At 40.8% G+C, this 107,503-nt stretch overlaps 1 protein-coding gene and 1 long non-coding RNA gene across 4 annotated transcripts; one reads left to right on the top strand and one right to left on the bottom strand.

The window, feature by feature from the left end:
- Window positions 1–23,190: 23,190 nt before the first annotated feature.
- On the bottom strand, window positions 23,191–66,878 carry carns1 (carnosine synthase 1). 3 transcript variants are annotated; one of them, XM_031905866.1, is made up of 11 exons: window positions 66,796–66,819; window positions 48,445–48,468; window positions 47,196–47,211; window positions 46,618–46,864; window positions 29,664–29,753; window positions 28,971–29,437; window positions 28,575–28,776; window positions 27,997–28,082; window positions 27,509–27,740; window positions 26,295–26,578; window positions 23,191–25,633 (listed from the first exon to the last, which is right to left on the bottom strand). In XM_031905866.1, the coding sequence occupies exons 3-11, from the start codon at window positions 47,196–47,198 to the stop codon at window positions 24,209–24,211; spliced, it is 3,036 nt and encodes a 1,011-aa protein (XP_031761726.1). In that variant the 5' UTR covers window positions 47,199–47,211; window positions 48,445–48,468; window positions 66,796–66,819; the 3' UTR covers window positions 23,191–24,208. The 3 variants fall into 3 exon arrangements, with proteins under 3 accessions (XP_031761726.1, XP_004919268.4, XP_002941618.2); XM_004919211.4 differs by lacking the exon at window positions 48,445–48,468 and having other exon boundaries at window positions 66,796–66,878; XM_002941572.5 differs by lacking the exon at window positions 66,796–66,819 and having other exon boundaries at window positions 48,445–48,568.
- LOC105945481 lies at window positions 66,781–79,499 on the top strand. The gene is made up of 3 exons (XR_001169046.3): window positions 66,781–66,839; window positions 76,244–76,928; window positions 79,304–79,499. It is a non-coding gene; the product is annotated as an uncharacterized LOC105945481 (long non-coding RNA).
- The last annotated feature ends 28,004 nt before the right edge of the window (window positions 79,500–107,503 follow it).

The following is a 107,503-nucleotide window of genomic DNA, read 5'->3' as shown; positions in this document are numbered from 1 at the left end:
TTGATACTGGCTGGAGGGGGTGAGTCTCATAGCATATGAGTGAAGTTTGAGGATGTGTTGTCCGTCGGTGTTTGGGATGACATCTCTCCATTTCATCAGGAATGTGTCTTTATGTATGTGGTCTAGGTCTAGTATGATAAGTTTGTGAATGCTGTGGATGCTGTGGAGTGGTGGGTATTGGCTCCTTTCCATATATGATTTAAGGGACTAGAAAGGTCTTGCTCTGTGAGTTGCCGCAAAGTTTCTCTCGCATAGTGAGTAGCTTGTATAAAGTAGAAGTGTTGGGTTTGGAGAAAAGGGAATTTTGCAGTAGCTTCTGAGCCTCTAAGCATTCCCCGACCCAGTTGTCTTTCAGGGATGGTTTGTCTTTTGTGCACCAATGGGTTTCCAGAAGTAAAACTATGCGGGGTTTCTCTTTTTTCAGTCTGTCTAAGACCTTCCTCCTTTTGAGGGGGGAGTTGAGGCCTCCTACATTCCAGGATAAGATTTTAATATCATGTACAATGGCTGTAGTATTTGCCATCTAGGATCTATCCTATACCTTTTTTCCAAAAGATAAAAAGTGGATAAGTTACGTGAAGGGGTAGCCGGTTCTGTCCCAGCGAGCAGATACCGTATACGTTTGTGTCCAGGAGCCGGTGAACTGTACTAAAAAGATATGAAAAACAAATAAGCATTAAAGTTAACATTTAAATACTGCACTACTATAGGCAGATGGGGGGTAGGTGGCTCAAACGGTTGGGGGGTGGATAGATGCGGGACCAAACTGAGTAGGTGTTGTGGGGGGGGGACTCTGGGTTTGAGGGAGAAAAGGCGGGGGGCATGCCCCTGATTGTCCAAAGTACGTTTATTGTTCAGTATTGAGAGGTCTTTACCCCTATTAAATTCAGGGGTTTAGGTTCGTCTCTCAGGGATACGTTGGAGGTTGAGGCTGAGAAAATCTTGGTAAAAGCATTAGCTCCTCTTGATGAGGGTCCTTTTCGTTGCTTAGATGGGTCATTTCGGTTGTTGGGGTGAGGAGCTTAAGCTGGTATTTGTGGTTTTATGGAGAGTTGGAAGTGTTTCATTGCTTTGAGGGGATCCTCGAAGATACGTGTTTTCCCATTCTCCAGTACTCTAAGTTTGGCTGAGTATAGGAGGGAAAATTTGTGTCCTGATTCATACAGGTGTCGGCAAATGGGGGTGAAGTCTCTCCGTTTGGCAGTGACTAGGGCAGAATAAGCGGAGATTGTTTCTTCTGCTCCTATATTCTAGATCAGTGCTGTCCAACTGGCGGCCCACGGCCCGCATGCGGCCCACGACCCCCCTCTGTGTGGCCCCCCACCTGTCTGGCTGCTTTGATTTGCTTACTCTTGTGTAAGCTTTAAATGGTATCAGTACTGTGATTAACTGCCTGGTACTGTGATCCCTGCATGGTTCACACCTCAGATTCAGGCTGTAATCCCCCTGTATTGTTTAAAAATGTAATCCCCTGTGTTGTTCACACTTTTTAATCCCTGCATTGTTCAACCACTGCATTGTTCACACCTCAGGCTCAGGCTGTAATCACCCACATTGTTCACCTATTCACACCTCAGGAGCAGTAGAAACCCACTAATAAACCCTGCACACTAGTTTTTGTTAATATATAGTTATTGTGCAGACTGTAGGAGCAGTGCCAGCATTGTGTCACTGTATGCTGCCTGTGTGTGCCATCACTGGGCAGGGTAGGGCAGGCAGAGTATGGCACATACAGGCAGGGTAGGGCAGGCTGAGTATGGCACATACAGGCAGGGTAGGGCAGGCTGAGTATGACACACACAGGCAGGGTAGGGCAGGCAGAGTATGGCACATACAGGCAGGGTAGGGCAGGCAGAGTATGGCACACACAGGCAGCATAGGGCAGGCTGAGTATGGTACACACTGGCAGGGTAGGGAAGGCAGAGTTTGGCACACACAGGCAGGGTAGGGAAGGCAGAGTTTGGCACACACAGGCAGGGTAGGGAAGGCAGAGTATGGCAGGCTTTTGCTGTACCATTGCGTATGGTCATGTGATAACATGGGTGTGGTTTCAAGTGGGTGTGGTTTAAAAAGGGGAGTGGTCAAAACTGGCTTCCATTATCGGCCCTCCACCACGTAGGCTGGAATTTTTCCGGCCCTCGGTACCACAGAAGTTGGACAGCACTGTTCTAGGTCATCCACTTTGTCTGTGAGGATTAGGATTTGTCTCTGTTGGAGGTCAGTTTTATTTTGTGCCTTTGTGAGGTCATCTTCCAATGTTGAGATTCTGTCCTCTGCTTCCTGTATTCACTGTGATTGGTTAGTAGATTGTTGTAAGAATTCGTCTAGTGTTTCTTTGATGCTTGCCAGTTTTTGCTCTAGCAGGGGTGCAAGGAGGTGCAACAAGTCATTTGCAGATATGAGGTCTGTAGACTCTGGTGGACTGGCAGGAGATGCCGGGGCTTGTTGCGGGGATGTAGAGACATCTGAAGCTGGTATTTTGGTGTCTTTTTTCCCCTTGTTGCCCCGTTGGGGAAGTGAGGCTGAATGTCCCAAGTATTTTTCCATTGGTTTAGATTGGGATGACCGTAGGGATGTCAGTTTGAAGGCAGGTTGAATGATTGGTATTGAGACTGATGCGGGTCGTTTTCCACCTATTTTGCCCTTTTGAGCCGGCTGGAGTAGAGGTTAGAGTGCAGTATTATACGCTTAATTCAATTACATAGTTACTGTGTGCATGAAGTTTAGTCAGATATTGCCACTTATGAGATGAGGTTCTGTTTAAGATGTAGCAAGTAATGCCATATAGGTTGTAGGGTTAAGTTGAGTTAAGTTGGGTTGTAGTTGCAGCGTCTGTTATGCTGGCCAGGTTAGTGAATTTTGCACCTGTATTGTATGCTGATATAGCTGGATTTTAAGTACAGGTTTTGTGAGTGGGATTTCAGTCTTAAGATGTCTCTTGTATAGAGGTCTGCGTGGCTTCCCAAGGTTGTCCCGTTATATTGTGGGGATAAGGTGCCGTGCTCACGTTGTGAGTTGTTCCCAGACAGGGAGATTATTAGTCTCTGCCCCGCTGTTAGTGCCGTCCCCATCGGCTTCTTTTTAGTGAGCAAGCAGTAGTGCGGTTCCCCGCGTGGTGCAGTATGGAGGTGCGCATTGTAAAATGGCCACCGGAGGTAAAGTGGAGTAGTTCAGTTAGTGGGCTGAGGGTCTTGAGGGGGAGCAGTAGCTTACTTGTTTTGGGATAGGTGGCTGCGATGCTAGGCCGCTGTGACCACACACAGGTGACTGCCTTCAGTTGGAGCACCACTCTCAAGTCGTGGGCTTTTCAAGGCAGGGGTCTGGGGTGTCTTTGCCCTGCCGTGTCGTGGCTGCAGTGAAGGAGATCTCTGGCCGCGTGGCTCAAGATGGCCATCAGGCTGACAGGCCATGGTCCTCCGGGGAGAGATGACTGTCACGGTAAGCCCAGGGGCTTTCTGTAGGGTGGGCTATCAGGTCCCCACTCAAGAGCGTTTAGCTTTGTGGGAAACGGGGTGATCAGGGTCTTTTCTTGCTCTGTGCATGCGGAGCTTGCTAAAAGTGCGCCCGCTATTGGGTCCGCCTCCCGGAAGTCTCTGCCCACTTTTTTAAACCTAAAACTGCAGTCCTCTAGTGACCAACTATGAAGAGTTGGGGGATCCTGGTGTTAATACTGTGAGAATAGCAGCAGGTTGAATTTCCTCCATTAAAAGTCAAAAGGTAAAATGTGATTGGCTGTTCGCAGCAGTTTAAATTTCCCCATTAAAGTCAATTGATTAAATTTGATTGGCTGTTGTTGGCTCCTCCCACTTTGGGTCATCCAACAAATGTCGCTGTTTCATTCAGGGTGACCCCATGATTATGTTATTCAAGTTTGGAGAGCGTAGCTTCAAAGCTGTAAGAGTGGCAGCAGTTTGATAATCAATGGAAAAATTGGGGTGTTCGGAGCAGCGCCACAAAAAGACAGGGGGCGGGATCGCTTAGAAAAGCACAAGCAACCTGCTCCGCTATAGGACCAAGAAGTGTGGAGAATCTGGGGGGTGCTAAGAATAAGAAAAGGAAGCAAAAAAATAAGTTGAAGTCAAAGAACAGTATGTTGGTTTTTTCAAACCAACATAACAAAAAAAAAGAGGAGTGAGTAGCAGGGGGCCATGACCCACTTGAAAGAACGTATCTTTCTTTAAGGAATGTAGTGTGCTTGGTGTGAGGACTGTGCATTAACTAGTTGTGCCCATGCTGCAAACAGCAAGCATCTTAATTTTTGACTGCATTCTTCTGGTACTGTTCTGTTAGCTTAGATTTTCAGTACCACTTCAGGTGTGTGAAAATACAATAAACTACAGAGTGAAATTTGAACCTTCATCTAGCTCAAATTCTAGTGGGACTAAAACTCTGAGCAAACAGGAGAGCAGCAGTCAAAGTGAAAATTCTCAGTGTATGCAGTATGGAATCACTAGTTGTGTTGGGTTGAAACCCAACTTTGGCTTATTCTTCCACACTTACAGCTTTAAAGCTACACCCCCCAAACTTGAATAACATAATAACGGGGTCACCCCGAATGAAACAGCAATATTTGTTGGATGGCCCCAAAGTGGGAGGGGCCAGCAACAGCCAATCAAATTTCACCCATTGACTTTAATGGGGAAATTGAAACTGCTGCCAATGTTACAGCTTCAAAGGATACACTCCCCAAACTTGAATCACATAGTCATGGGGTCAGCCTGAATGAAAATATGATGATTGATGAATGCCCAAAAGTGGGCGGAGCTGTGAACAGCCAATCAGATTTTACCTATGGACTTGTGGAAATCCAACCTGCTGCCATTCTCACAGTAATAACGCCGGGTTCCCCAAACTTTGCAGTGTTAGGCTCCAGGTAACTGTGGTTCAAGGTAAGAAAAAGTGGGCGGAGCCACCAACAGCCAATCAGAGTTGACATATTGACTTTAAATGGGGAAATTCAGCCTGCTGCCATTCTCACAGTATTAACCCCAGGGTCCCCAAACTTTTCACAGTTGGTCACTAGAGGACTGCAGTTTTCGTTTTGAAAAAGTGGGCGGGGCCGCCAAAAGCCAATCACATTTCTTTCATTGTTTTCAGTGGGGAAATTTTAACTGCTACCATTCTCACAGGGTTTAATGCCAGGGTCCCCAAACTTTGCACAGTTTTCCACTGGGTGACTATGTTCCAAGTTCAGAAAAGTGGGTGGGGCCAACAACAACCAATCAGATTTCACCTATAGACTTCATATTTTTAAATTTAAACTGCTGCCATTCTTTAAATATTAAATCTAAGGTCTCCAAACTTTGCAGAGCAAGTCACCTGGTAAGTGCGGTTCAGAGTTATAAAACATGGGTGGAGCCACCAACAGCCAATCAGATTTTAACTATTGATTTTCAATGGGGAAATCCTTTCTGCTGCCATTCTTACAGTATTAACACCAGGGTCACTCGGGGACTGCATTTTTAGGTTTTAAAGAGTGGGTGGAGCCATCAACAGCCAATCAGACTTCACCTATTGATTTTTTTTTTTGTTTAAATTTAAAATGCTGCTTTTCTCAGACTATTTATGTCAGGGTTCCCAAACTTTGCACAGTCAGTCACTGGATGACTACATATTCAGGGTTAGAACAAGTAAGTGGAGCCACCAACAGCAAATCCATTTCCACCCATTAGATTTCATTGGTTTATATTTAAACTGATGCCATTGTTTAAATATTAATTCCAGGGTTGTTAAAGTTTCCAGAGTTAGTCACTGGGTAACTGCAGTTCCAGGTTAGAAAAAAGTGGTGGAGCCACCAACCGCCAATCAGATGTCACTCGTTGACTTTCAGTGGGGAAATTTAAGTTGCTGTCATTCAGACACTATTAAAAGCAGGGGCCCCAAACTTTGCACAGTGGTTTTTACTATATAACTGTGGTCCAAGGTCAGAGAAAGTTGGCAGAGCCCATTCAGTGACATCATGTTTTTCAACCCAACATGAAGTTTGTTCTCAAACTTCCCTTTTTAGTTAAAATATTGTCCTTACTTCACACTAAATTACTGTTGCACACAGGAAAAGTAAGATATGTTTTTAAAAGCAGAGTTTAAGAGAAGGCATAAGGAAAGGTAAAATCAGAAGAGAAGAAAGCCAAAGAATGGCAAGGAAGGATGCATATGTCACATAGAAAAGGGAAAGAAAAAGAGAGTACAGAAAACTGAAAAGATCATAATGAAGAGAACAGAGGTTGGTGTGACAATTCAAGGAGAAAGCAAAATAGACATAGCAAAGTGGCAAAAGAGGAAGCAAGATGGATTTGAGGGAATTTTTTTTCAAGGTACTCCGGTTTCCTTCGACACTTGAAAAACATACAGGAAGGTTAAATGCAGTGATGAATGAATCTGTCCAATTTCGCTTCCCTGAAAAATCACCAAAACTGCTGAAAATTTTTCAAAACACATTGAAGTCAATAGGCAAGAAATTTTACGGGGGCAACTTTTTTTTTCCAAATGCATTTAAGTCAGTGGTTTGTTTCTTCTCACTTCAAATGCATTAAAGTCAATAGGCATTTTTCTGTGCAACATTTTTGTCTTTGCCACTTTTTTGCTGTGGCAAATATTTGCTGGAGTTTCAAAAAAATTTGCTAGTTAAGTGGCTTCTTATTAATTTGCCCATAGTATGTGTTTGTTGTATTCACAGTGAAAGTTGTGTGGGGCTCACTGGTAATGCTTAAACAACCTTTTTTATTAGATCTTCAATATAGCATTGTACAGGCCTTTGCAAGAAGGAAGTATATATAACTATAGCAAGCATAAATTAAGGTGGAAAAGCACACCCAATAAAAATACATATTAATGAAACAACATTTAGGGGCAGATTCATCAAAGTACGAGTTCGATTCCTGAAAAGGATAAAATTTGTATTAGATACGATAAATGTTGATGATCGAAAATGTCGCGAAAATGCTTACGATAATATCGTATTGGCGATCCGAAAGTCGCAAAATTTTCGTATCCGAATGATCGTAAACGGCGGGGAAACCTTTCTGACTTTGATCCTTCTGTGCATGTTTTTTGAAGCCTCCCATAGGACTCAATGGCAGCTCAAACCTGGCCCAAGGAAAGTCACGATAACAAAGCTTTAATGAATCTGAAACTTTCGTACTCGGTGCGACAAATACAATTTTGTGGCACAAATTGTCGTGTACATTGTCACAAAAAATACGCATAGTACGAAAACTTGTATTTGGAAACAATTGTACTTTGATGTGTCTATAAAGAGTCTCATTCATCCAGGTCACATGTCACAGGATCTAGTAGAATTAAGTCTAAAACAACTGCATTTTTCTTGAAAACATTTCACCACTTATCCGAGTGACTTCTTCAGTAAAAATGAGTAGGGAATTCTTCGGCATTTAAGCCTTTGAGGGTAGTAGTCACAGACATCCAATCACAATGGTTCCCTTGAACTTCTGAAATTATTTAGTTAGGTGTTGGATGAAACTTACAGGTGTGAGAAAGTATAATTCAGTCACATTGAGAAAGGTGTTTATCTTTCAAAGTACATGACTAAAAGTGTGTATTGTTGTGAAACCGCTGTGGTAAGTATGTCAGAGCAACATTTTAAGTTGCTGATAAGCGGTGTCGCAGGCACCCTCCTCCTGTTCAGGGATGGTTTTTCCAGTCTGGGATAAATGGCCTCTTTCAAACCATCTGTCTTTTTTGTCCAAAATCAGCATCTTACTGTCCTTAGAGGAGAGCCCCCTTTCCTTAAGATAGACTGTTTTGTCTTGTCCTGGGGAGTTAGCCCTCCAATATTGGGCCATTCACTTAAAGAGCAGTTGTTTTTCCCCAATGTATATTATTCGGCACCTCCATGAACTTTTATGATGCTTGTGTTGCTCTCCAAGTCTTTTTACATTTGACTGTGGCTCACATATAAAAATTTTTGGAGACCCCCTGCTCTAATGGTCCACAACACTCCTCCCCCCAGCTAACTTAATCGTTTATGCAGCTTGGAGGCATCCTCTTGTGCTGTGGCCATTCATAATCAGAAGTCTGACCACAAGCAAGGGGCATTCTGGGAGGAATTATCACGGTTCTCTATATGAACAGATTGACTAAAAAAGATTGGTAAAATATTGGTTTCATTTGTTTTTTAGCTGCATGGGACCACTTCATCTGGAAGTGAGTCACTGGGAATCACCTTGGGACAATCCATGCTGTCCATTAAGGTACTGTTATTTGGCTGAAATGAAAAAACAGCAGCACTCCGGAAATGTTGTAGAAAAAAGTGACTTTACTCAAGTGCACACTTGAGTGTGCACTTGAGTAAAGTCACTTTTTTCTACAACATTTCCGGAGTGCTGCTGATTTTTCATTTTATCCTGGATATTGTTTTACCCTGGCTGAGGGTTCAGCTTGCACCTGGGGCTACAACTAGCTGGTTTGTCCATTGTGTAGCACACCTTAATCAATTTGTTATTTGGCTGAACACACCTCCTCAACTGATCAAAGTGACAATGCCGTTCTTGTTCGTCTTCACAATGTACTTTGTATGAAATGGGTCCAGTAACTTCAGTTAATACTGCAGGAACCCACTGTGGACCAGTCCCATAATTCATAGCATGCACTGGATCATTAGGAGCAAATGTACATAAAGTTTTAGAAGATAGGGCTGTTTCCTCTCTACATTTTCAGTTAGGTCTGCATTAAGATCAAATGAAGACATGTTTTAAAGTGCTACCCTATCAGAAGCTCAGAAGGACTGACATCAGTGGCTGGACATGGGGTAACATGCTGAGCTAAAAGGAAACATGCAAGTCTTGTTGACCAGTCCCCCGTTTATAATCCTTTTCAGTTTATCTTTTGTAGTTTAAACTATTCTTTCAGCTTGTCCATTTCCTTGAGGTCGATGTGGGGCAATAGTTACTGTTCTAATTAAATTTTCTTGGTAAAGGCCCTAAACTCATTGAAAGTAAAAGCAGCCCCCATGTCTGATACAATTACATCTGGTAATATGTTGGTTTCCGGGGCTGTATTTAGGTCTGGTGCCACCTGCGGAAGTGATGTCACATGCATGGCTAAGAATGACTCCCACAGCTGCCAGATTTGTACAAGTATAATGTGGCAGCAGCTGGGGAGGTTTTTTTTAATTACCTATATATAAATACGGCCATGTGTGTTGCAAAGAATTGACAATGGGTTGAAATTGTCACTGCTGATGTCTGAAATGACATTAGAATGACCTCTAACCATTTTGAGAAAGAATCTACCACTGCCAGAAAGTTTTTTTTTTTTAATGGTCTAGCTAAATCAATATAAAGTCTAAACCTTTTTTGTAATCTCCCAGGGAAACACTTGTGCTGCTGGGAGGCTGTGGTGAGAATTCTGGCAAGTGACATACAAATGTACAGCCTCTTCTGTGTCAGTTCTAGGCCACCAGACATAACTCTATGCAAGATATTTTTATGTTCACAAGATGGGCTGCATGTAAAATGTCTAGGACATTGCATCCTTGACATCTTTAAAGGAAGACTACTCTGCTTCCCCATAATAAACACTTTTTATGTGCAAATAATTCATGCAGATAACTTTTCACTTGGCCATCCTCTCCACAGTCAGTTGAAAGGATTTGATCCTTTGCAGTCATATGAGCAATCTCACTAGCTTCCAGCGGAGAATCAGAGGGGAATATGAAACAGCCAGTTCTTTGCAACTTTTCAGTTGCTCCTCATTTTTTATTGTTTTTTTAATTGTTTTTTTTTACTCATTCCAGCTTTCAAAAGGGCAACCAAAACTATTGCTCTTCAAGGCTCCAATTTAATTGTTTATTGTTACTTTTTATTTTTCTATTCAGACCCTCTCCTATTGATTTTCCGGTTTACCATTAAAACCACTGCCTGTTTGCTAGGGTAATTTGTAACCTAGCAAACATTTAGATGCTAACATTCCGAACTGGAGAGTTACTGAATATAAAGCTAATGCCAGCCAGCTAATGAAGGCTTCTCTTTTAATATGCCCAGTTCTAGTAATTTTGCTGCTGACGCATGGGTCACTCAGGAGGAAATTCAAAAGGGACTTGAACATGTAAAGGTAAACAAAGGTCCATGACCGGATGGAATTCATCCCAGGGTATTAAATGAGCTTAGCGCTGTGATTGCCAAGCCTCTTCACTTAATTTTTCAGGATTCATTGAGGTCTGGCATGGTGCCAAGAGACTGGCGAATTGCCTATGAGGTACAGTTATTTTAAAAGGGATCCCGTTCTCAGCCTGAAAACTATAGGCCTGTTAGTCTGACATCAGTAGAAGGAAAGATTTTGGAAGGGGTAATAAGGGATAGGGTACTTGAATACATTGCAGTTCACAATACTATAAGTTTGTGCCAGCATGGTTTTATGCGTAACAGATCTTGCCAGACTAATTTAGTTGCCTTTTATGAGGAGGTGAGCAGGAACCTTGATGCTGGAATGGCAGTTGATGTCATCAACTTGGACATTGCTAGAGCGTTTGATACTGTATCTCACAGAAGGTTAATGATCAAATTGAGGAATATTGGCCTTGAACATAATATTTGTAATTGGATAGAGAACTGGCTGAAGAATAGATTACAAAGAGTGGTGGTAAATGGAACATTTTCTAATTGGACCAGTGTTGTTAGTGGAGTACTGCAGGGGTCAGTACTTGGTCCTTTGCTTTTTAACTTGTTTATTAATGACCTGGAGGTGGACATAGAGAGTACTGTTTCTATTGTTGCGACACTAAATTGTGCAAAACTATACGTTCCATGCAGGATGCTGACGCTTTGCAGAGCAATGTGACAAAATTGGAAAACTGGGCAGCAAACTGGAAAATGAGGTTCAATGTGGACAAGTGCACTTTGGTAGAAATAATATAAACGCAAAATATCTACTGAATGGTAGTTTGTTTGGGGTATCTTTAATGGAGAAGGATCTAGGGTTTTTTGTAGATAACAAGTTGTCTAAATCCAGGCAGTGTCATTCTGTGGTAACTAAAGCAAATAAAGTGATGTCTTGTATAAAAAGGGCATTGACTCAAGAGATGAAAACATAATTTTGCCACTTTATAGGTCCCTGGTAAGGCCCCACCTTGAGTATGCAGTGCATTTTTGGGCTCCATTCCTTAAGAAGGATATTAATGAGCTGGAGAGAGTGCAGAGACGTGCAACTAAACTAGTAAAGGGGATGGAAGATTTAAGGTATGAGGTTAGACTGTCGAGGTTGGGATTGTTTTCTCTGGAAAAGAGGTGCTTGCGAGGGGACATGATTACTCTGTACAAGTACATTAGAGGGGATTATAGGCAGATGTTCTTTTTTCCCATAAAAACGATCAACGCACCAGAGGCCACCCCTTTAGATTAGAGGAAAGGAGCTTCCATTTGAATCAGCGTAGGTGGTTGTTCACGGTGAAGGCAGTGAGGTTGTGGAATGCCCTTCCTAGTGATGTGGTAATGGCAGATTCTGTTAATGCCTTTTAAGAGGGGCCTGGATGAGTTGTTGAACAAGCATAGTATCCAAGGCTATTGTGATACTAATATCTACAGTTAGTATTAGTAGTTGTATATATAGTTTATGTATGTGAGTGTATAGATTGGTAAGTATAGGTTGTGTGTGCTGGGTTTACTTGGAAGGGTTGAACTTGATGGTCTTTTTTCAACCCTATGTAACTATGTAATGTAACTATGTAATGTAACTATGTAACTACAAATAAAAAAATGAAAGCCAATTGCAAATTGTTTCAGAATATTACTCTCTACTACATACTAAAAGTTACAAATGACAGATCCGCAGTAAGAAGACAGGTGGGATCTAAGAAAAGATTTTGAAGTTACTGGATAAAGAAGGTATATAGCAGCCATCTTGTTTATCACCTGCAGCACTGAGGTTTGTGAAAGCTAACTTTTTATCATTTCTTCTGACAAATTTTTTCCTGAGGAGGTAAGCAGGAACTTTGACTTTGGGATGGCAGTGGATGTCATCTACTTTGCTAAAGCTTTTCATACACCTAGGGGTATATATATCATGCTGCGTAAAAAGTGGAGTGAAGCATTACCAGTGATGTTGGCCTGGGCAACCAATCAGCAATTAGATTTCAACAGTTAGAAAACCAAAGAAAAGCGTCTGATTGGCTGCTATGAGCAACATCACCGGTAATTTTTTACTCCACTTTTTACACAGCATGATAAATATACCCCTAAGGGCCGTGGCAGATGGGGAGATTAGTCACCGCGTGACAAATCTCCCTTATCGCAAGTGACTAACTAAACTAGTAAAGGGGATGGAAGATATAATCTATGTGGTTAGACTGTCAAGACGGGTTGTTCTCTCTGGAAAAAAGGTGCTTGCGAGGGGACATGATTATTCTGTACAAGTACATTAGAGGGGATTATAGGCAGATAGGGGGTGTTTTTTTTTTCCATAAAAATGATCAGTGCCCCAGAGGCCACCCCTTTAGATTAGAGGAACAGTATTTTTATGCGAAGCAGGGTCTCCTATAGACAGATAGGAGATGTTCTTTTCTCCATAAAAACATCAGCGCACCAGAGGCCACCCCTTTATTAGAGAAACAGAACTTTCATTTAAAGTAGCATAAGATGTTTTTTTTACAGGGAGGGCAGTGAGGTTGTGGAATGCCCTTCCTTGAGATGTTGTGATGGCAGATTTTGTTAAAGCCTTTAAGAGTTGTTCTGTCCTCCCTATGTATTACCCTGGGGCAGTGTGTAGTTTGACATACAGGTAAATTCCTCCCTTCATCAAGTCACTGAGACAGGTTGGTAGGCTTCAGTTTATTAACAAAGGCGAAGGTGTGAAACTGGGGAAACAGAAAATATGGCAGCATTTACAATACAGCATAATAAAGTACAGCAAACAAACTTTGTGGTTCATATAATGTACAAACATATAAGAGATGAGAGGCATCTGAGTGGGGGGTAAGGCCTAGATGCCTGGGCAAGAACAGATGTGCCACTGCACATAAACAATTATGATCCTGAACTAAGGCATAAACATGAAAATATATGCTTGTATTAATAACCTAGGGGCTAGGGATGGATGATACCTACCAACGATGCTTCCACAGAGCTGGATGGGTTAGGATTTATGCAGGATGACAATGGAGCTGTTAACACTGCTAAGATGGCAGCTTTGCTGAACCTTTTCCTGTATTACCCATGGTCACATGGTAAAGTACGGTAGGCTGAAAAGGACATTTTTTAAGCAATCACAACATATACCTTAAGAAACCACTAGGTGGTGCAATTGAAACAGTAAAACAATGCTGGAGGCATAACAAGAGTGGTTTGGATGATTTATTGAACAAGCAAAACATCCAAGTCTGTGCGCGCAAGGTTAAGGAACGCTTCTGTATCATGTATCTGGGACAGGTGCTTGGCCGCCGTGTATAGTGACGAGTCGCTGTGCTGATCTGCCAGCCACATAATCTGCAGGCAGTTCTTTACCTGCACTGTCCGGACCAGGAAGCGGGAGCATTCTTCAAACAGAGCCGTAAGCCGGTGCATATCTGCCACCTCGTACGTCGTGCAGCGTGTCGCACACGGACACCGTGCACTCCATTCACTCTCCTGCTGACTCTTGATCTGACAATGTAATGCACACGCACTCACCTCCGTGCGAGCGCGTTCATCATCAGATCAAGAAGAATGCTCCCGCTTCCTGGTCCGGACAGTGCAGGTAAAGAACTGCCTGCAGATTATGTGGCTGGCAGATCAGCACAGCGACTCGTCACTATACACGGCGGCCAAATGCCTGTGCCAAAACTGCCTGTGCCAGATACTGTACATGCTTCAGAAGAGTTCCTTAACCTGCTGCACGGACTCACCTCCATCCACAGGGGCCGCATTGTGGGATATGTAGTGCTAAGGAGGTGATTGGTGCACGGGTGGGCTTGTCATGAGTGGCAGTCTCTGGCCACTAACAAGGAGGGGAGTTCTTAAGGCAGTGGGGGGCAAGGGGAAGCAGGATGGGACCAGCAAGGGGCAAGTCATTGGTGAGTAGGAGTGGAAGCGTGGTGGCCATTGTAACTGTGTAATAACAGTGTAACCTCTTTGGGACAAGCCATTAGTTTAGTACAAGTAACCCCTCCCCTGATCTACCTAGACACATTAGGTACCTTGGCTTATATTCGGATCGGCTTATACTCGAGTATATACGGTATATAAGCATATAGATAGGTCTCTATGGGTCTATTTGTGTGCGCTGGGGTTTGCTTGGACTAACTGATAACCAGAAACAAAGTACATTACTACTGATCTAATTATTCAGTCAATTAAGATACACTAATGGGGTTATACAATGAAAGGTACTTTCAGTTTAAGTTTTGAGCCCAGGAGCAGTAACCCATAGCAACCAATTAGCAGGTCACCTGTTGATTGGTTGCTATGTGTTACTGCCCTTGAGTGCCTTCTATTACATATAGAGGTAAACCTCTACTTTATTTAAGAAAAGAACATTTTGCTGAACTATACACTTACTCTTGTGTATTTTTGCTACAATAACCTATTTATTACTTAAAGGACAATGAAAGGTTAATATAAATTAAAAGTAAGTCTAAAGGCATACTGCATACTGCATATCTAAATTCCCAGATCACTGCTTGCTTCTCTGAGATATGGTGCTGGCAGCCTAGAGCAGTGTGAAGACTAGAGTGACATCACTGAAATCTCTCTCCCCCTCCTGTAGGCTGCCAGCGGCAGCCTTCCTATTCTTTGAGCATGTGTGTAACTTGATCCTGTCCAGGTTACATATTAAACTACAGTTAAAAACATTACAGGTTCGTTTCAATGAGGAGATGTCTTACCCTAACATGGAGGAAAAGAGAATATCTATCCCTGCAGGTATTTATCTATAATAAAAACAAAGAAGAATAAGCAGCTTATATCTATAAAAAACAGGACATATTAAACTCCTCATTTAACCCTTTTGGGTGGCGAGATTGTAAAAGCCAAATCCAATAGCATTCTCTCTGAGACAGTAACTTCTTCTTATCCTGACCTTGTTTAATGATTATTTTTTCTAGAATCTGCCATCTAACTTGTGCCACCTGATGGCCATGTGTAAAAAAATGTTTAGCAAGCAAAGTCTCCCTTTTCTTCTCAGTCTCCTTACATTTCTCATTTTTCTTAGTTCTCTGGGGGGATTGAGGTTGGTAATTCCGAATAGTAGATTTATGGTAATTGAGCCTTACCATAATGGGTCTAGTAGTCTGACCAACATATGCCAACCCGCACGGGCACTTAATACAGTAGATGACATCTTTACTATCACAAGTAAAGAAACCACCTACTTCGTGCCCAGTGCCATGTTGCGGATGTGTAACTGAAGAACCAGGGATAATGCCATTACAATGGCTACAATTCCTGCATGGGTAAGTACCTTTTGTTGTAGTGGCTACTGGAAGCTGACTAGAACCGCATCTCTGTTTTATAGATTCACCTATATTCCTACCCCTATTCGTCATTCTCATATTCTATTCAGTCATGGGTATCCCTTTTAAACTTACGTAATTCCCATGTTGAGAGACAAGCCTTAAAATCTTTACAACAAAACATGACAATCATCATTACGAAGGCCGATAAGGGTGGAGGTACAGTTGTTTTAAATAAAAGTGACTATGAAGCAGAAGCTTTTCCCCAGTTGGGGAATGAGTTACATTATAGCAGATTGGAGGGTGACCCAACATTAAAATTTAAAAATGAGTTAAATATTTTTCTTAATGCCGCAGTGATGGAAGGGGTGATTACTGATGAAATATACCAATTAATTTTCTTACAGTATCCCAAAGTACTGAATATTTATTTTCTACCTAAGATTCATAAAAGCCTGGATAATCCGCCAGGCAGACCAATTGTTTCTAATGTTGGCTCTTTTTGGCAACCACCGGCCATACTGATTGATATGTACTTACAGGAGATTCTACCATCCTTAGAACCTTCTTTGAAGGATACTACTGACTTTTTGAACAGGCTAAATAATGTTATCTTGCCATCATGTGATTTTGTCCTCTGCTCATTGGATGTGAAGGATCTTTTCACATCCATTCCACATGATGAGGGGATTGAGTGTATATGTCATTACTTGACTGGGGCAAACCTGCATATGTATAAAGTGAATTTTATTTGTGACCTGCTGGAGATGGTACTGACACGTAATTATTTTAAGTTTAATGATGAATACTTTTTACAACTGCAGGGTTGTGCCATGGGTGCCAATATGGCGCCAGCCTATGCCAATATCTTTATGGATAATTTTGAGAAAACCTACATTTTCTCTAATACACTTTATCAGCCGTTTATTTATGGCTATATGCGCTATGTAGATGATACTTTTTTTCTTTGGACTGGTAATACGCATTTTTTGCGTTATTTGAACAGTATTCACTCTACTATTAAATTCACACTGGAGATAGGTTCCTCTGAGATACATTTTTTGGATGTCATGGTAAAAGTTGTGGGATCCAATTTTGTTACCTCAGTATATAGGAAACCAACAGATAAAATTAATTTGTTAAGGCCATCCAGCTTTCATCCACAAGGGTTATTTAGGGGGCTCCCTAAAAGTCAATTAATGCGTATTAAACGCATTGCATCGACTCCCGAAATATTTGAGAAGGAATCTTTAAAGACGGTTCAAAAATTTGTAGAAAAGGGGTACTGCCAATCAAATTTAATGGAGACTAAAAAGGAAGTTGAGTTGATCCCAAGAGAAGAGGCTTTAAAAACAAAAACAAAAAGTAAAACAATGGAAAAGCGTAAGCAAATCCCCTTTATTACGTTATATGATATAAATGCAAAGGCACGAAAAAATATCATTTTAAAACATACTAGCAACTGACCCAAAATATGGACATCTATTTAAACGTCCACCAGTTTTCTCTTATAGGAGGGGTAGGAATATAGGTGAATCTATAAAACAGATGCGGTTCTAGTCAGCTTCCAGTAGCCACTACAACAAAAGGTACTTACCCATGCAGGAATTGTAGCCATTGTAATGGCATTATCCCTGATTCTTCAGTTACACATCCGCAACATGGCACTGGGCACGAAGTAGGTGGTTTCTTTACTTGAAAAATTGTTCACTATTATACACTTGTATATTTAATACACTCTTGTCTGATATAATATATTTGGTTTTGATACAAAATCTATTTTTTTCATTGCACTATGTTTCATATATTTTAGTTACTTTACTTTACTTACAAATACTACACAGGTGTGTTTGATTAAGTATTTATGCTACCTTCTAATCAACTTTGAGTGTTTGCTAATGAATTTGTATAAATCTCTGATGCTTTCACTGATCTGTATGCTTGAAAAAGGGGTCACTTTGCCCCGAAACGTTGCACCTCCCCAATAAATGTTTTTAAAGGGCTTGTCCCTTCTTTTGCAGCCCTGAGTGCCATTTGCTTTTTGTTGCTACTTAGGTTTTTGGGAGGGTGCCGATCCCTCCAGCAGTGTGCACCGGGCGTTTGAATTTTGGAGAGCCAAAGGGTGTGCGGCACTGGTCTCTGTTTTGCATCCTGTTCTGAGCTACACGTGCCCACCAGCCAATCAGAAGCGGATCTGGCAGAGGGGAGGGGGGGGAGGGAATGAAACACATGTGCAGTGTGAAGCAAGAAGGGAAAGGAAGGGAGAATACCTTTTTAGAGATGGCTGTCTATTCTAGAAAATGTGAAGTAAGTGTGACTGAGTAATTATTTGATTAGTTGAGCCAAAAGTGTGGCGTTTTTACTTAGCAATAGGAGGACTATTGGACAGTATGCTTTTTACATTTTGACTTGCATTCTCCTTTAATGTATTTTTATTAAAGGTATAATTTTATTAACAACAGACAGACATTTATGCCAAACATTTGCAGTATACATTTCCCATCGGTTTTGGTTGGTTGGACAGTGATACAAACCATACTATGTGCAGATAGAGATGTGTATATCACTTTGGTTATAGTACATGTTGTGCAGGGTCAGTCCAGTCCTGCCTCAATCCACGGGGTCCAAATCAGGTCAAATTTAGTCTGTGTTCCTCTTGCTTCTGAGGTAAGTTTAATTAGTGGGATTGCCTGGTTTACCAGTTGTTTTCATGTTTTTATGGTCGGCCACTTATACCCTTAATGGGACTGCACTAGGCAAATCCATAATGGAGAAGGACCTTGGAGTCCTTGTAGATAATAAACTTGGCTGTAGCAAGCAATGCCAGGCAGCAGCTGCAAGGGCAAACAGGGTTTTGAGCTGTATTAAAAGGGGTATAGATTCACTGGAGGAGGGGGTTATTCTTCCCCTTTACAGAGCGCTGGTAAGGCCCTATCTAGAATATGCTGTCCAGTTCTGGTCTCCAGTGCTCAAACAAGACATTATTGAGTTAGAGAGGGTCCAGAGAACGGCAACTAAGTTGGTAAAGGGTATGGAAAGTCTCAATTATGTGGAAAGACTGGCCAAGTTGGGTCTGTTTACACTGGAGAAGAGGCGCTTAAGAGGTGACATGATAACTATGTATAAATATAAAAGGGGATCATATAATAACCTTTCTAATGTTTTATTTACCAGTAGGTCCTGGTGCATCCCCACTGTCCAGCTTCTTACTTACCTCATCATAAAAAGCAATTAAATTGGTCTGACATGACCTGTCCTTCATAAAGCCATGCTGATTACTGCTCATAATGCCATTCTCCACTACATAATTTTGAATGTGATCCCTTAACAAGCCTTCAAATAACTTGCCCACCATGGATGTCAAACTTACAGGCCTATAATTGCCAGGCTGAGATCTTACTCCCTTTTTAAATATGGGAATGACATTCGCCTTCTTCCAATCCCTAGGTACCATACCTGATGAAAGCGAGTCTGAGAATATCAGAAACAAGGGCCACTGCAATTCTGCCCCTAGCTCTCTCAGTACCCGAGGGTGTATTCCATCTGGCCCAGGTGCCTTGTTTACATTTATTGTGTGTAACCCTTTAAGCGCCATATCCTGGTAACCTTGGAGTCAGGAAGGAATTTTTTCCCCTCTGCGGCAAATTAGAGAGCCTTCAGATGGGGTTTTTTGCCTTCCTCTGGATCAACTAGTAGTTAGGCAGGTTATATATAGGCATTATGGTTGAACGTGATGGACGTATGACTTTTTTCAACCCAACTTACTATGTTAATATGACGTGCTCCCATCCAATGCATGGCAATGTTTTTCCTGGCATAAAAAAGAAGAGTTCCGTATCGGTTTCTGGAGTAGCTGCTTGGTATGATGTCCTCTAGGATTCCCAACAGGCATATGGAGGGATAAGTGACGTGGGGAAAGTCCAGGTTGTCAGCTAGTACCTTGAGGATTTTGTGCCAGTATCTACTGATGTCAGGACAGGCCCAAATCATATGGAAGGACCCTGCTGGTTAGGCATTACATCTAGGACATGAGGGATCTGGTTTACTCCCCATTTTGTACAGTCTGTATGGCATGATATATAGTTGATGCATAATTTTGTTTTGTATCAGGCGATCCCTGGTTGATATTAAATAGTTATAGCAGTTATCAGTTGCTTCCTCCCAGACCTCCAGGGTCAGTTGTGGGATGTCAATAAGCCATCAGGCTCTGGTTGTTTCAAATGGTTTGTTAGAGAGAAGTATCCTGTAGATATGTGATACTAGTTTAGGGGCCTCAGGCTTGTGGAGGATGTGTTCTAAGCTAAGTGAGGTTATTTCTGGTCTAAGTGTGGTGAATTGGGCATTAAAAGCGTGCCGGAGTTGTAAGTATCTGTAGAATTGTGGTTTTTGGGATTGGCACTTTAAGGATATTTGTTCGTATGTAGGAAAAGTAGAATTTACCAGGAGGTCGCCGAGGTATTTAAGATTTTGGGTTGGCCAGAATATGAATTCTTGTAGGTTTCAGAGATGTGGAAGGTAGGAGTTGCCCCATAATGGGAGCCTAGCTGAATCCAGTGGTGGATCTCTTTTATGGAGCTTCAGGGCTGCAATCCAGTTCCTGTGTGGCACAGAGAGTGTAGTGGGTACTTTGGGGAAATCATTTATGTGTCGATAAGGAAAGTTACTCACCCCCTCTGTTAAGCCCAAGATAAGAGCCTGAAGTGTTATGTTTAGATTGTAGGGGTCTGGGAGGAAGCACCAGTGCAAATAATATATCTGTGATGCCATATAATACAACTGCAGGTTTGGAAGCGCCAATCCCCCATCTGCATAGCAGGCAGTTAGTTTTTCCTATGAAATACGAGGTTATTTGTTGCCCCATAGAAAGGGGATAAGTATTTTGTTAATAGTTTTAAATATTTTAGCAGTGAGGTATACTGGAGCATTGTGAAATATGTATAAGAATTTTGGCAAGTAGATCATCTTAAAGATGTTGACTCGCCCCCATAGAGTCAGTGGTAGTTTGGCCCAATTCTCTGCGTTGTTTATGAGATAGGTTATAATAGGAGTTAAGTTGTGGGGTACATATTGTTGAAGTCCTGATTGTATTGTAATACCCAAGTATTTGAAGGAGGAGCCCCATTTAAGAAGAGTATATACTGCCAGAGCTGGGGGGTTAGGATTATCTAGGGAGTAAAGGACCGATTTTTCACAGTTTATTATTAATCCTGAGAAGGTTCCAAATTGGTTGACTGTTTGTAGCAGGGCAGATAACGATGTGTCGGGATCGGCTAGATATATAAGTAGGTCGTCTGCGAAAAGTGAGACTTTTTCGGTTATTGTTTGCTAAGTGAGGCCTTTAATAGATTGTGAGTCCCTAATAAGTATGGCCAGGGGTTCGATTGCTAGGGCAAACAGGATGGGGGACAGGGGGCATCCCTGTCTTGTGCCCCTCGCCAGGGGGAACAGGGCCGAGGTTATCCCGTTTACCCTGACATATGCTTTTGGAGCATAGAAGTTGTACCCATGTGATAAATCTTGGGCCCAGGCCAAACCTTCTCAATGTCTCCCAGAGGTATGGCCATTCGACTGAGTCGAAGGCCTTGGCTGAGTCTAGATTCTAGAGCCTTTCTCTGCATGTACCAGTTGCAGGTTTGTGAATAGTCGTCTAACGTTAAAGGCTGTAGACCTTCCTGGCATAAATCCTGATTGATCAGGGTGTATGAGGTCTGTTATGACCCTCTTGAGCCTATTTGCCAGGAATTTTGCATCAGTATTCAAGAGAGAAATGGGGCGGTAGGACGAACAGTCACTTGGGTCCTTACCTTGTTTGGGGACCACCACTATTTGGGCTTCTAGTTGGGATGGGGGGAGCATCTTGTTGTCATATACATATTGTAGGGTTTCCAGAAGGTGGACTGAGATAGGTTTAGCTAGGGATTTATACCACTCGGGGGGGGGAGTCCGTCTGGGCCTGGAGTTTTATTTGATGGTAGGTCTGCTATGGCCTGCTCTATTTCTTGGGTGGAGATTGGATGGTCTAGGAATGCCCGGGAGCCTGGGGATAGTTTAGCTATAAGAGAGGGCTCTGTGATCCAAGTCCCTGTTGGGGTTTGGATCCTTGCTACTGCAGAGGGGGAGGTTTGGGCTTTGGCCAAAAAGGCTAGGAGTTTACCGTTTTTGTCTCCTTTCTCAAAGGTTTGCTGAGACTGGTATAGGATGGCTTTTTTTGTGAGGGTTGTTTCCTCTCTTTCTAAAGCATTTTTGGCTGGAGTAGTTTATTATAGGAGAGGTCTGAGGGAGAGAGGATGTGGTCTCTCTCTGCTTGGGTCAACTCCTCCTCTGCTTGTTTCACTTGGGCTTTGGCATTGTTGCGGGCTTGCGCTATTGCCTGTGCCAGGGTCCCCCTCATAGCAGCCTTAGATGTGTCCCAGACTATATTTGGGGAGGCCGTGTTTATATTGGTGGCCCAGTATTCTTCATGGGCCTCTGCATTTTTGGCTTCTACTTCTGGGTTTTTGAGCCACAGAGGGCTCAAGCGCCAGGTTCTATGTGTTGTTGAGGGTAGCCATCTAAGAGTTAGTTGTAGTGGAAAGTGATCGGAGATGGCTTGTGGGAGATAGGTTATTTGGTCAAGTAGAGGCAGCATATTTGGGGTAGTCAATGCTAGGTCTATTCTAGATAGAGACTTGTGGGCTTGTGAGTGGCAGGAGAAACTTTGTTGTGTTGGATGTTTCCATCTCCATGAATCTCGAAGGAGCATGGAAGTGGTCCATTGTGCTATTTTTGTTGGGCCTTGGATGTTGGTGTTTAGTCTATCGAGAGATGGGTCCATACATGAATTGAAATCGCCCATTAAACAGAGTGGGGCTGGAGAGAATTCAGCTAGTTTACTCATTATTTGGTTAAGTATATCTATGTTAAATGGTGGTGGAACATATAGGTTGACCAATGTCAGGGGTTTGTTTGCTATCGTGGCTTGTATTATCAGGTAGCGACCAAACTGGTCAGTAACCATCTTTGTGAGTTCAAATTACAGATTTTTCCTTAATAGGATTGAACTTAATGTATTTTTATGCTATTGCCTTACTTATACTGACAGAACTGTTTAAGAGTAATATATATTCTTAGGACACAAACCTACCTACAGTCCAGTACTATATTTAAAACTGTCTTGTAATGCTGCTGTTATAACTTTTACTAGAGGACTACAGAAGAGTAAAAGACACAGCAAATTGTTGCTGTTTAATTGTCACATTTATTCAGTTAAAGAATAACCCTGATTGTAGAAATATAATTGTTACATATGTTATAATTGTTACCTTGCGATTTTCCAAAATGCTAATCTGAAATATGAATAGGCAACACTGCTGTTACTTGATCATACAATATTTTAGGTTATAAGAAGCAATGTTATGATTGACCTAGGTGCAGAGAGCTTTAGGCTTTAGGACACTTTTAGGCTGTGCAAGAAGGGAGAGTTGAAGGGGGGTGATGGAGGGCAGTTTAGGGAGGCTGTTGTACCTATAGGGGTTTAGTTCTCCTTTAAGCTAAAAAAACAGTATTATGTAAAATATTTAAAAGTATTCAGTTAGTTGTGCTTAAAACCACATTTCATTAAATGTACTTACAGCTGCCCCTCTAGTACTTGCCAAAATGTACAGATTGCCAGTCTGGACCTGCTTCCTGCCTTCTATTCTAAATTGAGCAATGCTGCCCCTATTGACGCATGGGAACCCTGTAGCTACCACCACCTCCTGACCAAGTGGTCAGTGCCTGCATCAATAGGCGCCTAAAGAATCGGGAGCAGATGTCACTCCAAACACTGGAAATGATGCCAATTGCATTTATAGTCAAAATTGCACTTTGCTTTTCTGCAGATGTAAATGAGCCCCTATATTTTAAATCCACAACTGCTTATTGCTTGTATCATGTTGGTGTTAGAGAACCCTATTAATCTATGGAAGTATCCTTCAAGTTATGCCTATTTAGCTCAGCTCAAGGTAGTTCTTAAAGAAAAAGAAAGTGTTCACAAGTACAGGTAAAATACTGGCCTCATGTGAACATCCACCCTGAACCCAGTATGATGATTATACTGTTTCCTTGGAAGCCATTTATTGAGACTGACAGTCAGGCAAACACTTTATAGTAGCTCTTAACTCCCTATGCCTTTGTGCACATTAAATATAATGTGCCATTACAGTAATACCCATTTTTAGATAACACCAAGATGACTGATATAGCAATGCTAAGCAGGATTCTCACTAGAGAATCCTATTGCATTTCTAATTTGATGTAAGTGTACATCTATTTTTGCATATTGTATACTTCTTCCCATCTGTTCAATATATTTCTTGTAAATGTGCATTACTGCATGTACAAATAACTCTATATCAGTAAAAAATTATACATACATTCATTGTGGATTATTAATGCTAAATACATATAGCATTTAAACACATGCACAAAAACTCAGACAACTATAAACACATATAAATATAGAAGAAGCTGAAGCAAATTCTTCGATTGCAGGGAGGTCCAGGAGGCACAAAGTTCAGTTTTAAGTATCCACATTGTTACTAGACAGTAAAGCTTTATTAGAATCAGTAAAAACTACCAACCATACTACTGTTTCAAGTGCAGTAAGATAGAGAGAGTACTGCAGAAAAGAACATCATTACAATTTTTACAACTATCTTTTTCTCCACTTATATGCCCATGTATCCTAAGGAAGTCATCTGACTAGCCTATCATGCCACCACCTCCTCTGTTGTTTCTAAACTTTCTTATATTTGTATTCACCATAAATTCATTCATCTCCCCTGAACTCACACTTATATATTTTTCTGTTCATTGGAATTCTCCTGTTAAATACTTAATTGGATACTCCTCAGTATCCAGTCCCAGCACAGCACAAACCCCCAACAGCCTTTCCCTAGCCTCCTTTTGCCTTGCTCCCTCACAGGCCACATTCCCATATGGCTCTTGATCAGGACCTCGTTCAGGACCACCTTCAAGGCGGTTAAAACGAATGAGTCCAGCATCATGCAGCTCTGTCAGTCTTTCTGGTCTTGCTGTACTACGTAAAGCTTCCTCATGTCTTTCACCTGTGCACATTACCCCAACAAGTACTGCACTTTCACGTGCACCACATGCAGGTAGCGCTGGCTCTATCCCACATGACAGTGCTAGAGCTACCATTACCAGATCTGTGCCATAAACACGCTGAATCCAGTCCCTTAGGTAAAAACCACCCATACGTGGATTAATTTCCAGCAGTCGTGGTCCACATTCAGTAAATTTTAATTCTACATTAAATACACCAGGGAACAATCCTAGTGCCCTACAGCAGCGTGCAGCAGCTTGTACAAGTTGACAGCGTTGTTCATGGCCTAAGCGTGATGGCAGAGCAGCAGCAGTTTCAGTAAAACCTGGAAGTAGGGTTGGCCCATTATCTGACACATATGCAGCCAGAAGCCTTCCATTAGGACCTAGAACCAGATCTACATCATGCTCAGAGCCTGTTATGTATTCTGCAAGGAGTAGGTGGGGAGAGGACTGTGTGCCTCCTCCTCCTAATTGAGCAAGGGAGACTTTATTCTCCACTTTGCCATATCTACTCATTCCTTGCTGTAGAGTTTCTTCTACTTCCCATTTACAAGACCCTCCCAGTTCTGAGCCATGAGCTAACCCTTTTGCCTTGCAACTCTCTAGAATCTGACATGTTTCATTGTTTCCTGTATTACTGCTTACCCCTTCACATGGATTGCAGGTTCCTGTACCTGTACCCATTTTTCTTATCAATGTCCTACATTCTTCCCCATTCTGAACAAGCCTTACACCAACAGCCCCTGCTCCAGATTCTGGTTTTACTACAAGAGGATATGAAAGACTTGACTCCGCAGCTTTTAAACCACCTGCCTCAGGACCCAAGGAAAAACATGGCACGGCAAATGCCCCAGGATAAGGGAAAGGGGGAGATGGTGAACTTAAAGAAAGGAGGCGAAGTTGTGTCTGTGTCTTAAGTTTTGCTAGTCGAACAGCACTAGGTGGTGGACCAGGAAGTTCCAATAAGTTACTTAGTAAAGCAGCTAAGATTGTACACTCATCCCAGAATGCCATGCAACCTGAGAGTTGCAGACCTTTTCCTCTGATAATAGACAAAACATTTTGGGCATGGATTTCATCAAGAGAGTGGTCTTCAAAGTCATAATGGATAAACGATGACACAAGAGAGGAGGCAAAATGTCCAGGATCAGACTCAACCAGATGGATCTAAGGAAATACAAATATAAATAAATACTAATATAAATAAAAGAGACATAGCATAATGCTCCGCAGACAATGAGTATACATATTCTACAATTTTATTAAACATAATATTTAAATATAAAATTATATTTTACATAATTATATTTTAATGCACTTTTATATGCAAATGCAGTTAAGAAAAAAAATAAATTAGCTTAATATGGCAAAGTCATGTGACCTCAAAACTCTGACTGAAACAATTTTTTTTATCCACAATAGTTTTAAAATTTTTTTTTTGCTTATTAGGGTATTGCTTATTAGGGTTTCCAAAAACTATGGAATTTGTATAGCCCTTCTAATAGCTGCTTTTCTGGATACAGGATAGCAATCTGCGAGGTTGTATGTTCTCCGCTCGGTACTTAAGTTTCCTCCCACACTCCAATAACATACAGGCAGGTTAATTCGCTTTTGACTAAATTGACCATAGTGTTGTGTGAATGTGATAGAGACTAGATTGTAAACTATTCTGGGGCAAGGACAGATGTGAATGATGAATAATCTGCAGAAATTTCAGCGCTATATATATATAACAGGAAATAAATAAATACATTGAATAAAATACTGTAACACCAGCAGCTGGAACTTTCAGATTGATGTTCAAAATATGATTAATGTGATTTCTCACCTTAATCCCATAGTTTCGAGCAGCCTCCCATATGAATTTTTTGCTAATGCCCCCAGCTCCAATCACCAGCACTTCTTTCTCTTCCATCACATAACTCATGGAACGTCGAAGCATTGTCTCCACTAAAGGTCCTGTTGCAGAATTTAGAGGGATGGGCCCACTTGCTGCTAGATATCCTAGAAGACACTCCTGGATTCCACATGTTTCTAAGCAAAGGTCTGCTGTTACACCAATGATGACAGGGGTGACAGTATAATCTACTACTGTGAGCAGGAAATCCACACCTAGAGTTTAGGAGAACAGAACTATAAGAAAGTGAATATAAATACTGTATTGCACACAATGGACCCTTTTGGGGTAATTCTGACAGTTGCTGAGTGGATGGGGGTGCCTTCAATGACTGGTGAATGTGCATGCACCGATTGCATAGGTGAGGGGACAAAAAGGACAAATGTCTAAGGCAGCACAAATAATCAAAGTTAAATAAACCTAACATCACCATGCGCATGCCAAGTTTTAGAGTTAGTCATTTAAAAGTCATGTAAAGGTCAACTGGAGTCTGGAGAAGTGGAGACACATCTTCCGTAGTGATGAATGAAATTACTAGTGATGAGTGAAATTTTTGTCAGGCATGGATTCGCAGCAAATTTCCAGGTTTCGTCATTTCTGCATTTTTTTTGTGAAACGGGAGCAAAAAATTGCTACGGAAAAATTCTGCGCACAACAAATTGGTGTAAAATAAATTTTCGCAAGTATCAAAAAATATTTTTTTTTACATGCGTGCCAAAAAAAAAGATGTAACATAGTAACATAGTAAGTTAGGTTGAAAAAAGATGTATGCCCATCACGTTCAAGCATAATACCTATATATAACGTGCCTAAAAAAATTCCTTCCTGACTCCAAGATGGCAATGTACTGCCAAACTGTGCACAGAGAGGGTGGGGCAGGTACTAGGTAATAGTGAATTACCTGTATGACTAAAAATGTTATGTGCACTCCACAATCACACAGTTTAAAGATAACATTTGTATCAAGACTTTTTAGACTTGGGGCCTATTTCTTGTCATAATTTACCACTAGAAGTGTAATAATTCCACGTGGCAAAGTGCCATGTGAAAGAAAAAACATGTTACACAGCAACAGTGTTGTTTATGAGCAATGTTCTGTTGTACTAGTCATCAGCTACTGGTAGATCTATTTATATAACTCTCACCCAATATGTCAGTTTGTGCCTTCCATCCTCCCCGTTCTTCAGATGTCATTTTTTTTTCTGCATCTATTACTACTCTCATTGTTTGCTCTGCTACGTTTTTTACTTGAACCCAGATGTCTTCTTTTTGACTCTTATCTGTGATTCCCCAGAGTTCAAGAGTAGTTTCCAGTGACTGAGGTAGGGCAAATCGATGATGAAGAGGCTTTTCTGCCCGGCCAATGGTGCATACAACCTAAAACAGGCAATAACAAATCTCTGGGCCATAGATTAATGACATACTGTAACAGAACATAAAAACAAGATAGTCTACCAAGGAGAGACTATACAGCCCATCTGTCATCTGAGGGCCAACAATCCATTGAACTCATCCTGTGAGAGCAAAGGTGCATTATCAGAGAGACCTAAAGGACTTCTCTCTTCAAAGTGCCTCAATATGAGATATTTATATATTGAGTACAGGCCTCCAGAGGATGGGGCAACCCTGTTACCTTGCTGAGGATTGGTTGGTCTCCGCGTGATCGGCAGACAACGGCACAGAGATGAATCGCCAGCTCTGGGGGACGGACGGAGCAGCCTGGTGGGTGGGGCAGAGACAGTAATACAGGAAAAGAGAGAGGGATATGGTAGGGGAGCAGAAGTCGAAAAAAGGTATAATAGATGCAGCAATTGAGGATATTGATAGTCTCCACCTTTCAATAGAGTGAATACAAATGATCACACTACCGAGCATGTGGGATGGATAGGAGATACATAGCCCCCACTCACTATACCATGAAGTCATGGTAGCTATGGAGTTCAGGGATCCATCTTATACTGAGTAAGAATCCACAGATAAATATGAAAAGTGGACAGAAAATTAAAAAAATGTAAAGGACTGAAGAGATCTTTTGGGACAAGTATAAGAGAAAGGTAATAGACAACAGGCACTGAAGAGACAGTGATAAATAAAATGAGTGTGAAAAAATAAAAAAAGATGGGCTAGTAGAGACAGAATAATAGGATATCCCCTCCTTTACTTAACTCTTAGTTCTGCAGAATTCCTTTCTTACAAGACCCCCCTGCTTACGTGGTATGATGGGAGGAGATTGTAGTGGATGAACCCTGCGTGGAGACATTGTGTGTATAAACCCCTCTAGTAGAATTGCTTGTCCTTCATGGAGCATTCCCACAAGTCTCAGCACAGTTTCTAAAACTGGAACTGGATCACAAGGGTAGAAATCTGTGGCGAAGGATTCTCTCCAAGGGGGGCCACGGACCTTAATTACTACCTAAGTAGGCAGCAAAAGCCAATAAAGAGGATGAAATAGAGACTTACAATTGATACATAGTAATAAATGTAAGTAAAAACATGTGAAAGTAATTGTAAAAAATACTAGGAGACATTTAAATATGACTGGGACAGAACATATGAATAATGTGTGACAAGAAAATTACAGCTAGCGAATATCTCAGTGGAACATACCTTCTGGTATAATCTTGTTTTCAAAAAAGCCAAGAATTCCGATATATCCTTTTTCACTTTCTCTTCCCAACCTTCCTCCCTATCCAGTTTTACCATCCGTGTGGTTTTCCCTTCCCCATTCAGCGGTTCCCACAATCCTTGCTGGTAAAAAGGTGTAAGAATCAGTGCAGGAGGCAGTGGAAGTTCCTGAGAATCCAGCAAAAGCCGGATACCCAGTGTATCAGCAAGGAAGCATGAGAGCTGGGGTGACCCACCCATTGGACATTCAATATCTCCCTCCAACAGTATTTGTTCTCCTCCTAACCAGAATAGGTATGTGACTCTTCGAGGTGGGTAAAAATTGTCCAAAAAGGTGCGTCCACCAAGATCAAAACTCACAGCCTGTCTAACAAATAGAGGGGAAGGGAGACCTGAGTTTTCAGGACGAGAGTGAAAACAAGAAGGGGAGAGGCAGAGTAGTATATTGCCTAGGACCAAAGAGAAAATTTGTATTACAAGCAAAGTTTAGAGAACATCAACATATTTTCCCATGAACAAACAATCAGTCTTCAGCAAATTCTGAATTCAATTTTTTAATACCCATCATATATTGTATTTCTGTAACAGTGCTTTTTCTGTGGCTTACTATGTTTTAAAACACAATCACTGAATTTCTCATAAATTGGCTGTTTTTAAAGATTTCTGTCATCTTACCAGGACATTGTCTGGCTCCCTCCAGCAGGACAGACATGGCAAAGCTAGGATCCCCCAGTACACAAATTGTTGTAGTATCTGCAGTATGACCTGAGCAAATGACAAAAGAAAGCCATCCAGTAGTAGTTTTTGTTATGTATTTTGATCATAGTACAAAACTCTTAAGATATGCTAATGTTGGTTATTAGATTTTTAAAACAAAAATATTAACCTTGTCTATTTCTTAATTTATAACCAGTAAATTTTATCTACTATATTATTATACAACATTTTGTATTTGTAGATAGATTTCTTTGCCAAGACAGTTACATAAGGTTTTGATGGGGGGGGGGGGGGGGGGGCATGGCTTAGCCAGCAATGTAGCTGGACGTGCTAGTGCAGAGCTCCTCTCTACTTGAACGCCGAACCACTAATCCTGAGGCTAGAACCATCCCATTTGGGCCCAAATGAACAGCAAGCGACCTATACAACTGCACCTCCAAAATGCTAACAAGACATACAAGACAAGCTTGAAAACGTCCGACGGCCAGACCAAGATGGCGCTGCAGGAGATAACTCTGGGAACTCCTGCCACTCCAGATACCAGTGCAGAACACACAATGACCCCTCACCCAGGTAACTAAGCTAAACACGATTCTGCAGCGCTCACAACTACCTTTACAGCAAAAATTTACGAAGTGAAAATAGACATTTCTCTACTCCGCCAAGACATGCAGAACATCCGCATGAACTGAGGCAGAGACCAGGCTCAGCGCAGCAGAAGACATCCTCTCTCCTAGACGCCAATCTTACAACTGTGCAAGCTCATGCAGATGATCAGGAAAAATGCACGTGCCGCAGCAACATCAGGCTCATAGGCCTACCGGAATGTGCACCCAATCAGAGATGTTTCTGAAACAGTTCCTTATCAGCAGCTTCAGCAGAGAGGCCTTTTCAACAACATTCGTCATGGAACGGGCACACAACATTTCACCTTAACCCCCTGTACCGGAAGCACCGCCAAAGAAAAAATCTTTCCAAATCCAGTATTCCAGTTCAGCTACCTCATTCAAGCAGGCTATCACTCCTGTGCTCCTTGTCTAGCACTAATTGCATGTAGACATTATATAAGATAATGGAGGACACCTGACACTGCAGGGCTTTGCTGCAATTAGTGTTTATTAGTGTGTTCCACTACATGCTTCGAGTTTTTCAAGTGAATAAGGGCTTTGCCCGAAACATATAGTAGAACACACTAATAAACACTAATTGCAGCAAAGCCCTGCAGTGTCAAGTGTCCTCCATTATCTTATATGATGTCTACTGGCGGTAAAACCTCAGATGTCCATGGGTGGGATGGGCATACCATGCTACCTATTCACAATACTCCAGAGGAAGTTTTTTTACTGTGAGAGCTGTGAAGTTGTGGAATTCCCTCCCCGAATCAGTCATACTGGCTGATACATTATATAGCTTTAAGACAGCGACAGGGGAAAGGGAGCATGGACCAGGGGTAGGCATGAGAGGTACCTGCCTGGCGCCCCCCCAGTGCTGTACCCTAGGCAGCTGTCTCTTCTGCCTACCCCTAGTTCTGGCCCTACTGGGGGGCATTGAAGAAAGAAGAAGGAGGAAAAGTACCTCAGGCCCGTACAGTTTTCTGCTAAAAGGAGCAGGGTATAAGGTAAGTTAATACAATCCCTCTGGGGTGCCTAATATTTGGCACCTCCAAGGAGTTACCCTTTCATTTTCTTTTAAAGTAGAAGGAAAGGTAAAAACTAAGTAAGCTTTATCAGAAAGGTAAACACAGCCATAAGCACTCACAGAAACGCTGCACTGACTTCTCTGAAAAAAGATTAGTTGTGTCTGTAATTTATGTGCCAGAGACACACAGCTTTCTGTTCTCTGCTCTTTCCTGCTCCCCCCTCCCTCAAGAATGTTAAGAACTCACTCCCTCCCCTTAGGAATGTGGATCTGAGCCAATCAGCAGGAAGCTGACTCATAGGGGTACATTCATGAAATCACAAGTTCAAATCTCGAATGGGATAAATTTGGTTTGGATACGAAAATTTCTGAAGATAGCAAATATCACGAAAATGTATACGAAAAAATTGTCACGATTAGTCACGATAATATCGTATTGGCGAACCAAAAGTCACAAAATTTTCATACCGAACGATTGTAAACAGCGAGGAAAACTTTCCAATTTTTTCATGCAAGCGTACAAAAAAAGTCGTGCAAGCGACAAAAAATGCGATCGCAGCATTCGAATGAACGCTCGGAGCATTCGTGTCTTAGTAGATGACCCCCATAGTCTTACTAACTGAGCATATTCACTTGGTCTGCATGTCTGTGCAGGAGTGAGGCATTATGGGAAGTTTCTTTACACAGCTCAGCGCTTTTTCTTCCTGTTTGGCTTCTGATCATCTGAACCGGAGAAATATAGGGAGACTTAAGGGTACTATTGAGACAACTGAAGGTATGCCTGCAGCTTAAGATTAACTTTTTACTAGCCTTTCCTTCAACTTTAAGGAACAGTGGACTGTGGTGTTCCAGATTTGTTGCCAGTTATATTTCACTAGATTTGTGTTGAAATCTCTGCCCCATGCTGTAATATATAGTAGAGGAGAGGATATGTGTTACATAAAGTCTCAAAGAAGAATCAAATTGTTGTGCTAGACTTCCCATATACAGATCTGATGTAATTAATTTATTGGTTATACTGAAATAATCTGTTTTATGTGGGGTTAAATTTTTGAGTTCTCATCTACTAGATAACAGTCCAAATAAAGAAGCTGCTGGTAGATGAAGGAGATTCATCTTTGCTAGGTATTTTACTTTTTTTTTCCCTGGTAAGAGCAGGTAAATGTGGAGGGAGTACTATATATCTCCTTAAAGTGATACTGTGACGGGAAAACATGTTTTTTTCAAAACACATCAGTTAATAGTGCTTCTACAGAAGAATTCTGCACTGTTATTTTTAAGAGCAAACTGATTTTCATCAGCAAGGAATGCCGGTCAGCTGCTAGACAACAAGGTGCTGTCCTGTAATAAAAGGGATTAGGGATTTAACATAGCTCCCAATTGTCCCGATTTTCAGCTCAACCCGCATTCCCACATGATTACTGAAAAGTCCTTATTTTTGCTCCTGCACTGAAAGCTAAAAAAGATACAAACTTAATTAAAATGTAGCTTTTGGCATAGAGCCCAGAAAGTTAACAAGCTATACCTTCACTTAGATACATTGCTTCTCACACTTAATTAAATAAGCTTTTGGCAGTGAGCTCAGAAAAGTTAACAAGCTGCACCTGCACTGAGATACAACTGTAACTAGTAAGATAAACAGGTCTCTTGGACAGTGCCGGATTTCTAATCCAGGCGCTCTGAGGCCGCCCCCATTCTGCGTCCCCTTCCAGCACATGCGTGAACACAAACCGCCCCCCACCCCGCATGAGCACGCATGTTTAAACTCCCATAGGGAGCAGTGGGGAGAGGTCCCCATTGCTCTGTAGAGGAGCATGCTACCCCTAAGTTTGTGCCGCCCTAGGCCCGAGCCTTTGTGGCCTCGCCATAAATCCGGGACTGCTCTTGGGGGAACTGAGACCGCAGCTTAAAGGGCAATTTCAGCTTTTTTTTTTAGAAAATTTCAGTTTTTTTTACAACAAGACCCCAAAACCCCCAGAAATGTGTTCAAACTTTAAATAACCTTCCAAATTTTGTAAAACCGGAGTGGTAAAAATAGGCGTGGTCAAAAAATGTTACCAGGCTACGCACACCATTTCTTTTTGTCCCTCTTTCCATTTTCCAACTGTTGGGTGGTATGGATTTAGAATAATGGGCAGGTAATTTATCCCTTTTACAATTCACTGGTAAAGCTCCATATAATTTATGCAGTACAGTTCCGAAATAGAAAATCCAGAGAAGAGCAACTAATATGTTGTGGTAGGGAAGGTCTAAGTTATAAAGAAATTTTGGCCAAATAGTGATCGTTTATGCTGGAGAAGAGGTGATTAAGGGTGATATTGTAACTACGAAAAAAATCAGTAGATCTTTCCAGGATGCACTGGCTGATACAGTAGTGAGAAAATACACACATTATTAAAATAAAATACACATTATTAAAATAAATGTTTAGTACAAGTTCATTTTGGCAAATACAGGTAGGCCCAGGGTAAAGATTTGATTAGTGGATATTTTATTAGTGGATAGTGGGCCCCCACAGCTACCCCAAGAAAATTGAGGCTGTACCACACTCAAGCAGGTCAGCTTTAGTTTAACAATGCAGACAATAAATAAATAAAACATACTTCTTATCAATGTGTGTGCTTTGCTCAAAAACAAACAGACCTTCACAACCTACATCAATTTGCGGTGGTGCTGGCGATGGGAGCAGTTCTGGGTAGCAATAGTGATGCAGTTCGGGTGGGGGACAGGTCCTCTTTACATAGTGGCTGTAAGTGATTTTACAATTGACATGTCCTTTAAACCCTGCCAGCAGCATGCAAATACTTTTCTGATTCTGCAAAAAAATCTACTGAGGCCCTGCCACCTCATATTCTATTTGACTGCTCTGTTGATCTCATGCACTGCTATGACCTAATCTAAACTTTATCTCCTGCTAAAACTCTAGTAATTAAATAGTGTATTTAGGAAAATATCCAGTATGGATTTTTCGGCCTGCCTCCTCTACCTTAGGTTATATCCCAGGTTATATCTTAACAAAATGTATTATGGTTTTAAATGGTTACACCTCGCCTTTTTTAGGTGGACTCTCCAATCAACTACAAGGTAAAGTAATTTGAACCAAGCTTGACCTTCATTGGGCCTATTCACGGGGCCTATCTTATTCAAATATATGAGGGCAATAAATGAATGAGACAACACGAGACATGGGCATTATAAATATCTGTTATGCCGTTTTGGCTATGTTATACCCCAGTTGTCCTCTAGGAATTTGTTAAAGACATTTGTAGGGGCAATTAGTGGTAGGAAAGCTTTTGTAAGGGTAATAAGGGATAGGATAATTGAATACATTGAAAATCACAATACTATAAGTTTGCGTCAGCATCATTTTAAGCATAACAGAACTTGCTAATTGCCTTTTATGAGGTGGTGAGCAGGAAACTCGATATTGGAATGGCAGTGGATGTCATCTACTTGGACTTTGCTAAAGTATTTGATACAGTACCGCACAGAAAGATAAGGATAAAACTGAGGAATATTGGCCTGGAACATAATATTTGTACTTGGAAAGAGAACTGGCTAAAGGATAGATTACAAAGAGTGGTAGTAAATGGAACATTTTCTAATTGGACCAGTGTTGTTAGTGGAGTACCACATGGGTCAGTCCTTGGTCCTTTGTTTTTTAACTTGTTTATTAATGACCTGGAGGCAGGCATAGAAAGTACTGTTTCTATTTTTGCTGATGATACTAAATTGGGCAAAACTATAAGTTCCATGCAGGATGCTGCCACTTTGCAGAGCGATTTGACAAAATTGAAAAACTGGGCAGCAAAATGGAAAATGAGGTTCAAGTAGAAAAGTGGAAAGTTATGTACTTTGGTAGAAATAATATAAATACAAGTTATACACTAAATGGTAGTGTTTAAAACGGATCTGGGGATTCTTGTAGACAGGTTGTCTAATTCCAGGCAATGTCATTCAGTGGCTACTAAAGCAAATAAAGTGCTGTCTTGCATAAAAAGGGGCATTGAGTCAAGGGATGAAACATAATTTTGCCTCTTTACATGTCTCTGGTAAGGCCTCACCTTGAGTATGCAGTGCAGTTTTGACCTCTATTCCTTAAGAAGGATATTAATGTGCTGGAGAGAGAGAATGTGCAACTAAATTGGTAAAGGGGATGGAAGATTTAAACTATGAGGTTAGACTGTCTAGGTTGAGGCTGTTTCCTCTGGAAAAAAGGCGCTTGTGAGGGGACATGATTACTCTGCACAAGTACATTAGAGGGGATTATAGACAGATAGGGGGTGTTATTTTTTCCCATAAATAATCAGCGCACCAAAAGCCACCCTTCCATCAAAGAATAGAGTAACAGAACTTTCATTTGAAGTAAGGTACGTGGTTTTTCACAGTGAGGTTAATGAGGTTGTAGAATGCCCTTCCGAGTGATGTCAGATTCTGTTAATGGCTTTAAGAGGGGCTTGGATGATTTATCAAACAAGCATAATATCGAAGGCTATTGTGATGCTAAAATCTACAATTAGCATTGATGTTGGTATGGTTTATGTATGTGATTGTATAGATAGGTCAGTATAGGTTTGTGTGTACTGGATTCACTTGGAAAGGTTGAACTTGATGGTCTTCTTTCAACCCCATGTAACTATGTAACCCTGTAGATACTTGAGGTCATTTATCAACACTGGGCAAATTTGCTCATGAGCAGTAATCTATGGCAACTAATCAAACTGGATATTCATTGTTCTACCTGCAGCTGGCTGAAAAAAAGGCAGTCACTGATTGGTTGCTATGATTTGATCGATGCAATGTTGATAAATTAGCCCTACTGTGTTAGGGCTCTGGCACACGGGGAGATTAGTCGCCCGCAACAAATCTCCCTTGACACAGGCGACTAATCTCCCCTTACTACCATCCCACTGCCGAAATCGCCTGCGCAGCGTGTACCATCCGACCGACGACTTACATTTTCGCCGGTGGGATGGTAGTTCGGGGAGATTAGTCGCCCGTGACAAGGGAGATTTGTTGCGGGCGACTAATCTCCCCGTGTGCCAGAGCCCTTAGGGCTCCCAGCCAGAGCACTTGATAGGGGGCTTTTTTTTTTTAAAAAAACAAACAAATTATTGTTTCCCCCTCTTCAGAGTGCAGGCACTGTTAGCTAAGTTTTTAGTTGATAAGTGTTATATAAATTTAATTTAAACTTAATGACTTTACAACTAGTGCAGACCAGCAACTTGTCTGAATTTTTTATATGATCTGCTAGTCATAATTAAGGTTACCAGACTATGAAAACATGAAAAAACTCCTAGAAAATCCATTTATTGGCAAAAGTATAGTATACTTTATAATCAGCAAGTGTTTAACACAGGGGTCCCCTACCTTTCTTACTCGTGAGCCACAGACAAATGTAAAAAAGATTTTTAGTGAGGGGGCGTGGCTTAACCGCCGATGTAGAGAGACGCACCAGCTCAGAGCTCCGAGGCAGCAGATCCGAAACTGACCAACTTACCTTATCAATACACACAGATTTTGGTTCCCTGGGTAGACGATACCCCAGTCGAACGATATAATGGGTGTCCATAGGAAAACAAGCGAAGCCCCGGCAAGTAAAATGGATAAATTTGTCCGACACCAAAACCAAGATGGCGGCCGCGCTTCCAGGCCTGTTACCCCTCCCGCACCAACCCCAAGTACAGTACGAGAAATAGACCAAGTACCAGCGGAACCTACTTTACAAGAGGTCCTGCAGGCGATCCGAGATACTAGAACTGCAGTTGAGGTCAAAATAGATACCAGGGTGGAGGAGGTGAAAATAGACCTCGCGCTACTGAGGCAAGATCTGCAAAAAGTGAGAGAATGGACAGCAGAAGCGGAAAGGAGAATCTCAGACATAGAGGACGCGACAAGAAGTCCAAAGTGGACTGGAAGTGGATGGAAGTACAAAGGCAAAGAGCGAAGTTTGCGGAAGTTAGGAGAAAGCTACAAGAAAGAGGAATCTCCTACTCAATGATTTTCCCAGCAAAACTCCGACTCGTTGACGGTAACAGCACCAAGTTCATCTCAACACCGCAGGAAGCAATGGACTGGCTGGAGAGACACTAATCCTCATAAACCACGCCGATCCTGCCTAGACAGGAACAAATGGCCCCATCGGGAATCCAAGCTGACAGCTAAACAACAGTTATTTTGGCCCTATAGGGTCAGATAAGGACTCAGTTAACCTCGGAGCCAACCCGGGTAACGAGAGACACATATATGCAAGTATGGTTAAAGTGATATATTACAATGTTGAATGTACTGTTTTGGTTGCCGCGTCCAAAGCGGAGGCTAAAGAGTTACAGTTAAGGGTAAAGGTTCACCCAAGTTCTCAGGGTGAACAGGGTGGGTTAAGGGTTTTTTCGGGCTATACAAAAATTCCTTCCTCCCCCCCCTCCCAACCCATCCCATCCCATCCCATCCCAACCCAAAGGTCATCCCTAATACAGTAAAGAAAGTTGAGTTCAAACACACACACACAAAAAGGTAAAATTACTAGTGTGAATATAATCTCATGGAATATTAGAGGTCTCAATGATAAGGTTGAAAGAGCCCTCCTATTCACATCACTCAAACGATGGTCCCCAGCAGTAGTCTGTCTCCAAGAGACACACTTAACAGGTCAGAAAATACTCTCAAAAGAGGTTGGGTTGCACAAGCATACCATGCTACCTTCTCCTCTCATGCCAGAGGGGTGTCCCTTCTAATCAAGAAAAACACACAATTTATACTGCACCAAATCTACAATGATCACTATGGGAGATATATTGTAGTGCATTGCACTCTCATGACGTTTGAGTTTATATTAATCACGGTGTACATCCCTCCACCATTCTCATTAGATGTATTAGACTTGATTCTGCAGAAAGTTGCCTTGCTACCTCCAGTCCCACAATGCTCGCTGGGAGATTTCAATAATATATGTATACCTGTGCAGGACAAACTGGGTTCCTCAGACAACAAGCCCACTAAGTTAAAAATCTGGGCGGACTCAGTGGGCCTCCTGGACATATGGAGAATTAGGAACCCCCAGGCTAGGACCTACTCATGCCACTCAACAACATACCAATCGCTGTCCCGCATAGATATGGTGTTAACCTCTGCAGACATGGCCCCTAAAATCATTGATATTACCCACGGCACCAGGTCTATATCAGACCATTCTCCGCTAATCATTCAAATACAACCACAGCTAAGCTCTAAAAGGTGGCGGCTGAGCCCACTGTGGCTAGCACAAGACGAAATTGCAGAAAAGGTACGAGATAATGCTGAACTCTACTGGGAAGAAAACCAGGGCTCCGCCTCACCTGCAATCACGTGGGATGCCTTCAAAGCAGTAGCCAGAGGTACCCTTATCCAATCAATCAAATCAGTCAGAATAAGAACTAAGCTAGAGGTAAACCAAGCTATGGAGGAGGCAGAAACAGCAGAGGCCAATCATATAGCAAATCCCTCAATAGCAACCAATGAACAGCTGGCACAGGCTCAAACAAAATTAAAATGTAAACTAACTGAAATCACCCAAAAGAAACTATTGTATGCTTCACAACGGGGATTTGAGCAAGGGGAAAAAACTGGGAAGTTACTTGCATACTTATCTAAGATATCCACACCCCAAACAATAATCCACATGGTCCTATCTGAAGAGGGGGAATCAATCACCGACCCAAAAGAAATGGCTGACAGATTCGGGGGCACAGTACAACTCCAATGCACTCCAGAAATATCTAGACACCATAACTTTCCCGAAATTAAGCATAGCAGCAACTAAATATCTAGATAGACCGATAACACCAGGAGAAATCCAAGAGGCCATCTCATCTATGGCGTCCTCTAAAGCCCCCGGGCCTGATGGCCTCCCAGTGGAGTGGTACAGGACACTTGGCGACAAAACCGCAGGCACCTTATGCAATATCCTAACACAAGCGTCCGAACAAAACACCCTACCACCCTCATTTGCCAACGCCCTCATAGTACTGATCCATAAAGAAGGGAAGCCCCCAGACCAATGTGGGTCATACCGCCCCATATCATTAATTAATGTGGACGCCAAAATATTAGCTAAAGTACTCGCTACAAGACTCAAAGCAGTCATTACCCAATCATACATCCAGACCAAACTGGCTTCATGCCTCATCGATCCACAGACGTAAACTTAAGCAGACTATATCACAATTTACAAGTAATGCATGACAACCCAGGCGCCAGAATAATAGTGTCTCTAGACTCAGAAAAAGCTTTCGACTCAATTGAATGGCCATACTTATGGGGAGTTCTAAAGCACTTTGGCCTAGGGGAAAATTTTATAAAGTGGATCCAACTCCTATATAAAACCCCCACCGCCCAAGTCCAAGTGAATAATTTCATATCACAAACCTTCCCCCTTACCAGAGGTACGAGACAAGGGTGCCCCCTCTCACCACTACTATTCGCTCTTGCTATAGAACCCCTTGCAATACAAATCCGCTACTTTCAACAATTGACAGGCTTGAAATATGGCCCCATAGAGGAGAGGGTCTCACTATATGCGGACGATGTCCTGCTATATCTAACTGATACAGGACCCTCATTGACAGGAATACTGAGACTATTTGCCAAATTTTCTATATTTTCCGGACTCAGAATAAACTGGACAAAATCGGTCATCTTCCCCTTAGAACCCACGCTCATACCACAACAAGCAGCAGATTCCAGGCTACAATGGGTTAACAGTTTTAAATACCTGGGAATAAAAATACATCAAGACCCTGAGCAGTACATACCTATGAACATTACCCCCATTAATCAACAGTTAACAACCTCCCTAACCCACTGGACTACCCTCCCCCTTACCCTATGGGGAAGGATAAATATAATTAAGATGATATTCCTACCTAAGTACTTATACGTCTTTCACAATGCACCAACGATAATCCCCAAGCAGATCTGTGATGCCATCCACACACACATACGTCCCTTCCTATGGAACAACAAGCCACCAAGGGTCTCATTTACCACCTTGACGGCCTCATATGATAAAGGGAGCTTGGGGCTCCCGAATCTATATTTTTACTATCTAGCAAGTCAACTAACATACATCAACTGGTGGCTCACACAAGAATTAGAGAATCAAAACGTGATACTCCAAGCCAATGTAATAGGATCATTGGAGGCCCTCAAAAACTACCTATATAGGAAACCTAGAGATCATCTACCTCTCCCACCCCATATGAAGGCTCCAGCGGCCGCCTGGTGTACAATACTGAACTTAACAAAAACAAAACACTCCATACTTACTTCGAACCTGCCACTATGGAAAAATTCCAACTTACCAGAATTCTCACATTCGGAAGCTATATGGTTCTGGGCATCCAAACAAATCAAGTATCTGGGAGACCTAGTCACTGATTCCAAGTTCATAGACATGGTGGAACTCAGGGACAAAATTAACATGCCACACCTGCCCATGTATAGATACTTACAGCTGCGACACATGTTTAGAGCACAGTTTGGGGCAACTGAACTGATGTTAACAGACCATCCCATTCTCTCACTACTTAGGAGAGAAGACTCTCCTAAAATGATCTCCAAGCTATACATACAAGTAAATTCCATCACCCCAGCCCCATTTCAGACGGCATACAAAAGATGGCGTGAGGATATCCCCGGGCTAGGGAATGACCAATGGGAAGAAGCAACCGAGAATCTATATCAGTTCCTGATCTGCTCCAGAGACAGGTTGATACAACATAAATTCATTCTTAAAACGTATTACACCCCGAATAGGCTGGTCCACATGGGTCAAATTACATCCCCCATATGCAAAAGATGCGGAGAGGTAGATGGATCCTATTGGCACATGGTTTGGACCTGTCCCATCATTAGCAGGTACTGGGTCAAAGTCACCAGATATATAACAATGACCTTAGCCCTTCCTCCTCTATGCCAACCTGAAATATGCTTATTAGGGCTCATTGACTTGCTCATACCTACCAACTGTGCTAGAACCATGGTACGATCACTACTGTATTATGCAAAGAAAATGATGATTATGAAATGGATGGCCCCCTCCCGCCAAAAAAAACTGGGTGGATAGACCTGGTTAGAGATGTAGCGAACTGTTCGCCGGAGAACTAATTTGCACGAAAATCGGGTGTTCGCAAGTTCGCGAACTTTTAGCGATGTTCGCAATTTTGGGTTCGCCTTAGCTGGAGCCAAATTTTGACCTCTCACCCCAGAGCCAGCAGATACATGGCAGCCAATCAGGCAGCTCTCCCTCCTGGACCACCCCCGGACCACTCCCTTCCATATATAAACCGAAGCCCAGCAGCCATTTTACATTCTGCCTGTGTGTGCTTGATGAGTTAGCATAGGGAGAGAGCTGTGCAGGGGTTTGAGGGACAGTTTAGGTAGCTTTGCTGACTAGTAATCTACTTTCTACTGCTCTGTATGTAGCTGCTGGGGACAGCTGTCCTGCTGATCTCATCTGCTGTAACCCAATAGTCCTTGTAAAAGCAGTTTATTACACAAGTTTAGAAATGTAGTGTGATTTCTGCCCTTTACAGCACAAAACGCAACGCTGTGTCAACAACATATTTTTCAGAGAAATTTTTGCCCTTGATCCCCCTCCTGCATGCCACTGTCCAGGTCGTGGCACCCTTTAAACAACTTTAAAATCAGTTTTCTGGCCAGAAATGGCTTTTCTAGGTTTTAAAGTTCGCCTTCTCATTGAAGTCTATGGGGTTCGCAAAGTTCGCAAAAGTTCGCACATTTTGGCAGAAGTTCGCAAACGGGTTCGCGAACGGGTTCGCGAACTTTTTTTGTGAGGTTCGCTACATCTCTAGACCTGGTAAATAAAACGCTTCCCCTAATTAAACTCACATATGAAGCCAGAGGTCAACCGAACAAGTTTGATAAAATTTGGGGTGGATGGCTAGAAACACATCTGATAAGATTACCATGATGAAGGTTAAATACTCTGCATGTATGCAAAATAAGTGTAAACAGTAAATAAGCAATGTAAAACTCAACTACGACTGTAACCCCCCTTTCCCCCCCCCTTTTTTCCTTCTGTATCCCCTCCCTGTTTAATATGCAAAATCAATAAAAAAAATGTTTCTTTAATAAAAAAAAAAAAAAAAAGATTTTAAAGCAACAATAGCATCATAAAAGTTCATGGAGGTGCCAAATAAGATTTGCTATTAGGTAGCCTCTATGCACACTATCAGCTTACAGGAGGCTTTATTTGGTAGTAAATCTTGTTTTTATTCAACCTAAACTTGCCATCAAGTCAGGAATTCAAAATTAACTACCTGGTTTGGGGGCACTGAGAGCAACATTCAAGGGGTTGGTGATCACTGGTTTAACAGTATGCCTGCAAGCACAACCTTTAGCTCTAGAACTGCCTCCTATAAAGACTATGGGGGGGGCATTTACTAATGCTCTTTTTTTTTTTTGTTTCATTTTTTGATGCCAAAACCTGTTTACGTCATGGGAAAAAAAATGCAGTTTTGTCGCTATTTATTATGCGACTAAACCACAACAAATCCAAATGAAAAACTGTGCCATGATGATTGCTTTTGTTTGACATCATGAAAAAGTCATGTTTTTTGTGCGACAAATCTAAAAGTTGGGTTTTTCACATTTTTACCACATCTTTTTTTCTTTTGTGTTTTTTCAGTTTGGATCTTTTGATAAATGTCTGGACATTTGTGGTTTTTGTGGAAATGAATTTAGTTGTGGTTTAAAAAAACTTAAACAATAAATGTTGATAAATGGGCCTCCCCGTGTTGAAGTATATACTCATATATACCTTTTTTTAATATGAGCAAATACAACTTTATTGAAAATACATTCTGCTTATTCTTTTAATAGAAAATAAAATTTTCTTACTTATTTTTATTATAAAAGATGATTTAACTTCCATGATTTCTATCTTTCCATAGCAAAGCTAAAGAACATTGATTAAAAAAGGAGGAGTCAGTATGTTAACCTAATTTAACACTGTGAAGACTTGTACACGATTCTTTTAATAGAAAATGTATATTTCTTAGTTATTTTTATTATAAAGCAGGATTTAGCTTCCATGCTTACTATCTTTCTATTACAAAGCTAAAGAACATTGTTTAAAGAGATACTGACACCAGAAATTAAACCTTTTTTACATCTATCATAACAATGTCTTTGCATGCTTTTTATAATTTTGCCATAAAAGTATTTGCCCAACGTTTTTATATTACCTATCTGATCCCCCATGTTCCTCTATCCATATTTGTGCATCAGTAGTCCGTTAGCATTAGAGGCTATAACTGACAGGCTGAAAAGGGACAGTCAGGTTGGTAAAACAGTCAGGTTTAGGAATTTCAAGTAACAATTACTTACAAAAGTAGTCCTATCGGTGAAAAAAGTAGTAACTTTTTATGCAGATTCATATTTTAAAAAGTAGTTTTTTCTTGTCAGTATCACTTAAAACAAGGAGGAGTCAGTTTGTTAACCTAAATTAACACTGTAAAGACTAGCACATGATTTTTTGGCTTTCATGAGATACCTCAGTATCTTTATGTTTCAGATAACATTTTGAATCTGGGCTTAATTTCACCATATCACTAAACTAAAGTTGGCCATACACTCATGCACACACTTACCATGTTTTTATGCATGATGCTGATTTCTTTCCCCATAATTACAAGGTGATTGCATTCTCAAGGGGGTAATGCACTAAATACAACTGCAGCTGATGCATACAGATTTGCAGACATATACGTATGCTTCTTTAGGCTCCTGAACCTAATTCTTTAGGGACCTGAATTGTGATTATATTCCATATACACTTATATTATTCATTCATTTCAGACACTTTGCAACATCTTATAATTATGTTGTATCTAAACAGTCACAGCCTTTTTTTACTTAGGCCTTTTGCTCGACATGGCCCCTTTGCACATCACAGTCTCCATTATACTTTACCACCTCTTAGGCAGAGAAGTCCAGCGCTCGTCCTCTCATTTATTCCTCCATCTGAACCCAAATCATCTTTTCCATTGCAGACATTCCCCAAAGCAGTTCCACACTAAGCAACAGTATATGGAATATAATTACAATTCAGGTCCGTCCTCAATTGTAATGCACAGGAGTATCGTTTGCTAAATATATCTGAGCTTAATCACAGAAGAGTGCAATTATATGCTGCAAGTGTCAGGAATGGATGCATAATATAGGTGAGAGCACATGGGATACAATCAAAGTTCTAATGAGTATTGTTTGCTAAACAACTTGAGTCCAATCACCTTAAGTAAAACTGAGCGTGGCATAAAAACATAAGTAATTGCATTGGACACTGCATGGACTAAGTGCAAACAATTCTTTTGCAGACAGTGGACATTACTCAATTGAAATCTGGATCAGGAATTAATGATACAAGGGACCCAATCAAATGCACTTTAAGATATTCTACCTGGGCAAATAACAACCGCTGACTAAATCCCGCTGCTATTAGTATATGAAATTTTTATTTTTTATGAAATGTTGATTAATAATATGAATTCTATTTAATGAAATACTTTTGATTAATTTTAAGGTATATAAATTAATGAACTATTTTTATACTGATTATGTTCTCCACCTACTTAAATCATGAATTCATTGAGACTTATAATTAAGTGCGATATAGAGGACGCTGCTCTTCTTAAATTAACTAAGTTGAATTATATAGCCTGACGTACCTCCACCATAAGTGGCTGAATTAGGTCTGTTAAAGCAGGAGTGCTCAAAGGCAACAAACAATTATGTTTGTTTATATCCCATATAGATTGTAAGGGCAGGGACCTCCTTCATCTTGTGTTTCTGACTCTTATTGCAACTGCACCTTGTATTTATTGTATTTATTGTGTTTATTGTTGTACTTTGTATTTATCCATTATCTTTTGTATTTATCCATTATCTTTAACCCCGTCTGTATTAATGTATTCTACTGTACAGCGCTTCGTATATAAGTAGCGCTTTATAAATAAAAATATACATACATACATATCACTAGGTGGGGTTATTGCATCATACATTATATGTGTAATTATGGGCACTGGTCACTAGATGGCACAAATTCCACTAGAAATTTTTAGAGGAGGGGATCTACAAAGGTATAAAAAAAAGTTGAATTTTCCAATATGAAAAACAACTAAGAGACAAGCGGAGGCACTGGAGGCAAAAGTAACAGGTACACTGGAAACATTGTTGTGTTAGTATAGGGCCAACAGATAATGGATCTGCATAAAGATTACATTCCTAGAGATCCACATGAAGGAGCACCTGGAAAGAAAGTACAAGTGGGTTCTTCCCTTGTGGGGGCAGGGGATGATGTTGAGTACCTCTTAAAATATATATCAGGGGCTGGTTTTGAGGTGAGGGAAGAGATGCCAGGATAGGACTAAAAATATTATCAGTCTAACTTAATTAATCGTATTTGCAATAACCTAATGACATTGCCAGTGTAAAGTTCAACAACTATATGTGTCAAATAAAAGTTGAACAAAACCTAAAGCTCTTTGTGGACTATTGACAAAAAGCTATTGATTTAATGTTGTACACCTAAAACTTCCTAAAAAATAGGAATTTTATTTTAAATATAGAACCTGTGAGGAGGCGTGAGGCACATGACATATAAATGTACAACTTTTGATACAATTATGTTTCAACCTATCATTGCATAAGTATTTTTCATTTTTGAAATACCTGCAAGAATGTACCCTAGAGCAGTGGTCCCCAACCAGTGGTTTGTGAGCAACATTTTGCTCACCAACCAGTTGGATGTTGCTCCTAGTGGTCTCAAAGTAGGTGCTTATTTTTTAATTACTGGCTTGTAGGCAAGTGTTGATTGCCTTCTATAGGCTTCCAGTCCACATAGGGGCTACCAAATAGCCAATTATAGCTCCCCGGGGAACTTTTTCCATACTTATATTGCTCCCCAACACTTTTTACATTTGAATGTGGCTTATGGTATAAAAGGTTGGGGATCCCTGCCCTAGAGGTTGGTTACAGAGCTAACAGGCTTTTGAACTGAATATAAAACACATTACTATAACCTTATTAGAAAGTGTCTGTGTGGTCAAAAAAATCTCTTAAGCAACCTTCACTGAGTAGATAAGTTGTTTATAGTATATTAATTTACTTGACAGTGATTAGATTTAAAAGTTATTTTTGTGAATTGTAGGTAGAGTTTTATTTATACATACTGATTTATGATTGTTGTGTTAAAGAGTAACAGATTTGGTACCTGTACGGGGATGTTTGGTTCTGTCCTCAGTCTCTGGCAGGCTAGCATTAATAAGAATGTTCTGCAGATTGCTATATGCACTGGTAAAATCTGAATTATTCTCTATTCCATACTTCTCCTTGTTTGTCTCTTGTGGCCTTTTACACCATGGAGGCCCATCAGGTGCCATGCCTGGAACCCACACCTCATTGATATCTCTATCCTTAGAGTAGTTAGAATGATCCATGATCAGCTGATCAAGGGATATCTAAGGGGCAAAAAAGACAAAGAAGAAGAAAAAAGTGGGGCCCAAAAGAACATAAGAGAACAGTGATCAAATAAAAACAGATCCAAAAAATAATAGGAGAACTTTAAAGAAGTGACAAATAATGAATAAATATTATGATAGAACACAGGGAATAAAGGAATTAAAAACAAGTCCTTTCTTAGACAGAAAGACTAGCAGCTAATAAGCTTAAAGAAAAAGAGAGAGAGAGAGAGAGAGAGAGAGAGAGAGGACAGAGTGAATTAGACACAGAGGTATCATAAAGGGGGATGCTCATACACAAAGTGTTTAACATACTGTTGTTTGCACTCACCATGTCTGTGTTCCTCCTGAAAATTAAACAAACTTTGTTAGCAATCAATAATTTGATTCTGTGTGAAATAATTTTTATAGACTGATACCATTAAGCACAAAGCTTTTAAAACCTTAGAAGTGGCTCTGAATTGATGATATTAAAAAAAATAAGCTGAGGATCTCTGTGCTCACACCAAATGCCATATTCTTTTCAAAAATAATTCCTTGTATCATTGTTTTATTTTAATAAATTGTGTGAATGTGAACTTATAATACCACCAGACAAACAGAGCTTATGAAGAGCACTGAAAATATTGTAAGCAAACATATAATTCAGCACAGATCCACCCACAACTGTGTATTCAGAGTGTTTAAAAAGTGCATATATAAGATAATTTTGCCCATACAGCATAAAAAAGTTAGAAGGAACATTGCCTGCCATTTTGTCTTCACAATATTACCAGGGAAAAAGTTTTATGCTTTAATTATTGTAAATCCCAAAGAATATTATCACAGCTCAAGTACAAGGTATTGTTTTATTATTAAATAGAAAAAGGAATAATTGCTAATTTGTTTAAAATGGAGTCTATGGGAGATAGCTTTCCATAATAACGAGTTTCCAGATAGCTGATCCTATACCTGTACATGGTTATGGTGCAATATTTGACAAAGAGAAAGACTTTCCAGGTAAATTAACAAATTAAATCTTTAGGTATGGTTGATAAACATTCTCTGACAAATGGTAAGGTCACTGTAGACAAATTATTTTAATATAAGCAATACTTTTTCCCACAGTCTCAACTCAGTTCTCCTTTATGACCTTCTGTCACATTATGAATGACTACTAACACTTTTTCTAGTATGTCAGTTATGCCCGAAAACACCATAAGCTATTCTTGTGTTTCCATACCCTTTTCATTCCTTCAAAGGCATTGCTACCCCCTTCAAAACCATACCAGAATACAGTGTCAGGAACTAAATTTCCATTGGATGCTATCCAGATTCTCTTTCTCTCTCTCTCTTTCTCTCGCCCCCTCTCTTTCTACTCCCACACACACAATCACACACATTGAAGCGTCATTTTTTCACTCACATAGTGGTTTTTATGTAAACAAAGCTTATATGTAAGTAGTATTGAACAACGCTAGGAGGGTTTAGAAGAGATTAAAATATTTTCTATGTGTTTATATTGTGATGTGTTTATAGTAAAAGAAATAATGGCAAATGTATTTTATAATTCTAGAAATAAGTATAAAGGGGCCACCTACCTCTTAATAAACAGTTCTCAGCTTCTGGAAACCAGAAAGAAAGTTGAACAGGTAAAGAAAACCAGTAAAAGACAAGCCACAAAGAGAGCTCTAGAGGATTAGAGTCTGTATAAATCCTGCTTCTTCATCTACCCCTCCCTTTCAGGCTTTACTTGAGCTGCTCCCAGCTGTCACTCAGCTGGGGCCATATCTGCAGGTCAGTGGCACAGCAGTTCCTATCAATCATTTTGTGATACCAGGGAACTTATTCCATTACACACAACAGCACCTTGATGTCACAACTATTCCTGCACTGAGGATACTAGTACCTCTGTTGCATCGCTGCATAATACACATGCATTAAAGCAAATGCTATCAAATGCTGGTATGTTGGCTAAATACAGAAGGCTTTCTATATGTGTGCTATAAACACATTTAACATTATTTGTAGCAGATAGCATGCTTAAAAACTTAGAGAACCATGGAGACTAAAATGTTTTAGCATATATTTAGCAATATTGATGTGCAGGTACTGGTCTGAAGTTTTTTTCAATAGGAACAGCACATAACTAAAGGAGCTTTAACAACTGGCACTCCGTATTGGAGCACTCCTGCACCATGGGATCCATTGGTGTGGCGTTCCTGCTACCATAAGGAAGACAGGACATATTCACAAATAGGGGCATTTTTCACAATTTAAGAAAGGGGTTAGGACTCTAAAAAAAATCATTATCTTTTCCAGACAGCAGTGCCTCTTCTCCATACTGTCCTCTGTCTCTATCTGTCCTCTTTTTCTGAGCTGGCTACATATATTCAGTGCAGCTTGCATTTAGCCAACATTGCATCTTATACAGACATATATTTTTTCATCCAGTGTGAGGTACAGAGCACAGACAGACTGCAGGGTAGATATGCTCCCTGTAATGAGCACTAAAGGACACACTCCTGCTTTTCATAAATGACTCATAATGACTTCCTCCAAATAACTTATGATGTGGACTGCACCAAAAGTCTAAATAGGAAAAGGCAAGTGGTCAAGGTAGCAGAATGAACCCCCTGGTTTAAATGGGTCTGCCAGCTCCTGACTGCCTGATCCTGCAAGCAGTCTTTTCTCAGTAGTAACCCCTTACTCTGCTCTGAGTGCCAAATAAATTGTATAATGCAATTCCAGTACGCTCAAATGCCCAAGGAGGTTGGAGGTAGTTTGTATAAAGCAAAATAGAATGCAGAGCAACAGTAGCACAGTGTGTATCCCAAAGCCCACCTAGTAATTTTAGCTAACTTTTTACAAGCCAAGGGACTTTACTCTACATAAAGGCTGAAAGATTGCATTGCAGTGTTTTTTGCACTTTGCATCCTGCTCTCCTGTTGGCAAATTAGTCTTACCAACAGGGTCGGACTGGGCTGGCGGGACACTAGGAAAAAACCCAGTGGGCCCCGGTGGCCCAGACCCCATCCCTGTTGCCCCTTCCCCTGGTCGCGATGTCCTCCTCGACGTGTTTCACTTATGCATACTCAGGGGAGGATGTTGGGCGGGTGGCGTGGCTCCTGCAGGGGCTCAGGGGGTCCCTGCGGGGGATGCGGCCGGCGGGGGTCCGACCCTTCTTACAGAGTTTTCTTGTTGTGAAGTCACTGTTAGACTTGGTAGCATCATGCCAAGTTATTTATGATATTAAATTAATTATAGTGGGTTTTTTCTTCTATTTTTTTTTTTTTGGATTAATTAATTTATTAAGATGACTGTACAGGAACTGCATTCTCAGATGAAGGTTAATCCTATGTTACCACTCAATTCAGGGGTAGAATCTTCACTCCAAGGGAACCATAGTCTTTCCCTTACGCTGTAAGTGATACCTCCTCAGAGGAGGAGGAGACTCTTTTCCCGCCAGAGAACACTCCTAGGTTGGCTAAAAGAGTTAGATATACCATTAAGGCTTTAGATGGGACTGAGCCCCAGCCTTCAACTTCTCAATCAAATAAGTCTCTGAAGGTTTTTCCTGTCCACTCTGTGATGAAAGACCTAATGATAAGGGAATGGAAAAATCCAGAGAAGGCACCTACTATCACCAAAAGACATAAGCTCTTATTTCCCATCCAGGAGGAGGAGTTAAAGTCCCCTCCTATGGTCCATGTTCCTATATTAAGGTTGTCCAAAAAGAACTCTAATTCCGGTAGAAGATGAACCAGGTCTTAAAGATCCTATGGATGAGAAAGCAGAGAGCATAATGAGAAGATCTTATTCCACTGCGGCTGTCCTATGTAAGCCTGCTCTAGCAACCTCTGGTGTTGCTAGATCTACTAGACACTGGCTTAAACAGCTCTGTGAGGATGTCAGCAACAAAGTACCAAGGGAGGAGTTTTTGGATTCACTATCCAAGATCAGTTCAGCTGTAGATTTTTTGTGTGATGCCTCCCTAGAAACCATCAAGCTGTCTGCTAAGTCTATGGCCCTCTCCACTGCTGGCAGAAATGCCATTTGGTTGAGAACCTGGTCAGTGGACCTAGCTTCTATGTGCCATAACTTTTGAACCAGGACATTTGTTTGGGTCAGAACTAGACAAACTTCTCCAGTCAATATCTGGTTCCAAGATAAAGCTTCTACCTCATGAGACCTTTAGAGGCTCAAAGAACTCGTTTTTTCGATCAACCTAAGAAAGATTTTTCCACTCAGAGAGGAAATAGGAAATCAGATGCCTATTCATTTCGCTCCTATAGGAACACCTCTACTAAACAGGATAGAGGAACTGGGAAGTCTTTCCAGAAAAAGAAGTTATCCTTCTGACACCAGAAGTTTTTTTCTGACAGAGTGGAGAAATGTGGTTTCAGACAAATAGGTTCTTCAACTCCTTGCAAAAGGTTACCACATAGAATTGTTCCCCCTCCTCCAGCTGTAGGTCCAAAAAAACTGGCTCTAGAACAAGCCATTTCAGACTTTATTCTGGCAAGGGTACTCAAACCAGTACACCCCTTGGAATTTCATTTAGGCACACAATCAAATGTTTTTTTGGTTCCAAAACTAAACGGGAAGTTCAGAACAATAATAGATCTCAGATTTGTCAATCAGTTCATCAGAATTTTTTTTTTCGAATGGAAATGATCAGGTCAGCTATCAACGTGATAGACAGAGACGACTATATGGCTTCTTTGGACCTCAAAGATGCATACCTGCATGTTCCTATTTTTCGGGGTCACGGAAGGTTCCTGAGAATTGCGGTATTTTTAGAGGGGAAGTTACAACATCTCCAATTCAGAGTACTTCCATTTGGAATAACAACCGCTCCCTGAGTTTTTACCAAGATAACTCTGGCAATTGTAGCAGTTTTGAAACATGAAGGTCAGAATCGTCAGAATCATGGAGGCAGTCCAGCTGATTATCTTAAGCCCATTTTCTCCAGTCAGAATCCTGATGAGCTTTCTGGCTGTTCCATGGGCCAGGTTCCATATGAGACCCTTACAGTCAGAGATTCTTCGAAAGTGTGACTGGAATATTTCTTCCCTGGAGACCCTTATTTATCTCAGTCCAGGAATCTTCTTCGGTGGTTACAAGAGAAGAATCTTCTGTGTGGCCGTTCGTATCAGCACGTGTACAGCACAGGGCACTTGTTGTCCAATGGAGAGCTCCATGTCCTCCAATTTCAGAGAGATGAGGGCAGTTTACAAAGCCATCTGAACTTTTCAATGTCAACTGCAGGGCAAACCTCTGAAGATCTTGACAGACAACTCCACAACAGTGGCTTACCTGAACAAGCAGGGTTGCCGCTGTTGGTCAGGAAGCTCACCGAATCTTATCACGGGCAGAGAGACGTTCCATGGATAATGGCAGTCCATATAAGAGGGAAGGATAACATTTTAGCAGATCTATTGAGCAGGAACAAAGTACTCCCAGGGGAGTGGACTCTGCGTCAACAGATTTTTTCAGAGATAATCAAAAGCTGGGGCATCCCTTCCATAGATTTAATGGCAACCAAGAAGAATCGCAAACTCAGGCACTTCTGTTCTCTCAATAGGCTGGACAGGCCGGATTTCTTGGATGCAATGTCTCTCAGGTGGAATTTCCCCCTTGTTTACATCTTTTCTCCCATTCCGAAAGTTACATAGTTACATAGTTACATAGGGTTGAAAAAAGACCAGTGTCCATCAAGTTCAACCCATCCAAGTAAACCCAGCACACCTAACCCACACCTACCAATCTATACACTCACATACATAAACTATAAATACAACCACTAGTACTAACTGTAGATATTAGTATCACAATAGCCTTGGATATTCTGATTGTTCAAGAACTCATCCAGGCCCCTCTTAAAGGCATTAACAGAATCTGCCATTACCATATCACTAGGAAGGGCATTCCACAACCTCACTGCCCTCACCGTGAAAAACCACCTACGCTGCTTCAAATGGAAGCTCCGTTCCTCTAATCTAAAGGGGTGACCTCTGGTGCGTTGATTGTTTTTATGGGAAAAAAGAACATCCCCCATCTTCCTATAATCCCCTCTAATGTACTTGTACAGAGTAATCATGTCCCCTCGCAAGCGCCTCTTTTCCAGAGAAAACAACCTCAACCTCGACAGTCTCTCCTCATAGTTTAAATCTTCCATCCCCAGTTTAGTTGCACGTCTCTGCACTCTCTCCAGCTCATTAATATCCTTCTTAAGGACTGGAGCCCAAAACTGCACCGCATACTCAAGGTGAGGCCTTACCAGGGACCTATAAAGGGACCTATAAAGTTCTCCAGAAGATTAGGGAGGAACAGGTTCAGACCCGCTTCTGATAGCTCCCTTCTGGCCGAAAAGTTGTTGGTTTGCCCTTCTCATGAGAATGTCACAGAGGAATTTCTGGATCCTTCCTCAAATACCAACCTTGTTGACTCAGGGGAAAAGTCTTTGCCAAGATCTCCGCAGACTTCAGTTAACGGCTTGGAGATTGACCAGTCCATTTTAGGGGCACAGGAGCTATCACCAAAAGTGATAGATATCACAGTAACATAGTAAGTTGGGTTGAAAAAAGACATACGTCCATCACGTTCAACCATAATGCCTATATATAACCTGCCTAACTTCTAGTTGATCCAGAGGAAGGCAAAAAACCCCATCTGAAGCCTCTCTAATTTGCCGCAGAGGGGAAAAAATTTCTTCCTGACTCCAAGATGGAAATCGGACCAGTCCCTGGATCAACTTGTACTAAGAGCTATCTCCCATAACCCTGTATTCCCTCACTTGCTAAGAATCCATCCAGCCCCTTCTTAAAGTTATTAAAGTATAATGTTATTTCATTTGATGTTTGGTGCAGGAAACAAATTTACACGGGGGCAACAAAGACACTGAATTTTAGGAAGGCAAATTTTAGCTCCTTAAGGGCTGCGCTTCAGGGCATAGATTGGGGCATTATGTTTTCTGATAAAAATACAGAGCAGAAATGGTTGTCATTTAAAATGATATTAAATCATTACTGTTCTCAATTCATTCCATTAATAAGAAAAAGTAGAAGTGTTAAGAATCACCCTATGTGGCTTAACTCTGAGGTAAAGAAGTTAATAGGGAGAAAAAGGAAAGCTTTTAAGAAATATAAGTCAGAGGGGACAGTAGCTGCGTTTAATGAGTATAAACACTATAACAAGTGTTGTAAAACAGCAATCCGGAAGGCAAAGATAGAAAATGAGGAGCGCATCGCGGCCGAGGCCAAGACTAACCCCAAAAAGTTTTTTAAGTATATTAATAGTAAAAAGATGCAGGTTGAGGGTGTGGCCCCATTGAGTTATAATAACAATATGGTTACAGCGGATACAGAAAAGGCAGATATGCTTAACCAGTTCTTTTCTTCTGTGTATACAGTAGAGGAGCCAGTGGGCCAAGTCCCACCCAATAGCTGCACTGTTGCCTCAGCTCCAACTACACAGTGGTTGGCACAGGATATGGTGCTTAAAGGGTTACACACGATAAATGTAAACAAGGCACCGGGGCCAGATGGAATACACCCTCGGGTACTGAGAGAGCTAGGGGCAGAATTGCAGTGGCCCTTGTTTCTGATATTCTCAGACTCGCTCTCATCAGGTATGGTACCTACGGATTGGAAGAAGGCGAATGTCACTCCCATATTTAAAAAGGGAGTAAGATCTCAGCCTGGCAATTATAGGCCTGTAAGTTTGACATCCGTGGTGGGCAAGTTATTTGAAGGCTTGTTAAGGGATCACATTCAAAATTATGTAGTGGAGAATGGCATTATGAGCAGTAATCAGCATGGCTTTATGAAGGACAGGTCATGTCAGACCAATTTAATTGCTTTTTATGATGAGGTAAGTAAGAAGCTGGACAGTGGGGATTCAGTAGATATAATCTATTTGGATTTTGCCAAAGCATTTGATACTGCTCCCCACAAACGACTGCTTTCTAAGCTAAGGTCTATTGGTCTTAGTGAAGTCGTTTGCACATGGATAGAAAACTGGCTACAGGATCGGGTACAGAGGGTGGTTGTTAATGGCACATTCTCTACTTGGAGTAAGGTTCTCAGTGGGGTCCCTCAGGGTTCTGTACTGGGTCCACTTTTGTTTAATTTGTTCATAAATGACTTAGGGGAGGGTATTATGAGTAATGTATCAGTGTTTGCAGATGACACAAAACTCTGCAGACCAGTCAATTCTATCCAGGATGTGACATCCCTGCAGCAGGATCTTGACCAACTGGCAATCTGGGCAGCTAAGTGGCAGATGAGATTTAATGTGGATAAATGTAAGGTCATGCACCTGGGATGTAAAAATATGCAAGCCCCGTATACCCTTAATGGGACTGCACTAGGCAAATCCCTAATGGAGAAGGACCTTGGAGTCCTTGTAGATAATAAACTTGGCTGTAGCAAGCAATGCCAGGCAGCAGCTGCAAGGGCAAACAAGGTTTTGAGCTGTATTAAAAGGGGTATAGATTCACGGGAGGAGGGGGTTATTCTTTCCCTTTACAGAGCACTGGTAAGGCCCCATTTAGAATATGCTGTCCAGTTCTGGTCTCCAGTGCTCAAACGGGACATTATTGAGTTAGAGAGGGTCCAGAGAAGGGCAACTAAGCTGGTAAAGGGTATGGAAAGTCTCAGTTATGAAGAAAGACTGGCCAAGTTGGGTCTGTTTACACTGGAGAAGAGGCGCTTAAGAGGTGACATGATAACTATGTATAAATATATAAGGGGATCATTTAATAACCTCTCTAATGTTTTATTTACCAGTAGGTCCTTCCAACGGACACGAGGGCACCCACTCCGTTTAGAAGAAGGGAGGTTCCATTTAAATATTCGGAAAGGATTTTTTACAGTGAGAGCTGTGAAGTTGTACTGGCTGATACATTATATAGCTTTAAGAAGGGGCTGGATGGATTCTTAGCAAGTGAGGGAATACACGGTTATGGGAGATAGCTCTTAGTACAAGTTGATCCAGGGACTGGTCCGATTGCCATCTTGGAGTCAGGAAGGAATTTTTTCCCCTCTGAGGCAAATTAGAGAGGCTTCAGATGGGGTTTTTTGCCTTCCTCTGGATCAACTTGTAGTTAGGCAGGTTAGGTATAGGCATTATGGTTGAACTTGATGGACGTATGTCTTTTTTCAACCCAACTTACTATGTTACTATGTAAAGCTATATAATGTATCAGCCAGCACAACTGATTAGGGGAGGGAATTCCACAACTTCACAGCTCTCATAGTAAAAAATCCTTTCCGAATATTTAAACGGAACCTCCCTTCTTCTAAACGGAGTGGGTGCCCTCGTGTCCGTTGGAAGGACCTACTGGTAAATAAAACATTAGAAAGGTTATTATATGATCCCCTTATATATTTATACATAGTTATCATGTCACCTCTTAAGCGCCTCTTCTCCAGTGTAAACAGACCCAACTTGGCTAGTCTTTCTTCATAACTGAGACTTTCCATACCTTTTACCAACTTAGTTGCCCTTCTCTGGACCCTCTCTAACTCAATAATGTCCCGTTTGAGCACTGGAGACCAGAACTGGACAGCATATTCTAAATGGGGCCTTACCAGTGCTCTGTAAAGGGAAAGAATAACCCCCTCCTCCCGTGAATCTATACCCCTTTTAATACAGCTCAAAACCTTGTTTGCCCTTGCAGCTGCTGCCTGGCATTGCCTAGTGCAGTCCCATTAAGGTTATAAGTGGCTTGCATATTTATACATCCCAGGTGCATGACCTTACATTTATCCACATTAAATCTCATCTGCTACTTAGCCGCCCAGATTGCCAGTTGGTCAAGATCCTGCTGCAAGGATGCCACATCCTGGATAGAATTGACTGGTCTGCAGAGTTTTGTGTCATCTGCAAACACTGATACATTGCTTGTAATACCCTCCCCAAAGTTATTTATGAACAAGTTAAACAAAAGTATCCATGTGCAAACGACTTCACTAAGACCAATAGACCTTAGTTTAGAAAGTTGTTTGTGGGGAACGGTATTAAATGCTTTGGCAAAATCCAAATAGATTATATCTACTGCATCCCCACTGTCCAGCTTCTTACTTACCTCATCATAAAAAGCAATTAAATTGGTCTGACATGACCTGTCCTTTATAAAGCCATGCTGATTACTGCTCATAATGCCATTCTCCAGTACATAATTTTGTATGTGATCCCTTAATAAGCCTTCAAATAACTTGCCCACAACGGATGTCAAACTTACAGGCCTATAATTGCCAGGCTGAGATCTTACTCCCTTTTTAATATGGAAATGACATTCGCCTTCTTCCAATCCCTAGGTACCATACCTGATGAAAGAGAGTCTGAGAATATCAGAAACAAGGGCCACTGTAATTCTGACCCTAGCTCTCTCAGTACCCGAAGGTGTATTCAATCTGGCCCAGGTGCCTTGTTTACATGTATCTTGTGTAACCCTTTAAACACCATATCCTGTGTCAACCACTGTGTAGTTAGAGCTGAGGCAACAGTGCAGCTATTGGGTGGGACTTGGCACTCTGGCTCCTCTACTGTATACACAGAAGAAAAGAACTGGTTAAGCACACCTGCCTTTTCTGTAACCATATTGTTACTATAACTCAATGGGGCCACACCCTCAACCTGCATCTTTTTAATATAAATATACTTAGGGTTAGTCTTGGCCTCTGCCGCAATGCGCTCCTCATTTTCTATCTTTGCCTTCCTCATTGGTGTTTTACAACACTTGTTATAGTGTTTATATTCATTAAACGCAGCTACTGTTCCCTCTGACTTATATTTCTTAAATGCTTTCCTTTTTTCCCCTATATTTGCTTTATATCCTGTTACATTCCAGGAGTTCAACTAATAAAGTCTATTCCTGGGTCTGGAAGATTATTATTATTATTATTATTATTATTTCATGGTGTCTAAAACATCAAGTTTCTGCAGAGCAGCCATCTATGGCTTACATTCTTAAATTCCTCCAAGAGGGCTTTGATAAAGGCCTTGCAGTCAATTCTATTAAAGTGCAGATTTCAGCTATTTCTGCTTTGCTGAGTAAGAAGCTGTCCTTGCTACCTCTTATTAGGAGATTCATCAGAGCCATCTCCAAGATCCGTCCCATTTCCGAATTGGGATCTCTCTTCAGTTTTGAAGAAGTTATGTGAAGCACCCTATGAACCTTTGCAAGAATGCTCAGTGAAATGCCTTTCCTTTAAGAATCTTTTCCTCCTAGCCATCACGTCAGCCAGAAGGATTGAATAAAATCTAAGCTCTTTCAGTTAAGGAACCATATTTGACCTTTTTTCCAGATAGGGTGGTGTTGAGGCTTTTACCCACCTTTAGATCTAAAGTTATCTCTTTTGTCAATTTGAATCAGGAGATTGTTCTTCCACTTTGCAAGAATGCTCAGTGAAATGTCTTTCCTTTAAGAATCTTTTCCTCCTAGCCATCACGTCAGTCAGAAGGATTGAATAAAATCTAAGCTCTTTCAGTTAAGGAACCATATTTGACCTTTTTTCCAGATAGGGTGGTGTTGAGGCTTTTACCCACCTTTAGACCTAAAGTTATCTCTTTTGTCAGTTTGAATCAGGAGATTGTTCTTCCGCTTGTTCAGGAAACTCAAGAGGATTACAGTTGTCTTCACCTTCTGGATGTGGGAAGAGTTCTCAAGATCTACCTAGACCATACTCAGATTTTCAGGAAACAGGAAAATCTCTTTATTAACTTCATGGGGAAGAACAAAAGCTTCTAAGCTCCTTAGCTCATTGGATTAAAGAAACCATCCAGATGGCTTATATTAAAGAGAATATTACTCCTCCCTTGAAGGTCAGAGCTCATTCTACCAGGAAAATATCTATATCCTGGGCTGAGGTGGCAGATGTGTCTATGGACCACATATGTAGAACAGCAACTTGGAGTAATCCTGATACATTCATTCATCACTACAGGGTGGACATCTTGGCTGTTCAGGAAGCGTCTTTTGGCAGTAAAGTGATCCAGAGGGTGGCATAGCCAGTGAACCCACCCTTATTACTCGTTAACTCTCATGGTTGCTGCTGTATGGGATGTAAGGGAATTTGTAAATTTATACTTAGCGAAATTTACTTTTCCCTTAGTCCTTTCAGCAGCAAATTCTTTCCCTCCTGATTAAATTATCAGCATGTTTCCTGTGTGGTCTACTTTTTATTAACACTGTGGATTACTATTGGTTGCTTCTATTTATGGGTGGGGGTTCTAAAAAGTTTAACTATTTGTTTCCACTTGTCCTGCATGATAGGAAGTCCAAAATATATCTCATGGTTGCTGCTGAAGGGACTAAGGGAAAAGTAAATTTCAGTAAGTATAAATTTACTAATTTCTAGCCATATTCATTTTTAGGTTTAATTCTCCTTTAATAAACAAAAATCTTGGAGCAGGAAGTATCTACCAGGTCACACCTTGCAAGGCCTGGCCAACATCCCAATAGTCACATCCCAGTCTTGAGAAGTTATGCTTTGACTACACCCTGTTGCTTCAGCTATGCCCTAATTTTTGCGCTTGCATGGTATATATATTCGGATATATCCAAAAGCATTGACAACTCTGTCTCTAGGGTTTTATCAAATTTACAGTCAAGATTAGTAACTATTTTGGAGGAATAAAACACACCAAATCTGTGTTCTAATTATGAAGCATTGTAGCATTGTCGTGCAAGTAGTATAGTACTATACTATAGTACAGAATAGTATAATATAGGTGTCAGGACTCATCAAGGTTTGAACAATGATCTATGTGGTCACAAATTGGTGCATTATCCTTTTGAATCTCTTGAGGCTTTTTGAGTATACTTTTGTTGACAGCTCTGAGAAGCTTCACTTTAGGGCTTGTACTGATGAGCGTTACTTCCTGTGCTTCCCTTTGGTGGCATTTTCATTTGTTTTACTGCAGGGGAGTGCAGGAAGAAACACATTCTCTGGTATCTTCCACATTGTTCTACAAAGCAGGTCCAACAGACAAGTCCAATGCTAAACCAATAATTGGGACAAAGTAATATTGTTTCTTCTTCTATTTACAGTAACACCATTAGTGTTTGCTACAAAATAAATCTTAACTGGATTTATATAGTTCTACATCACAGGGTAATGGTACTTTCCCCACATAATGCAACTGACACATACCACAGATAAAGGAGTATAACGATAAACAAAGGTCCAGGACCAGATGGGATTCATCCCAGGGTATTAAATGAGCTGAGTGCTGTGATTGCCAAGCCTCTTCACTTAATTTTTCAGGATTCGTTGAGGTCAGGCATGGTGCCAAGAGACTGGCGAATTGCTAATGTGGTGCCGTTATTTAAAAAGGGATCCCGCTCTCAGCCTGTAAACTATAGACCTGTTAGTCTGACATCAGTAGTGGGAAAGCTTTTGGAAGGGGTAATAAGGGATAGGGTACTTGAATACATTGCAGTTCACAATATTATAAGTTTGTGCCAGCATGGTTTTATGTGTAACAGATCTTGCCAGACTAATTTAGTCGCCTTTTATGAGGAGGTGAGCAGGAACCTCAATGCTGGAATGGCAGTTGATGTCATCTATGTGGACTTTGCTAAAGCAATTGATACAGTACCTCACAGAAGGTTAATGATCAAATTGAGGAATATTGGCCTAGAACAGTGCTGTCCAACTGGCGGCCCGCGGGCCCCCCTCTGTGTGGCCCCCCCACCTGTCTGGCTGCTTTGATGGCTTACTCTTGAGTAAGCTTTAAATGGTATCAGTACTGTGATTAACTGCCCCCCCTGCATGGTTCTCACCTCAGATTCAGGCTGTAATCAGGCTGTATTGTTTAAATATGTAATCCCCTGTGTTGTTCACACCTTTTAATCTCTGCATTGTTCACCCCCTGCAGTGTTCACACCTCAGGCTCAGGCTGTAATCACCCACATTGTTCCCCTGTTCACACCTCAGGAGCAGTAGAAACTCACAAATAATCCCTGCACTCTACAAAAAGAACATATACTGAGGTGGTACTACAATTAAAAAGTTTTTTAATATATAGTTATTGTGCAGACTGTAGGAGCAGTGCCAGCATTGTGTCACTGTAGGCTGCCTGTGTGTGCCATACACACACAGGCAGGGTAGGGCAAGCAGAGTATGGCACACACAGGCAGCATAGGGCAGGCAGAGTATGGCACACATAGGCAGGGTAGGGCAAGCAGAGTATGACACACACAGGCAGCATAGGGCAGGCAGAGTATGGCACACACAGGCCAAGTATGGCACAAACCAGCCAAGAATGGCAAACACAGTGAAAGTATGGCACACGCAGGCAGGGTAGGGAAGACAGAGTATGGCACACACAGGCAGGGTAGGGAAGGCAGAGTATAGCACACACAGGCAGGGTAGGGCAAGCAGAGTATGGCAGGTTTTTGCTGTACTACAACTATTAATATGGGTATGGTCATGTGATAACATGGGTGTGGTTTCAAGTGGGTGCGGTTTCAAAAAGGGGAGTGGTCAAAACTGGCTTCCATTATCGGCCCTCCACCACGTAGCTTGGAAAAATTCCGGCCCTCGGTACAACAGAAGTTGGATAGCACTGGCCTAGAACATAATATTTGTAATTGGACAGAGAACTGGCTGAAGGATAGATTACAAAGTGTGGTGGTAAATGGAGCATTTCCTTATTGGACCAGTGTGGTTAGTGGAGTACCGCAGGGGTCAGTCCTTGGTCCTTTACTTTTTAACTTGTTTATTAATGATTTGGAGGTGGGCATAGAGAGTACTGTTTCTATTTTTGCTGATGACACTAAATTGTGCAAAACTATAAGTTCCATGCAGGGGGGCGTGGCTTGGCGCTGATTGTGAACAGTCGCACCTAGAGACTGCTCCATGCCCCGGTCCTTATAATCCTGCAGATAAGCACACTAAAACCGTACAGAACGGCATCCTGGGGATATACCGGAGAGCCCAAAAAAGGGCTTCAGAAGCCGCATCAAGACTCGAAAAGTTTTCCTGCGAAGCACGGCACACCCAAGATGGCGGCGAGGAGAGCGCGGCCCAGCCACCATCGCAGCGGCAGACTAGAGGGGAACCCAGCACCCCGCATGGGGACCCCCGAGCCTCCTCAGCAACCCCGCCAATTGAACCTACATTATCTGACTTACTCTCGGAAATCCGGGCCTCCAAGGAATCCTGTACTTCCCTCATATGCTCAAAAACCGATGAGATAAAAGTCGAGCTATCTATAATAAAGCAGGACTTCCAGAAGCTGCGGGAAAGAACCATGCTCTTAGAACGCCGGGTAAGCTCCCTGGAGGACGTTTCCAATCCTATGCCCGACCAACTGCAGCAGCTACACCAATCCGTCAACTCATGTGCAGCCAAGTCCGACGACCTCGAGAACAGACTACATAGGAATAATCTGCGGTTCCTTGGCTTTCCCGAACGCTCGGAAGGCAACTCGCCGGAAAAGTTAATCGAAGCCTGGCTGGTAGAGCAATTTGGCAGGGAGTCGTTTTCCACAGCATTTGCGGTCGAGCGCGCACACCGTATACCCACCAAGACCCCAATACCGGGGGCACCAGCCAGACCGCTAATAGCCGACTGCTGAATGCGAGTGACAGAGATTCAACACTGACGCTAGCCCGCAAGAAAGAGCAGATAACCTTCCAGGTTGCCAAAATATCAATCTTTGGTGATTTCTCCGCTGAAATCCAAAAGCAAAGGGCCCGGTTCTTGGAAAGTAAAAGGCGCCTACGAGAGATGGGCCTCCAGTACGCCATGCTGTACCCGGCTCGGCTACAAGTTATTGAAAATGGGACCACACACTTCTTCACTAACCCGCAGGATCTTTGCAGCTGGATTGACGCTAGGAGAAACCGCTAAGGGACTCCTGTTCCATACTGGACCCGCAAGACAGTGTGGTCTCTCGCTATGGACACATTTATCCTGAGTATAAGGGACACAGGACAACCCCAGGTCATATAACAGTATGATGTGTTATGTTTGTTAGTATGTACCCCCCCGATTATACCCGTTAGTTGGTGGTTAAGTTACCTGCATTAGGACCGGGACTGAGCATACATTACGAGTGAACTACTCTAATATTACCCCCAGAATCACTACGTGGTGACAAGCAATATAGTTCTTCTCACTGATCTAGAACACAGGTAGCACCCTGCGAGGATTACCTATATCCCCAAATGGTTAAATTGCTTAGTTGGAATGTGAGGGGCCTCAATGATCAAATTAAGCGTAGACTGGTGCTTGATTTCTTGAAAAAGTCGGGGGCCAATATACTCCTGCTATAGGAAACCCACCTCCAGGGGGGTAGAACTATGGCCCTCAGACGACCATGGGTGGGCTGGCACTACCATGCGGAGCTCTCAACACATTCCTCTGGGGTAGCTATCCTCATTACTCGTAGCACCCCCTTTAGACTGGGGACGGTGGTACTGGACCCTAAGGGCAGGTTCATCTTTTTGCACGGCTTTTTGCAAGCCCAGGAGGTGGTGATTGCTAATATCTACATCCCACCCCCGTACCAAGACACATGCCTAATTCACTTGGTCAGTTTCATAGCGAAATTCCCACACGCTGCGATAATCGCGATGAGAGATTTCAATACCCTTATGGAACCTGTCTTAGACAGGCAGAGAAGGGGCAATTGCACTGTGCAGGAAGTCAACACCAATTTACGATCCCTAGTTGACTCGGCTGGCCTGACGGAGGTGTGGAGGCACTTACATCCCAATACTCGTCAATACTCATGTTACTCCCAATCCCACACAGTGTTATCAAGAATTGACCTGGCATTTGTTAACCAGGTAGCACTCCCCCGGGTAAGAGCAGCCAAATATCTCGCAAGGGGCATCTCAGACCATGCCCCCCTGGAGATCCACTTCAGGGAAGCGGAACAAGCTAGGAAACCAAGGTGGTCACTGAACCCAGCATGGCTGGGAATTCTAGACAACTGCCAACTGATAGAAGCTGCCACTAGGGAATTTATCTCACTCAATGAGCACACGGTGGGCACATTAACTTTCTTGGTTGCACTGAAAGTATACCGTAGGGGCCTTTTTAACGACGAAATAACAGCCTTTAAAAAGCAGTCCAGGAATGCACAGCACCAACTAGAGTACTATATGTAACTATGTAACTATCTTGGAACTAGAGGCAGTGGCTGCAGCCACCCCACTCCTGGGCAAATTTAAGCAGCTAGAAAAAGCCCAGGAAAGGTATGCAGAATACATGAGAGACAAAGTGCTCGCCCAGTATACCTTTATGAAACTGAATGTTATGGAATATGGGAAAAGGGCAGGGAAGCTGTTGGCCCAACTAGTAAGAATGCAGTCCACTCCCAACGCAATCACGTTATTAAAAACGGAGCAGGGCCCCCTAACGACAGACGCTAGGGTAATTCAGCAGGAGCTAACTAAATTCTACTCAAAATTATATACGTCCACTTTGGACGAAGCCAATATTAGCAAAGTAGATGCATTTTTGGACCCCCTTGTACTGCCGCAACTCAGCCCAGAATATAAGGCATTCTTGGAGGAGGAGGTCTCCTTGATAGAAGTGCAGGAGGCTATAGAGTCCTTCCCGAATGGCAAAGCGGCGGAGGCAGACGGCCTCCCTGTAGAATTATACAAAAGACATGCAAAAACGCTGGCACCTGTGCTATTAAAGACCTATACCGAGGCTCTTAGGGAGGGACGGCTGCTCCAATCTATGTACCAAGCAGCGATAGTGCTGCTACCCAAAGCGGGCAAAGACCCCACTCTGCCAGAATCATACCGGCCTATATCCTTACTCACAGCCGATGTAAAAATCCTGGCCAAACTGCTGGCTAACCGGCTTAAGAAAATAAGTTCCATGCAGGATGCTGCCGCTTTGCAGAGTGATTTGACAAAATTGGAAAACTGGGCAAAGTTATGCACTTTGGTAGAAATAATATAAATGCAAACTATCTCCTGAATGGTAGTTTGTTGGGGGTATCCTAATGGAGAAGGATCTAGGGATTTTTGTAGATAACAAGTTGTCTAATTCCAGGCAGTATCATTCTGTGGCTTCTAAAGCAAATAAAGTGCTGTCTTGTATAAAAAAGGGCATTGACTCAAGGGATGAAAACATAATTTTGCCTCTTTATAGATCCCTGGTAAGGCCTCACCTTGAGTATGCAGTGCAACGCACCAGAGGCCACCCCTTCAGATTAGAGGAACTGAGCTTTTGTTTGAAGCAGCGTAGGTGGGGGCAGTGAGGTTGTGGAATGCCCTTCATACATTTGTGGTAATGGCAGATTCTGTTAATGCCTGTAAGAGGGGCCTGGATAAGTTTTGGAACAAGCAGAATATCCAAGGCTATTGTGATACTAATATCTACAGTTAGTATTAGTGTATATATAGTTTATGTATGTGAGTGTATAGATTGGTAAGTATAGGTTGTGTGTGCTGAGTTTACTGGGATGGGTTGAACTTGATGGACTATGGTCTTTTTTAAACCCTATGTAACTATGTAACTATAACTACTGAATATTTCTTGTAAGCTACCCTAACATACTGGCATATACGTGTACAACATAGTGAAAGAATAAATACCTAAAGAAGGAGCCAGCATCCATATTAAAAAACCTAATCAAACTTTTCATGGTCTAACAAATCTGACAGATATTTCCTCACAATCTGCATTCACATAACAATACCGTATTGTTGTGTATATAGTGTGACAGTTTTTAAGGCTGGACTCAAGCTCTCATGCTAGGAGAACAGAGTAAAGTCACTCAGATTTACACCTACTAACAGAAATTCGATTGGTCAAGTAAATGATTAACTAATGACTTGGTTAATAAGATTGCTTTACCAGCAGTTTAGATACCACTGCTTCCTCCAGTCTTTATATGCCTGCTGTTTTCACCCCCACCCACCCTTGTACTCCAGCAGAACTAGATAAATCAACAGGCGACATTTTGGTTTAAATTGTGCTTAAAAACTCAAAGCCTGATCTATGATAAAGTGAGAGTAAAGTGTAAAAATAATTACAAATGCAACATATATATTGTGCAGTAATGTATACAATAAATAAAACATAATAGAGTTAGCAAAACTAGGAAGGAGTGTTATTTGTGCTAATGGAGGCATATATTAATGGTGAAGACACACGGAGCTACTAGTAGCAGCTACCTTGTCATTGCTGCAAAACAGACAATGCTGATGATTTACTGATAAATCTTTGTGTGTTTTAGCAAAGCCAATTCTCAGTATTGTCTATGGCAGGGTATTTTCTGGCATTTAGAACCCGTGACAAGTAGCTGCTACTAAGTAGCTCCATGTGCCTTCTCCCTTAAAGGTGCAGAGTACAAAAATTACAGGAACAAGAATGCCCTGTACTTAACACTTGTTATCTGCTTATCAACAAAGAAACAGTTACTATTACTTCTACAAAGGTATAGTAATAAGCAAAAATAATAACATATAATAATAATAATCAAAAAAAAAATTTATATAAAAATAATAAACACAGTTGGTAATGCATAAAGGAAATTCCCATAATTCTGCTTCCAATATGGTATACAGTATATTGCAAAGGCTTTAGAAAAAAAACAACAGAAGTCTACAACCTGTGTCTTGCTAATTGATCAAATTTGTAGCTGTTTATTAAGCATGCACATTGCTGGGTTCTCACACATTACCAGATAATAGAACTAAGCATAACAAACAGTGCCACTACTGTGGTAAGAAAGTAACTAATTGTAAAAAAAAATTGTACTTTCTATAACTATTTCCTAAGACTCCAGATAAAAAAATAAAGTGTTAAAAAAACAAAAATAGACTCCAGGAACAAAATAATGTGAACAGACTATATGTACAAGGATTCTGAAAAGGCGTCTGCATGGAAGGACACTCCCCCAAAAATGTAATAAAAGTCAAAAACAGGAATTCTGACAAAACAGAGAATGAGTAGCAGACAAACCTTGCTTTTGAGATTCTCTTGGGGCTTGATACTGGAACACTCAGGTAAAAGCCAATTGTCATTACTTTCAGCTGGAGTTGCATTAACAGGAAACAACTGTTCTGAGATTATTCAATGTGTGGAAATGTGCTCCAGTAACATAAATAAGTTTGTATACTTTATGTGCTTCAGTGGTCCTTCACATATTTGCAACACCTTAAGAATGACTTTGTAAGGTAGTACATATCTTATTATAAGAAGAAGGATTCTTTTTAAAAATGAAAACATAAATAGGGAAAGAATGGTGTTTGTTGTACACATAGGCAGAGGGTGACTTTTTGATGGGCCATACAGAGTCTGACCTACAGCTAATGTGAGACTTAGTGGATTCGCTGCTGGTGTAAAAAGTTAACTTCCCAAGTACCTCTTGCCATTCCCACTGACTCCCAGGGATACTGTGCAAAAGTGCGGGTGGGGGTGCTTTTTTTAACCCTAAAATGCTTAGGATGTAAAAGCATTCATATGTGCACTTCTGTTAGGGGTTCTCTATACATTTGTGTTTGTGATCAGTTAGCTTCAAGGGGTAGTTCACCTTTAAATTAACTTTTAATATAAGGTAGACATTGATATTCTGAGACAATTTGCAATTGGTGCTCTTTTATTTTTAATGGTTTTTCGGTTATTTAGCTTATTGTTCAGCAGCTCTCCATTTGGTACTTCAGCACTTCAGGTACTTCTGGTTGCTAGGGTCTTATTTACCAGGTAGCGGTTTAAACAAGAGATGGGAATATGAATAGTTAAGGGGCCTGCATGGAAAATAAAACTGTAGCTTCACAGAGCAATACTTTTTGGTCAGTGACCCCCATTTGAAAGCTGGAAAGAGGCAGAAGCGAAAGGCAAATTATTCAAAAACTTATATAAAACGCAGTCTTTATATACAAAACCAGCACATTATATGCCATGAGGAGCAGTGGGTACTGAGGGCAGATATTCAGGCCCTGGCACTATAACACTGGCACGGATACACAACATTGGCTCCATTGTAACTTACTAGAAATGAACAAAACAATGACAAAAGTAAAAGAAAAATAGAAAGTGCAAAAAACCATAACAAATATATAAAAGCACAATGAGCTTTGTCAGGGGGAAAAGTTAACTTACCCTCCATCTGTTAGGGTAGGAGATAGGGATATTATAGATGTCAGGTGACAAAAAACAATTTAATTTCAGCTAGTGGGTCAGTCTTTAGAACATATACAGTATAGTACCTGTGTATAGTGCCTGTGGGATGAAAACTGCAGCAAAAGTTCAAAGTTGGTTCTTGGGTAAAGTTTACAGCCTGCAGATTCTTCTTTTTTTAGTCTTCAATTCTGCACTGCCTCCAGTTTGCAAAATCTCCCGATCCCTGTCTGCATCTGCGCCTTGATTGGTCAATTTTACTGCCTGTCAAGAAAGCTGTGCTCTGATTGGATAATGCACAAGAAGAAAGATCCAATCAGAGCATAGTTGATTTCTGCAGAACCCGGAGAAGATTTGTAGGACAGTGCAGAAACAGAGCCCGGTTTTAAGGTGCCAAAGCAGATTTGGGGAGGCTTAGCCTCCCCAAGCCTTATTGAAAATCCGCATATGCTTTATATGCAAAACCAGCACATTATATGCAGTGAGACACAGTCTTTATATACAAAACCAGCACATTATATGCAGTGAGACGCAGTCTTTATATGCAAAACCAGCACATTATATGCAGTGAGACGCAGTCTTTACATGCAAAACCAGCACATTATATGCAGTGAGACGCAGTCTTTATATACAAAACCAGCACATTATATGCCATGAGGAGCAGTGGGTACTGATGGCAGATATTCAGGCCCTGGCACTGTAACACTGGCACTGATACACAGCATTGGCTCCACTGTAACTAACTAGAAATGAAAAAAACAATGACAAAAGTAAAAGAAAAATAGAAAGTGCAAAAAACCATAACAAATATATAAAAGCACAATGAGCTTTGTCAGGGGGAAAAGTTAACTTACCCTCCATCTGTTAGGGTAGGGGATAGGGATATTATAGATATCAGGTGACAAAAAACAATTTAATTTCAGCTAGTGGGTCAGTCTTTAGAACATATAAAGTATAGTACTTGTGTACAGTACCTGTGTATAGTGCCTGTGGGATTAAAACCGCAGCAAAAGTTGGTTCTTGGGTAAAGTTTACAGCCTGCAGATTCTTCTTTTTTTTGTCTTCAATTCTGCACTGCCTCCAGTTTGCAAAATCTCCCGATCCCTGTCTGCATCTGCGCCTTGATTGGTCAATTTTACTGATTGTCAAGAAAGCTGTGCTCTGATTGGAGAATCCACAAGAAGAAAGATCCAATCAGAGCACAGCTGATTTCTGCAGAACCCGGAGAGGATTTGCAGGACAGTGCAGTGACAGAGCCAGGTTTTAAGGTGCCAAAGCAGGTTTTGGGGAGGCTTAGCCTCCCCAAGCCTTATTGAAAATCCGCCTATGATGGCTTTGTCTTTTCCCATCTTCCATAGGAAGATGATGTAATTTACACTTGCATATTTGTTTTCCTAATATGCAGAAATTAATTGCTACTTACATTTACCTACCTCCCAAGGGCAAAACTACAGAGGAAGAAGACCCTGTGGTTGCAGGGGAGCCCAGGAGTGAAGAATCAGGGTACATTTCACTACAACTTTGTATGAGACAAATAAAATAAACTATCTATCCCAGGGTCCAGTACTCATTAATGAGTAATTTCAATATATCTTGGTAGAATGGATCCAGAGTTGGACTGGGCCATTGGGCACTAGGTAAAAACTTAGTGGGCCCTGCCGGCCCAGACCCGATCCCTGCCGGAGCTCCCTGGGCCACTCACCTCCCTCCCCTGACGCGCTGAAGGTAAGTTTAATTAATGTGTGCTTGGGGAGGGGGGGGTCAGGTGGCCAGGTGCCTGCAGGGGTTGTGAGGGCTGCAAGAGGGGCCCTTGCAAGAGTTTTGTGGGGACCCCAGAGGCGGCAGCCCCAGTGGGCCCTGCACCCGCTAGTCTGACACTGAATGGATCAACTATGGGGCCCCAGTAACATCTAATTACTCCACTGCCACTTCCAGTCACGATTTTGGGTAATCAGGCCTTGTAGAACAAATATATTGGCTTAATAAATTTCAGTTCTCCAGATCAAAGTGGCCAATGCTATTGATTGATACATTTTTGCCTTGAACCTCTCTTATTGCTCCCTAATTGGCTCTAGATAGTAGCTATATTTATTGGGCAAACTTACAACCATGTGACCAGCCTAAGAAGGTCTCAACATAGCTGCACTGGCTAAGGCTTTACTTCCTCCTGCATATTTGGCCTCATTTTACAAAGTGTTTAAATAAATATGGATGTTTTCAAAAGATTCATAAGTGTACTGAGAGGGACTGGTTGAGTTTCAGACCTCTATTTCTCATTTTCTTAGACCCACTTTCATTTGGTACGGTACATATGGATTGAAGAAAAGCTGATGAAATTTCTTTATTTAAAAAGTGATTATGAACTCAGCCTGGCAGTTGTAGGCCAGTAAGTTTAAGATCTATGGTGGACAAGTTATTTAAAGGCTTTACATTCAAAATTATGTTCTGAAGAATGGCATTATGTGTAGTTTATGTGTAGTTATTGTCATGTCAGACAAATTCCATTGCTTTTTATGATGAAGTTAATAAAAAATTGGACATGAGAGTTGTAGTAGATGTGATCTATTAGGATTTTGCCAAAGCAACTGAAACAGTGTCCCACAAATGACAGCTTTCTAAACTAAGGTCTTATGGTCTTAAAAAAGATGTTTGTATATGGATAGGAAACTGCAGGATCATGTACAAAGGGTGGTTGGTAATTGTACATTCTCTACTTGGTGTAAGGTTTATTAAAGGGGAACTCCATCCAAACACAATTAAGCTTTTTAAAAAGTAAACAAAATTCCCAGCAAATTTGCAATATATGTCAATTAAAAAATATGCAGCATTTTGCTGATTTTTTAATGTAATAATACAGTTTAAAATAGTAAAAGACTTTTTTGAGCCTCAAAAAAAATTAAACATTAGTTAACTGTCCTCAGCTTGCCTTCAGTCTGCATCCTCCATATCCCACAATTTATTGCACATATGATATCAATAAGGAAAGCAACATTGCATTGCAATGCATTGTGGTTTATGTAGTTCCTGTATGGAGAAGTTGTTACAATTTCCCTCCCCTGCCAGGATTTCAATTGATGCTGAAAGAGAAAAACTGTTTTGCAGCATATAAAAAAGTTATTTATTCATACTTTATTCACTGAAGGAACAGGTTACAGTGATAGGTATATTAGGGGTTTTATGTTGTTTTTGGGTTTTAGTGTTGCGTTTCACTTTGGAAGCCGGAGTTTCCCTTTAATGACTTAGAGGAGGTATTGTAAGTAATGCAACAATGTTTGCAGATGACACAAAAATATGCAGACCAATAAATTCTAGGATGTGGCATCCTTCCTGGAAGATCAGGACAAACTGGCAATCTGGGCGGCTAAGTGGCAGATGAGATTTAATGTGGATAAATGTAAGGTCATGCACCTTGGATGTAATATGCAAGCCACTTATACCCTTAATAAGACTGTACTAGGCAAACCCATAATACAGAAGGACCATGGAGTCTGTGTAGATAATACATTTTGCTGTAGCAATCAGTTCCAGTCAGGAAATAAGCCTGTAACTTATTTCTTATAATTCAAACTACACCAACAGCCTGTGTAATAAAAAGACATTCTTTATTGGTTACTTCATAACCCTTTAAACTGACATGTCAATAGCAAAAACACATATCATAGCACGTCCGCATTTACCACAGCCCCTTTTTAGACTTGGGGCTTTGGAACTGAGTGATACCTTAAATGACAGTATATAAATAATCATTCCTAAGTGGATCGATGCAGTTCTCTAAATGTATTATCATATGATGTCACTGTGATGGCCATTTAAAGACAAAGCTCAAAATATTGTGCTATTTTTAGTCACTTTCGTTAGCCTTGTATATTCTAACTTGCTTAAACAGCATCCAACTCTTTCCTGAAACGATGTAATTTATCTGCCAATACAACATAGCACCTTTAGGGTGAAGACACTGAGATTTGTCACCCGCAGGAAATCTGCCCTACCTATGGCCAAAAATTTGCCTGAAAATATCTTAGCATTGGTGTCTGTGTGAATTTCTCACAGTAAAACATATTAATCTAATTCCCCATATAATTGAATTTTCTGGGCATTTATATCCCACAGGTAGGGTAGATTTTTTTTCTTGCCTATTTTTTTTTTACTGTGCATTTATTTAAAAAAAAAAAATTTATTCTCAGCAATACCTTTTTTTATTTTCAATTTTTTTTTTTGGTTGCATAATTGTTTTTTTTGGCTTGATTCAACTCCTTCTACTCAAACATTCAAGATAAATTAGCAAATTTGTCCCTTTGACTGTCAACACTTACAGTATTATTTATAATAGAAATAGTAAAATAAAAAGCAGGAGAGGGGCAAATGTTACCATATATACTTGATTATACGCCGATCCGAATATAAGCCGAGGTACCTAATTTTACCTAAGAAAACTGGAAAAATGTATTGACTCGAGTATAAGCCTATATATACTGTCTAATAACTTCTATTTGTGAGAGTGCATCAGGGTAGACTTACAGTTTGTGCAGGTTCAAAGGGTCTTATGCAGCCATGGAGAAGCCATCAATCGCATTTGTGCAGTATAACAAATCGCAGGATGTTCTGACTATAATAATTGCCAGACATCCATTGTACCAAAGTGATGTCCCAGAAATGCATTGTAGGTCACCCAAGGATCAGATACACAATAGTGTAGATATTATCGTTATGCTACCATAACTTTCTAACCTGTCCAATCAACTAAATGACCGATTGCCATGGTACAAAAATTATGGGGATGATAATTCAGAAGCCCAAACATGGGCCATCGGTGTATGTTTACTGACATCTGGCAAATGCACAAGAAGCTGGCCTAATGTTAGCCACTGGTGATCTTGGTGGCTTTCATTAGATTATTCCACCAAGGGTGTGGAGTCACAGCACACAATTTTCTTTGACTGTGTTTCAAGTCTGGGTATCCATTTCCAGGGAATAAACAGAGCAGTCACAGGAGCGGCGAAACCTAGGTTTACTTAAGAGCGAAGGAGCCTCTGCGCTATTAAAGAGAAGTAGCCCCCCTCCCATCTAAAATGTATGAATTGAGTGCAGCACCCTAGGCATGGCTGGGATATCTTTGAAGCATATACCAGCTGGTGATTTAGGACTTAAATCCTACAGTAACATCTTTCACTATCAATAACCCCCCCCCCAAATCATTCCGGCACTGCATCACAAATAGGGTTTCCCTATGGCACTCTAGAGCACAGAGGCATTATTAAAAGGCATGAAATTGTTAAAAATTATATTTTAAGCATGTTGCCCCTTTAAATCTGTCGGCACCATGTAATTAAAAATTATAAACTGTACCTTCATTCTATGTATAAGGGCTAAGGCAAATGTGGCTCTTTTCAGCCAAGCTCCTTTTAGCCAGGAAAGCAACAGTACTGGCCCTGTCAGCCATTTACAATTATGTCATGGCAACTAAAGGAGGTGACAGAGACAAAAAGCGCCACGTGTGCCATTATTCTATATGTACCTAGCATTATATCAGCACCCATTTCTGCTGACAGTTAATGTGACTGTGCAAACAGGTTTCTCCAGTTGCCAGAAATAAGCAGCAAGTAAGCATCAAGGGGGAAGGGGGGCTCATGCGAGCGAGTGAGGACGGATGTCCACGAGGGGGGGCGGTGGTGCACGGATGCGCAGATCGAACGTCCATTGCGAGCGAGCATGGGTGCGCAGAATGGACGTCCATGGCTGGTGAGGGTGTGTGAGTGAGCGAGCGAGCACGGGAGCACCGAACAGAGGTACAATGAGTACCATGAGTACTCGAGTATAAGCTGAGGGTTAAACAGAATCTGATGTGTCTTTCTGCTATCAATAATTAGCAACAATGATGCCTGGAGGAATATTTATCCTTTTTATATTTTATTTGTGAATATTTCTTGGTGTTTAGTTTTGCAATATCCATAATAAACCAGATTTGTTTTTTCAGCAGTTCTAAAAGTAATTATATTAATACTATCAACTGCAATTTTCTTTCACTAAAGTTTTTTCTATTACCGTGGTTTTACTCTGTATCCTACTTCATTTGTTACATTTCTACTTTTACTTATTGGTCATTGCTCCTTTTAAATCCTTTAACGAGCAATAAAAATGTAAGGCTGCTAGTTCACTTTGCACTTTCATTAAACCTTGATAATATTTCTCCAACTTCCAACTTCCTAGTGTGCCCATCTGTTATTGTGCATTATATCTATAGGCTAGTCAAGCATACACAGCTGAAAAAGGCATACACTGCTTTGACAACTCAACGTGAATTGCCCAAAATAACTAGCAGAATAAAGCAGAATATAGATATTTCTATTTCCATAATACTTTGTAAAGTAGAGTAAGACTACTACTACTTTATTTATATAACAGAATAAAGCAAGCTCTGCTAGAAAGCCTGTGTATATTGTATTATTTGTCACTTAACTAAACAAGTCTAAATCTGAAACTATATGAGAGATTAAACAGTACTGGTAACACTGTTAGTGAAAACTGAAAGTCTGTTTGTGGACCCATTTCTTATTACTGTGGCCAGCTTGCTGTTTGGCTCCTGGCTGGTAGTTCTAATAATAATTCTTGGATAAAAATCAAGTAACCACCTAAGTAACAGCTGCAGTTAACAGTTTAATCCTGACTTCTTATATCCCTTCTGTACTTCAAGTCTGCTGCAGGTTCAAATCTATAATGACTTTACTATTAAGTACCAACACAGATTAGTTCATCTACATTAAAGGAGACATATTGGATAAATGGGAAAAAAGGTAATTTTGTAGGCAATTATGAATAATATACGGTGCTGGTTTCACTTTGTGCTAAAAATTAATCCTATCTGTAACATGGCCCCTTTATTGGAGCTCCCTATAGATCCTCTCACTTCTCTGTCCGAGTTTGAAATGAAGAGTGGGCGTGTCCTAACGGTCCCTGCCAGAAGCACAGTAGGAGGGGGAGAGCCAATCACAGCCCTGCACTCACACAAGCACAGAGAGGCTTCAGTTCCCTATCAGGTCGGCCTAGCTGCTGATTGGTTCCTATCCCACAGTGCAGGGTATGGAGGGCCGCTGGCTCCCCAGCTCATCCAGAGAATTCAGCCAGCAGGAAGTGGAACAGATGGGCGGGGCTAGTGGGGTTTTTGTGGAATTTCTCAATAAATCAGTCAGAAACACAACTTTTTAGCACAATCCTTCTATATCTAGAGGAGTATAATTCCCTGGTACATTCATAATTTTTATAGGATATGTCTCCTTTAAAGCAGTATGGCTATTAGGTAATCTAAACCCAAGTCATCTCAATATGCTTTAGATATGAGGGGTCATTTACATGCCCCAGGGCAAAAGTGCTAGTGTGCTAGGTGGTGCGAGTACGACTATATGTGCGTACTTGCTTGCAGCCTACATCCTCTGAATGATGCAAGTTAGGGGCAGCTAAGGGGATGCCTATGTGCCTCCCCCCTCCTGCTCCTCACCAATACAGCAGTGACTAAAGCATTTTGCACTGTAGTCATAGGGCATATATACCATGATTAATGTGTATATTCCGTCTATGAACTATCAATTGAGGGGAGAAGAAAGGAGTAAAAAAAAAAGGAAGAAAACATTTACACTGCTATATGTGGCAACTCAAGTCCCATTTTACATTGAGTCCTTGTGGTTCCCGTGTGTTAAGTATAAAGATCCATTTAGCGTCAAGTTTCAAAAGTATTTTTAGTTTGTCGCCTCCTCTATTTTGCACAATTACCTTATCAATGCCTTGAACTAATAACATTGATACGTTTCCCCTGTTACAGCATGTAAAGTGTTGTGCTACTGTCGTTGCCTCACATCTGGTTTATATGCTCTTGCAAACACCCTACATATTGGATGTTACAGCTCGTACAGATTAATAGATACACTGAGGCCATTGTGTTACAATTACTGTAACTATGTATCTTATAGCTTTTTCCTGTACTTGTACTAGCAAAACATTTTGATACAGAAACTCTTGAGCAAGTGATACAGCATGAGGACCCACATCGATACATTGATACATCTAGAAATATAAAGAATTATCGTAATCAAGATAAGATGGATTACAAAAAGGGTAAAATCTATCTACAGGCACCGATGCAATTTAAATCTAATTACAACAAATGTATTTATAATAGAAGCACTCCCAAGTCCATTCTAAGACAAGCCCATAGTCACAAAAGAGTAAGTCTGGAATGTGATTCATTGGATAGTAGCACGAGTAATTCCAGAGGGTCTCCTTCTTTACTTTTTCACAGAAAGATCGTGAGAAGCATACGACAGACCGAATTTAAACAAAGTGAAAAATCGGTTAAAGAGAAAGAGAAACAGAGAGAACGCACATATAATCAAACATCAAGAGAAAGAGCTTATCAAAAGAGCGGGATACAAAAAACTTTCCAAGCAAGGGGTTCGTGAAGATCAAATAACAACAACAAAAATCTCTCAACGAATCAGAAGAGGAAAGAAATCGGGAACAACAAAACTATTAAAAAAAATTTTTGAACCTTTTTAAATAAGGAATTAACGAATGAGGAGAAACAATTGTTATCAAAGGGACTTACCTTTTGCCCAAAAATGAATTCTAACTTGTTTGAAATGTTACTTGATGTAAATAGATTTGTAAGAAAACTTGTCCTTAAAAAATTCTTCCTCAATAATCAAAACTTGAAAGCGATATCATTGTGAGCCAAACGGTATTTTTAGAAGAAGATATTGATGAGCTCTGTGCATTAAGTGAGAGGAGAGGTCTGCAGTTTAGCTTCAGAGAAGAAGTGGCAATCAACCAATTAGAAACACTAATGAGTGAATCTAAAACAGTAATTACAGGGATTACAGAAAATAAAAGAGAAATCCGAGTTTTACCCAGTACATTTTAGAGGGAGTGCAGTAGAAGTATTTCAGGAGGTGGCAGAATCGGAACTCCTGGAATTAGCACTAAAAGTAAGTATAAACAAAAACAAAACTTTTTCTAATCTAACTGAAGGGGAGCAAAAAGCCCTATCTATTTTAAAAAAAGATACAAATATCAAATCAAAAGAGCCGACAAAGGGAGTCTGATAGTGATATTAAACACAGAGGATTATGTCAAAAAAGCTGAACGGCAATTAAAAGATACTTTAACCTATGATATACTAAAGAAAAATCCCACAGAGATTTTCAAGAACCCACTAGAGAAGATAATTGTCAAAGGCTCTCAGGTGGGAATATATAATGAGGACATTAAATTAGCACTTTAATTTCACCTAAAGGAAGACCTATTGTATCTGGTTTAAATTCACTTAATGATATGTAATTACAACCCTTTGTGTTAAAAAGCGCATTACCGCAATGCGTTATTTTTATCGCATTGCGGTAATTATAGAATAGAAAGAATACTAACGCATGATTAACAAACGCATATGAAGCGTTAAACACTCACAATATCGTGATAATCTGTGCGAATATTAACACCTAATTGGGGGAAGCGGTATTTAAACAACATTGCGAATTTTGAGCGTTTGTGAAGACAAGATGGAGTTTGCAGTCGGATTTTTGATGGATTTGGAAGAAGAGGATCAGCAAGTATGTGAACATCCTAGAGTTTTCAGGGAAAGGTCAACTCTAGAGGGCTTAACAGAGGAGGAAATAGTTTGGCGCTACAGGCTAAATAGATCAGCAATATACAGCCTGTATGAGGTACTGGAGCCTTACCTGCAGCCACTAACACACAGAAGCCATGCTGTTCCTGGCATGGTCAAACTTCTGTGCTCCCTGCATTTGTTTTGCCAGGGGAAGTTTTCAGAAGGTTGGAGGGATCTATGGGGGAGTGTCACAGCCCACGTTCTCACTGTGCCTTGGCCAGGTCCTTGGTGCCAAACGTTCGATGTCTGTAACACCATCAAAAAGGCAGTTCTATGGTGTGAGTGGCATCCCCAATGTGTTGGGTGCCATAGATTTTAGAGGCTTTAAATCCCCCCCAAGACAGGGAGCATGTATTCAGGAACCGCAAAAGTTACCATTCACTGAATATACAAGTGGTCTGTGACACTAATATGAACATCAGGAGCATTGTGCCCGGATTTCCAGGCTCCTCACACGATGCTTACATCCTAAGGCAGTCCGGATTTCAGGATGGTTTTTAAACCGGACAAATGCCTCACGGGTGGCTTTTAGGTACTGTATAAGCCTAGTTTTTCAGCACCCAAAATGTGCTGAAAAAGTCACTCTCATCTTATACTCGAGTCGGGTGCCATGGGTCCCTCCAGACTAGCACCTTCTTACCTTTGTGTGCAAATTAGGCCACCCGCAACCACACCCTCCAGTGCCCTGGTTTGCCCCCAAATTCATCTTCATCTACTATCCTCACCTGTCCCATTCTGCACTAGACATTGAACTTTATATTCTATATAAACTATATATAGTTTTGAAGGATTTAAACTATTTGTGTTTTAGCTTGGTTGCTGATTGAGCTAAGGGGGTAGTACTCTTAAGGTATCCTTGTTAATAAAACAATTGTTTTTGTTGACCCTCTTAAGCAGCCTCATGTACAGCCCCACTAAAGTTGCCCACATAGTTGTAGCCTGTGCTGTACTGCACAATGTAGCTAACTGGCCCAATTCAATGACCCAATTCATCCCATCCATCCAAAGTGCTGATGACAGAGGCAATCAAGTCTGGGCAGAAATCATTAACAATTACTTTGCCTGTAAGTATCTACAATCTTTAATACCATAAAAAAGAACCACAAAACAACATCTCAAACAATACTGTTTTTATTTACAGTGAAAGTAGTTGCACACTTACAAAAAAAATGCTCATTTATTTGATTTCTCATTAGCACATAAGACTAATGAGTATTGGCATTATTTGACTTGTTTGTAGAACACTTATCAAGTTTTTGTTCATTTCCTGTTGTGTATGACTCATGTTCTCTAAAAGGGAACTTTGTCTTTCCAACAAAGCAATTTTTTGTTGCTGGAACTTCAAGTGTTCCTCATGCAGATTTAACATAGCTGCCTAATATGAGGCTTGTTGTGCCTGACTGTCATTGTAAGCTGTTGTGGCAACACACAAGTCTAGGGGTACAATGTGCATTTTTTTCATGAGCGATTTGTGATACTGTATAAGTGACTTGTGGAAATGATCTTTTTTCAGCTTTCATTATTTGGGTGGGAAGCTGAGATATTGGGGTTTTTAGCTTATGTGTGGTTGTTGTCTTAAGTGGTTGTTGGGGAGATTCTGAGGGCTCATCATCAGAAAAAAGTGCACATCACTGAAACATTCACCAGACTGTCTTGTACTATCATCACCACTTAACCTTCTTTGTTCAATTTCAGGATCCTGTTGGTGTGGCGAGTGGAGCTGACTTGAGGAGTGTCCATCCGAGTGTCTTTTTCCACCTTTTAAAAAAAAAAAAAAAAAAAAAAATGTTAATTACAATTTTTTCAATGAGGTTAATGGTGGCAGGAAAACTTCATGGACAATCATGTTTATCATTTCTTTAACAACATTACAAAGTTGATTTTGAAAAATGTTTTTGTGGACATTGTTTTTTTCCAAATGAACAAAAAAGGTAAAATGTTTGGCCATACAGAGTGCAAGGGCAAAAACAAGTTGGAAAGGTTGAGTGGGCAAAAGTACAAGATGAACTAATTGCACCTAACCCAGCAAGACACACTTGTCCAATAACACACTGCACTTCTGTAATTGAAACACCTACAATATACATGGACACAATTCACTCTTGCCATTGCACAAGCCTAACACAAAACACATGTCCTAGAAAATTAGTAAACATTATTACCTGGAATGTTAGAGACTAAGGATTGTCTGCCTTTGCTTCTGACAGATGGTGGTAAGGATGAATCTGTTTTACAAAACATTGTATTCCATTAATATTAAGCTTCTCTGCAAGAGAAAATACACTTGTATTAATGTCATTACAACTACCTTTGCCGACATTCCTGTCCGAATGCAAGATCCCTGCGACACCAGTGACGCTGTCTCGGTGTATAAGCGGCATAAGCTGCTCCTCATAGGTGGTGTAGTACACCTTTTTAGAAGGACCTCCTCCAGTTCCAGACCTAAATAAAATATATGAATGCATTTATTGTGTTGCCTACAATAAGTAAGCCCATAACAACGCAGTCATTTTTTGTAGTCATTGTTGCCCCAATCAATCCCCTTTCTTTCAAGTGTAACAATACTAGGGCATGCTCTGACACAAACCCTACTAAAATGCTGCAAGTTGCTACTAAGTGGCCTTGCTAACGCCCACGGCTCTCCCTTATATTCTATATTAAACAATGCTTCCACAATAATCCACCTTCATAAAGGAGAGTACAGGGCATTAACCAGGCCCGGATTTGTGGCGAGGCCACAAAGACCCAGGCCTAGGGTGGCACAAACTTAGGGGCGGCATGCCACCCCTAAGTTGGGGACCTCTCCCCATTGCTCCATATGGGACCTTTAATGTTCGCACATGCGCGCTCAGCGGCGGGGGGGTTCCCATGCACGTGGGGGGCGTATGGGGGCCGAAGAATGGGGGCGGCCTCGGGGTGCCCCCATTAGAAATCCGGCCCTGGCATTAACTATTTTGGGAAATGTTATGTTAATGACCCCCCTATTTACTGTCTTAATTTGTTGTTGTACACAGCTTTTGGTACATAAGTAGCGCACATAATGATAGGCGTGCATATGTATGTACATACATACATACATACACAACATACAAGTAAAGATAGGCGGAAAGAAGCCAAAAAAGGAAGGAAAGACAGTAAGCCAAAATGAAAAGCAGATTGAAGAGAAAAGCAGATGAGCAAGTGTTAAATAAAAATATGAATGTAAGATATTTTCCTATATGTTGATTCTTCAGCAAGTTTTTTCTACAGGACCCTTTTGATGTCCTGATATCATTTTTTACAATGTTGCACACTCCTCAGACAGACTCCGACACTGTTCACATGGTCAGCTATGTCGTTCCATGCTCTGTTTTTAACAGCTGTAGCTGTTTTTGATGCATATTTGCCAATTAATCAGTCGTACACTGGCACTAGCTTCTCAACTAGAGCCTCATTCTCAAATTCAGAAAATTTCAGATTTCTGAGTCTGCCGTCCTGCTTTTTTTTCTTGCCTGGTTTGGGTGAGGAGGTGGGGTGAAGTTCCTCAATTTCCACTTCACTTGCTTCCTCTGGCTGATAATCTTTATCTGTGCCCTCAATATCAGACAAATCTGGGCTGCTAATGTAGCCGGGCCTCTCTTCCTCACTGTCACTGCTGGAGACATGTGATGGGGCAGAAGTAATACTTGCAGGTGTTGCTTTTGGAAGTGTCCCTTCATGTGCAGCTTGTGGTGTGGGATAAATCTCTCATGTAGAACCTGTTTGGTTCATGTAGGCTTTCAATTTTGCTTTTTGCCCTCTGCTGGTGTTTTGCAGTGTATTTGTGTCTCCTCTCAGCTCTCTCATGCCCCAGCCTACCTTGGTGTTTCTTTGGTTTTGCCACCTTTTTCATACTGCCACTGCTGGCTTCAACATAACTCTCATCCCTCCTCTCCATCCCTTGCCTCGCCAACGGTTTTTTTGGTCGCTCCCCCGCCGAGAATTGCGCATCTGCACCTTCTGCGCTCTCCATCTCAACACTCACAGTGGAACTACACAAAATGTCATTAGTCATGTGGTACACGGCATGGCGTGTTAATATCACATGCAAAACATATCGCACGCGGCGGAAATTAACGTGTGCTGAGGAAAATAACGCACAAAATCGCTCATCGCCAGATAAATAAGACAAAGAACATTGCTTCTTAATTATGACAAGTGTCCTTTTAGTGAATCGATTGTTAAGTCCTAAAAAATAAGAAGTGATAATATTTTTAATGCATGCTATAAATAGCACTCGTTTTATCAAACTTTAGTGAATCGGCCCCCAAGAATCCAAAGTTGTCACCACAATTTTTAAGAAAGAATGTGCAGGGAACACATTGCTACATGCAGCCTCCTTTCATCCAAAACACATATTTAAAGGTATTCCTACAGGACAATTTTGCAGGTTAAAACGCAATTGCAGCTCAGAGTCTGACTTTATAGACAAAGCACGTGGATTAAGAGACCCGTTCATAGCAAGAGGTTATTCAAAAAATGATCTGGAAAGGGCCTTTGGTAAAGCATTGGATAGGAAAAGAGAGGATTTGCTTAAAAATAAAAAAGATGAAAAGAAAAATATAGTCATGTTTATTACCCCATATAGTTGTCAGTTTAATTCAATCAAACATATACTTAAAAAACATCTCCCAATCCTGTATAATGACTTTAAATTACGGTGTGTCTTGGGAGAAGAAGGTGTAAGCAGGAGAGCATAATATTTTATCACCAAGTGAATTTAAATAAGATAAACCAAACTGTAACTGGCTGAAAGCAAAAGGCATGTATCGATGTGGGTCCTCAGGCTGTATCACTTGCTCAAGAGTATCTGTATCAAAATGTTTTCCTAGCCCCTTTCTTTCACAAGTAAGAGCTACACACTAATACATGCCCTTATCCTTTCCCGTTTAGATTACTGCAATCTCCTACTAACCGGCCTCCCAGACTCCCACCTCTTTCCCCTACAATCAATCTTAAACTCTACTGCCAGGATCCTCCTGCTCTCTCCAAAGAGGGAACCTGCTCAGCCTCACTTAAGCTCTCTTGCATGGTTGCCTGTTAAGCAAAGGATAGCGTTCAAAATCCTTCTGCTAACATTCAAAGCCCTTCACTCCTCTGCTCCTCACTACATTTCTTCAGTGGTCTCCCTGCATATTCCTGGTCGTCTCCTCCGCTCCTCTCAGAGCCTCCATCTTTTTACACCATCCACACCCACTGCGCTCTCTCGTCTTAAATCTATCTCGTTGCTCCTTACCTCTGGAACTCTATCCCTCAATAAGCTCAGCTGTTACATTCTGGAGCACTAAAACATTTTTTTGCCTAGTCCTGCGCTTAAAGGCAAATACCATACCTGGTGCACTCTTACCTTCCAATTTTTGCCTATATGTTACCCAACCACTTAGATTGTAAGCTCTATGGGGCAGGGACCTCCTTCCTACTGTGTCTCATACCACATGGCACTTATTCCCTGTGCAATTATATACATTTATTGTATTTATTTATTATAACACTTGTCCTCCCTGTGTGTAATTTTGTATTTTCTAAGATTGTACAGCTCTGTGTATCCTTGTGGCGCTTTATAAATAAAGTTATATATACATACATACAAGTACAGGAAAAAGCTATAAGACACATAAGGGTTGATTCACTAAAGGTCGATAATTTTTATCGCACTTTTTTTGCGTTAAAATAGGCGCGACAATTAGTGCGCAATTCACTACAGTATTACCGCGTGCGTTACGTCGCATATTGCATGCGTTAAATTTCGCGCTACTGCATGCGTTATTTTTTACGCATGCGTTAATTTGCGCATAGAAATGAATACGAACGCATGATTCACAAACACGCGCTAAATATCGCATTAGTCTATGCGAAAATTAACACCTACTTGAGGCAGCCGGTAATTATAGAAAAGTACAGTTAATGAGCTTTTGGCAATAAAATATGGACTTAGCAGTGTTATTTATTCAAGTATGTGTTGGCCCTAGAGTTATGCAGCCTCCAGTTTGCAGGGAAATGGTCATTTTTTATACAGTAATTTTATGAAAGTATTGGCATGTATGGCTAACATGGCGTGCATTTATTCACATAATATTCGCTACTATAGCGGTGAATATTTAGTTGCCATAATATTCGCTACTATAGCGGTGAATATCTAGTTGCCATAATATTCTCTACTATAGCGGCGAATATCTAGTCGCCATAATATTCGCTACTATAGCGGTGAATATCTAGTCGCACAAATACATTACTAGGTATATTTTGGCGACTTTTTGGTCACGACGTTGTAATCTCGTGACATGCGCGACTTTCGGCCATTTTGTGTCATAGAGCCTACAGAGACATCTGGTAACAACATGCCACTGGGGCCCATAGGGGTCCATGAGAGGAAGAGGGCAATCCTGCATGACCTCATAGACAGGTTGCGCAACAGGTTTGTCCTTGAAATGGACCTCCGCCTGCTCCAGCGGATATGGTCAGACCTGAAGCGCAGGAATTTGGATCTGATCACTGAAATAGCGGAAGGTAATTATTGTACTTTATTAGGGTTTTAAAGAATACGTTAATTAAATATATATATATTATTATTATTGGTACCCTCAGCAGGACATTGGGGCAGAAAAACATAATTTACCAAAGCTTGCCAGTTGCTTGGATTTCCATCTTATCATTACTATCCTTACTTAGTATGGCAGCTTTCTTAGCCTTCACAAACTTGCCTGACAGTTTAAAAAAAACAACTTAGAAGTAGTATGCATAGTATGAGTAATTTGGGGAAGGACCACAAATGTTTTAGGGGGCCCTGGCTAACAATGTCTGTGTGTCCTTTGTATTGATGTGAGGGGCCACAGGAGGAGGGGGGCCCAAAAAAATGTTGTTGTGAGGGGCCCCGTTATTTATGATGGTGGCCCTCTGTGTATGAATGTATATATATATATATGTATAATATATTTAAATAACATCTTGCAATACTATCTCACAGAACTTCAGCTGGATGTAGCGCCCAGTGGCGTAGCGTGGGCTTTCGTCGCCTGGGGCCGACAGGAAATTTGCCGCCCCTCTATTTAGTTATTCTTAAAAAAAATAGACAAAATAAAATAAGCAGCATTACATTTTTTTTTTTTTGATTGAATTTGAAATGCGGTGCGCATGTCACAATTGTCAAAAGTGGATTCAGCTGTGCGTGCGTGGCTGCCCATGGTGGCAGGGCCGCCATCAGAAATCACGGGGCCCCTCCCATCAGTACAGGACACACAGACATAAAAAGTATTAGGGTCACCCTACCACAGTGCCCCCTAACACTATGCTGGCCAGGCCCCCCTAACGCTATTCTGGCCACGGTCCCCCCATACAACTGCCCCATAGACAGTACCCCCATACACAGTGCCCCCAATTGCCCCATACACAGTGCCCCCCACACACATTGCCTCCAATTGCCCATAGAAAGTGCCCCAATTTCCCCATAGACAGTGCCTCCAATTGCCCCATACACAGTGTCCCCATAGACAGCCCCCTCCACACAGTGCCCCCAATTGCCCTTAGACAGTGCCCCCAATAGGAAGTTCCCCCATACACAGTGCCCCAATTTCCCCATACACAGTTCCCCCATAGACAGTACCCCCCAAAGACCTTGCCCCCCCACAGAAAGTGCCCCCATACACAGTGCCCCAATTGCCCCATACACAGTTCCCCCAATAGAAAGTGCCCCCATACACAGTGCCCCCATAAACAGTGCCCCCAATTGCCCCATACAAAGTGCCCCCAATAGGAAGTGCCCCCATACACAGTGCCCCAATTGCCCCATACACAGTGTCCCCATAGACAATACCCCTCAAAGACCTTGCCCCCCAATAGAAAGTGCCCTCATACACAGAGCCCCAATTGCCCCATACACAGTGCCCCCAATAGGAAGTGCCCCCATACACAATACCCCACAAAGACCTGCCCCCCCCCATGGAAAGTGCCCCAATTTCCCCATAGACAGTAGCCCCCACACAGTGCCCCCAATTTCCCCCATAGTACATACCCCCAACAGACCATCGGCGGCGGCTCCTTCTCTCTTACAGGCAACAGGCGCTTCTTTAAGGTTGCGCCTCGTCGCTGACGTGTGACGTCATACGCACGGGCGCAACCTTATAAAAGCGCCTGTTGCCTGTAAGAGAGAAGGAGCCGCCGCCGCCCCTTCTGATACGCCGCCCGGGGCCATGGCCCCTCGGCACCCCCCTCGCTACGCCACTGGTAGCGCCTCAACCCCAGGCACCCCAGGCTCCAGAGGCCCCCCAGGCTGCAGATGCCCCCGAGGCCCCCCAGACTGCAGAGGCCCCCGAGGACCCCCAGGCTGCAGAGGCCCCCAAGGACCCAAAGGCTGCAGAGGCCCCCGAGCACCCCCAGGCTGCAGAGTCCCCCGAGGACCCCCCAGCTGCAGAGTGCCCAGAGGCTCCAGAGGCCCCCCCGGCTACACCACCGACCCTGTACTCTCCCCAGGCCCTGGACTACTTCTCACCGGCCCTGGAGTTCTCTCCCCAGGCCCCAGACTCTCCCCAGGCCAAACACTGGGCACCAGGTCCTCCGGCAGACGAGGGACCCTCACGACAGACCAAAGATGTGGGGACCCAAACAACACCTGGGTGGACTGACCCCACACTTCAGTCAATGCAGGAGGATCTGGACACCATCAAGGCCCAGTTGGCCCAGCTCCAGGGGAACATGGCCCAGCTCCAGCAGGACATGGCCGAAATCAATGCCAGCAAGGCCTAAGTTTTATTTTTTATATTTTTAAAAAGTTTTCTAAGATTTTAATGTTAAAATAAAAATAGTTAGTTTTGTACTTTTGAACTGGGTAATGTCTAATTATTTTGCCTTCATTGATATGGTATTCTATGCTTTCATGTAGTTTCTCCTCCACTCTTACATTTAGCAGTAACAGCATCAATATGCTATATGGTTTAAATGTTTGCAAATATTCTGGCGACAATTTTGTCTTTAGGCCATTTTGCTGAATAGTAAAGCTTGCGTTAATTAGTACATAGCATATTTTCTGGCGAGTGTGATAACTGCCAATCAAATGTTGTGTTGCCAGAATAATTGCAATATTATATTTGTCCCCGTTTAATAAACTGCCCATAACATATTTGGCATTTATTCTGTGTCTAAAATGTGCCACTAAATTTAAGCCACTTTAGTAAACAGACCCCTTACTAAAATCCCCCCCCCCGCTATTTACTGGCCTAATTTGATGTTGTACTACACAGCTTTGAGGACATAAGTTGCGCACATAATAATAGGCGTGCCATACATACATTACTTACAAGTAAAGTAAGTTGGAAAGAAGCCAAAAAGGAAGTAAAGACAGTAAGGAAAATACCGCGTGCGTTAATTAGCGTGCATGCGAAAAGTAGCGCACGTTATTTAGCACGACTAAAATATCGCATGCAGTATCGCGCGTAAATTAACGCAAGTATGCTTATAGTGAATCGTGTTTTAAGTCGCGAAAAATTACACGCAATAAAAATTTTAACGCACACTATAAATAGCGCACATTTTAACGCACTTTAGTGAATCAACCCTATAGTTACATTAATTGTAACACAATGGCCTCAGTGTATCTATTAACCTGTATGAGCTGTAACATCCAATATGTAGGGTGTACAGCTCCACATTTTTAAAAATCACATACGAGAGCATATAAACCAGATTACATCTCAAAGTGAGGCAATGACAGTAGCACAACACTTTACATCCTGTAATGGGGAAAATGTATCAATGTTACAAGTTCAAGATATTGATAAGGTAATTATGCAAAATAGAAGAGGTGACAAACTAAAAAAAACTTTTAAAACTTGAAGCTAAATGGATCTTTATACTTACCACATGGAAACCACAAGGATTCAATGTCAGATGGGACTTGAGTAACCTTTCTTCTCCCCTCAATTGATGATTCACCTCAGTTGATGGATGGAATATACACATTAATCATTATATATATGAATTAAAGATATTGATGGATGCTTTATAATGCTTTATTTCTGGTTCTATATACATTGTTTTAAACTTTATTGACACATAAGGAAATGACATCATGAATGACGCTACCTTTGTATGCTTTTTAATCTGGAATTCTATGTTACTGTGTACCAATGAATATGTGTGTGGTCACACCAATAAAGCTTTTTTGATTTTTTATTTGCTGTCCTGGAATCTGACGAGTGCGGAGTTGTGTCTCCCTTTGCTGCGGGTCTGGGGCATGGCACCCAGGCCACTGAGAGGAATCGGTGTTAACATCCTGCATTTTGTACTTACATGTGGTTTACAAATTGTCCGTATCGGAGAGTGAAAAATAAATTAGCGAAGGGATTGGGGCTTAAGCTGGCCATACACGCACCGATAATATCGTACAAAACCTCATTTTGTACAATATTTGGTGCGTGTATGGCAACTTGTCGAGTCGGGTTAAAAGATTTTGAGCAAATCCATATCTGACAATTCATCCATGAACGTCAGTGGAGGGTTGGAACGTTCAGTGGTCGCATGAAAGATCAAAAATTGCTTTAGGCACCCAAACCTACAACTTAATTTGGTGAGCCTGATAATTAATTTAAGTGTTGAATAGTTCCAACCTAAAAATTTATTTCGTAGTGGGAAGGACTGTGAGCCTCCAAATAAATTAGTAGTAAAGTACATTTTAATTACAGTAAAGTAATTAAACTGATTAATACATTTTCAGATAATTATATTGATCGCACAAAGGAAAGAATTTCCCACAATGTCTGTGGTCCCCGCAATTTCCCCATAGTCAGTTGCACATAAAAGCCCTTTCATTAAAGGGCTTGTATCAAAACTTGCTTCCTGCAATTTCATTTAGTTGCACACTGTTCCACTCAGCCCTTCCTGCCCTTTGTTTTCAATCAAGCAATGCTGTGCCTATTAACACAGAGGAACTCCAGTGTTCCCTTCGTGCCCAACATTCATGTGCATGAACAATTGAGTACAGACATTTAATCCAACCTCTAGAAATGATGCCAGATAGACTTCAGCACAGTTGCATCTGATTTGTGCCAAAATGTGGACAAGGTTGTGAATCACCACAATTGTGGCAAATGCATCGCCCCCTTGTGATCGCAGTGATGTAGGAATTCTGGGAAGAACACTGGTAAAAACATGGCACATGCGGATGTAAATGTGCCCTACAGATCATATAATAACCTTTCTAATGTTTTATTTACCAGTAGGTCCTTCCAATGGACACGAGGGCTCCCACTCCGTTTAGAAGAACGGAGGTTCCATTTAAATATTTGGAAAGGTTTTTTTACTGTGAGAGCTGTGAAGTTGTGGAATTGCCTTCCCGAATCAGTCGTGTTGGCTGATACATTATATAGCTTTAAGAAGGGGCTGGATGGATTCTTAGCAAGTGAGGGAATACAGGGTTATGGGAGATAGCTCTTAGTACAAGTTGATCCAGGGACTGGTCCGATTGCCATCTTGGAGTCAGGAAGGAATTGTTTCCCCTTTGCTGCAAATTAGAGAGGCTTCAGATGGGGTTTTTTGCCTTCCTCTGGATCAACTAGAAGTTAGGCAGGTTATATATAGGCATTATGGTTGAACATGATGGACGTATGTCTTTTTTCAACCCAACTTACTATGTTACTATGTAAAACATGGATTGTTTGTCCATATTTTGCAATATAATTCAAGATGGCCAACTACGTCAAAGTCATCCCTGATCTGGCCAGTCTCATACTCATTTATCTGATTCACTAAGGATTTCACTGCTTCAATATACATGTAACAAAGGAACCGAGTTTTACCTGCAAATGCATGTTGAAACTCCCACACTTTCCAGCTAGGTGATCCCAGTGGAGCCAGTAAAAGAGAAACCATTTGGGGGTTTTAAACTTGAAAGCAAGCAAGTTGTGTTTTGCTTAAAGGGGAGCACATATCTTGGTAGTTTAATACACAGAGGGGCCTATTCACTAAAGGTTGTTAACGCTTAACGCATAGTTTTATGCATTAAAAAATGTTCAATAATTAAGTATCGATTCATCAAAGTCATTTTGCATGCATTACTACTCATATTGCATGCGAAAAAATCCTGATTATCGTGAAGCGTTATTTTCATCGCATTGAGGTAATTATCGAATAGAAATAATACTAACGCATAATTCACAGACATATTTGAAGCGTTAAAAGTATAAACTATGGCGATAATTACTGTAAAACTTAATGCCTCCTAGGAGTAGACATTACTAAACAAAATTGCAGCTGGTGATTGTCTGCGCTGACAAAATGGAGTTTGCTGTCAGATTTTTTTCAAGAATGTCTTCGTCCTAGAGTGATGCATCCTCCAGTTTTCAGGGAAATGATAATTTTCAGAACAGTAGTTTTCAGAACGTATCTTCTACGTGCGTAATAGTGTGGGCTAATATCACGTGCTACGAAATAATGCATAAATATATTGCATGGTTTAAAATATCGCTTAAAAATATGTCACTGCAACATAAATAACAACAATAACATTTCTTCTTAATTCAGACAAATGTCCTTTTAGTGAATCAATCATTAACTCGCAAAATATATGAAGAATACAAAATATACGAAAAAGTCGCGACGGTGACGAAAAAAAACGCAAAAAATACTAAAAAGTCGCAAAATGTTCCTTTCCAATCCGATTTTTTACCATTCGGGATTGGGATTGGGATTCGTGGATTAGTAAATCAGCCCCATAGTATCTTCATATTTTACAACAGGGGGTACTTGAGTCATAAGACAGAAATTACATTACTATGCTCCAATGATAACTGATGACATCACTAAACATCATTTATAAGGATATAATTTACAGTTTGGTCCCACGGGGAAATGACCAAACTATATATTGATAATGGGGGACTGCAGAGGACCTCTTGTTGTACAGTTCAGAATGAGTCCACAAATCCACAACAAAGGAGAAATCCGCACTCTCGGGGCTTCTGAATCTTTGCGCATTAGTCTGGCAAAACACAGCTTGAAGGCAATCCTGGAGTATCTTTAACTGTGCATGCACCAGCAAGCTCTGTTTCACAGAACTGATCTAAAGAGAACACAAAGATTCAGAAGATGCCTTCTGCCAGTTCAGTTGCACTTTATTGATTGTATAGGTCAGCTTTATTATCGGAGACACTGTTCACTGAAATAGACTCTGCAGGGAGGGAGCAGGAAGTGGGGAAGGCCACCTTCTGCTTCATGTAGAAACATAATTATGTTGGGTTACACTCCCCAAACTCGAATCACATAGTCATGGCATCAGCCTGAATGAAAATATGATTATTGTTGGATGCCCAAAAGTGGGCGGAGTTGTGAACAGCCAATCAGATTTTATCTATTGACCTGGCAGAAATTCAACCTGCTGCCATTCTCATAGTAATAACACCAGGGTCCCCAAACTTTGCAGGGTTAGGCACCAGGTAACTGCGGTGCAAGTTTAAAAAAAGTGGGCGGGGCCACCAACAGCCAATCAGATTTTACCTATTGACTTTTAATAGGGAAATTCAACCTGCTGCTGTTCTCGCAGTATTAACACCAGGGTCCCCAAACGTTTCACAGTTGGTCACTAGGGGATTGCAGTTTTAGCTTTGAAAAAGTGAGCGGAGCCACCAACAGCCAATCAGATTTCACCTATTGAATTTTATTGGTTTGATGCCAGGGTTCCCAAACTTTGCACAGTCAGTCACTGGATGACTACATACTCAAGGTTAGATAAAGTGGGCGGGACCACCAAAAGCCAATCACATTTCTTTCATTGTTTTCAGTGGGGAAATTTTAACTGCCGCCATTCTCACATGTTTAATGTCAGGGTCCCCAAACTTTGCACAGTTTGTCACTGAAAAAGTGTATGGAGCCACCAACAGCCAATCAGTATTCATTGATTTTTTTTTGTTTAAATTTAAAATGCTGCCTTTCCCAAACTTTGCACACTCATATTCAGGGTTAGAAAAAGTGCATGGAGCCACCAACAGCCAATCCATTTCCACCCATTAAATTTCATTGGTTTATATTTAAACTGATGCCATTATTTAAGTATTAATTCCAGGGTTAGTTACTGGGTATTTGCAATTAGAAAAAAGTGGGCGGAGCCACCAACAGCCAATCACATTTCACCTATTTACTTTCAATGGTGAAATGTAAAATGCTGTCAGTCCCGCAATTTTTATGCCTGAGTCCCCAAACATTGCATAGTTGGTCACTAGGGGACTGCAATTCAAAAATATGAAAAGTGGGTTGGCCCACTAACAGCAAATCAGATTTCATCCATTGAATTGTATTGGTTTAAATTTAAAATGCTGCCATTCTCACACTATTTATGCCATGGTGCCCACTTTTTATCACTGGGTGACTTCGACTCAAGGTTAGAAAAAGTGGGCACACCCACCAACCACCAATCACAATTTACCTATTGAATTTTATTGGTTTAAATTTAAACTGCTGCCATTCTTTAACTATTAATCCTAGGGTCCCTAAACTTTGCAGAGTTAGTCACTGGGTAACTGCAGTTCCAGGTTAGAAAAAGGGGTGCGGAGCCACCAACCGCCAATCAGATGTCACTCGTTGAAAATTTAAATTGCTGCTTTTCAGACTCTATTAAACCACGTTCCCTGTCTAGTTCTCTATATGAACTTCGTTATATTTTCTGCAATAGTTTGAGGTCTCAAAATGGTACCTCGAAAGGGAACACGAAAATAATACAACATTTGAAGCAGTAGTACCATTTTAATAAAACCATGATACGAGTTTTTTGGCCCAATCTCTCAAGTTAGCATTCAGATTCTTAATAAGGGGTGAATAATTGTTTCGATATGCATTGTGGATGTTTGGAGTAAGGGGTATACCAAGAAGGCATTTATCTCTAATCTGAAATTCAAAAATTAGCTGTAAAAGCTTCACTGTAGACTTAGAGGTTTTACATGGCATAAATTTGCTCTTATCCTGATTCAATGCTAACCTAAATATTTGTGTGAAACTGTGCAGTAAACTTGGCAAGGAGGTTAGGGGCTGTGTTAACGTTAAAAGCAGGTTATCTGTGAACATTGACACTTTGTATTGGTCTTTTACTATAGAAAAGCCCTTGTGATTCTTTATAGCCAAAGGCTTAAAAGATAGGACAAACAGAGCAGGGAATAGTGGCCACCACTGCCATGTTCTCCTTTGGATGTTGATCAACTGGGGAGAAGGCACTGGTAATTTTAGTTTGGCCTTTAGACTGTAATAATAAACAGCTAATGTATTTGCAAAGGGATCCTTAAAGCCTACTTTTTTTCAAGACAGCACATAAATATTTCCAGCTAAAGGTGTCAAACCCGTTTTCTATATAAAGGGTTAAAACTCCTAGTTTTTAAATTGGGTTTTTGAATTATTTTCATAATCTTTCTGATATTATTGCTAGATAATATATATAAACCCAAATAGATCTGCAAATTAAATCAGGTAATTGTTCCAGACTGCAAAGTTCAGGAGCCCATAAACTGCCAGGAGTAAACTTTTAGGTGTAGCAGGAGAGCCTTATCCACCCCGGTATTTACCAATGCCCTCTTGTTAAAGGGTATAAAAAGTCTTAATTATGAAGAAAGACTGACCAAGTTAGGGTTGGAGAAGAGGTGCTTATGGGGGGTTAAGATAACTATGTATAAATATATAAGGAGATCATATAATAATCTCTCTAATGCTTTATTTACCAGTAAGTCCTTCCAGCTGACACAAAAGCACCCATTCGGATTAGAAAATACCTGCTAAAACCTGGAGTGAGAAGCAGTGGGAACTTTAGGCACAAATATATTAAATACAAAGAGAGACATTGATTTCTGACACTCCAAACCCCCTTACCCTCCCAAAAAGCAGGTTTTCTGAAGGCTGGAGAAGATTTCAGCATTGTAGACATCAAAAGGTTTCAGAAATCCTTTGCATTACTATACATGCCAACATGCCCCACATAGTCGTATACATGAGAATAGCTCCCATGAAGGAGAAACCCTGTTTTGCTATAATTCTACGTGGGCTGTATGGGCAGTATATTGAATAGGAAAAACAATAGCTTATCTGAAATCAGTTCTATTGTGTTTTGCTGGTTCCTTCTGAATGTTTAGAATCTGGTACAATGCACTGAGATTCCTGGATTTGTTGGTCCAGGAATAAAATTTTAAATAGTAGAGTGAATTGTTTGCAAAGTAAACAGTGTAACTGTAAAAAAAAAGTACACCATAAAAATCATGACAGAATTCCTTTAAGTTAGTAAGGTTATTTCATACCAGGTGAGCTGTGTACAATACAGGAGAATAAACAGAAGCCAAGTGTCCATTTGTGGTTTTCTACAGAACTATTAAATTAAAACCTATTAATATAAAATAGGACGTGTTGGAAAGAAATAGTTTAATTTGCAGGCATTAAAATAACAGATTGTTACAGATTAATAAATGTTTTATGTTAATGGCATTTTAAATTGGGGGGCCCAGCCTATATTTCTTCAGTTGGGCCCTGCAGTTGGTAAGACCAGTCCTGCTAAAAATTCCCAAATAGTTGCCCTTTTATCAGCCACCACTGAGATTACCTGACTGTAGCTGGCAATGATGGGCGCTACAATATGGAGCTGGCCAATGCTCCTGTATAAACTATTGCAAAAAAAGGGAAAGCTGTGCTCACCACTAAATTTTTAAACCTTTAGGTGGAGGTGCAATGAGGATAAGACCATAAAATTCATACAAACAAAATAAAAAGGTCCTCTGCACTCACCCAATATCAATATGCTAAAGATATTAAAGGAGAAGGAAAGGCAAAGTCACTTGGGGGTGCCAAAATGTTGTACCCCGGGCTGGTGCCCCTTGTTCGGAGAAAACAGCACCAGCCCGGGGTACCTGTAGCGGAGTGCTTCCTCCTTCCTGCTTCCTTTTCCTAAAATGCCAGCGGTTGGCGTATGCGCAGTAGATTGAAAAGCCGACTTTTCTGTTAAAGTTCAGCTTTTCACTCTGCTGCGCATGAGTGACTTTGCCTTTCTTTCTCCTTTAAGGCATTTTGTGCAATAATCTACCAAAAAGTGCACTCCCCTTTAAACAGGTTTTGTTACATTTAAGCTGGCCAACTAGATTAAAGTCATCACTGGTCTAGCCAGTCCTTCATTCACTTTTATCTGATTCATTAATAATTCAATAATTGATTATACATTTTACAGGGACTATGTTTTACCTGCAACCTGCTTGCTTTCAGGGTTAACACTCCCAATGGTTGCCGTTTTATTGGCCATCACCGAGACCACCTGACTGTAGCTGCGAATGATGGAAGTTAAAACATGGAGACTGTTTCTGTATAAACTATAGCGAAAAGGGAACACTTTTGGAGCCTAGGTAGGTTTGTGCTTTGGAAACATGCAAAAGATTTTTTTTTCCTATTGTACCTGGCCCATCTTACCCAGTGCATGATGGATATTGTAGTTTTTAATATTTTGCCTACTACCAAGGTTAACTACAATACCCAGCACTCAATGGCAATTACGGTAGTAGCAAGAAGCTCCCTTTTCTACTACTAATCTGTACTACTCTTTGCAGCAGTTCTAGCCTCTCAGTCCCAACCTGTCTGTGTTTTAACCTTTTTCTTGCTGCTGCATCATGTGCGATTGTACTACTACTTTGTAATTTGATGGGGGATGGAATTTTTTCTGAAGTTCATCCTTAAACTATAATTCACTGTATCTCTTGATGAACTTATTGGAACTCTTTATATGAACTGCTTTTATATATATATATATATATATATATATATACACACATATATATATATATATATAGGCACAATGTCTACGCGTTTCGATCCACATGGGATCGTCATCAGGATAGTGAAAGGAAGTGAGGTGCATAGTTAAATACAAATGTTATCCAATCAGTGCACACCATCAATTAGCATATTTTAACCTAATGTGTACTGTGTATAGTCTCCATCATATAACACTACTCTGTCAGTGAACACTTAAATATCTAATAACTCAGCATAGGGAGTCCTTCATACAGTTATATAAAAGTGGGTAACAATAACACCAATATAGTTATAATAAATACATATATTGATACATAATGATCACATAAAAATTATCAAACCATCTTATCCCATATTACCTTAAGTACTCTCATGTTAGAAAGTTTTATATATAATGCAACTCTCTATGTCTATAGGGACATTAAAGTAAACACACCATATCAAACATTGCTCAAAATATCCATAATGTACGATTAAAAACCAAACAAGTTCATCAAAAAAAGATTGTTAATATATTGAAGTGAATAAAATGAGTGATATTTTGCTAAAAAATGTGAAGGGTGTGGATCTGAACATCTTGTTAAAAAAGATCAAATGAGGAAATCAGTGTATATGAGACCATAAATATCACATCAAACAAGATAAATATCCAAATCATAATTGTTCACAGCCCACTAGTATATTAGGTAAAAATCCACATAAGTGCACACCCGGTAACACAATGGTTACATGGCTATTATCCAAAAAGTGACAATCTATTATGCACTAGTGGGATCCATAACCATCTGTGTTGGCTCATAGAAAACAAGAAAGTGAAAACATCTCATTTTAGCCCCCGATGGGCAATGGTATCTAGTCTCTGGACCCATTGAGCTTCTCTCTGTAACAGAAGCTTGGATCTATCTCCACCACGTGACAGGAGGGGGGAATATGATCAATCAGTGCTCTCAACGTGGGCAATGAGTGTTTGTGCTATACAAAATGTCTGGCCAATGGAATATTGGATTTCCCAGATGCCAAAGCCAAACGGATCACTGATCTATGATTGTTCATCCATGTACGAAAGGCTGTAATGCATTTTCCTATATAATAGGACACATAATCCAATATATAACATATTCAGACATGCAGGAAAGCCTCAAAAACTTTTTCCCAGTATGTGGGCAAAAGCAGCCACTGTGATCACATATCCACAAGTCTTACAATTGCCACACTTAAAGCATCCAGGTTCACAGGTCCTCAGCCATGTTCCCGATAGCTCAGGTTTCCAATCAGTCACCATCAGCATATCCCTGAATGAGTGCCCACGTCGATATGCACACACAGGGGATGACATATGAGCAAATGGTAGACCAGAGTCTAATTGTAAAATTGGCCAATGTTTCTTAATTGCCACATTAACATCACGACTCACCGGAGTAAAATCACTCACAAATACCGTCTGGTCTGGTTGAGTTTCTGTTTGTAAAGTCTTCAAGTTACCGCCATGTGAATTCTTTCCTGCTTTCTCCAATTCAGTGTTAAGAAACTCAAGGAAATAACCCCTTTCAATAAAGCAATCATGCATTTCATTGGCTTGCTGTAATGCAGTTGCAAAGTTAGTATTAATACTAAACACTCTCAGAAATTGAGTATACAGAATAGATCTAATCACTGAAGGTGGATGAAAGCTATGGGCATGAAGGACCATATTTCGGTCCGAATGTTTGCAAAACAATGTAGTCCCAACTCCCGTAGAGGTACGAAAAATTCTAACATCTAAGAAATCAATCATGTCTTTAGACATTATTAATTATATTGGTCCCCAAACCAAATAATATATCATCAATATATCTATGATACAAAAGCAGATTGTCGGATAAATATATTTACACTCAAATGAATCCATATATAAATTGGCGTATGAGGGGGCCAAGACCAATTGCAACAAGAAACACAAAAATTAAACAGGTGGGGCCCCCTTATGTCCATCAATGAGTGCTTTTTTGATTGATCTATTTAGATTTCAACGTAAACTAAAATTGAAAGATCATTTTAAATTGATACACACAGAGAGAAATTTTGCCCGGTAAGTACATTTGACCCCCCCTATACTGCTACGTCCATCAAAACGTATACCAAGATAGTACAAAGGAAAAGTAATGAATTAATAGGGAAATCAAAAAAAACTTTTTCCAACTTAATGAAACTGGAAAGGGATGCCATTAATTTGTTGCGTGATGATAAAAAACTTATACTTCACCCTGCTGACAATGGTGGAGCAATAGTGCTGTTGGATTTAATGTATTTCCTTGTTGCAATTGGTCTTGACTTGTAATTATATCAAATTTGAGCAAACTTTTTACCTACAGACAACTGGCACGGTGATGGGCTCCAATGTGGCCCCCTCATACGCCAATTTATATATGGATTCATTTGAGTGTAAATATATTTATCCTAACTATGCAGACAATTTGCTTCTGTATCATAGATATATTGACGATATCTTAATTATTTGGTGTGGGGACAACATTGGAGCAGAATCGTTCATTGCCAGTCTGAATGATCTACCTACTCCTGTAAAATTTACTTTGAATTATGCTAAAGACATGATTGATTTCCTATATGTTAGAATTTTTCGTACCTCTACGGGAGTTGGGACTATTTGTATTTGTGAGTGATTTTACTCCGGTGAGTCGTGATGTTAATGTGGCAATTAAGAAACATTGGCCAATTTTACAATTAGACTCTGGTCTACCATTTGCTCATATGTCATCCCCAGTGTGTGCATATCGACGTGGGCGCTTACTCAGGGATATGCTGATGGTGACTAATTTGAAACCTGAGCTATCGGGAACGTGGCTGTGGACCAGTAAACCTGGATGCTTTAAGTGTGGCAATTGTAAGACTTGTGGATATGTGATCACAGGGGCTGCTTTTGCCCACCCACATACTGGGAAAAAGTTTTTGATCCAACATAGGCTTTCCTGCACATCTGATTACGTTATATATTGCATTATGTGTCCTTGCGGCCTATATTATATAGGAAAATGCATTACAGCCTTTCGTACACAGATGAACATGACATCATATTCCCCCTCTGTCACGTGGTGGAGATAGATCCAAGCTTCTGTTACAGAGAGAGGCTCAATGGATTTGGATACTAGATAACATTGCCCCTCAGGGGCTAAATAAGATGTTTTCACTTTCTTGTTTTCTATGAGCCAACACAGATGGTTACGGATCCCACTAGTGCATAATAAATTGTCACATTTTGGATAATAGCCATGGTAACCATTGTGTTACTGGATTTTTACCTAATATACTAGTGGGCTGTGAACAATTATGATTTGGATATTTATCTTGTTTGATGTGATATTTATGGTCTCTTATATACTGATTTCCTCATTTGATCTTTTTTAACAAGATGTTTTTAACATTTTAAGACTTGAGATCCACACCCTTCACATTTTTTTAACGAAATATCACTCATTTTATTCACTTCAATATATTAACACTCTTTTTTTGACAAATTATTGGGAGGGGCTGGGCATGACCCGGCTGTCTTGGTACATATCGGTACTAACAACAAAATGAATGGTAGGTGGGGGACCTTAAAGAGTGAGTTCAGGGATCTAGGCTCTAAGATTAAGCAAAGGTCCTTTAATGTAATTTTTTCAGAAATTTTGCTGGTGCCACGTGCAAGTTTAGGGAGACAGCGGGAGCCTAGGAAGCTAAATGCGTGGCTAAAGTCTTGGTGTAGGAAGGAAGGGTTTGGGTTCCTAGAGCACTGGGCTGACTTTTCTTTGGGGTACAATCTATACAGCTGTGATGGATTGCACCTCAATGGAAGGGGGTCCGCTGTGCTATGGGAGAGAATGGTTAAGAGGCTGGAGGAGTGTTTAAACTAGACAAGGGGGGGGGGTGAGCTAGAGTTCTTCAGGAAAGCTAGTGTAGACGGGGCAGTGGGACTAGCAAAGGGTTGTGGGGGAGGAGGGAGGGGGGCATATAGTTTATCAGATAAGGAGCTTCCGTTACAAGGAAAACAGTCTAATATTTGCCTTAGCTCTAACTCTCTGTAAGCTAATGTAAACATCAGAGGGAGAAGTAGTAATCTCTGCTGCATGCTGGGTAATGCGTGAAGCTTGTCGGGTAAATTAGGGGAGCTGCAAGCTATTGCATGTATTGAAAATTATGATTTAATTGGTATCACTGAGACCTGGTGGGATGAAAAATGCGACTGGGCGTGAATTTCAATTGTTATACACTTTTTAGGAGGGACTGAGAGATTAAAAAGGGTGGAGGGGTTTGTCTTTACGTAAAGTCAGATTTAAAGCCATGTAATAAAGACATTACCAATGAAAACGTCGAATCTCTTTGGGTAGAAATTTCAGTAGGGCTGAAGGTCACAAAGAAAATGATCATTGATGTATGCTATAAACCACCCCGTATAGATGAGGGGGATGAGACCCAGCTATTGTTGCAAATGGAGGAGGCTTCACAACTGGGTCAAGTTGTTATTATGTGGGACTTTATTTATCCGGACATTGACTGGAGTAATGGGGTGGCTAAGTCAGAAAAAGCTAGTAGGTTTGTAAACATGCTAAATGACAACATTTTATTTCAGGCGGTTCAAGAACCTACTAGGAATGACTCTATTTTGGACCTGGTAATATCTAATAATACTGAACTCATCTCTAACATTTGTGTGGGTGAGCATTTGGGGAACAGTGATCACATCATGGTCTCCTTTGAGATAATGCTGCAGAGACAGCTCTATAAGGGAGTAACTAAAACACTCAATTTTAGACGTGCAGACTTTGCCAGTATAAGGGCATCTCTGCAATGTGTCAACTGGGAAAGGCTTTTCATAGGGTTAGACACAGAAGGAAAATGGAACATCTTTAAAACATTGCTTTGCAGGTATACACAACAGTATATTCCCCTTGTAAGTAAGGAGAGGCATCGCAAAGCAAAACCTTTATGGCTGAATAAAAGTGTTAGTGTCGAGGTTGGTAAGAAAAAATGTGCTTTTAAAGCATTCAAGTTAGCTGGGACAGCAGAAACTTTCATCAGGTTTCATCAAAGAAGCAAATAAAGCATGCAAAAAAGCATCAGGCAAGCTAAAATAGAGATGGAAAGGGATATTGCAGCTAGGAGTAAAAAGAATCCAAAATTATTTTTTAATTATGTGAATAAAAAAATGAATCAAGAAGGGGTGGGAACCTTATTATCACAGGGGGGTAAGTTGGTTGATGAGAACGGGGAAAAAGCAGAAATTTTGAACTCTTATTTTTCATCTGTCTATATATCTGAGGAGCCAGATAATGAAGGCTTCCCTTTTAATATGCCCAGTTCTAGTAATTTAGCTACTGACGCATGGGTCACTCGGGAGAAAATTCAAAAGAGACTTGAACATGTAAAGGTAAACAAAGGTCCAGGACCGGATGGGATTCATCCCAGGGTATTAAATGAGCTGAGCGCTGTGATTGCCAAGCCTCTTCACATAATTTTTCAGGATTCGTTGAGGTCTGGCATGGTGCCGAGAGACTGGCGAATTGCTAATGTGGTGCCGTTATTTAAAAAGGGATCCCGTTCTCAGCCTGAAAACTATAGGCCTGTTAGTCTGACATCAGTAGTAGGAAAACTTTTGGAAGGGGTAATAAGAGATAGGGTACTTGAATACATTGCAGTTCACAATACTATGAGTTTGTGCCAGCATGGTTTTATGCGTAACAGATCTTGCCAGACTAATTTAGTCGCTTTTTATGAGGAGGTGAGCAGGAACCTCGATGCTGGAATTGCAGTTGATGTCATCTACTTGGACTTTGCTAAAGCGTTTAATACAGTACCTCACAGAAGGTTAATGATCAAATTGAGGAATATTGGCCTAGAACATAATATTTGTAATTGGATAGAGAACTAGCTGAAGGATAGATTACAAAGAGTGGTGGTAAATGGAACATTTTCTAATTGGACCAGTGTGGTTAGTGGAGTACTGCAGGGGTTAGTCCTTGGTCCTTTGCTTTTTAACTTGTTTATTAATGACCTGGAGGTGGGCATAGACAGTACTGTTTCTATTTTTGCTGATGACACTAAATTGTGCAAAACTATAAGTTCCATGCAGGATGCTGCTGCTTTGCAGAGCGATTTGAAAAAATTGGAAAACTGGGCAGCAAACTGGAAAATGAGGTGCAATGTTAATAAGTACAAAGTTATGCACTTTGGTATAAATAATATAAACACGAACTATCTACGGAATGGTAGTTTGTTGGGGGTATCCTTAATGGAGAAGGATCTAGGGGTTTTTGTAGATAACAAGTTGTCTAATTCCAGGCAGTGTCATTCTGTGGCTACTAAAGCAAATAAAGTGCTGTCTTGTATAAAAAAGGGCATTGACTCAAGGGATGAGAATATAATTTTGCCCCTTTATAGGTCCTTGGTAAGGCCTCACCTTGAGTATGCAGTGCAGTTTTGGGCTCCAATCCTTAAGAAGGATATTAATGAGCTGGAGAGAGTGCAGAGATGTGCAACTAAACTGGTTAAGGGGATGGAAGATTTAAACTATGAGGTTAGACTGTCGAGGTTGACGTTGTTTTCTCTGGAAAAGAGGCGCTTGCGAGGGGACATGATTACTCTGTACAAGTACATTAGAGGGGATTATAGGCAGATGGGGATGTTCTTTTTTCCCATAAAAACAATCAACGCACCAGAGGTCACCCCTTTAGATTAGAGGAATGGAGCTTCCATTTGAAACAGCATAGGTGGTTTTTCATGGTGAGGGCAGTGAGGTTGTGGAATGCCCTTCCTAGTGATGTGGTAATGGCAGATTCTGTTAATGCCTTTAAGAGGGGCCTGGATGAGTTCTTGAACAATCAGAATATCCAAGGCTATTGTGATACTAATATCTACAGTTAGTATTAGTGGTTGTATAGTTTATGTATGTGACTGTATAGATGTGTATAGATACTGTATAGATAGGTGTGGGTTGTGTGTGCTGGGTTTACTTGGATGGGTTGAATTTGATGGACTCTGGTCTTTTTTCAACCCTATGTAACTATCTAACTTGTTGGGTTTTTCATCTTATATTATGGATATTTTGAGCAATGTTTGATATGGTAGGCTTACTTTAATGTCCCTATAGACATAGAGAGTTGTATTATATTTAAAACTTTCTAACATGAGAGTACTTAAAGGACAAGGAAAGGCTAAGTCACTTGATATTTTTTATGTGATTATCATGTATCGATATATGTATTTATTATAACTATATTGGTGTTATTTGTACTAATATTTATGAAGGACTCCCTATGCTGAGCTATTGGATATTTAAATGTTCACTGACAGCGTAGTGGTATAGGATGGAGACTATACACAGTACACATTAGGTTAAAATATGCTAATTGATGGTGTGCACTGATTGGATAATGTTTGTATTTAACTATGAACCTCACTATCCTGATGACGATCCCATGTGGATCGAAACGTGTAGAGATTGTGCCTGAATAAAGGACTTAATTTATTGATACTTATGCCGTGAGTACTTTCTATGGACTGGATGTGATTTGTGGGTCAGCACCCGGCCTTTGTTTTTTGGACTGGTGAGTGCCGATGCTGGGAAACTAATATATATATGTGTATATATATATATATATTTGTGTGTGTGTGTATAAGAGATGTTGTAAATAAGATTACTATTTGGTGTATTTTTTACCTCAGCAGTATTAAAGGAAAAATACCTGGTTTCTTGTTATTGGCTTAGGAAAAGCCAGATAAATGAGTCCCTGGAGTGAATGGAGTGAATGGTGGGTGAGTTGGAAAGACCTTCCATCTCTGTTACTCTGTTATTTGTGTGGGTAGCGGTCTGATTAAGCTGCAGGTGAGCAGCAAATAAAAGAGCTGTGGGATTACAAAGTTGAGTAGCTGAGGTTGATTGTTGACTTACAGAGTAGGGATCACTCTCAGAGCAGGGCACAGGGCAGGAAGGCCACCTGCCTGTGTTAGGAACTCCCAGAGGGGCAGGTGGTGCTGCCTGCCACTGCAAGGAGCAGAGGGAGCTGAAACAAAGTGACAGGAGTCACTGAGAAAAGGTCTCTCAGAGTGGGGCACAGGACAGGAAGGTTGCCTGTCTGTGTGAGGAACTTCCAGAGGAGCTGGGGTTGCTGCCTACCACTGCAAGAAGCAGAAGGAACCGTGACCACGTGTATGAGTGCTGGAACAACAAGGCTTAGTGAGAAGCCAAAGTGTACCAGAAGCTGGTGAGATGGTATCCCAGGAGGGAAGAGACAGCAGGGCTGAGTGAGTAGCCGAGTGTTCACGAGTGTGAAAGTCACCGTGGATGTGTGAAGATCATTGGGGATGGTGAGAAGCCCCGAGAAAAGGTTCCAGAGGTTCCCTGGAAGGTGAGAGCCCCAGAGAGGGAACAACTCTTAACCATGTTGATGAACAGTTTGCTGAGAAACTGTGAAGCCACAGAGAGGGGACAAATCATAACCATGTTGATGAACATTTTGCTGAGAAATTGTGAACTGTGATGTTTATGTTGGGAGGAGTTTACCCCAAATAAACTTGTGGGTTTTTTTGCCAGAAGGAGTTGTGTCCCTGTCTCTTGTGCTCCTGATCCTCTGTTACCCTGCCTACCATAGCTCATTTCCCCCAAAAATGATGTGCACCAGCAGACAGCATGTCACAATATGTATATACCAGAGTAAGAGGGCATGCCCAAAAATCGAAATAAACCATGCAATGGAACAGTGCTCGCAGGACTTTGTAACAGATGTATGTTATCCTTTATTAGTTTAAAATCAACTTTTCGGTCATATATTCAGACTTTCCTCAAGATATCTGAATATGTGACTGAAACATTGAAATGTTGATATGTGTATTCCTGACTTATTCCTAGCATTACATGCACGGCCATTGTGCACATTCATTGTTCAATATTTAAATACTTAATGGTTAGTCTGTTAAGGGGGCCATATATGTACTGTTATTACAAAACAAGGTTTCAAACAATATCTGGTGCATGTATTGGCCATTATTGGCAGAAGTCTTGGATATTGGTCATCTTGCCAATCAGACACCAGTCCAGGTGGTAGCTCCAGGGTTTGATTTTTGCTCCTGGCATCATTTGTCGCAGTACACTTGTGTCTAAAGAATTGCGTGCAGACGTCACTCACTCATCCAGCACCATAAATGGATTCTTGCATAATTGCATCTGATTAGCAATAACATTTGCACTTACTTGCAGCATTTTGGCAAATCAGACACAACTGTGTTAGGCGCAGTGCATTTGTCCAAGGCATATTGCCCCCTTGAGACCGGAATTACATTAGAGTTCTGGGAGAAAGTGCTGCAGAAATTATGTGAAAATGCTGTGGAAAAAATTGCACTCAATTGCACTCAAAACGGAGAATACCTAGCAAATTGGCAACAACTAGCAACCTTTCCTTGTCCTTAATACTTGTGTAAAAGCAGTTGAAACAACATTTGAATGAACATGACCAGTCTGGTGTTTTTTTTCCATGCAGAGTTTTGCATAACTTTTTCAGTTGTAGAAGAGAGCCAATCCTTTTTTCTCTACCTGCCTAAAAGGTGCAGGCTGAGAGCACGGGAGCCGATGCTCTTTGTGCCCTTGCCCTTAATGTGGCCAAGAGCCTGTCATTAGCTTTGATGGAATTATGGAACAGCATACCATAGAGGTATATTGTTTAAAAGGTTGTTCTACAGGGTGCAGAGTGTTTACTGTTTGATAAAAAACTTAGAGATCATTAACCATATGCTTTATTGACTCTTTTTTTTATTGATTTTAAGGGTGGAAATCACAGGGGAAGAGATATAGATATAGAAAATTAAAATAGGGGAAAGTACACCAGAAAAGGCAACAACTCTCTGCTCTTTTGAAAAAATGACAAAAATATTTTTTAGTTTAATTTAGTTAATTTCCAAACACTTTTTTTCCATTTTCAAACAATCAGTTGTGGTAAAATCGCACTACAGTGTATTAATTCAAAATGCTTATTTAAAGAGGCCAGCAAACATACCAAAGGTCTTTAACTCCTAGTTTGCAGTTATTTTTAACAAGGAGTCAATAATTTTCCCAACCCTTAATTTTTAAAAACCTTTGGAACCACTTTTTTGTTTCTATAAATATGCTATCCTAATTATTTACCAGTTCTTATTTTGTTAATTATTTTTTAATAAAAATCCATTTAAAATACAGCACTTTATTGTCTTACTAATGTTATAATGGTGCTATATACTGTATATATATATAAATATATAAGCTCTACTCAGTTTCCTACTTTCTGGCGTGTTTACATATATATACATACATATATGGATACAAAGGCCGTGCAGAGGACTGTTGCTATTTGCAGACAGACAAACACAGCAGGTCTTTATTGCACTTTAAATGGTGTGTTCAGCTTCACATATGAGGCCCTATTTTATTACTATTTCATACTATTAAATATTATTGATATATAGTATTTTAGTTTGGCCTTTGCAAGATTTTGGAAAGGAAAACAAATTGGAAAAAACCTTTGATCTTGCCAAGGTCATATACTGAACTTAAAGGGATACTGTCATGATTTTTATCCTATACTTTTTATTTCTAAATTACACTGCTTACAAAGCAAATAATTCAACCTACCATTTAAAATGTTATTCTTGAGAAAGAAATGTATTTTTGGTGTGTAGACTTAGATTTCTTACTATTGATTGCTATTCTGATATCTACTGGGAGCTGCTATCTTGCTACCTTCCCATTGTTCTGCTGATCGGCTGCTGGGGGAAAGGGAGTGGGATGATATCACTCCAACTTGCAGCTCAGCAGTAAAGTGTGACTGATGTTTTTCAGAGCACAGGTCACATGACTGTGGTACCCTGGGAAATGAAAAATATGGCTAGCTCCATATGAAATTTAAAAAAAAGGAATTTCAATGCAGGATTCTGCTGGAGCAGCTCTATTAGTTGATGTGTTTTACAAAAAAAACAACTTTAACGTATCAACATAAAACATTCTAAATATGAATGCCAGGGGTATACTGAACAGTTTGATGCCCAAATTATGTGGATATATGTGGATCTTATATATATATATATATATATATATATATATATATATATATTTATTTATTATATCACTTGTCCTCCCTGTGTGTAATTTTGTATTCTGTGAGATTGTACAGCGCTGCGTACCCTTGTGGCGCTTTATAAATAAAGTTATACATACATACATACATACATACATTACAGCGGTACCCAAATGAAAGTATTATCACATCTGACACATTGAATTCTACTGCTTCAATATACATGTGTGTATGTATGTATATTGAAGCAGTAAAATTCTTAATGAATCGCATAAGTCAGCGTAGGACTGGCCAGAAGGGATGACTTTGACGCAGTTGGCCAGCTTGAAGTATATTGCAATATATGGACAAACAATACCTGTTTTGCTTAAAGGGGAGGGCATTTCTTAGTAGCTTAATGCACAGAATGTCTTAATGTCCTATATATATTGATAATGGGTGAGTGCAGAGGATCTCTTGTTGATTTTATGTATTTTGTGGTCACAACCTCATTGCACCCCCGCCTAATGGTTTAAAACTTAGTGGTTGAGCACAACTTTCCCTTTTTTTTTACTGACATCCCAGGCACATTATATACAGTGAGACGCAGTCTATATTTACAAAACTAGCATATTACATGCTATGAGATGCAGTGGGTACAGATGGCAGATATTCAGGCCCTGGCACTATAACACTGACACTGATACACAACATTGGCCCCACTGTAACTAGAAATGAACAAACAATGACAAAAGTAAAAAACAAAATAGTAAGTGCAAAAAACAACAAATATATAAAAGCACAATGAGCTTTTTCGGGGGAAAGAGTTAACTTACCATCCATCTTTCAGGGTAGGGGAAAGGGATATTATAAATGTCAGGTGAGGCAAAAAAACAATTTAATTTCAACTTTTAGTGATTCAGCCATTAGAACTGTATTGTACCTGTGTATAGTACCTGTGTATAGCACCTGTGTATAGTACCTGTGGGAGTGGGATGAAATCTGCAGCAAAAGTTGAGAGTTGGTTTTCAGGTAAAGTTACAGCTGCAGATTCTTCTTTTCAGTCTTCATT

The sequence above is a fragment of the Xenopus tropicalis genome, chromosome 7, assembly GCF_000004195.4.
Source record: "Xenopus tropicalis strain Nigerian chromosome 7, UCB_Xtro_10.0, whole genome shotgun sequence".
Lineage (NCBI taxonomy): Eukaryota > Metazoa > Chordata > Amphibia > Anura > Pipidae > Xenopus > Xenopus tropicalis.
Note: the sequence above shows the minus strand (reverse complement) of the source record. Positions and strands in the feature narration are given on the sequence as shown.

Bases quoted from the DNA above. Each gene is read 5' to 3' on its own strand.
- carns1 (XM_004919211.4), bottom strand. From the start codon at position 66,878: ATGCAACTCCAGCTGAAAGTAATGACAATTGGCTTTTACCTGAGTGTT. The intron at 29,438-29,663 runs GTAAGATGACAG...CTTTGGTCCTAG, and splicing joins GGGAGCCAGACAATGTCCTG to GCAATATACTACTCTGCCTC. The intron at 28,777-28,970 runs GTATGTTCCACT...CTGCCTACTTAG, and splicing joins AAACAAGATTATACCAGAAG to GTAGTAATTAAGGTCCGTGG.